We start from the raw sequence: 144,179 nt of genomic DNA on the forward strand, positions 1-144,179 counted from the left end.
CTTCTGCAATTACCAGAGGGAAAGGTCAAAGTCCTTTGTAACACTAAAGACTTCTTACTGAAAAAAGAGATCAGTTGGTGCTTGAAAATGCAGTGATGCACGATGAGAATCAGCATGAAACAATTTCTGAGATTCCAGATATGGCCCTTTCCCTGGCTATCTCAAATCGCCATGACGGGTGTGTGGCTCCCAAGCCTGCACACAGCTAGAGCATGGCCTCTGCAGGTAAAGCCAATTAGATTTTGGGGATCCCCTGGTACCTCTCCATTGCTTGCCACTGTTTTCTTTTCAGGAAAATTTAAGCAGGCTTTGGAATGGTCTGTAAAGTCTGATACTGACCAGACAATACAAAGGAAGAATTTGAACATCAGAACATTTTCCTTTTTCTTTTGTTCTTATGTGGTACTTTCACTCACAAAATGTTAAAACAGAGACAGTACTCTGTCTCTGGCTACTGAAATTCTTATTTAGACAAAGAATCATTTTAAAATGCTTCTCTCTTGCTGTCAAGACACTTAATGCACTAGTGATGCACTAGTGATGCCTACGAAGACGACAAGATGATATTCTTTTTCCTCCTGCTCTACAACATGCAAAGTATAAAATCAGCAGGTAAACTGACTGGATAACTTGTATCTACATTAAGAGTCACTGATTTCAATGTGTTTAGAAATGCTTCAAAAAGGTCAGAAGCACAAAGAAGGGAAGTTAGATAAACTTTCAAAACTCATTGTAAAAACAAAAAAAAAAAAAAAAAAAATCCCTGTTTAAAGATATAAAATAGATCAAACTTTCAGAGGCTCTATTCTTTAATTGAAATGTTTTCCTCTGTCTGAGTCCTTTGGAAGAATGGAAAGGAAAAGTCACTTATTCACCTGATTTGGTTCAGAATGGTCTGATAATCAGTGGAAGAATTTTTTAGTGCATCCATTGGAACCAGTGGAATGGGAATATTCTGTTCACACACCACCATTTCATACAGGGGAGCAGCCTCCAAAGTGAAAGATGACAGAGAGATGGATGAAATGGGCTGCTCCAAGTCCTGCAGTCTGACTGCATAATTTGCAGCTTGTTCTATAGTCCCAGATGCTGCCTCCTCGTCCAGGCTAATGTTTATAGATATTTCATTTCTTTGATAAGGGTCCATAAGAGAATATGGAGGGGGATCATCCGTAGGAATATATATTTGTGTTGCTCCTGGCCCAACGCACTCATCATAGCTGAAAGAAAAACAATTTTTTTCATTAAATTTGTGTGAAAAATACCACACTATATTTTCAGCGTGACAGGGGCAGGTAAAGTGAGAGGAAAAGGATCATTTAGTCTCTTGTTCCTCAGCCCTCATCCTCACCCCACCATGTGAGACACTCAATAATACTTGAATATGCATCTCTAAGTACCTCCATGTTAATTCCAGAAGACTCAGTGAAAGTTCAAACCATATTTTTCTGCAAGAGAGTAACAGCTGTGGTAGCAATGCTCAGCTGAGGTGCCTAGGGATTAGCCTTGCTCCTTGCTGCTGGTTACGTGGGAGCTGGAGGAAGGATATTGTCGCTGTCTGGAGGATGTGGCTGATGCACAGCTGTGCCCATTGCACCAGTCACTGTAGGTGTATGCAGTGGAAGGTGGTTCCTGCTTTTAACCATTTGTAGGTAGCTGAGATAGAAAGTGGATGGGGCAAAGGAAGTGATGTTGCCATTTTATAGTTTTGGAAATAAGGCATAGAGAGCTTTAAGTGAGTTTAAAGCTGAACATCATGTCAAATCCTGTCCTTGTGACTCTTAGGCCTCTAGGACATACTACCTCTCTGTGCTCAGCCAGCAGTTACATGCAGTGGATTGTCTAAGGTGTGGGTGATCTGTGCTTGCAGGGGTGGCAGGATTTCTGGCTGAGGTGCAGAGCTGGGATGAATAGTCCTGATGGACTCAGGCGGCCAGTAGATTCCCCATCATGTTGCCCCAAAAGAGGAGGAATGTGAGAGACTGATCTCTGGGATTTCCACATGGTGCCAGCACAGGTCTACCTGTGCTTAATAGTTCTGTCTGTGCCACCAGGCTAGAGCTGGGAGGTTACCACCTCCTCAAGTCTGTGAGGGTCTTGGGCACTTGCTGCCCTAGTGCAAATGCAAATAGGCAATTTAGGATTTCAGCTGAGACTACACAGTCTAGGAAGGCTCAAGAAGGATAATGAATGAACTCAGTCCAGCGTGTCTCACAATACTAATATTGTCCAGGGTAGTCCAGTATCTGGCTATGCCACAGCTTCATCTGTTTGCTCAGAACGTTACAGCTGAATACGCTTCTGCTATCAAACCAGCTCAGGTCTAGTGGTCTGCAGGAAGGCTCTGTTTTCCTGGCTTACTGCCTGTACTGGGATGGGGAACAGGCATGATGTTGCGTTTAATTGTTGGATCTCCTTTGTTTGTGACTACTGTGCTTGACTGTTTCATGGTCACTTTTAATCTGATTTCTGAGGTGGCAGTATTTCCTGTAAAATCCTTATCTTATTCAGCTGAGCCGAAAAACAACTCTGGAGCCAGACAAATTAAGAACCCATTTCCTCAACCACACGAACTGCTGAGTGATTAAGATCTAAGATATTTCCTGAAACATAGCATATTTAGCATACATCTTCCCTGTAGACAGCAGGCAGTCATTCTGCCCCCAATAATTGCATTACTGCCATGCTAAGCTAATAAACCCTGCTTGTAGATTATAAGTGGCCTGTGGTGGGGCAGCTCACATCAATGGAGTGAGCTCTCATCTGCTGCAATCAACCACGGAGATGCTGCCTTAGAAGAATACTTGGTTCTGCTGCTCGTAGTCATACCTTCCCCTCAAAGTACTCCTGTTGATGTTAATGGGACTGATCAGGGCAGTCAACGTGGTGGAAGTGTTTTTTGGGGGAGGGGAGAGGCAGGAAAATGAAGTCTTATCACCAGGTTAATAAATAGCTCAAATATCCAGAGGTGTTTTTATTTTGACCCTTCTTTATCTTATTTTTATATTCATGAGGATAATGGTTTTAAATTTAGATTTGAAAATTCTGCTTTTCACATCAGGAAAAAATGATACCAAAAACCACAACTGTGTTCTTAAGCCCCTGAAAGAAGGCTGTTCAGTAGATACTTCAGAAACATATCCTGGCAAGTAGATGGTCAAATTGTTTTCATATAGCACGTGGAAAGGATCTCAGTCCAGGCACTGCTAAACCCAGTACAGCTTTCAAGTGTACCTGATATTCTGTTAAGTGATCCCAAACCTCAGTCAAAGACCAAGGATGTGATGCTGCAAGTTCAACTCTACATGAAGCCAGTGAGAGTAAAGAGAGCAGGGAACTTTGCAGGATTACTTACTCTGAACTGTATATCTCTGCTTAGTTCACATTTTAGGATAACTGCTGACCCAAAGCCCAGTGAATTTATTTGAAATATTTCCACTGATTTTTGGCAGACTTAATCAGGCTAACGAAGAGCTCCTACCAGATCCTGTTACCATAGCAAAAGAGTGAAAAGAATTTCAGTTTTGAAAAACCGACAGTAATACAAGTTCCAAGGTAGAAAATTTTGAATCCCTTTGAGACACAAAAGGGAAGAAGGTAGTCTAATTCCTGAGTTTTGTACCTAGGACCTGTGCAAGGAAAATCTGCCACTAACCTCAAGGAGAAATGGGCACAGTATGAACCTTCTACCTACTACTGTTATCTGATCATCTGCATTTCTTTCCTTTGGATTTCATTTAATATCTTTCATGCAGTGTAGCTCAGCTCTGTAAAACTAAAATGTTCAATGGGGTAAGCAGTGATTCTTTTTTTTTTTTTATCATCAAAACAGATCAGAAATGAATTATGGTATTCAAGGCATGGCATTCTAGCAGTTTGTTCTCCAAACCAATATATTAGTTTGAGGATACTCTTTCTTTGTATATATGTGATGGATAGGAATAAAATAAAATCCTCTCTTCCTCCAAACTCCAAGGCAAGTAATATCCATCCCTCCCCCTCATTTTTGGCGATTAGGATCACATTTAAACCCCCCCCTTCCCCCCCACACACACCCCACAACCTTGCACCTCATAAAGCAGTAAGGAACATGTGCCAGATTTTCAATTAATTAACTTCTTGGCACCTTCACAGCTGTGAAGATCATTATGTCCAAAGAAGCAACTATAAATCATTCAAGTAGTGTGTTTTTTAAATAAGTTACTGTATTCTGTTTGCAGTTTGTGATCTTGGTACTTGGTTTTCCATATTCTTGTCTAAGCATGGTATCTTTGCTTATAATGCTGACATAGCAAACAGCAATAGCAGTTTACAAAAGCTAATAGTGGAGACTACAGGTAAGGTTCTTAGCATTTTGTGTTGAGGATGGAATGGAGATGAATTAAGGCTGCATATTAACTTCGTGTTTTTCATTGTTTGTGGGGGCGGTTTCTCCCTTTCCTTCAGATAGCCTCAGTAATTTGGTTATGCTTTCAGTGGGCTGCTGGAGAAGTGTTCCTGTAATGTAATTAATGAGTTAACAATGCTACAAACATGACTTTTATTTTGCAAGGAGGAAAACAGTCTGTGCTTCAAAGAGCCCATAATATGGGGAACTTGTGCATCTAGTCTTTACCAGATCTTTTTTATTAGAGCATTTCTAGCAAGTATTAAAATAAGTAATATACAATTACACATGCACCCACTATCTATGTTAGGGGTTGGGAAAACATTCTTAAGTTTTAAAGGATTACTCGTTTGGGGAAAAAAAAAAAAGGAAAAAAGATCTCTCCTTGCAGCTAATCAACAGGTACTGATGTCAGTGATTCTGGACTAAGTCCTCACTGTGGTCTTTTAAAATAAAGTTTCATGTTTGAGGAGAAGAGGCATTTTTCTGCAGTAAGGTGTGTGGAGTGAACAGAGCAGCCTGGAACAGAATAAAGGAACTGCCTTTTCAACAGCTAGCAAGGGGACTTCAGTACTGGAGGAGCCAAGAGGACGGGAGCTCTTGTTTAACAGAGGGAAGAGCAAGGGGTAAGAAGAGTTATTTGGAGATGCTGAGCTCCTTCTATTTCTTTGCTGTTTTCCCCTTCTGTCGTGAAGAAGGTGTAGGCTCAGTTTCTCTTATATCCCTGAAAGCTGTAGCCCAGTTTGTTTTGCTTTAGCTCATCTTCTGCTTCCCTAGAACATGGCATAAAGTGGACAGGAGAACACCAGGGCTGTGGTCATTTCGGCATTAGCATGAAGGTAGAATAACCCCACACGGCACTGTGGAGGGTGGCATTAATTTTGAGTGATGGTCACTGGCATCCTGACGTCGGTAAGAACGCTTCCCTTTGTGTTGATTGTGGCGTGAAAGGTAATGTACCGTATGCAGGGAGCTGCAATGTGCTGAGTGGGTGGGAAATGTCACCTGAAGTTAGGTTAAGGTGATGCTATGTCACTTGTTTCATTGTGTGGAGAGCTATTGTCACTGAGTTTAGTACAGCCCTAGCACGGTGCTTTTCACCTGAGCCTCTAAAGAGTTATACCTGCGTGATGGCATGTGTTGTGCCATCACTGAGAGGTTGCGTGTTTTTTTTAACATGTAGCACCTTGTTCTCTCCTTCAAGAATCAAACGAGCTTTCTCATCTCTAGCAGGTTAATTTGGGGGAGGATAGCTGTTACAGTTGACAAATTTGGGTTTATTTGATGCCTCAGAGACAAAGACTTTAAAAATAAGCTTAATATCGCTTCCAAGTTTGTTATGTATTACCTAGGTCCTATATAAATGAGTGATTTGCTGTATGTATTCCTGGCTTATACATGCATTTGGAGATTTGGAGGGTAAATGGTATGAGATGCAGATCGTTTTGTGTCAGGCTAGTTGTGTTGGACAGAAGCTGTTAGTGGGAGGGATGAAAAATCCTTGGGGGATGGTTGAATGGAGAGTGAGGGAGGTGTAGGTGTCTGGTTGTACATGATAGATTCTGTATATGTGCTCTTTTAAATGCAGTGGATCAGTAAAGAGAAAACATTCTCATTTTTGGAATAGGAAAGATTTGTAAAGCACTTCAGGAGGAGTGATTGTCCTGGGTAAACTTTACAAACAGTGCTACTCTAGCTTCTGCTGTACGTAACAACGGCTACAGTTAAAAAGAACCAGCACGTCAGTAACAATCAGTAATGATGATTCTTAATAAAATTTTACTATTAAATGTGAGTCACTTAAGTAGGGTAACTGCTCATTTCAGTGGAGTAGCTGGCTCAGACATGTGTAAAGGTGTTGCTTTGGGGTGAGTCAGCCCTCCTGCCCTGTCACATACTCCCACTCTTCCCCTTGCACTCCCTCCTCACAACTGTGATCCTGTCTGGATCTAAACAAGTGCAAAGAAAGTTGGGTTTTTGCTGGGCTGAGTTACTACTGGAACTACTGAGTTTCTAAATTCACAGTGGTGAAGTATAAAAGATGGTGAAAGTAGAGTGAGACTCAGACCACAACTCACGGACAGAATTTCTCAGCCATATCATAAAAGTGAACCTTCAGTACAGCTAAAGTAATGGCATCTCTGTGTGTGTGTGTATATATATATATATATATGTTTTGCAACTGAAAATGCAAGAACATGGAGGTTGTATGACTTTACTTCAAAATACAAAAATTCCTGTTAATATCTTACAGAAGATTTGTATAATGATACTGTTATGCTTTATCTGAGATTCATAGAACTCTATGATGTTATTGTACATGTAAAAAGTAGATGGTGCTTGATGATCAGTACAGCAATTACGGGAAAAAGCCTTTTAGCCAAAAAATAAATGCTTTTGGAAAGTATTATGTTACCGCAACATAATACTGGACTACAGGAACTTGTTACATAGCATCTTGTGAATATCATATCTTTTCTTTTTCATCTCTGAAAAAAGAAAACTGTTTCTTTTATTTCCTGACTCCTTGATTACAGCACTTATGGTGAATTCACTTTAATTTATTTATTTTTCTTAATTATAATACCCTAGGTTTCAAGGTATTTCATAGGCATTCATGAGTGAGAAAGAATTACTGGCCTTGAGACGTATTGTTGCCCTCATTTCTTTGTCTTGTTTCTTGTCAGAATAACTTCATTGTTTTTGTAGACTGCTGCTCAGCTTTTAAGGGATAACTATGCTAGGAAAGGGGAGGAGGGCTGCTGTCTTGTAACACTATCTTAGCAAATGTAAATGTGATCCACACAGAGGATAGTAATACTTCAAGCAGATCTTCAGTCTGACCTGGTAGATTCAGAGTATTTGGGGGAGGGGAAGAATAATTTCCTGAATTTGTCAGGTCTCATTGCAGTGAGTATTAGGATCGGTTTGTTGCTAAGGAAACAAAAGAGCTTATTTAACTAGCTGTCATTTATAAATTATGACCCACTCTGGGGAGAGAAGAAGGTTCAATTTACAGGATTTTTAAAGAAGCAAACAATAGCTAGTGAAAAAAGACAAATCTGAGGGATGACAAATTCTTCTTTAGAAATAGATGTTTTTTTGTTTACTTTGTTCCTTTCTTACATATTGTGACATAACTGAAATTCTCTCTTCTTTTTATTTTGCTAACGACTTTTTTTTTTAATAAAAATGAACAGAATTGCTGATCTTTTGCTGGAAAATACATGTGTTGATAGGTTTAAACTACGGTAAAAACAACACAGCATGTTTAATGGTATTGTTGCCTAATAAAGCTGAAATTGGAACAAATATGCTGTAACTATCTAAAAGGAGAATCAAAGGAAAAACTAAACTGATGTGGTGGATGACAATGCAACTAGTTTGACTAATGATGCTATCTCTGATTGCGCGGTCTGTGGGATAGGATAATACTATGTGAGAATTGTTTACTATGACTGATCCCAAATTATGGTGGTTAGAGGTGAGTAATAAACATGCAGCACCCAGAGATGACAGCTCACAGTGTCAGCCAAGATGGGGCACTGGTAGAATGATGCAGTACTTTCTAAAATCATGGATTTCTTTTTTCTGGGGAGTCCCTAAATGCTTTTACATGTGTGTGAAACACAGCTATTTAAATAATGGGAAAACTCCAGTTAAAGGACTCTGGAGGAGCCTACATCTTTTCATACTGGCTGTGGTACAGCATAGAAAGTCTAGCTACTAGGAAACTAGAAAAATCTTCCTTTTTTTTTTTTTTGTCAGTACTGATACAGCTTTAAATATTGTGATTATTTTGCATAGTACAATGAGTTTCTGGTTGGAAATGCTTGGTGCCTCTCTTTCATCAGATGTCTTCAGTGCTGCAGGGTATTTTATGCAACAATATTTGCAATTCTAGCTTGAAACTGGAACAAGGTGCAGAACAGGCTGGTCAGATGATGCAGAAACACAAAGGATATGTTTGACAAAACTAAAAGAACTTTGTGGGTTAGCCTCACAACATGAAGGCTGAGATGTGAGATGATTTTTGACTACAGATGTCACAAACAAGTAAATGGAGAGGCTTGGGCATTTAAGAGGAAGGGAAATGGCACAAAAACACTCGGAAATTGGCTGTAAACACATTTAAATTTAAGCTGGAAATGAGAAGATGGCCATAGTAATTAGGAATTAATTCTGTCCTTAAGTATTCTGGAATGAGTGACAAAGGATCTTTGCAGATTTCATTATGGAATGAAATAACTTTGTTGTTAATTATAAGAAAGGGTCGCTTGGAGCAGTGGTGACAGGCCTGTGAGACTGCAGCAACCCTATGTAACTTTCAACTCTGTGTTCCTCTGGCCAAAGTGATCCTTCCTGGAGGATGATCTGTAAGTACAGAGGAGTGAGAGGAAGGCAGCTTGAGGGAAACCTGTCCATACCACAGAGGGGAACTGATGGAGCTGCTGCTGGTCTGATGGCATTCATGTCATCTGAGGATCTCGCTAGGGAAGGACTCTGTTTCCATGTACATCAAAGACATCTGGAGTGCTTGTCTAGACAGACTTGCTGGAATCTCACTTGCAGACTGACCTCTCAAGGGATGGCTTAATATTGGGCACTAAGGCAATTTCCCTATGCTCAGCAGATGGGCTGTTAAATGTGAGGGTCAAGAAAGAATCCCTTCAAAGCAAATAGCCACCAACTGATCAAAAAGCAATTAACCTGTTTCTTTATCTAATATAAATTAGGAATGCCATGAGGATGTGAAGGGAAGGGCTTTGAGGACTGACTGTATGCATGTGTTAATGGTACTGGATTTTATCAAGCCTGAGCAATACAATTCTCTCTAGAAATGATCTTACTTAGATTTGATAAGATGAACAGATGAGCTACAGTGAGCCCTAAAAAAAAAAAAAAAAAAAAAAATCCAAGTGCGAACACTAGGATAAGGGGTGACTAACAGATTTTCATCATAGTGAACCCTGCAGGACACATTTCAATGTGAAATATAAAGAGTACTTGTGTGGTTTCCATTAAAACCCTTCCTGAAGGTAAATCCCTTCATCTCTCTCTAGAGTCATTCCTCAGCGATGTTACTCTATTAGACAGTCATGAGTCACAGATGAAAAAAGGCGATAACTTTGGTTGCCTAAAGCTCTATACATATCATTAATACCCAGTCGCTAAGGAGTGAAAAAGCACTTAGTCAGGTAAGGTGAAATGGATTTCCTCTGGCCAAAAGGTGAAAAGTTGGTAAAATTCCTTTCATGTAAGGACCCTCAAAGTGCCTTATTAGGATTTTTAAAACTCTTCTCATCAAGAAAATTTAGTTATTCTTAATTAACTAGGTCCTTGATCAATACTGTACTTTCAGCCATTTAAAACATTGTTTTCCTTCAAAGTCATAATTACTATGATGATGGTTAAGCTGTGGCAGAGATGGCTGCTATGTTTTGTCCTGGTTGAATTTGGCCAAGTTTCTTAATCTTGGGGGAAAAAGAGCTCGGTGCTTTAGAATTGTAGCTAGATTGTCTCAGTTGTCTTTCTCAGTAAGATGATTGAAGTTTCTTGGAAATAAATACCTTACCATCTCTGGTGACAAAGACTGCGTAAGGTTAGCTTAACTTCCAGTTCGGCTAAATACATCAGTACATGACAGAAATAAGCTATAAAATATGACTAATATCTTGATCCTGCTTAGTTCATACCCGCTGTATTTTATTTTCATTTTTTCCCTCTTAACCTTATGTAAAAATTAATCTGATAGATGCTCACACAGATCTCTGATTCATTAGGAAGTCATTAATTATCCTAAAGAGATGTTTATGGAGAGGAACACCATGTATTTTGGGTTGTCAAGACAAATTGACCAAACTGCTTCTCTGTATCTGCCCTGAACTATAGCAGGGTGATGATAAAATTCAATGCATAGTATTCCTCTAAATCCTAATGTTTAAAAAAAAAAAAAAAAAAAAAAGTGAAAGCATCTATACTGATAGTCAAATTGAGTCTCAAATGAGATTTGTGGCTTAGGTATCAAAGCAATTAAGTTATTAACATCCCAAGGCATCTTTCATGAATTAATTTCCCAATTAGAGTTTTTATATAAATAGTATTTTGTACTGCAGCTTCTACAGAAAAGTGAAGATTGCGCAGTTGTACCTTGAATAACTATAGTCAAATGTAGATTACTTTTTTTACCGCCTGTTCTTGCTCCTACAGGAAATCTGCAATATTTTTATGTTCATATAGCTTGCTGTGAATTATGAGCTATGTTGAAAGTGTAATAATAGTTCCTTTGGAAGAATCAGTAAACTGTACATAGAGGCTGATTGTACAACATGAACTACAGAACAGAAACGAAAGTTCTGTATCTCATGCTCTGACCGCTGGCTTGCTTTTGAAGAGCTCTCATCAAGGCCTGTTTTCTCTGCTAGCCACCTAATGCCTGTATCCTCGCTACGTGCTTTTCTCCTTAGTCAGCCCAAAAGAAGGCCAGGAAGGTCTTCGTAGCTGCTTTTGGAGAACTTGTTAAAGCAAGAACATGAAAAAGTTGCTCCACCTGTCTCCATATTGTTTATGTACAACAGCAGCCAGAAAAGGGTTGGTCTTAGAAGCAGACTCTATTTTGAGTAAACCTGTAGTTAGAAAGAGGAAGGGGAAAAAAAAAAAAACGGGCTGTTCAACCACTATTTGGTCTTTGTAAGATGCAGCACTACCGAACGCCTGAAGTGATGTTCTATTTAAAACTATTTCTCTGGTTTCATTGGAGGGAGAAATTGAATTCCTCTGTGTGTTAACTCAGAGCGTGTGAGGTGTACAGAGGGGGTAGAGAGAGCCTGAGGTGAAGTCCTGTCATTCATTGTGGCCGTTCTTGTACCCTCGGAAGGCATGATTCTGGACACTCACAAATATGGAAGGAACTGCAATATAACTTTTGGAATGAGTCTCTTTGGAAAGACCTCTTCTGGCGATGTTACCGCACAAGGCAATTAAAACTGCCTAATATTTAAAGGACATTCCTTTAGAATGATGCTACAGTGTAGGCAACTGTGGCTGCACAGTGCAGGTTTTGGTTAAGCAACTAAAATGGTAACCTACTTCCCTCAAAGATTACCCATGTGAGACGAATAGTCCCAAACAATTCTATTCGCATCCCAAATTCGGAGGTGAAGTTCCTCCACTTATGCAATATGCCATAGGCAGGATGGGACCCTTTCCTTCTTAAGGAGTCTCATGCGCACAAGAAATTCGTAAGGAATTGGTTAAAAGCTGAAAGCTGCTTTGTGTTGTCACAGCAGCTGTGGAATCTTGCAAGAACTAGGCAAAGCTAATTTGGAATAATTTGGGGCAAATTTTGTAATGGAAATGTACAACTTTACATGCAAACAGTAATAGGATGTGAAGCTGCAGGCTGCTGGTCAACTGGAGGGAAAACATTCTTTTGGGTGACTTATGACATATACCAAAACCCAGGTATGCTGTTACAACTGATACACAAACCTAAGAGGGAAAGTCTGTTTCCATGGAGACCTCTCTGTGCTGTTGTTAAAGATAAAAGTTTAGTTGACAAGGTCCAGCCAAGAAAGGACAGATCAACAGTTTGGGCGGGGGGGGGGGGGAGGAAAAAAAGGAAAAAGAGCTGTTTGTAAGCAGTAGTATGGACAACATGGACTTGGTTGCTCAAACTAGATTGAATGTGGAAAGAGGAGGTTTTATTTAGGCAAAGTTTTGCAAATCTGCTTATGAAATCAGGAATCTTATTCCCATTAAATTCACCCGAGCGCACAAGGTTAGTTGCATCTAAATGGCCTCTAAACTTTGAAGTATACAGTTTATCTGTAAGTCATTTAATAGGTTATTCCTGCACAACTATGTAACAGAACTTCTGTTTCTTGGAGATGTCTGGAAATATCACCTTATAGTTCAACTTAAGTCAGACTTTGCGTATATTCGTGTGTTTGGTGAGGCAGTTCTACTGATTTGTGACTCTTCTAAGATACCTTGAAAGAGCAAGAATAAAGGAAAATGATTTGGCTGAAAATGCTATCTTATTGCTAATGTAGGACAAGTACAATTATTAGGTGTCTCAGAATAGTAAGTTTTCTTCAGTTCTACCTTCTGGCAGAACAGAGTTAAAGCTGAGAAGTGAGATTTACCGAAAAATATGGAAGAACAGAGTAATTGAGGGCAAAGTTTTCTCACACTTTTTTGATTGTTGTTTGTTTACTCTGATCTGAACAATCTCAAGGTCAAAAATAAATGTAACAGAGCTAAAATACTCTTTAAAGTGTATTTTACTATGAGCTATTTTTATTTACATATTGTATGTAAGACTAATTGTATTGTCAAATAATGACTGTTTGCTTTGCACTTGTAAATGAGAGGTAGAAGGAATTACGGAGATTGCATTTGCACAAATTTGTATATAAGGCTATCTGTGATGTTTCAGTATATGTGAGCACTGGCATTTAGATCACTTTTCTAAATCAGTGGAATATACAGAATCACAACAGTCTTTAACCAATAATCATAAGCAATTCCAGGACTCCTCTGGTGTGCATGCTGTTTGCACATCTACTGAGATTTTCTGAGACAAATAATTGCCAAACAGACAGAAACCTGAAGGCGGGGGATTTTGTATCACTGTCACTTAGCGGTTCAAGGGCTGAGAGCCAAGAGATTTGTCCAAGGTAGTACAATAAGCTGTTGAAGAACAAGGTCCTGTTCATATTAATCAAAGTTGTGATTCAGTTGCTTCGATCTGCGTTGTCAAGGTAGAGACCAGCTGTACAAACAGGATGCCTGTGTGCACGGCAGTTACAAGGGCAGTACCTTGAAGAGACCTTTCTTTGTGTCACAGAGGTTGTAGAAAACATGTATGCGTTCAAAACTGCAAAGTAACAAAACAGCAATTACATCATATCCTGCTAATAAGTGATATCTATCACTAGGAAAGATACTCTTGTCCTTTTTAATAAAGGCACCATATCTTACACTAATATGAATCTAGAATAACTACTGACAGTGGGAATGCTATGTGTAAATGACAGTAGAAATTGGTCCGTAGATCAACATATTTGCAACAAATTGACTTTGCAGGTGTGTAAATAAACATAGCATAAGTCTCTCTATTCGAAGTCTTTATTGGCTTGGAATTCAAAACTCCTCAAAATGTTATGAATCCTCTGTTATGAATCTAAGGAAGTAAAAATCTGAAGTTTGCCTTAATGTACTAATAGTAGAACACTGGTCAGGCAATATTTTGTTCATTCTTTGAGCCAATAACGGTATAGTAGAAAACTGAAAAATTGGAAATTGCAAAACTGGTAATTTATTCCTGATAAAATAATATTTTTTTTCCCTGAAAGTGAAACTTTGGTTTTCATAAGTTTCCTCCAATGAAAGATTTTCATAGGTAACTTGTGTATTTTAATTAATGTCATCCAAGAAATACTAACATTTGAACTACTTGAACTAAACAAAGTTCATTTTCACTTAGTTTGTATGACCTGCATTTTTGTAGTGGCTAGGTCTAGCAGTTTTACTTTCTTCTTCAACAGACTTTGCAAGTGTAGGGCTGTAACACTCAGAATCGTAGAACAGTGCTTACCAGGGAGGTGAATCAGGATACATGACGCTGACCTGGGACAGTGACTCCAGATAGGAACCAAAATCAAAAGCTGGGGGGAACTCCTCCATACAGGTGGATCTCAGCTCTCCAATTGAGCCACCATAGGAGAAGCCATCTGGAGCTGGAAAACAAGCAATTAATACTTACTCTTTTTTTTTTTTCCCTTCATGGTGGATTCTCTGAGGGAATGTTATTGTTTACAATGCTGCCATAGGTCAGAAAATAAAACCTATCTGCAGTAGAGTTACTGGTGTTCTGGAACATCAGGTCTTGCAAGACATCGTTTTACTAAGAGCGAGAGCCAGTTATAGCTGAGCTGTGGTGTTTCGGAGTGCGGCACAGGGACTGCGTATTTAGTGCTGCCCGCAAGATGCGAGTGTTTGAAGCTCTTCCTGTGCATTCAGGAATGAAACGGAAGTTTTTGCTTCCTTCAACTTCAGCTGTTAGCAGGATTGCTGAAGTTCTCGAACTACATACATTCAAACCTCAGCAGTTCTGCGCAGGTGCTTAAAAGTAGGCTTATACATTTGATTTTAAATATCAGTGTCTTGAGAGAGAAAATGGTAGTTTTAATCAAAATGCTGGCATAAAAGGGGAAAAACTGGAAAACAGGAGAGAATGATCCTGCTACCAGCTCTAGGGCTCTTTTAATGCTTTCAGACGAGAGCTCCAGAGCTACCAAGAAGTTGGTGCTATTTTGTATCTTTGAGGATAGTTAATACTCAAGATTTCAGTGTGAATTTCTTTAAGCAGGCCTGAACTGTGGGAATATAGCGCCCCCCCCCCCCCCCCAATCTGTCTTTCACATAAAGCAATTCCTCCTTTTCACTCAGTGCATTAAGACGGTACCTGGAGACAAGAGCCATCACCGAAGTGAAATCAAAGTGGTGTTTTCTTGTCAGAGGGTAAAGGGCAGGACTCACTTCAGTAAGTCTTGAACTGCCTGTTCCTCCTTCTGGCAATTTTCAGCTTTGCCAATTTTTTCCTGAAGAATTCTACCAGGACTAATCCATTCTGTTAAGCGCTGTGCTCTCCTTTTGCTTAATACGTGGAGAGAGCCAACTGCACCGGGACTCCCGCCGCTGCCGCTCCGGCCAGCGGAAGCACGCTGAGGTATTAGGGTGGCGTGCGCTAATACAACATTTTCTCTTAGGCAGATGGGCACAAGTTAACGTAAGATTATTCTCCTCAGTTTCTCTGAAAACATCGCCACACTTTGCCATTTCTAAGGCGTTGTTATTTCTAAGAAGCAATTTGAAAATTGTCCTTTATGTCTTAGGTTGCTTCAAGGTTTTTTAAGGAGCTGAAGTTGATGTAGCAGCAGATTTAAATGTAGTGATTGTAAATTAATGTTCAGTATTTTATCCTGCCAAAATATTGCTGTGTTTTTTTGTTCATGGATGGAACAATAACTGTACAGGTTTGGGTTAAAGTACTTAATCCCAAAAATTTAGCTGCTGAAAAGTGGGAAAAATGGATGTTACAAAAATACACTTTTTTTCCCCTTACCCTGTAAATTACAATGCCTGTTCTAATTTCATTTCTTTTGGAGTCTAAATCTAGTCCAAATCTAGTCCCAGAACAGACATTATTCACTTATCTGGATAAATGATTCTGGAAAAAAACATTAATAATTATTCCTGGTTTAATTTGGGTGAACCGATTCAGGGAAATAATGTATTTCTTTTCAACACAAAAATTACTGGTCCAGATGATTAAGTGAAGTCCCATTGTTGTCAGTGGATACTTCAGTTGCCTTGGTAAAATCAGAATTGATCCAATACATTTTTAAGTACTGCAGTATTATCTTCTATATACAAAAAGGAAAATGCAAAAATATGCAAGGAACTGTGCTCTTATGAAAAACTGCAGGTATAGGAGCAAAACCACAGAAATTGTTCAATGCTTCACTGAATTCATTACTCCATATTTCATTAGATTTTTACTAGCTGAAAGCCTGGCTTATGAAGTCACTTGTTGTAACCTATTTCTTGTTAAATACAGAAATAATCAGATCTTACCATTTCCTTGACCAAATGGCTTTTAACTTCTGGTCAGCAAACTAAAAATTGGCCCAAAATATAATTCTATTTCTCTTTTGTATTACCAATTTCTTTTAAATAACAGGATTTTTGGTCAGAAAGAAAAAACGGGCCTTTTTGGTAGTAAGCAAGTCGATCTAGTAATTATGGCAATTGTCTATGTAATGAGATTTTGATACCCTGTTCTGCTTGTATCCAGTTATTAGTTTGCGTGCTGAGAAAAGAGGCAATTGCCAAATCATTGTTGTAAGGTGGTGCAGACTGCAGAAGTAAAAAGCCTCCATGAATCCGCATTGAATAAATTGGTCACCACATTGTGGCTTTCCAGCAGATAGAAATTACATTATGCCCTATACCAAGCCTAGAATGGGATATGGAAACAAACTGTATCAAGAGAGGGAGAAATCATGTTTAGTATCAGAGAAAAATAAGCTGTTTAAGAAACACCGTTGGCATTTGTCTTGTTCATGTTAACAGTTAGCTATGGGGCTTGTACTATGTGAATTCAGTGCCCGCATAAAGGTGCCATTAAAGTACAAAGCTGGCTGCGACCTACTCCTTGCTATTTTTTACTCACTTCTTTTTAATCACTTGCCCAGTGACCAGATGCTTTTTGTTGCCCTTGGTACCAGATACTAACAGTACTAAACATTATCTTGCTAGTTAGCTCTCTTACCATAACTAGCATCTCTCCTCAGATGTGGGTGTCTTAACCGTCCATCCTTTCGCAGACTGCCGACAATGATTGTAACACAAGATAGAAATAGTACAAGTCCAATCACCACTCCAGCCACCAGAAGAGGTGACACAAGTAGACTGGGATCATTTCCGTTTTCACTGTAGCTGGGAAATTCACTGATTGGGTTGCTGTGGTTCAAGTGAACTTCTGTACAGTAGAGAGATTGGAGGGGAAAAAGTGTTATGGGAAAGAAATGTATTGTGTGGTTATACAAATGCTAAAACTAGACTCCAAAGCACTAAGACACACTGAGACAGGTGCACTGTACAAATTCATACTTCTTATGGACACCCTGTTTATTAGACCAATTTATAGAGCTGTTAATAACTGACTGAACGACTGTTCCCATGTTACCTGTGGAATATCCTGGAGTAGTCAAGCATGTGCGTTGCTTAATGCTCATTTTGGTTGCTTATTTCTGGAGCCGCTCCTTACACCATGATTGATGCTAAAAGAATTTCAATGCACAGAGAAGAATATGAAAAGCAAAAATTCCTCCTAGCAGAGCAAAAGAATCTAATGGTGTTACCAGATATGAAAAGACTCGAAGGACTTCCAGAGAACGTTTTGGGCAAAGGCAAAACAGAGGAGCATGCTTTTGGAGAACAGGGCATGTTTCAGTTTGTGGGGTGAGTCTGCATCCCAAGAAACTGATTTCAAGCAGACTTGAAGAAATTCATGATAAAGAGAAAAGCTTTAAGGAGGGGATCCTCTGTGATTTGCAGAACTCTCCTGTCAGCTGAAGGTTCTCTCTTTGGACTCTTCTGTGAACAAAAAAAGCTAGTAAAGAAACTGAGGTAGAGAGGGGGAACTATGTTGTTTAACTTGTCTGTATTACATATTTTTTTTAGAGTCTGAGTAAAGAGTAACTGTGTTTTGTCTATATATTTGGTAGCTTTATGCTGGTATGTGTTCTTCAGAGATATAAGTGTGCTCATGGAACTGGAATTGTGGGAAAGAATGTTTTTAAGTTACCACTAAACCTCTGAGATACCTTAGGCAGCAAAGCTTTGGGATAGCAATCAGTTAACCTGGGAAGAGAAGAACTTCCTTATGCAAAGAAACAGGTTAACAGAGGTTAGGGTTAATAGGGTAACAGCATGCTTCAGCCTAATGCTTCAGCATCCAGTGGAGCTATTCCACTAGGATAATGTATGTGATGACAATATTATTTGTTTGTACTTTAGAATTATTAAAAAAAAAAGACTATGAGAGCACTTCCTGGCTCCCCACCAGTACAATTCTTAGAACCCAGCAAGGCATGCTGTGCAAGGATGCAAGCGTTCAGTTCAAGTGCTGGAGACCATCTGTTTCTCTTCTCATTGATTGCTTCATTATCTTTACAAGACTGTATACTTCATTTCTATGTAACTTGTATCTATTAGAGTATGTTTTAGTGAGACTAAAGAATAAAGATTAAAAAAAGTGATCTTAATGAATCTGAACATAATTGTCCATCTGGAATGCCTAGAGAGGATGTTTTTTAGTTGTTTAAGTCGTGGGTTCTTTCTGACACTCCTAAAATTAGCAGGTAACTAATACTTGGAAATGACTATTCTTCTTGATGCAGTGTTAAAAGTGTCAGGTGATTAGCAAAAGCAATCTGGTATCTTTGTTCAATTAGTGATAGCTTACAGAATCAAGTAGCCTACAAAATGTGTATTGTAGCAAATAATGATGTGGGCAGGTGATGATTTAGTCACGTGACACATCAGTTTACACAGAAATATGTCTTTCCATGGCTGTCATTTTTATTTGTTCACTGTCAGGGCACACACGGAATGAAGACATGTATTATCTGGAATAGTCACCCAATTAACAGACAAAAGAAGCTTTAAAATTGATCATTAGTGGTATAGATAAAACAGACAAGCTTACTGTAGATTTTAAAATTTGATGCATTTGAGAGTGAAAGTCTGATTGATGTGGCCTTGCATTTAAGAAATTCCTTAAAATAAATGGTGTGGGATTCTTAGGCATTGAATTTTCATCTAAGGCCTGGCTTTTATTAGACAGAAGTGTGGGCATTATAATAGTACTTTTGGCCTTAACATCTTAAAAGTATTTGAAATAAAAGAACATCAAAATGAGCGCTGTAAAGTATACTTACCAGACCCTAGGGGTTTTCTTATTTACTTTTTAATTACCTATTTTTATTTCAACCTCAACTTTTCAGTACAGGCTTCTTATAAGACTCTGAGCCAACAACAGACTGTGAGGGTTTGGATATATGTTTAGTTATATGTCAGTTGAACAGATCAACAATTTTTGTTTCCTGCAGGCACTAACAATTTTTTATTCGGAATATTTCTGTAAAGTAAATACATGGGTTTGGAAGTGTGATAGTAGCAGACCTCTGCTTTTTATATGAATAGATGTTAGCAGATAGTTATCAGCAATGTTTTCTCAGTTCTTTTCCGTTGGGAAATGCTACTTACTGTCTTGCAGTCACAATAAGCTTGAAAAGAAGAGCAGTACATGATGGCTTTGTGTCAATATATAGTATCATTGGCTAACACTTGACATTGAGAGAACTGTCTAGAAATATAAAACAAACTGGGGATTTAGCATGTAGGTTTTTTTTGTTAATTTTTTAGAAGCACTTGACTGTTGGCTGAGAATCCTTGTGAGCAATTAAGACAGCCAAGAAATGTACTGAGTTTTAGCAAAGTATTGCGTGCCAAAACAGAAAACTGATTTTTCCGGAGAAAATTCTCTAGCATTAAATCAAAAGCATATGGAAAACTATCCTAATTAGTACTCTTCCCTCAAAATGTTTATGGGTGTGGAATATACACTGAGGCATAGATTCTGCTGATGTGGCTGTGGCAGTAGAACTCAGTTTAGAATGTTTCCTATTTGTTCAGTTTAATTCTCTGTATTGATAATTTCAGCAAGGTTGTACTTCTGCTGGCTTTCTGTAGCCTTGTTTATTCAGATTGTTGCAAATCCTGTCTTTGCAAGGTCCAAATATCTCTGCAGTACTAGTTAGTTTAAATCACAATTGCAGAAAATTGACATCTCTTTTTAGGAGGAAAAAAACTCTCAAAGTACAGACAGGTTTACTCATAATTTCAGCTGGCATGCAATGATGAAAGAGAAGAATCAAGTTGCCATTGTGCATAGAAAATGAGCCTGGGATTTGAGGTTGCTCCATACACTGGTGGACTTGTAGTCTTAGATGTAATGTCAAATAGTACTGAAGTCACCAAGATGCATTAACCTCCAGAGTTTTATTTTAGCCAACACAAAAAGAGCTTGCATTACATTATATTTAAATAACTGATGTAAATTACATTAAAACATTTGAGTTAGGCCTGTGTTGCCAGATTTAAGTCTATATTCTTAACAACTGCTGAAGTCCAACAGTACTGTCATTTATGTTGAAATCTGTACTGGAGTTGGCGAGAAACTTCACAGCAAGTTCAATGGGAATGGAGAGAAGCCAACGTTTCTAGATGTTTTGAAACTTGGATGACTTCTAAATAGTCCTATTAGGAAGAGACTTTCTAAAGAAAAGAAGGGAGTATAGTTTTTTGCTGCCATCAGGTGTAAGCACTAATATTTGATCCTGTTTCACATTATAGGAGTTAAACTTTGGTTAGTGGTGAGTTGAAATAGAAAGTACTCTCTCATGCTCTCCTCTTCTACTTGAGGAAATGTTTTTTATTACAAAATAGGCAATTCATCTAGCACTTTCTCAGGGCTTCCTTAGCCATTCTGCATCTTGTCTATTTTATCTCCTTTATCTCCTGTTTCTCACTATCATGAATCTTCCTCTTTTTATTTACTTAATCTAACCGAACCCAAACTCTGGCAGAGACAAGATATATTGCAGTATTGCTCTTATTAGAAGGAATGAATCACTCCCCTCAGCTCTGCTCCTAAAACAAAATGCAATGGATAATCTTCTGTAGTATTATTCTGAATTTGACATTGTGAATCTAGCCCTGCAGACTGCTATTGTGAGTATTTGCACTGACTGACTACTAGGGAAGTGCAAAAGCGACTATTGACTACAGAATGAGACTGTGTCGATATAAATTCTTTGTTTGGGAAACTTTTTGGAAGAAAGTTGTTTATATTACTTTGGGCAAAGGAATGTCATATAATTTTTTTCTCCTCTTATCCAAATACCTCTTCTATTGATAAACTGTACATTTCTGTGCATAAAAATGCTTTGTTTTTTTTTTTCATTCAGAATAGAAGTATCTGGAAATTTACGTTCAGTTCATAAATGTAACAACAATAGCAAAGTGTTAACCTTTCCTTTGAGATGAGTTGTTTACAACATGAAATTTCATTGGAAAAAAATATAATGCGTGAATATACATAAATAACCTATGTCTGGTCTTCTAAATATACATTATATCAGATGCACAGGACATTGCTTTTGTTCAGTGGTTAACCAAACATGGCACAACTGGAACATGCTGATAATTGCAGCCTTGAATACAATGCAAGGGGCACATATGGCTGAGCCAACACTTAATTTGGCAATTGGAAAATTGCCAAAACTGTTCATTCAGTGTTAGATAATATATTATCTATCTACAAAATCCCTTAAATATCACATTATGTTAGTGCTTTTGCCATCTCAGCAGACCAACTTCTGAAGTAACTTCATGTTATTGAGGGAGGTGTAGTACCACTGGACTTTCTTAGCATGTGTAGTGCTATTTCTCCTTCTCATTAATGTGTCTTTGACACTTTTCATTCTTTTCTAACTTGGTGGTAAGTTATGCTGAAGTCTGATCTGAGTCAGATGCTGTTGGAGTGAAATGTCTCGGTACCTAGATAAGGAGCTTGGGTCATCCAAGATAGATGCCCTGTACTGGGGAATGGCTTCTCTCTTCACTGGCTTATCTCCATGATGAGACGGAAGGGAAGTGCTGCACGTAAAGTACTTCTCCCCGTATTGAAATAATTTTTTTCTGAAGGCACACCAGCTTTGGTTATGCCATAACAGGCTCTGTAATTACGGACAAAGTTTTCTTCTCTTCCTGTGAAACTCGAGGATTTTAAGGCTGGATTTTACAAAGATAACCAAATCTCTTTCCAAGTTTACAATCTCCATTTCAGCGAGATAATTCATTTTATCACTGGGGAAGGAGGAGGGACATGGAGTGGCTTGTTTCTCATACTGAAATTTGCATGAACAGCTCATGAAGAAGTGCTGATGTGTTGGACAGGAAGAGTCATGCTTACGCAGCTGTACACCTCTGCATCCCTGCCAGCTTTAGTTAAGCATTGCTTGAGGATGGAATGGGCTTTGCAATTACTTGCTGAACTGCAGTTGAAACACATCGACAGAACAATGTTGATTACTTGTATGCCCTGGATAAGTACAAGTTGAGGTTTGTGATCCATCACTTCTTATTATCTTTAAATATGCTAAATTAACAAAACCATACAAAACTGGAAACATGACTAGGGGGAAGCTCAGTATAGGATAGTTATGTGCAGTATAGGATAGTTAGGCTTTGCTTTTAAATGATCACAAAAAGGTGCCTCACACACTCAAGCAATTTAAATCATGTTTCTGTTTTTGTTTGTTTGTTTTATTTTTAATGGCTGGGACTGTAATTGAATATGCAGCCTGTTAATGAAGGGGAGAAGATTGACAGATAGCAAGGAGCTGAGCAATCCCAATGAGGCCAATGATAGGCTAAATTAGTGGAATTGATGAAGATTTTGTTGATTCTGCCTTTATAAACAGTTTCTGTTCAAGGATGATTTAGTCTGGCCAACAGTGACCAATTGGATTCTCTGCTCTCTACTGTACTGTGAAATAAGCCTCTGGTTGCAGCTGCTTTCCAGCTGCTGTCACACTTATTTCTGCAATGCCCAGGCAGGAGTTCACAAAAGAAATAGAGTAGGTACATTACAAAAACAAGCTCAAGGTTTTGACCACAGATGCTAGCTTTGTACAGCATATATCTATGGTAAGGGGGAAAGGGATATGATTTAAGTTGATGAATGCAAAGGCCCAAGTGAGCCAATTTTTTTTTTTTTTTTTTTTTTTTTAAAAAAAAAAGAAGACATACCTGCCCACTCCTACCCCAATTCTATCTGGATTGTGAGGAAGGTTGGAACCTCTCACTTCTGCTAGGTAAATGCAAAGGTGTCATGTGTCTGAGCCAGGGACTTACCTTGGTTATTCCAAGTATAAATCATGAGCCACTCCAGGTCTGTCTTGTATTTGATTTACATTTATGCTTTATTCCACTCTTTTATTCTTGTGCAAGCAACCTGCCATTTTTAAAATGGAATGGCAATTTACCATGCTTTTCCCCCACCCTGCAAACCTTTCTAATCCCTAATTTTAGTAAAAGCATTTCAAATTTTAGTTGTTCCATGAAAGACTATAGGAGAACAGTTCAGCTCCATCAGAAATGATACAGAAATTGATGTGTTTTCTAAGAAAAACTTTTGATGGATTTATGCTTTCCGACTCCCTCTGGAAAGTTCTGCTCAATTCTGCTCATCAATAGCCTGATGTAACTTTGCTCCTTCATAGGAGAAATAGAAATGTCTCTATTATATATAAAAATATAAATTCTATATAAAAATTATATATAATTTATATACATACTTGCTATCTCTAAAGCAGCTATATGATAGTACAAACTTGTGCCACAATAAAACTTCACGTTTTTAACAGCAACAGAATAAAAATCTCTCAGCCTACCAGCTTCATACTAACTCAGTTAGGGGCACACTCTGTGTTAAAGTTTTCCTATGTTATACATAAATAGTAGGTACGCATAATGAGGTAGAATTTCTTATTGTTTAAATAATATTTAAAAGGAACTGATGATTATACTAAGATCAGGCAAGGCTGGTCCTTTTGTATTGATCTCATTGTCTTGTACAAAGTTGAGAAAATAAGTGAAAGACTAAAATACTCTGGAAACTGTCCTCTATAAATCAATTTTATAAGACATTTACAAGTAGTATAGGAAAAAATTTGCAGTTCAGGAGACTGAAGAGCATAGTTCATTTTGTCTTTCATACTGCTTGCCTCTACTACCTACAGGTCAGTCGTGTTGTATTCCTATTCTGTATGTTGTTCTGTTTTGCACACACACAATTAAACTGCCTCTTAAGCTACAATCAGTACTCAATAATTACTGTGTAGGGACTGCTTCAATCTTTATTCACCTTAATGTGGCTTGTAAATGACGTGGTGTGAACACTGGGTGTATATAGTCATAGATTAAAGAGGAGTTGATACCCTGTATGTTGTAGCTCACACTACTTCATCCACGTACTGCGTATGAGAACCTGCTGACTTGTGCTCGATGGAAGCTTGTCTGCTCGAATGGCATTTAATAGTTATCTGACAACATCAAAAAGTGGCTACATTTTTACTGTCAGCTACTGCAATTGTGACATTTAAACAGTTCCTAGAACCAGATGTACATTTTTAAATTTGAGGTAAAAATCTGTATACAAATGGCTAACTAGTCTTGCCTGATTACTACTATTGTGGGACATACTTCAGCACTGCATAATTCAAGCCCGTATCCACACCATTAACCAGACAGGACCCTTAAATTCAGCTTAAGCTTTTCTGCAAGCTAACATTGGCTCTTGATTTATCTCTACATATATGTGTTATAATCGTAATTAAAACTTTGCACTGAGTAGTAGTGAAAAATCAATACCTTTTTCAGAACATGAGACTATGTGGTAGGGACACTTCAGTTTTATCTGATACACTCAGCTTTAAGTGAAGTTGGAGCATGCTTACAGGTACAAAAGCTGCCTGTGACCTTGAGAAGCTCATGCAAGGCAGAAAGGGTGGCCTTTCCTCTGAGATATCTAGCTCTGCCTTTTTATCATGTCTGCTAGCTATCAGATAATGACTTTTTTCTTCTTACATTGACATCCTTATTATAGAGCTAGAATGAATAAGATTGGATCACCAGCATCCTGCAAATTGAGAATGTCAGAAGCAAAGAGAATGTGGCTGCATAAGGGCTCAGAAAATAAATCTTTTCAGATGCTATGGCTTTAGGGTATTATGTTGATGTCACAGCAGCATGTACAGGTGCTGTTTCAAATTAAGAGGAAAAATCTTCCAATTTTCAGATCCATGGTCTATTTTATCAACATGATAAATACCACTGCAGTGAAACAAATCACTCTGGTATAATGACCCACCTTGTGATGGAGAATATATTTCTTCATTCATTTTCTCACACACAAACACCTTTGAACAAATACAATCTTGTAAGTGGGACCTGAACCTATTACTTTTTTCAGTAACTCTCTGTTAGGGCTTGGAAATAAGTATGGTGAGAATCCTGTTTTACTATTAAAATAAAGTTAACTTCATAAGCTAAAATCCAACTTAGGTCAATAGTGGCTTGACCAGGGTAAAAGCAGTAATTTTTATATTGTGAGAAATTCTGATATTTTGGCACATGACCTTTTCATTCTGAAATTGAAGGGGGAATAGCAATATATATTTTTTGTTCTATTTTGAGAAGGAAAGTTTTTTAAAAAATTGTCACTGGAAAATAATTCTGTATTTTACTTCAAGATTGCATCACCTTGAACTGTAAGTGGGTGTCTTGCCTCATCTCTTTAGGAGGCTATCCTCTCATCTACACTATATCTAATGTCACCTAATGAGGTAGCTGTAGAGCAGACACCACATGGAAGATGCAGCCCAGACACGAAGCCAAATCTGTACAGAGAAGGGGAAAAAAATACCAAAAACAAAACGAGCAAACAAAACCACAAGCCAAAACTTTCACACAGATGAATTTATTTACAAACTTCCATGAACGCATAGAAAATGAAATGGCAGTGATGAAAATCTTGTTAGCTCTACCAGTGACAAATGGTGACCAATTGTTTACTGACTTGTGCTCTGTTACTAGTTTTATGAATTTATGAGTTTAAATCAGCCATCTCCTTTTGATTTTTATGAAATTTGCTCAAAATCATTAGACTTTTGAAAAATCTCAAGTTTTTTTTTATTTTCCCTTTGCTTTGAGATGTTATCATGGTTCTTTTAATCAGTGTCTTTCAGCAATCATTGACATGCTCACATGATTTTAATCTCTGGAAAATACCTAGTAAAGATGATATTTGCAACCAAGTTCTGAGATTAAACTATTAACTGGAATTGCAGGAATCATATACACATTATGCTTTGAACAGTCCTACAGTGCTTGTGTCTACTTCTTATGCAGGACATCTATAGAAATGATCCTATTTCTTATTCCACCCTCCCCATCAGTCTTGAATAACAGCAATCCACTGGGAAAAATGTAGAGAAATGACTGATGTTCACTAATTATAGAAAATAATGACAACAACAGAAATATTCAACTAGCTAGTTACTGAAGGAATTCAGGACTAAGATAGAAACTTGTTAAGAAATGCTGAAATCAAAAGATCTTACTTTAAGATTGTGATATGTCTCCCTATGCCTTTCTTTTAAGGGGACTTGAAATTTTTATAACTGTTAAAATGATTTTGCGGTGTTATGTAGTGCAATATGAATTACCATGTTGATGTCAAAGAGCATACAAAACCTATAATATGACTTAGATTATCTATTGTATCTGAAAGATACACCAGTATCCACCTGCGTAAATCAAGGACTTCTCATGTCATTAAGAAGCTTTTTCATTCACTCAGATTTGTCTGATTAGGACCAGGGTTTCTACATAGACAGCTGCAGGAATGTCAATAATAGCAAAACAGATATTGATTTGTGGAACATTTTCAATCAGGTAGTCTTTGTTGCTAAAGAAGCCACCAAAGTTCAAGGACACTGAAAGATCTATAGAAATTAAATTATTCACAGCCATTGCTATTATAAAAACTGGAGAAAGGTATCCTCAAAACCCTGTTACTTACCACGCTAGGCTCATTTAGCTGAGGGATTGGCAAACTGGAGTACGAGATGTGCCATGCAGCAAAACATCATTCCCTAGGTGCGCGGAGCAGTGTTCAGAGCTGAGTCAGGTTCAAAGGGAGCAGAAGATTACAGCCAGCAAAGGGCAGGAAGAAGAAACTTTCCCTCAACTGAAAAGCAACAGTATCTCTACCGGGGTAGCATAAAACTCTCCCACCTTGCACACAGAGCTCTTTTTTTATAGCCTCCACATGATTCTTCCTCATAAATAATATGATATTGGTTGCTCCTGCATTTGAGATGGTAGGGAAAGGACTTAAAACAATGTGGTGATTAGGAAATTTCAATTGCTTATTTACCTTTCTATATGAACTGCAGCAAGTATATCTTTTTTTTTTTTTTAATGTAAAATATAGTGTTAGCTTAAAGGCTAGTTCCAGCATAGGGTAAACGCTGATGTCTCTTAGAGAGAGGGGTAGCTGCACCATCCTACCTGCTGCAAAGCCAGAAGGGCTTCTGGGTTGTCCCCAGGATGGGAGATAGAGGCTAAGAAAGACCGATACTGATAAATGCCCTGAGAAACATTGGTCTCCATTTTGTTTCCAGGTGGTTGAAAGCTTAGGCTGTGGTTATTCCTCCTTGCCCTTGAAACTTGGACATCCATTTTTTTTTCAAAGAGGATTAAAAAATATTTTTATAAAGGAAGTAGAAATTGCAGTGTATAGTGTTGTGCATTGCTACCAAATAAGATGGAGTGAGAAGAATAACAGATGCAGAATAAGACTAGGAAGAAAACCTTGCCTTTTCTACAGGAGCACACTGATTCCTAGGTTAGACTCCATTTAAATTGTATGTTATGGGAAAGTTGATTAAATTTTGAAGTACAACAGTTTTATAAATCCCTTTGCAATGAATGGTGGTGTGTGTGTGTCAGAACCTCTGTTATGCCCAAATAGCACCCCTGACAACGCCTTAACTGGAGCACCGCTGTTTTTAAGCACAACTAGCTTTTGTGGCATTTTGAACAAAAGTAGCAATCGTTCTGTCCCAGAAAAGGTCTGTCTTGCCGGGATGACTCTAGTAAGACTACCTAAATAAAAGCTGCTTTCAGGATACTGCTTAGAACGAGGGAGAGAAGTACCATGCAAGTTCACCTTCCTGCAGTAGCGATGTTCACATCGCAGGCATGCTTTGTGTGTTTTGTCTAATGTTAAAGCTCAGCAACTGTTCTTGCTGCTTATGAAATAACTGATTTCATCTCTGTACATAATTTGTTACTTTGGATGAGGCTGAATGATTTTTTCCTTTGACTGTTATCCACCACTGCAGCATAAATTGACTCTGGATCGTTCCCTGAGCCCTGCTGTTAATGCTGAACATGCCTGTGTGCAAGCCATTTTCCCATTCTTTCATTAGTATTCATGGTGGAAGTGTCTCCATTAAATTGTTCCCATTTACATATGGAAAAAAAATAAATTTATGAAAAATACTTTGGGATTTTTGGTGGAGAAACTAGTATTTAGGCTGATGGAAGATCCTCTTCTACTTTCAAGTGTATGGGCTTTACAATTGTTGATTAACAAATTAAAAAAGAATCTGATTTAGAAAAGATCTTCCTCTTCTATTGCTTCTTATCTGCCTTAATGATTCATTTTATCTAAGTGGTGGCAGGTAGGGTATGCTGTTAGATTCATAATGAAACCAGGAGGATTCACATGGTGTGCACAGTAAGGTGCTTCTATTCAAATTAACTAAACACACCTTCTCTTGAACAAAAGTGTCTATTACATTTTAGTCCTGTAATATAGGAGAACTCATGATGTGCTTCAATGTGAGTGATGTAAAAAGTTCATATTAAAAGGAATTTATAACCATCTCAAAGTGAGCACTAAACTTGGGTATGCAACTTGTATGCCCCTGCTCTTATGTGGACTGATACTTGCTTGAGATAGCTGGATATACAACTACTTCAATTCAGGTTTAAATGTATGAACAAATTTAGTTTCTTATGCATGAACAATCTGATGTAAAAGACATTTAAAGATTAAAAGCAAGCTAAGAATTTATTTTCCTTGCATTAGTAATAATTTTTTTTTTTTTTTTTGTAAAGAAACTGACAGCAGGAAAATAGCTTCTGTTTTATATGACACTGTAGAAACGCAATGTAAGAGCTAAAGCTGAAAAAGTGAATGCTACTCTGAAAGAGTTTATTCATAAAAGTAATATAGCACTGAAAGGAATAAGAGAGGAAAAATAGAGTGCTCCAGGATATCACATCCAATCAAAATATGATGGGGTCTATCTCTGTGGTGCTGGAGAATATCTTCATAAAGACCTCACGGTTAAACACTTGGGGAAAATCCCTTCCAGCTGCATTACAGCCACAGAGCTAGAAAGGCAAATGACAGCAACCACGATCAAAACCCAGGCCCAAGAAAAGAATTCAAGGGCTATAATTGAGCCTTTTACCCCACTGATCTCACAGGTCACTTGTCTCAGATTCCAGCTGCACATCTGGTAACTAGACTGGACATCTGCCGAGGAGTACCAGTCTCTTTCAAAGTTTTAGCTAAATGAATTAGCTAAAGTGAACACCAAGACCAAGATACATGTATGGAAGCCTTTAACTTCAATTGCTTATAGCAAGAGCAATGCAATGACCAACTGGGTTGCTCAAATTGAACAAAAATAAGCTTAAAGTTTTTAAAAAAAACAGACTGATTTCTGATTTAAGAGCTCATGTGCTTTATTAGAAGTATGAACTCTTTGTTACTGTAAGTGGAAAATGAAATATAGTAAATGTAAAAGCCAAGGTAAGCATCTATTAATTATTAAAAAGCTAATTATTTTGGATCTACTTGAAAGGCATATGAAGAAGTAAACTCAGAATTACCCTACGGCCTCCAATTAAATTTGAAATATTACGTTACCTTGATATAAGAAACAAACAACTCTTTCTGTTTTGTAAAAATAGATTTCACAGTGTATCCTGAATACAACTTCACAGGCAAAATCCAATCAGAATGACAGAGGAAAGTGGATACACTCTTGATATTTTTATCAAAAGTGCCCACCATCCTTAAGCTTGAGGGAAAACATTAAATGGGAAAGATCTGAAATCTCTGCATATATCAAGTAATTTCTTAAACTCCTTATTCTTGTCTTATGCATCACAAGGTGTTTTGGGGGGTCATGAACATTTCCTCCCCTGTTACAACTAAATCAAGAGTGGTAGGAGTGTCTAGAAATTGTACTACACAGACCTGGTGTTTGTGACCTGCAGAAGGAGGGAGGCCCTGCCTTTCATCACAAATCACGAGGGGAATGTGGTTCTGAGGTTTGATTTGTAATTACTCAGGGCAGAGGGCCAGATAACTATTTTGCAAGGAAGCTATAAACAATATGCAAAAATAAAATGCTATTTGAACCCCTGCCTTAGATAGCTTCTGCATTGGTATTAGTTGGGGTAATGTGCTAAATGCTCACAGGGAGGACCACTGTGTTTCACAGAGCTACATCTACAGCTTTATCGTGCTCAGCCTGTGCATACTATAGCATTACAGTTGGATGTAGAGGTCTTAGCAAATATCATACAGTACAAGGACTTTCACTTTACATACTATCTCTGTTTGACCTCCTTTGTGCTGACAGCATGTGATGCAAAAAATTACCACACTGTTTGGATTACTAAAATAATTGAGGTATTTGTATTTACTGTCTCACTTGATAGTACTAGCCTGTCAAGTCCTTCTAGGGATGAGATCAGATTTTCTAACTAACAGCTGCTGCATAGCTTCCTAAAACATCAGATTTGAGCACAGGGCGAGGAAGACAGGGTTGATGACAAAAACAGATGGCCTCATTGCTAACAATATACCTGAACTTGTAAGGCACTGAATACTTGTGAAGGTGTGGGCACCGTTGTTGATTCAAGAAGCACTATAAAACTGTTTAGTGAGCTCTTTGATTCTGAAAGGAAAGTCACTGCTCCCGTTCATTTCTTGTTACTTGCAGATAAATGCTATCTGTTAAGAAAGATTAGAGACAGCCTGATAATATATGTGTCTATCCATTGTGTTCACCTTTTTTTCAATGCTTGATTACAGAAAACTCTGCAGAAAGAAATGTACATCAACCTTAGAAAGTTACTGTGATTACTGACTGTACGAATTATGGCTATATTCTGATGAATTTGGCAAGAGAAGTCTTTCTTACTATTTATCTGACTATAAAGTAGATATCACTGAAAGATGGGTACTCTAATTTCTTCGCACTGCTTCTACTCTATCTGAAGAAACCTTCAGTTCCTGAACCATTATAGTGAGGAGTCAATACGCATGTCCATCAAGTTGTATGCACTGCCTCAGTTATTTGCTCATCTTTTAATTATCTACAAACATGAAATATTTAGAAGCAGACACTTCGCTGAGGTAGGTCTCCAAATGAGCAGGATGTTAGTAAGATATGCTGATGGAACATTTTCCTCCAAACGCTGCACTCGCACCAGTTTTGCATGCACAATTGTATCTGCAGTTGTATGCTTAATACACATGCACAACAATCATGGCATAAAATTAGATCAATTATTTGTCCATGCAAGCATCTATCCGTAGGACCATAACTATAATCATTACTCGCAAGCTTGCTGAATTGGATTTGGAATGTTACTGTTCGTTTTGGTTGTTTCTACAAATTTACTATTGTTTCTTCAGCAGAATGCTGGAGTAAAGCTTTTGTCTTAATAAAAGACTAAAAGCAAACTTAAGCAAAGAACTTTCAGGCTTTTTCTTGTCTTGGATACATAAGTTTATTACTGTAATTAATATTTTTGAATAAAGACAGTATAATTAATCTTCATTATTGCATTGTGTTTACACAGTTACAAGTGTGGAGAGGAGTTCTTGAATCTTGGAATAACACATATTTGACTTCTGTCACATTTGCTTTAGATGAGGCTTCTTTTGGGTGGCAGTACGGGGAGGTGTGGAAAGAGGGAGGGTATCAGGGAGGACATGATAAGGAAACTCCAGTCTGCCAGAGTGAGATCTTTGCTTTCAAAGATCATTTGAACTGATTATTCCATTAAGCTTCACTTAAATAAAAATCCTTTAAAGTTATTTGTCCTAGTAGTTAACACTGAATAGTCACTAAAACCAGTAACACCCTTTTCTCCTGCATCTTCTCTCTGCTGCTTGCACAAAGCAGTTTGTTTTAGGGTAGCTAGGAAGAAGATGCATAAAATCTGACACTGCCCCATTCAATTATTCTCTGTCGCCCAGCAGCTACTGTACTGGAGTTGTCAGTGCTCAGCTGTATAACCACCAAGAAAAATAATAAGTTTAATAACTGTTCCCTCTTGTTCTTTTGTTGTGTTTGGCCAATAGTAGATTCAGAGAAACTAGAGATAGAGAGGCCTAAAGGCAAGACAACCTGTCTATCTGTTTAATAGTTCAAAGATTCCATGGCCACCTCGGATGATTTATGAGTGCTTAACTCTGTTTTTAAGGCTGTGGCTTCAGAGGCAACTGAGATGAATGAGCAAGTCTACAGATCAAAAAAGTGGGATGCTCAGAAATGGACATACCATTAAAGTAATAAGCTAGATGGAATTTCTAGAGCAGCTGATGTTAATATGAAGAATTAAATAAACTTGTACCTGCATACAAGAAGGCAGTGATGCTAGTTTTATACACAACATTAATTTTCAAGGGCAAAGGTATATGCTGCTTGGGCATAGGCTAGGGAATGATAAGTTAATGACTTAAAACATGCTATAGAGTATAGACATGAAAAATAAATGCTCAAGGATAAGGACTTCTGATCTTCTAATTTTATTCCTTTTATATTATTCATTTCTGCTGAAGACTAGAGAGAAAAAAAATTTAAGAAAAATTAAGACTGGGTCAAGTAGTGGAGATGATTAGTTTTTGCAGTTGCACAAATAAAACTATTTAGTTCTGAAATAAGATAGCAAAACAATTTGAGTAGGATTGCACATGATAAAAATAGTGCATTGTCTAATTGATTGTGTGGAATTTGGCAATGTTAGACTCTCAACGCTGTTTTTAGATGGTAAAGATCAGGGAAGAAAAAAGCAGGTTAAAGCAACACTCTCAGTCATTTATTGTATACTAATGAATTTAGAGAAATAGAAGTCCAAAGTTGTATTTCTGTTCTAAAAAAAGTGAAACATTCCATTGAATTATTTCAAAGATTGTATTTAGGAAAAGGTTAACTAAGCATCTCCTTTTGTAAGATGGCTAGGAAACCCTACTGTAGTTTACATAAGACGTGCTGTGAGGCAAAAAGCAGCAACAGCATCTAATGATTTCTCCCCTCCGCCAATATTTAAACACATCCACTTTCTGTTTAAGTATGTCTCTTTGCCTTTTGAAGTGGTATTTCATCTTTGGAGGCATAAATGTTTTCTACTTGCATTCTTTGTGCAGGTTAGGGTGAAAAAAGAGTAATCAAAGGGTGGTTGTCAGCTTACAGTTTTCAATGAAAAGACTGCATTTGGGTTAAACAGCAGAGAAATACTTCAGTTCTCTTTAATGTAAGCACTCTTCCCTATAGTATGCTTACTGAGTAGCAGGTTAAACTGAAGAGTGCAATAAAGAAATTTCAGATTCATGGGAAGTTACACTTAGAGTAAATATTTTGTATCTGTTTGACCCATCATAAATGCATAGTGTAGGCAAAAAGAAACTAAGTGGGATAAAAGCTTTGGAAAAATGTATTTGTCTTTTCTTCTCTTATTATTACTAGTGACCGCACTTTTATATCGTTAAGGTGAATGCTCTTTATTTTCTGGTGCCAGTCTCTTTGATATTCAATGTTTCTGCTAGAGGTTGGAAGTGGTGTGCTGAGGCGGCTTTTACTGACTCCACTGACCTACTTGATGGTTCATCAACCAAAGAGAACTTGTGCTGCATGACATGAGTATTACTTGACATGGGTCAGGTTTACCATAGTAATATTAATGTCGCATGGAAATGAGCAATGTCCACTGTCTGCAGAAAACACTGTTTCTTTTCATTCAATGATATAAATTCTTAAATAGTGTAGTTTGGGTTGGATGTTACTGGTCCCCAGGGCTGGAATCTAGTTCACACTTATTGGTGTCTCTATCAAGACATTCTCTTTCATCTTTATTCAATTTTTTCATTCTTTTCCGGTTGTTCATTATCATACTAATAAAAAAGTAGATGACTTGTTGCAAGACAACCATATAAATTGTCAGTGCAGAGGGACAGAGCTGGGAAGAAGTTCTAGACTCATATATGCAGTATTTCCAAAATCTAAGAAATACTTAGCTGAACTCCATTAAAAGTTGATTATTCTGGGCCAGATTTTACTTTATTCTGCCAATATGTGCTTATCCCTTTCCTCCCTCTTGCTTGGCTTGTGTGTCAGTCACAACAGCAGTCCCTGTACATTGGCAGTGCAATGGTATTTTTCTTTGCCCTGCTGTGGTTAGCATGTTGAAGGGGACAGGCAGAAAGTGAGTTTGTGGCTTTATCTGCTATGCGTGCCAGCCACAGATAGCACGTGCCAAGGGAGTAGTGGCAGATATGCTCCCTTGATGTGCCCAGCAATTCTGCCAGGCGTTCTGCTTCCTGGGGTGTTGTGGAGGATGTTGGCTCCAGCGGTGCTTTTCTGTGCGATCTGTATCGAGCTGTTGCAGCTGAGACCCTAATGATGGAAAGCAAATGTGGCAGTTCTCCCCTGTGCGATGACTGGTTCTGCTCCAAGCTCTGCTTCAGAAGTGACGTGGATGCAAGTATAGATGTGTATCTGTGTCCACCCAGAGGGCAGAAGAGAAGGGCTATAGCAATTAGCCTCAGAAGGAAGCATATGGGTCTATCCCTGGTTCTCAAGGCTTGTGATGACATCAGAATCTCAATTTTGCTTTAAAAATAAACAAAACAAAAACCTCTGACAATAATTCTAGCCATCATGTCTAAGAAAAAAACATGAGCTGACTGCAGTATTGCTTATCTGAATTGACTGACAGGCTGCAATAAAAACTCTAGGATCTGGGAGCTTGTGTCCGAATTGAGTTCTTGAGCTGGGCTGATAGGGTGAGCTGGGATGGAGATGAGAGGGGGGACAACGGCACTGTCACCACCTCAGCCAGATTAGCCCTCAGGCTTCTCCACTTTCTACTGGTTTCAGCCTGACCTCTCCTCCACCCCCCAAAAAAAAACAAAATGAAGAAAAAGAAAAGTATAGGTGTCTAAGGAGGGGAAGTTCTTTCTTGCCCAAACAAAAGAGTTTGTGTGCAGCATTTTAGAAACTGGTGGGATTAGCTTCAAAGACTGTGGGTTATCCCTGGCTTTGGAAAGCATGGCAGTAGCGTGGAGGGAATTTGACAGTCCAATGAATGCAAGACTCTGCCTGCTGCAGTGGCGAATACGGGTGTGCTGGTCGGTGTTAAAGATGAGCGTGCTAGAAGAGCAATAATATACCAAACCTATGGAACCTAACTGTAGCTTATGTTTCAGCACAAATATAAGAGGGCAGCTCTCCACTAACAACCACCCATGCCACTAATCCTGGATTAGCTTCTACCCTATGTCTATTCACTATATAAACATTTGTGTATATTCTGTGCTAAATTAATTACTGGTTTTCAGGAATACTCATGGACAGAGATGATTACTTAGGAGAACGTGAATTAATGAGCAAGGAATAAGAAATGACTGTTCACTGTCATTTTACACAGATCTGAAGGGATCAGGGACTTGAATCCTTTGCAGCTGTAGCCCTACTAGATTGTTCTAGATCTGGTTTGCTGTCTCAGAGCTGGAGTAGCAATGTTGTTGCTCAGGAAGAATGAACTTTTCTTCTCGTTGGAAGTCTGGATAAAAGCTAAGAATAATTATTTGTTGAACACTGGAGAACCCAAGAACTGTATTGCGCTTGGGTGTCACTATCAAACAGAAAGAGGCTTTTACCAGGGGAGAGAAACCTGCAAAAGAGAGCTATAACTGTGTTGCTGGGTATCGCACATAGATCGAAGCCTGAGTTAAAAGGCTTCTGTAAATAATACTTAGCAGGGGCTCTGTGACTCCCTATATAAAGGGGCATGTGGCTTATTGATGGGTTACAGAAGCAAACTCCGTAGACTTTGCATTGTGTCCGTTCCCACTTAGAATAAGAGAGAGTCCTACAGACTGGGAGGACGTAGTATTTCGCGGACTTTGCAGCGTAACGCACAGGTAGGTGACCGGAAGCATACCACTTGTACGTCAAACCTAGCTTTCCCTGTCCCAGTAGAAAAGATTATGTATCAGGAACTTGGAATCTAAATGCTTCCTCCTTTTGCTGTTTCAAAGGGAGGGCATGGTATGAGTACTAAAGGGATGTTACCAAAGATACCTAAGATCTTGATGATCTTAGTATCTGTCATGTGACAAAGAAGTCAGTTTCTCAAGCACCGAATGATAAAATAAACGCACACAATTTCAGCACATCTAGCCTGTGAGCTGTCTTTGGTTTGTTCAGACATGAAATCCCATACTGACATCTGTTAGCTACAAGTATGATAAAATTCTGTCAGAAGAACATTTTGTCACGTGCCTTGGTAAAGGCCAGTAACGTGCAAATTGCATTGCAGTTTCCTGAGGACAGTTGGTTGCCCTGACTTATGAACTAACAGACCAGTGGACCTGAGTAGACTGGATTTTTAACAGAATGTGTTTCTGAAGTCAGTAACATAAAGGGAAAACCTTAACTCTGCTGTTCCTTGACTTGAGTTGTGATTTTAAATTAAACCCAACTGACACTTCATAGAATCATAGAATTGTTAAGATTGGAAGGGACCTCTGGAGATCATCTAGTCCAACCTCCCTGCTTCCTAATGCACCCCAGGAGACCACTGGCTTTCTTGGCCACAAGGTCACATTGCTGGCTCATGGTCAACTTGTCACTCCCAGGTGAGCAGCACTCCCAGGTCCTTCTCTGCAGAGCTGCTCTCCAGCAGGTCAGCCCCCAGCTTGTACTGGAGCCTGGGGTTATTTTTCCCTAGGTGCAGGACTCTGCGCTTGCCCTGGTTGAACCTCAGGAGGTTCCTCTCTGCCCACCTCTCCAGCCTGTCCAGGTCTCTCTGAATGGCAGCAGAGCCCTCAGGTGTATCAGCCACTCCTCCCAGCTTGGTATCATCCGCAAACTTGCTGAGGAGGCACTCTGTCCCCTCATCCAGGTTAGTGTCCATGGCACAGCACTTGCTGTCCCACGTGATCTGTGGTCTGGGTTAGGGTCTGCGTTGCTGTGTTCTAATTCTGCAATTTTTCCTGCACTTACTGAGACCTTTGGAAGAGGCACGTATTATCAGCACACTGTTTCCTTAAGTTGAACAATTACTTTTGATGAACCATATTACATGGGTTTTATGAAGATGAAAACAGGAAAAAAACAAAAAAGAGAGACTTACACTAGAAAAATGTTTTTTCTCTTGATGCTTTCATTTTTTCTGCACTGCGGATTGCCGTGCTATTTTCTTTTTATAATGAAAGTATGGCACTCAATGCCTGTTAGAGTTTTCATATTTTGATTTATACTTCTTGAAAACCAAAACCCTAAATAATAATCCTCTGCAATTTTGTGTATTTTGTTTTTATTCTGATGGTGTTTCCTTTTCCCAGACAGCAAAAGTTAAGTGGTACAATACATTTGTCTTACTAATTTTTACCATTAGGCAAGATTTTCTGCCCGTCTCATTTTCTCACATTCCAATGAGTATTTCCAGAAGTGATTTTTCTAGTACTCTGCAAAGCTTAAGTGTTTGGAGTATTATCACCAACATAATATAACAGAATATTTGGGCCCAACTGAAGTTTGTGGACTGATCTCACTGTATCTTACTGGATGAATCAGTCTTGTATTTTCATTGACTAACCTCCTGGCTTCTGTACAAATTAGGTACACCTACATGTTCCTACCACAGTATATTATACACTAGATGCCTGGTGTTGAGAATCAGGATTCTCTGAAGCAAAATATGTGTAAAAAAGAGCTTGCTGACAGGTGCTAGGGCACAAATTTCATTCTCTTGATATTAAGCTTGTCTTAGGAAAGAGAAATGAATCTCAGCACTGCTGACACGGCGCCAACAGTTTCAGTCCAAGAGGACGAGAGAGAGAGAAGAATGATGTTTGTAATCTGCTGGTAAATGCAAATAAGAAGTTCTGTGTCTCTTTCTTCTGGGGATTGCTTCCCTGAGTCGGTGGGGTTCATTTACATTTCAGTTACATCTACAAGATTTTTGCCAATGCAGCTTATTGCTGCAAACAGTGTGTCAATTCTGACATTTTTCTTTCCTGAGAGAATTCCCAGAATCGCTGTTAATGTTCTTATTTAGTAACAAGTTTGTGACTTCTCTAGGAGAGGCACCTAGAGACAACACAGGCTAACTGTTCCTGCGCCCTGCCCGACAGAGCGCCTTTCCCTGTGTTAGGCCAACGCAGCTTTTTATGGCTGTGGCCTAAAGCCCACTGGAGAGCTGAGCTGTGTGAGTAAAAACCTTCCCCTGATAGCTTTGTTCTGGAAGCAGGATCAGCACGCTGATCCTGTTACTAGACCAGACACAGGGTCAGTCTCCAGAGCGAGCTTGCAGAGCAGATGCAGAAGGCCATGTAGCAGCACAGCTCGGGAAGAACCGCACTGCAGTCGTGGGGCACACTGGTGAGCACCGAGCGGGCAGGAGTGTCCTGCACTGCTCTCACAACCACAGCCCTCCTCTCAGACCACAGCCTCAGGCTGATTTTATTTATTTATTTTTACATGCACACACACACACACACACACATTTTATATATATATATACATATATATACACACACATATATAAATATGCAACTCTGAGGCACATAATTCAAGTTCAGCACTCTTGGGTCTAGACGTTTTGCAATTCTAGATCTTTTCTAATCGCCCTAAAGTGTGTTGTATAAGCATGCTCCATATCTGGCAAAAGAACCCTTTTCCCTGTGCAGCTTTCATGGCAGATGCAGTGTTAGGATGGTGAAGGACTTAGAAGCATGTTAGGTCAGAAGCATCGTCTAAATTAGACCCTGTAACTCTTCTCCAGTCTTCCTTCCACATATCAGCTGTATGTGCATATTCTGGCTCTCCTGTGCAGCAAGGACTGAAGGGATTACTTCTCCTCCTACCCTCAGAGAGGGATATCATCAGTATTTTGTTCATTTGTAAACAGCATTTAGTAGTTCTGTGAATTACTATTGTTTACGAGAGTTTTATGCACAGTAAGATAGATCAGGAAAATACATTGTTTTCTACCCTATGTCTTTTTTTCTGCCCTGCTTATATACTTATATATAATATGTATTTATTTGCCAGTGTTCTCTCTGGAATAAAGCCTGGCAGCTATAAATACTTCTCTTGCAATATAATGATACGAACAAGCCTCTTCTGTTAGGTGCTCTGATGAAACCAACTAAATCATTTCAGTCATGACCTTAAGGCATATTTGAATTCAGAATTTTAAGGAGGCTTTATGTGCCCTGGCCCTTCTGAGTGTTCTTCTGTTTGCTCGCTGATGTTTTTTATCTTATTTGCAATTCTACTGCATGTAGTGTTTCCCACCAACTCTTATTTCATAAAGCTAATGTGCCAAAAGCTTCATTCTACTGATTATATAGAAAGAGACTTTGGACAAAGTAGTTAGGTCTCAATTCAGGAAAGCACTCACATGCTTGCTTAATTTTATACACCTTCAAATGCATACTTGATTGCGTTCATACAAAATTTTCCAATTCATGGAGCAGAAACTCTGTCACTGTTTTACCTATTTACATTATGCAAACAATACTTGCCCAGCTGACGGGCTCTCTTTTTCTTGTTTTGTCTTTTTTGAAAATTTGTGTTACAGATGTACATCGCTTACATAATAACAACTACTGAAATATTTAACATTGCCTGAAATTCATACAGTTCTCATTACAGATGAAGGAGAAGGCTGAGGCAGGCAGGAATAGCTGAGACAACTCGTTAACAACTTCAACAAGATTAGTTCCATGTCTGTGTTTGGGCAGCAGCCTTTGCCATGCTACATTGATAAAAACTCATAAACCTCAGCTTCTTTTCCAGTAAAAATACAACTGGTCAAAGAAATGTTTAATATCTTTCAAAATATAATAGTTATACTGATCACTTCTCACTATGGAACTCATATGGTAATTCTTTATATCCTATCAAATATAGTATTATTATCTCTATCTTGAAAATAGCTGCATTTAGGCACAGTGGTGCATTTTGAGAGTTCATACGGCAGAGGGGTCATCATCAGAATACTTTATCAATTCAGGAAGACCTTGCACTGACTTCTCTGCTTGATACTACCTGACTATAGTTCTTAAGGTTATTGATTTATAGTAGCCCTGGTTTCTCCGGTTAGACGGAGGAAGCCAGGATAATGCAGGTTTATCTTTTATGTTTACTATATGTCAGACTTCTATGTCTAATCATAATTAAAACCTCTATTCTTTTCTGTTACATGCTTATGAAAAGGTAAGGGCTGTTAAACTAAAGATGCTTAATAGAGAACAAGGTTCTGCTCTAATTAACAGTTACTTGAGGGCTATTTCAATGATCTCCATTGTTTGGTTCTCCTTACAAGAGTTGGTAGTGTGTAATTAGAATTTTTATATGATTCAAGATTAACAAATAGTGATCCTTGGCAAGAAGTACTACATGCATAAAATAAAACTTTATTTGAGCAAGTAAAGGGCAAAATATACTGAGTAAGCACAGGAAGGCATTGCCTTTCAATTAGCTCCTTTAAAGGATAAATTTAATTTGCAAGAGAAGAGGATATTTTTGTCACTAGATTTGATAATCCAGACTAGAACAATGTAGTACATGAAATTTATAAATAAACCCAGCAGTAGCATTTCCATAGGCAACAAGCTGCATATTATTGTAACAGGGAAATAGTACAATGATTTCCACAGCAATCTAGATTCTTCTAATAAAAATGAAATAAATTTCACAAAATCTCCAAAGAACTCGAATTTAACTCCAGGCTAAAGCATCTTCTTGTGACAAGGCAAACAGAGGAAGTAAGAGTAAGAAGCAGCAGTGAATTCTGAACTTCATTGCGGGATGAAGATTGTTTGGGTTATCAGTACAATGAACAATTTGATGTCTTAAAAAGCCCAAATTAGTTAGCAATATCGTAACAAGTGATTTGCTAGGGTGCTCCCAAATTAGAAGCAAGAGTGTTTTCTTTCCTTTTTTTTTTTTTTTTTTGAGATGCCTTTGTCCTAATAGAGAAGCTTGTATTATAAAGTATTTCTGAACGTAAGAAATACCATTCTGTTCCTTCATAAGAATGCTGCTGTCCTATAATATAGCAATTTTCAAAGCAGACAAGTGTAGTTATGTGCATTTCATAGGTGAAGAAGCTAAGCTAAATGAAGATGAAATGATTTTGCAGGAAGAAATTGGCAGAATCAGACCAGACTGTTTCTCTCGAGTTCAGAGTTCTTTCCTTTAAGACTGTGCCCGCAGCATATGTTCCATTTTTGTTGCTTTAAAGGGTCACCAAACCCAAGTTTTATAATCTATTTCAACAGGTAAATAGTACATAATAGTATCACACAGGTGAACAGCAAGTATTCACCTACTTTGAGAACTTCACTTAGCAGCTTATTTTAGGAATCAAAGCTCTTTGTCTCCCGTGTAGGCAGTAAGGATAGACTGGATGCCTCCACAGGGCAAGCTGGGCCACTTGGATCAGGCAGTTTGGCTCCACCATGAAATCACCTCCCTGAGTCCCTGTCCCTCCACTGAGAGCGGAGTGTATAAACCCCTGCTCAAATGGGCTGAATACCCTCGCCTGAAACCCTCTGCAAGGACTAGAGGCCTGGACACAAAGTTGTAAAGAGATTCTGAAATGATGGATGCCTTTCCTTTATATGGAATGACTTTAAAAGGACATAGAAACAAAACAATGTATCCATTAGGTTAAAATTTAGTATTTTCAATGACTGTTTTCACCCCATTAATTCAAGACCTATTGTGTTCATTTAATTGTGGTTTAAAGAATGCAACTGTGCCTCTCTTGGAATCTGCTTTTCCCACAAGAACTGTAGTGTCCAAAGTCAGAGTCTGGATAGTATTCAAATAAACTTAATATCTATACTACTTTGATAGTATTCAAATAAACAGTATTTTTGAATACTGGATAGTAATCAAAATAATCTCTTGGAAAGAGAAGAGTAGGTAAAGGCAAGTACATTTTAAGTGTTAAAGGTCAGCTATCTTCTGCTGAGTATATTTTCAGATAAATTTATGATTAACCCTTGAGCACAGATTATATATTTAATTTCCTCTTATGACAAGGGAAATATTAGCTTATTTTTTTCAACTGGAACAAATCTGTGCATTGCTTTTCAGTGCAATTTCTCTTAAATACATGCAGTATAATGCTTTTGTTAAGACATAGTGGTGGCTCTACTTCTGATTCAAGAGGATTTAACAGCAAAACATCACTATCAAGTCAAGCTAAGAAACAGGCGCACAAGAGAGTGGGGCGGGCAAAGACAGTGAGGAAGAGAGATACAAGAACCCAATTTTTCATGTGGCGATTCTGGTTGACTGATACGGGAAGGATATAGAAATCTATTCGTACTGGAAATACACTTTAAATAGTTCATATCCTTTCCCATTAGGTTAAACTTCATGGTGGCTGCACACTAAATGAAATACTTCAGTGCTTTGCATTTTAAATGCTAAAATTAAACTCCTGGCCTGTCCTAAGGAAGTTATTATGTCTTTAAAAGCTGAGATAATAATTTACTATGGAGGGTAAAAATCTAATTGAATTGTGGGGATTTATAATCTCACCATATGAAATGAATCCTGTTTTATTTTTTAAGAAAGTCTTTTACAGGGGTAGATCTGTATGTGTTTATATGTATGTATACACACATCACCTATTGGTAAGCATGTTCTGTTGGGTTGTGTAAGAATCATCTGTATGGATGAATATGCATAGCTTGTCAAGCCATTGCTGATTTCTGTGATTCCATAAACAGCCTTTTAGGACTAAGGTTCAACACACAGGCTCGTACTGTTATTCTCTACTTATATTGCCATAATGTCCATAATGTCTAGAAGCCATATTTAGGAAGCTGGATATGTGACGTGCTACAAAAAGAACAAAGATCCCTTCTTTTCCGGAGAACTTATTCCATGTACTTGTAGATTGCTCCACCTATTATTAAGGCTTTTCTGCTGAAACTAGACTATGGTTTGCAACACCAATAGCATGAATGTCTCCTCCTTTATGTAGTAAGCTGTATATGATGGAAATCTCTCCTGGACTATAGCCCCACTGAAAGTCCACTCCTACTCAGTAAATACTGCTGTTGTTGATGTTGAGGATCCAATGTTTTCCTGATTCCCTTTCAACCTGGAAGTCTGCTTTACCATGGTTAGCTACAAACTTCTCCCATGCATGGCTAGCCCTGCAAGGATGTGTAAGATGCTACAGCCTGTCTTTTCACTTATAAAACCATTCTGTCTGTAAGCCCTCTGAAATCTTTCTTACTCTACCCCCAAAAGGATATGCTGAATGTCTCTGCCAGTTGCTTATGTTTATAGACGAAGTAAATGTTTAGAGTTTCTGTGTGACTTGATAGCAATAGCAGTGGACATCCTTGGAACACCATGGATTCATTCTTGTCTGTTTTACACCAGTGGACCACAACAGATTTCAGTGAGGTACATACTACTGTTAACTGGGGTAATACAGTCAAGAAAGAGCTGTCAGTTTTGTTTTTCCTATTTGCTGGGTATTTATTTCTGAACTCCTTTCTTAGGAGTCATTTTTCCTTTGCCCTTCCCATTTCTGAGGTCCTGGTTATACCTGTGGCTGATACAAAGCTATCCCTTATTTTAAGTTAGTTCTGAGACCACGTGGTGGTGGTGGTGGTTACTGGTACAGGAAGCCCCCATTACAGACACTACAGTATCTGGTTTTATAAATGCTAGAACAAAAGGTTCTCATTTTATTCCCTTTCAACCAGTAAGTGAATCCAGAACATAAGGTTAGGCATTAACGACACAGTGGGCAGGAGGTGACTTGAAAGTCATTTCCCCTTCACTCTGCCATCAGTCCCCTTCAGTGGATGATGTGCTGCCAAAGTTTCAGGAAGCAGCTCTCACGCTTTCCCCTTAGCTTGCGGCAAAGCCGAGATTCCCTGGGGATAATGTACGTGCATAGGGAGCAAGTAGGATAGACTGAGGAATGTGGTCATTTGTATCTCCATTTGAAGAAAAAAAAATGCTTTCTTAAGCCAACAAAGAAAACTGTTGGTCAAACTTCTAACAGGTGTACTGTGGAAAATCTTTTTGTTCCTAAAAGCAGTACAGAGCACAACCTGTTGTGGTTTTGGATTCTTTAATCTGAAGTTGTATGTGTGTTTAAAGGCCTGAACACTCACGCCAGAGTCCCTAGTTTAAAGTTAAGTGCCATTAGAATGGATTTAGTCCATTTTAAACCAAAAATGCCGTGTTTCTCTTACGTATTTTTAAGAACAAGTGATTGATAGGAATAATTTGCCAGTTTCCAGATTGATGGGACAATTTCCTCAGGGGAACAAGAAAGCCAACTCTTCCTTTCACTTTGGCAGCTATATTTTATCCACTTCTGTGGGTGACTGGTCTGTAATATTACTTGATAGCTGAGACTGAATTGCTGTTTTTCTCCAGCTTTGCCAAATGTGGAGCACATGAAGTTGTATGTGATCAGATTCTCTGGGAACCCCTACACAGCTGTAGTCCTCAGCCACCCAGTAATCTCCAAAGCCAGTCAGTGACTAGAAATGATTAAATGCAACTGTTCCTGGTCCTGGCGGTAGGGTTTTACTGGGGAGTAAACTTCACTGCTTTTCAGAAGTGCCTGAAAAGGTTCTCAGTTCTCATGCCTCAGTTTGGTGCATGTTGACATATGTTTGGAGGTGAAATTATTGGATAGACTTTTCAGAATGGTTCCAAAAGCTGTATATGCTCTTTATGGTATATGTGTTGCATAACTACTACTTATCTGTAGTATCAGCTCCACTAATAGGTATCTAAAGTTATTAGAAAGCCAGAAGTTGGGAGAAGGACATGGAACAAAAATAAAATGCAGAGAGTGAAACAAAATAACACAGTAAAGTGTGTTACCAGCATTGCAAATGTTCTTGTATTTTGATAAAACTTCCATAGTATGATTAAAAAACAAAACAAAACAAAACAGACATCTGCACACTAAGTGACAGTATCGCCAGCTGCTTGGTATTGTAATTAATTGATCCTATCTCAAAAGCGCCTTGCTAATTACATGGAAGACAGTTTTCTCCTGAGTAGGATTTAGACACTTGCTATCCTGTTGCAGTCCTGTGCTTATATTTTTAATTCTTCCATTAGAAGTAGGGATTGCAATACAAACAACACTTACGGATATTTCCTTCTATATATAGTGCAACCTTTGGGCCTTCGATACACAGGAATTCTTAGGCTTAGGATGTAAGCTTGAGCCTACTTCTATAGGGTCAAACTGTAACCAAGCTGTGCTTCGACCAGAACAGGGGCTTGAAAATATTACCCTCTTCTGTATGATGGCTTTCCTCCTTTTGCTAGAGGTTACTCTCCCCATAATTCTTCTATTTAATATAAGCTGTAGGCAAAATCCGACCAAATAATTCAGCTCTTCTGTTTAAATATAAAGCTATCATAGCTGATGTTGTCTTTAGCCCAGATTAGGGAGCACTCTGGCTGTATTATGAAGATGATTCCTTTTAGTTGTGGATAGTGGTGAGCAACTGTGGTGGTACCATCATCAATTGACAGAGCTTGATTTGGAGAAAAACATCTGTTACATCTGCTGGATATAAAAGCTAGATGAAGAACTGTGCACCACTTAAGTTCCTCTTAGATCTTAGTAAAATTTAATGCTAAGTGCTGCATAAGCTTTTCAATGCCCTTGGCATTCTTTCAGGTTAAAAGCACAAAATAATTTATGATGAAAAAACACTAATCCAAAAATGACTTACTATAACCAACAGAAAGGGTTTTAAATTCCAGCATATCTTTTCTTTCTATAACTGAGGATGATTTTGAGGAGGGCTGTTTTGATAGGCACTTATAAAGGTGGCATATCACTTTATTCCATTATATTTATGCTGAAACTATTTGTTTGTGACATGATAAAAGTGAAAATTTAACTTGTCTATACACTCATTTTACATTATAGTTTCTGATGAGAATTATAAACCTGCATCCCAGTGGAAACTCATTTCAAAACTGTTTCCTTAGCATCCATTGAGACTTTTTTAGTCAACGAATATCATATTGCATGGCAGAAATTTGGACTATAGCCTTCTTTTTTGGGGGGGCGAGGGGGGGGCTTAAAAAAATCCCCAGAAAACAGCTGTCTCTTTCCTCCTTTTCAGTTAATTTACCTTAACTACAGGTAGTAATGGGCTCTTAGGCACACTAGTAATGTGCATTCTTAAATACGGACTAGTGAAGACACTGCTGACTACTAGCATTTTAACACTGTGGTCTGAAAGGCTAGCTAGAGGCCGAAAGACTTTATCCTCTTTAGGATTCTGTTTTTTCTATATTTCAACTCTTTCCCTAGAATGATTTCTCTTCAATGATTCTGCCTAGATTTCTGTTTAATGGTTCGGTCTCTGCTCTAAATTCTTTCTTTCTTGAGCAGTTCCAACTCAGAAAATACTAGGTCAACCTTCGTTCTTGAAGAAACAGAAACTTAGCAGAAGGTCAAAATTCTCACTGCGAATTTGGGGGTAGAGGGCTGGAACGCAGGTGTAGCCTCTAAACGTTATCTAAACAGGGAGGTGATGGCCATACAATTTTTGCTAGTGATAATTCAGTAGCTATAACTGTATAGTACTGTACACTTCACTGTCTATAGTATGTGTTACAAAACATGTTTAAGTGACTTATTGCAAGGTATTAAAAGGTTTTTAGGCTTTTGCAATAAATTTCGACTGTTTTTATATATAGCATAATAGTGTGTATATATATATATATACACACACTGTTAAGTATATATACATTTATATTCTCTTGTGCCCCTTTAAAAACACTAAAATTGTGACAATCTCCTAATCTTCGAAAACATCAAAATAAGCAACAGCAGTCTTGTGTAACAGATCTGTTCTCATTCTTAATCAGTGTCCTTAAGCAGCATGACAAACTGTCATTCCAAGGACACAGAAAATACGTAAGAGAGATGATTGAGATCAGCTTTAAAGATAGCTGTTACAAGTGCTTAAACAGAGAAATATGTAATGAGGGACCTACACTTTCTTCTTGTTACCTCCTTATTGATTATGTAAGAGCTTCCTAAGAACTAGATGAAGGCTTTTTTTTTCCCCAAAATAAAAAGAATTAAATTCCTGACTAAGGATACCATCAACTGTGCAAAGAAAACATAACAGATTTGAGATGAGAAAGAATAATGGTACCTAATATATAAAAGCCCGATATCTTTATGCTCAAGGGCATAATGCTTTCAGTGATTACTGCCTTCAGTGGTCCTGCCGGGAAATTCTGAAACATATTAGTATGAATGTGTGAATTCATCTGAATGAAAAAAGATTTTTTATAACCTATAGTCCAACTATTTAAGTGGCTGCTAACCTTGATGAGTAGAATGATACATTTATGTGTGGGTTTTTAATTTCTTCTACCACATACCTGCAAATGAGAGTTTTGCATTAATGCTGTGACTGAAAAGGCACTAAATTATAGATTAATAAAAAGTGAAATGTAACACCTGAGGCTGAACCAGTGTAAGCTTCCTTAAGCCCCTAATCCAGTTTTCTTGCCCCCTTTTGAGTGTGTTTACACAGAATTGCTGTTTACCTTTGTAGATGACATGACTTCACAACTTTGCAGGATCTCATTAGACTTTTTTCCTCCACAAGTGATTTGTTATATTGTGTTTGGGAAGCTGTATGAAAATTTATTTCCCATTTTAGCATTCTGAATTAGAAAGAAAAGAATGCACCACTGGAATGGAAAATGCTGCAAATACTGGTTTAGTTACTCTTACTTACATCCAAGGAAGTTACTCTCACATGGGGAAAAAATACAGGGCAAATACAGGAATGACCAACAGTCTAGATATGGAGAGTTGTGTATCGCGGCTTTTACGCCCCGACAGACAGCAGACGTGTTCCACAGATGCTGTGCTGAACGGCCGCTCCAGAAGCGATGCCAAGGCAGAGGAGGACAAGGTACGCCAGGGACCGTTTCTGCTCCCTCGGTTCCCTCTGCCAGCCCTGCCACAACGCAGGGCCTGTGCAAGCCGAGGGGGCTAGGACCAAGACGAAGGCCCTCTGCAACCCCTTGCTGCGTGCAGCTCAAACGCCACGGATGGCGCTTATGCGTGGGAGGGATGCTCTGTGTTTATGGGTGTGCACAGGTATACACATTTGTAGTTACAAGTAGACTATGTAAAAGTTTAGTCTTAATATTAACTTGGAAAGCCTTCTGAGAATAAACTTTCTACAATCCTACTCTTATCTTTACTTAAATTGCCAATTTTTGCACAACTACTTGGAATATCTCTCAGTAGCATAAGCACTGGAGGTATTAACAAAACAAGTTACCTGAAGAAAAAAATACTCCTTAAACTGCTGCAGGAAAGCTGGTGACAGAACTAGTAGGGTTTTTCAGAAGACTCATTCTCCCTATAAGCTAGTTTTGTCCCAGGTTCGAGATTGGGGTGGCTAATATTTGCAGATAGGATGCTGCAAGTAACTTGATAGGTAATAAATAGTTACATGTAAGTAGAAGGAAGGAAGAAGGAGCTTTGTACAATAAATGTCTCTAGGCCTAACTTCATCCTCAAAGAATGCTCGCTCTCTAAGTAAGTTACTTTGATTCTGCCATGTGTTCAGCTGTTAGCATTACAAAGCAGAAATAAGAGCAATAAGTAAATAAATAACAGTTCAAGTGGAGTGGCTCTATCTCACAGATATATAGAAGGAAATAGAATAAAGAAGATACATACATACATACATACATGTATGTATGTATGTATTTGTATAAATAACCATGCGCCCTTATATACCTATTATATAATGTTACCTACAGATTAATCACAAGTTTTTTTTATATATATAGAAGTCCTTTATATTTTCATGTCGTTTCATTTTCATAGCCACATCCTCAGACACGACTTTCCGATGTCTGAGAGCTAATATAAATCTGTCCGGTTTGAAGTCATTTTGCCTTGTTCTTTATTACTAGGTAGCAGTGCTATTTGGGATGGTATTAGACTGAAAGTCTAATAGTTCTAATTGCATGGTCTTTGTGTGGGTTTTCTCTTGGTGTTGATCTTCTAACAGTTCTTGCTGTTATTCAGCAAAGCCAACACATGATAAAAGTGCTTTGGCACCTGTCTTGTCTGAAACGTTTCTGTGTCTGTGAAGTATACGTGAAGTGACGGATGTTAGTGCCTCGCTGGATGACACACTGCTGTTAAGTTCAGCTGTGAAAAGCTAATCAGTCTTTCTATTGCAAAATAATGAATTCTTCCTGTAGGCGACTTTTGATTTGTGTGTGTTCTACAAGCATTGCAAGTGATCTGTTGGTTTTGTGGTGTTTTTGAGCTCTTAACTACCATAATGTGTTCAGAGCCAATCTGTGACTATTTGACTCTACTTTATCAACTGTCATGGTTGTTAGCATTTTCTTATTAGGGCTGAATTGACAGCTTTGCGTTTAGAAAAAAAATACATATTTACGTATATTAAAGAAATTTTTTTGTCACTCACTACTTTAAACACATATCTCTATAAAAGGGCTGAAAATAATGCATACTTCTGCAAGGTCCAAGTTACTGGAAAGCTTTTAGGTGACCTGAAAATCCTACTGCACAAATAAGGAATGAGTTATTTAGTCCTGTTTGTTTCATTTGCAGTGATTGCTCAGCCTAAAGGTTAAAAATCAACTAGGCAAACAACTTTTCCTGTATTATGGGGACATGGAGGTCTTATGAATGTCCTAGAGATAACATCTGGCAGGATCTTCTTTCCTCTGCCTTCTGCCCTCCCAGTGGAACACCAGATGCTCTAGGGCTTATTTGTGTGTGTAATACAGGCAAGATGCAAGACTGTCAAAACTGATGTGTTCCCATCAAATCTTCCACTCCCCCACAACACAGTTGCTCAGAAAAAATATGGCTAGCTCTAAATGCTAATTGATTAATCTAATTGCTGATTAGATTAGAAATTAAGAGCGTAAGAATCTGAGGTGTTGCCTAAATTCAGGTCTTCTGTGCTCTCCCACACATGTAAACAGTAGCCCTTCCGAATTCTCAGCTGTAAACCCATAATCTTTCCATGCTCTGTGGATTTGACCTGTGTCTTGCTCTATTTAATGGACTGTGATCAGTTCTGCAGAGTGCTTGTGTTGTACAGATGCTTTAACTCCACTGTAAAGCCAAGTACTGTGCTGCAGTAAGTGCAGATCTGCAGACTGAAACAGTTGGTGTTGACCTGTTGTTTACACTGTCTGTGTTTCTGAGGGTTGTACTTTGGATTAGTCCTACTTTGCTTTTCTGGCTCTGAGTGCCCGTTAGAGGATGGAGCATGGAACAGATGCACTCCTGAAATGCATTTTTGGTTTCCTTTCATCTGGAGTGTATTGCCAGTAGCTGTCAGTCTGCTCTCCCTACTGTAACTTCAAGCCTTCCTGCAAAATTGCAGCTGAGTTCTTCTGTGCACTATGTTGTGTCAACTCAAACAAAGTCAGCATTCGTGTCAGCAGTACGTGATCAGTTCTTCTTGTACTTTTTGGAATAGAGGTCTAACAATAATTTGCCTTTTCAGATATTGCTACTTGCAAATTGTATATGTTAAAAGGAAGGTTTCAGGGTTAAAACTGTAGCTTGAAATTAGTAAGTTAATGTAATGAGCAAAAATTAGGAACAGGAATGGTTCAGATGATTAAATCACCACGTTTACTAGCATGAAGCATGTCTTTTTAAGATTTTATCAGCTTTTAGATTATACTTTTTTCTTTTGAAACTGGCATTTTAGGGGAGCATTCCTCACAGCACAGTAGTGTAATGCATTTTGAGCAGTCCATTCTCACAGCTGCTGAAGTTTGACTACTAGACCACTTGAATCAGCATGCAACAAAAATGTTATAGACATATAAATAAATAAACTCCTAAATTTAGACATAAACTTCTAAATAGCCATGTCCTTGCAATAACAAAACCAGAACAGTAGAATAGTATACTGCTACAAACACAGATTCTGTAAGAGCAAGGTTTTACTTTCGTAGGACTATTTCTCATGATTTAGGAGGAAAGTGAAGGGCAACTCACTTGAACATGTTAGTTTGATGGACATGTAGTCCCTGCCACAGTCCTTCTTATAGTGACAGCGTAGCCAGTTTAAGAGGCAGAGTCCATCACCACACTGTAGTTCTTCTTTTTTACAAGGCAGAATGCTCTGTTCATCTGAAAGGGGGAGAAACAACGGGTGACTCCGTGCAACAGGCACCTGTTCCGAGCGTTCGAGTCCCTTAGGTGCTTTAATGAGCAAAGCAAAACAAAACAATCCCTCTTTGCCTCGGCTTAATACACAAAATAAATGAATGAAAAATATTTGCTGTCTTGCATAATCCTGAAGGACTGGATGAAGGGCTTTGAGCTGTAGGTACAAGTTTCTCGTGATTCCCTTCCAGTTTGATAATCAAGCACAGGGACTCGGTCTGGTAGAGTGGGAAGGGGTTTTTGAATAAACGCTTGGGCACTCTTGATGGAGATGGTTGCTCAGGTCTGGGTTGCAGAGACATTAAAGACTATATAGCAGGCTCTGCAGCTATGTGCGCTACGTCCCTTCGTTGACTGGTGGCTGAGTTGAAAGACTGAAGCCACTTCCCAGGACTAGTGCTGATTCTTGGGGGCTGAGCGAAAAACTGAATCACATGCCTCTGCCTGGAGAGGGGAAAGTGCAGTTTTGTCTTACCCCTGGTAGCGTGCTAACACTCTGTTACCTTTATACATCCACACATGCATGAACATTTATTTCCTACTAAAGGAGAAATGATACCAGCCTACTCCTGTAACTTAAGAGGAGCAGAATTTCAGGCCTTGCTTTCACCCTTGCAAAATATATTTGGACTTCAGCAGAAGAAATGGGGGGGGGGGGGGGGGGAGGGGGAAGGAGGGAGGGCTGTCAGCATTTATCTGGGATAAATCCAGGATCATACCAGGATCACCCTTTCGTAGTCCAAAAGCTTTGAGTGTATGTCAGAGGTGGGAGTGGGTGTTGCACTTGTGCAATTTGTGTTTAGCTCTGACTACTCAAAATAGTTGTTTTGTCTGATGATCATAAACATTCAAACAGCAGCTACCTTGTACAAAATTCAAAAGAGCAGGGATATCTGCATGCAAGGAAAGGTATATGTCTTTTTTTGGTGTATTAACTGTGCAATGCAAAATATTTGATGTTTTGTGTGGTATGGCCAGTCACTGGCATCACATGTTGAGCAAATCTTTCAGAAAAAAACTTATGTAAAATGTGTTCCAGTTTATTAAGTTGAAATCTATTCATATACTGTGAAGAGTAAATAAATTTGTGGATCAGGAAATCTGAAAATTATGCTGGAAAAGAGGAAAAAAGAAGCTAAATTTTTCAAAAAAAAAAAAAAAATCCAAACTTCACCAGTTTGGCTATTGAAAGTAGGCTTGTATTGATGGTAGATAAAGCAAAAACATATTTTCTGAGTGCTTAAGCAAATGTACTGTAATTGCACAGTTTTGTAGAGCCTTCAAACACTGAAATGTTTTGAAACATGGAATGAAAATAGGATAGAGGGGAAAAAGTCCTGTTCATTAGTGACAGAAAAAAAGTATTTGAAGGCTGGAAATGAAGATCTTTGTGCAGAAAAACTCCTCAGAAATCACCCTGAGGTGCTCCTCAATCATTTCCCCTAGGTACAAGAGCGGCATTCAGGTTACTTTATATGTCCAATCTGAAAATATTCCAAACACAAGCAAAAATGAAAAAGAAAAATTAAAGCCTAACTTGAAAAACTCTAGCTCTTGAAAGCCAAGGCACAGAGGACCATTGTCAGCACCCAACAAAACACAGGCATTCTGATTAAATCAGGTTTTTCTTTGCTCTCTATTTTAAATTCGGAGCCTTTGCGTCAGCCTTCATAGCTACAAAATCATGCAGTTGGGAGTAATTGTTCATGATTTTCAATTTTCTACATACATCTCTCATAGCTGCTCCGCTAGAAAAAATCAGTACCCCCAAGTCCTTTTATAAATATCAACAGCACTGACAACAAACTGTTACAGTAAATCTTAGATTGTATGCTTTTATATCTGTACTTGGCAACACTGCAATCTACAGGCCAATAATCAGATTATATTGTTTTGTACTTTTAGCACATCTTGGAGAATGTTTCCCAAGTAGTTACTGTATTGGTGGTAAGCATCTAAGACAATCTTTGGGTAAAATGGGATAGAACTCCCAGCAACTTAAGGCTGTGTGGATTCTTGTCTGTTTGGTTTTTCAAGTGTTAAAATATTACAGAAGAAGCTATGATATAACTAATATGTTGGACCAAATGTAGTCATTGTGGAAATGGGAACACCTTGGTTAATTTTAGACTGTTATTATAAATTTCAAAAAGGAATTCACTTGCAAAAAAAGATGCCAGTGGAAAAAATACTATAATTGGTAATTGGTCCAAGTGTGTCTCACATGCACATATCTATCTTCCATAAAGTCTGTTTAATTCATAATCTAATTTGAAGTTGCCGTAATTATTTTAGGCCTCTTTGAACTTGCTGCAATTTACACTGGTTCATATCTTCACATTCATTATTTCTGTTTCTTCTAGTTTAACACAGTTCTCCCCTATCACTGGCTACAGATTTACCATTTTTGGCTGTAGGAAACTTTTCTACAGTTCCTACATCATCAAAATCCTTTCTCCTCCCCGCTGTGGTGACTCTACTTTAAAGGCCACTTAAAGATAAATGTTGTCAGAGACAAATGTTTCATTCTATTCTGTTCTATTTGTTCTGTTCCTGGCAGCTGTTGTGGAACTGTGTAGGCCACTTTGGGATACAGTCTGTATGAAAATGCTAGCAAAACAGCGCAAAGTTGTATTATCTCAAGGGAAGAATCACTAAGACTGTAAGCTGTAAGAAACAGTAGAAACAGATGCAGTTCTTTGGACTGCAGAGTGGGGAGGGGGGAGAAGAAGAGGCAGGATAGTTTAAAAAGTGTGCAAATCTATCCCATAAAGCTACATTTCCCATATATAGCAAGAGCAAAAGATTTCTTTGGTTGATTCAGACAATGCAGATCTTCTATCTGTCCCAAGGGAAAGTGCAAACTATCTGATAAATATTTTTCAGTGTTCATGGTTTTAAGGAACCATGAGGAAGAAACTGAGGCACAGGCCTAAGGTTATCCTGCAGTCAAGGACAGAGATGGGCATAAAAGAGAATTAAATAAGTGTCAAAAACTACTGTGGCATTATAATACTAATGATTTGGTCTTGGTGCTGATGGAACAACTAACAAAGATATTGAAGTTCCGTGTAATCAGTTTGATGATCTTTTGAAGTCATTAGAATCTTTATGGCAAAAAAGCATGATGACATCTGCAAATCCAGTAAGGACTGGTGGACTGATCTGGTTTATATTTTATGTCATCTGAAACTGTAAATTTATGTCCCTTCCTAGATATTGTACTTCTCCCCTCTAGTATATAACCTTTTGCATGTCTATATTAACCTATTTTTCTTTTCTTCGGTTTGCAGTAGCTGGAAGCATCACTGGAAAAGAGCTTTCAGCCAGACACTGTCTTGTAGAACTTAATAGTTTATTAATCTTGTTTTAAAATCTAATTCAGCATCTGTATGTTGAGCTACAGGCAGGAATCCCACAGTCCTGTGGTCTGGCTTATGCAGCAGGTCAGACTTTACCTATGCTTTAACATTCAAGTTCATTTAAATATTCTTACCTTAATCAGGAAATCATTAAATGTTAGTGTAACATGGGATTGGTTACAATATAAAAAGCATATATATATTCACTTAGCACAAAGCTACCATACAGCAATATATCTTCCTGCTTATTTCACATTCAAACAATAGATCTTACTCTGTCCTTCTAGTGCTGTTGTCTCTAAAGAGGGATTTGCTCTGTGTGTGTGTGTGTGTGTGTGTGTGTGTTTGTGCGCGCGTGTGTTTATGTATTTATATGTATGTGTTGCTGGGTCTTACTAGCCAGTATTTGTGTGAATACAGAAGAATGACAATGAATATATAAACTTAAAACATTCTCAGCATAAAATACCGTATCTTAACATGCAGTGCAAATGAATTCATATTCTGAAGTGCATTTTATTTCTGAAACATAGGAATAAGAAGAGGTATAACGAAAAGTTCTCTGACAAGTGTGTTGTGCTCCAGAGAAGTGGATCGCTTCCTGACAGGGGCCTCACTCATTCACTTCTGAGTGAGGTGTCACTCAGAAAACATCCATATCAGATTCCTATTGATAGTTTTATTCTAGTAGTGGTAACATGTAAAAGGACTGTAAAATTCTGGAGTGCCTTAGCAGTTCTGACTGGATAAAAATGGTAGCATACTGTGAATTAGGATGCTCTCTCACCTCAGATAGGCTGCTCTGTTTCTTGCTGCTGTAATGCCATAAAGCTATAGTAGATATTCCAGTTTATGTCAACAGAGGATCTGGTCTCATATGATTTAAACATAATCATGAAGTGTGTAAAGAAAAACATACCAGTATTCATTCCAATACTCATTTTATTGCTTTAAATTTAGCAAGTGCTGTCTTTATTTCACAAAGGAGTGATGTCTGTCTATTAAGCAACTGAGGAATATGTAAGGATCCTTTTGAAAAATAATGATAGAGTGTAAGTCTTAGCTGGGTCCGCTAAGTACAGCTGGTACTGATAGTAATAATCATGTAATAACTGTGCAGCTAATTCAAAATAAAATTAGGATTAAGAAAAACTGTAAATATCAGATGCTTTCATTCAGAGCTGTTTCTCTTAAGCCATGAAACTAAAAAAGATTAATTGTAAACTGCAGAGATTCGAAAGCCAAAATGATAAGATGGCATGTATATCACTTTCTTTATATATTTTTAATGAAGACAGAAAATAATTGGGGAAACCAAACCCCACATTTTAATGACAGAAGTAAAGGGAATAGTGTGATTACAACCAAAACCAGCAATTAAAAGATGGACTTAAAATGAAAAAGGCCCAGGAAAGAAATTGTCACAGAAGCAAGATGTGTTAATACACAGTGTCGAAGCAGCTTTGGCTGGGATATTCTCAAGTAAATGCATCTCCACAGTGATCCTTTAAGACTGTAGGTGTCTCAATGTTATATTAAAAAAAAAAAAGTCATTATTTAAAAAAACAATCTGAGGGATTTCAGGAAGTTGTATCAAGATACCTATAAAGTCTTGGAGTCTTGGAATAAATTCACTATTTGCATAAATGCTATCAAAGCCAACTGAATTGCTTCCTTCTGCCAGCTTTGAATTTGAGGCCAAATTTTCAAAGCATCTGAAGACAGAGGCTCTAAGTAGGATTTACAATAGCTTATAATCAATTAGGTGTCTAAGATGCCTTCGTGTAAAGGCATCTGGACATCTATTGCATTTTTAGGTGCTTGGATACCTAGCTTGGCATCTAGTACAATCATTATACAATAATGAAATGACAGACTGCAAGAGTGAATAGTGCTCAGCACCCCTAAAACACATCTCCCTCTTTTCTCTGGTTCAGCCTTGCTTCTTGTTAAATCAGTCTGATCAGATCCCCTTCAAAACAAAAGCATCATTCTTTCTGATTTGATAGGGAACAGGATGGACTCTATTCTGTGTGTTTTTGTACAACAGTTGCACAGGAGTGAATTCTGATCTATTATTCTTTCCACTACTTAAAAAAAGAAGAAAAGAAAATCAGGATGGGAGGGAGGAGGGGAAGAAACTGGTGAAATTAAAGCATTAAGTCACTAGCTGCAGTAAAAATGAATGATTTGGAGTTATCAGCCTACATTGTCATAAATGAAGATGAAAAATTGTCAGGCTTGGTGAGAAACTGGTATCTTCCTAGTGCAGGTTCTAGTCTAATATAAACTAAAAGGTGAAAAAAATCATTCTTGATTTGAGTAACTGAGATGATCTGGAGATATAAAATAGATTGATGGCAGAAAGATACTGAGCAGGATACAACTTATTAGGGGAGAAGAACAAAGGACTGTGAAGTGTAGTTCTGGAGGCATTTGAACATCCTTTCTGCACATTTTGAGTTGTTAAAGCCTGAAGTGAAGTGTGGAAGGCCATAGGAAGGTATGGGATATCTTTAAGGAAAGAAAGATGGGAGACTCCACTTCTGTGCCTTCAGAAAACATTTTGAGGGAAAAAAAAAGATCCATGAAGGAAAATAAAGAGCAGATCACTCTGGGGATTAAACTTTGCTGTGCAGAGAAAAGGGAGTGATCAGCATGTCTGTGCCCCTGACGGCCTGGCATCACAGCTCTGCAGGGTTACTGGCTTTCTGCTGATAGCGAAAGGAAGGACTGGAAATGAGCGTCAGGTGCTGGTGTTTCCATTTCGAACACTTCTCAAGGCATCCCACAAGGGCAGGGAAATACAGTGCTGCAGTGTCCTGGAATGAAGAACTCTCTCTGCAGGTCAACAGCTTCTCAGCAAAGCTGTCACGTAGATGGGAAGCTCTTTCTATACGTCTCAAATCTGTTGGAGCCAGCAGAACTACCATAAGACATTTGTGCAGACCCATCATCGCCTGGTTACCTCACCTATTTGTGCTGAGGCGCTGGGCTCCTCCTGTGCGCACGACTATGAAGTTTTGCCCCTTGACCATTGGCCTCTAGATCACTGTATTAAACCAGCTGAGTTTTCCTGGGGAAAATGCAGGATTTGCCATCAAGAACAAAAGCTACAAGCTCCCTAGCCTGCAGCAGCAGAGAAAGCGATACATTTTCACCGTGGGTAGAAGGATCTCCTTGTTTACGAGCAGAAGCGTGCTACGCCTTCCGCTGTGCTCCCGAGGCCGTGGCGCTCGGCTGGCAGCGCCGTGGCCAGCGACAGCGCAGCTCGGACCGGCGGGCCGCCCCGGCCGGCGCGCGAGCTGGCTGCGCAGGGCAGCGTCCGGCCTGCCGAGGCAGGGGCCAGCGGGCCGCCGGGGCCGAGCCGCTGCACGGTGTCCTCAGCAGCGAGCAGGTCGCTGTGCCTGGCTAGGCCCGTTCTCATACGGGAAGGGGAGAGGGCCGTAGTATGAATGTTTTGTTCCATCTTTCATTTTGTGAGATAATTCTGTTTAGTAAGACCAAGTCTGTAAAATCGATAAAGGGTATAACACAGACGTCTTAACTCCGAATTTAAAACACTGTCTGCATCCTTTCCGTATTTAATTTTCCTGATTCATGCATCCAAATGAACATTTTACATACCTGGACATTCCTTGTGCTCTTAGACATAACTGAGACATACTATTGTTTAATACAGTTATTGTATACATTTGCTAATAATTATAGTTACATAAATAACTATAGAGCTGTGTAGTAGTTATAACTGTCTTCTTACAATAGCTGATACATATTGTCAAGGTGGAGAACTAATTAAAAAAAATCAGTTGATTTGTTTGCTTAAAATACTTTTCTTCTGAGACAAACCTCAGAATTCCTGAGGAAGCAGTGGCATGAAGGAGGAGAAGGCATTTGGGTAGATCCATTTGTCTACCTTTCTACGTCTCTGACAGTTTTGGCCACTATTTATTGAAGTATTACAAGCAGTGGCTGAGGTTCATGACTGTTGATGAAAGACTTACACATATCATCAACATTTTCTACAGATAATTTTGACTTTTCACTTATAAAAAATCATGTTCTAACCAATATCTAAAAGCACTCTGCAGCCAAAATCTGATGTTTCTCTTGGAAAGAAACTTCTAAAGAAATAAAATTAATCTTAATTTTATTTCCAATTAGACAATTCCATTAAACTCTGAAATTGTCAATCGTCTTGGGCATTGTGTAGTTGAAGTCACACAGCCCTTTTCCTGAATATTAGCTTTGCCTCGGCTTGGCCTGTGTCATTTTACCTCTTTCCCCTGAACTAGAGGCATAGCGGAGACGTACAAGAAGAGCTGTAATCGTGCTCCTGGACCTTTGCACTTGCTTAGGAAATTCAGTGCTGGGGAAGTGAACAGGTCTAAGAAGTGGTCTAATACATACTAACAGCCTGGGATAACACCAACCTCTGTCCATCTTCACAATAAAAGCGTAGCACAAGCCACAATTTTTTGGCTAATGTTCATCGGTAATTGTGTTAGTATTATCTATTATTATCAGTTTAATAATTTAACAATTCATAATCCAGTCATTACTGTAATTAAACATAATACCCTGTACGTAGGAGGCCAAAACATTGGTCCTGACTGCACTGCACTCAGTTAAGACCAAAGTAAAAGGAAAATACTGTCTTAAGAACACTTAATTCTGAAGACAAGTAGGCACCCATTTGGAAACAAGGGCCACACTCAGACGACTCTGAACGATTTTTGCTGCAACAGCTCCATAACAAAACTCTACTAATGTACATTAATGCAATACAAAGTTCTCTTGCCATGAAGAAACAGTCTCTCTCAGGGGAGCAAGGGAAGCGAAAAATCTTAGCTCAAGGGTCAAGGACCATGGAAGTGAAGGATGCATAGAAAACTCTGTTATTCTGACATGACTTCCCAAACTAAACAGATACTGACTGCACGTGAAACGAAGTGCTACAAAGCTGAAATGTGATTTCATGCGTAACGGAAAAGCAACAGTTCTGCTGAGAAATAATCTAAGCGGGTTTTTTACAATGTTGACCTCTAACAACATGAGCAAGCATAACCAGTATTTTTTGCCATGTTTACAGGCAATATGCTAATAAATGAATACTGTCACATGTAGCAACACTAATGTAATTTTCTATTATTTCATGTCTTTTTTAAGTTGTTGTCTTGTATTTTTTAGGACTTAGGTGATGGCAGTTGGTCATATATTAGGTAGCCAGAGGGTGAACAACTTTTGCTTAGCAGCTACTAGTTTTGCACTTGCTTTTGAGCCCAGCTTTAGCATGGTTTTGCTAGGAGCTTGAGGAATGACCAGACAATCTGAAAAACAATAATTTGCATTTACTTGGTTTTGTAATGTAACCAGCTTTATGGACCAAACTCTGCTCTAAGTTACTATCTGCAGCAGGTTTAGTTCCTACAGATGCTTAGGGTTGATAGAAATGGTCTTGGCACTATGAATGATTTCTCCCAGCCTGTAGATCATGGTGCCAAACATTAAGCTTGAAAATATTTCTAGTCTATGAATGACAGTAACTGCTTGACTTTGCAGTTTCTTTATGTAAGTTGCAATGTAAATGAGAGAACTTCCCATTTTAATCATAAGAATTCTTGTGTATGATTAGCTTGAAAAGTTTAGTTAAAGGCTAGCTTAGCTTAAAAGTTTTGTTAGAGAAGTAATCTAGTTACAGCATTTCAGCATGACTTTTCCTGAGATGCAGCACTTGCTCTGAGAGATAACCTGGTAGTTTAATTTTTATGTGTGTCTTTTTATCATTTCGCATTCTTTTATCTGAAAGGTGAGATGTGCCAATCCGGTTTCCTGCATACATGTAATTTTTCTCTGAAGTGAATAAGGCCAGTGACACAGGCAGGATTGGCTCCTATAATGTTACATTTCCTTTCTAAAATACTTTCATATAATAACTAAAATTAATAAAGAGGGAGTGGGAGGAAGTCAAATGTCATTGTTGTTTATTTCAATGATTGAAAGTAATTTTTAGCTCAATTTGTTTCACTAGTAAGTGCCAAAATAATTCAAATTCTGACTGATGCCAGTGTGCTCAATTTGCAAATCAGTTTTAGAGGCTATGAGCTAATTTGTGGTGGGAGACAATGTTGAAAAGGAGGAATATTTTTTTTTTTTTAAGAAATGTGGAAGTACTTGTACCTGCAACCAAATTTTATGATGCTCAGTTTCAAGCAATTCTCACTGATTGCAGTGAGTTTTGCCTATATAGATCACAAGGTTGAGTCCAGCTCAGTTAACTCAGTTGTTTTCTTTGTCAGGAAGCTATTTGCTTTTTAATGGATTGGTGTCCTTATCTGCTAGAGGACTTTAAATATAATATTCCTACAGCTGTACATGACTGCAAGGCATGCCATTAAAGCATTTTTTTAAAAAAGTAAAAAAAAAAAAAAAGAAAAAAGAGACTACTTACAGAGATTGGAATAATTGCTGCCTATTCCAATAGGGATGGAGCTTCCAGAGATGAGAGGAAGATGGAAGAAAAGAACTGAGGAGGGAAAATGAAAAGAAAAGGTCCTTAATAGCAGTTTGTTTTTGTTGTGGAGCCAGATGTCAGCTGAAGACGCACTGTGTTAGCGTGCACCCACTGTCTCTAGGGCAGGACTGCATGTGTCAGGCTGTGACTGCGCGCAGATGTAGCTCGAATGGGTGTAGATAAGATAAACAAGTCATTGCTGTGTGCTTCCAGGAATCACTGCAGTTTAGGAAATGATACTAGATATGACTTTAATGCCTCCTAGATGCAAAAAGCCATGTATAAACAGCAATGTGTTATATAAATACGCTAATTATTGTTGTTAAGTCATTCTTCGGGCTCTGAAATAGGCACCTGCCATTGTAAGGCAAAATACCTGGTTCCTAATAGCTTTAAGTGCATCCCGAATGCATTATGCGCGTGTGTGTCAAATTGGGTTGGAATAAATTTATTCTAAAATTTGACACACGACTCCCCCAGTGCATTTAAGCCTTAATATTTATAACTTGCACTTCAAAGACTTCTATTTACAGGCAACAAAAATCCACACAAGTAAAATGCGTCCTAAATAACAAAATGATTAGCTTTTTTTTTTTTTTAAGGCGTGTTTGCTCGTGCAGCCACCAGCGCTGCCCCCGGATGCCGAGCTGGGCGCGGCGGGGCGTTCGCTCACTGCCCCGGTTCGGTTCCGCTCCGCTCCGCTCCCGCTGCGGCCGCCGCCGCGAGGCTCCCGGCCGCTCCGCGGGGAGGCTCCGGGCGCCGCCCGCCGCCCTCGTCTCCCGGCGGGCGGGAGGGCCCCCGCCCGGGGCGGCGCGGCGCATTTCGCCCTTTGGGGCTCTTTTTCCTGTCCCCCCCCCCCCTCTTTTCAGGAGGGGGGCTGCCGCGTACCAAAGTTTCCACGGAAATCCGCCGCCGCGCGGCCGGGACCCGCCGCCCCCTCCCCGCCGCCGCCGCCGCCGCCTTACCCCAGCCCGCGCGGGCCCCCGTCGTCTCCATGCGCCTCGGCAGCGGGCGGCGAGTCGGGAGCAGCCGCCGCCTCCCGCTGCGCGCGGGGCCGGAGCGGCGGCGGGCTCCCCCCGCCCCGCGGGCCGGCGGCGCCCCGGCTCCCCCCGCGCCGCCCGCCCCGGCTCCCCCCGCCGCCCGCCCCGGCTCCCCCCGCCCTGGCGGCGCGGCGCGGCGGGGGGAGCGGGCCGCAGGGCCGCCCGCAGGGGCCCGGTGCGCCGCGCCGCGCCGCGGGGCTTTGCTGCCCGGCTGAGGAGCCGCCGATGGCTGCGGCGGAGGCGGGCGCGGCGCGGCCCTGGGGCGGGGGCGCGGCCCGGGAAGCGGCCGGCGGGTTATGGCTGGGGCGGCGGGAGGCACGTGGCGGGGCCGGACGGGGCCCGGAGGAAGAATTTGGTCCCGGTGGGAGCTGAAGCCCCAGATGGAGTAAGATCCCTTCCTGAGCAGGGGGCTTGGAAACGTTCCTCTGAAAAGGATGGCCCGCAGCTAGAGCTGGAGAAAATAGGGCTGCGGTGGGTACCAGAGCACGTGGGCTGCTGTAATTAAAGCACATCATTAGTGGCTTAGCAAGCGAGCGCAAGGAGCAGGGCCCTGTCGGCCGGTCCGTGCGGCAGTTTGGATGGCCGTAGGGCCGCTGCCGCCTCCGCTGCGCGCCGGAGCCGGCAGAGCAGCCCGGCGCGGCGCGGGGGTGCGGGCGGTGGAGCCCCTTGGCGGGTTCTCTCACACTGGAACAACTTCACTAGCAGTATTTGGCCGCTTAATTTCTCCTTGCTTCAGTGGCAATGGTTTCGGAGTTGTAATGGAGTCTGTGGCTGGAATTAAGCTTGGAAGTCTCTGGTCTTCCTTTCTGAAAAAATAGTTTACTGCTGTCATTAATTACTCCTCTCCCCCCCCCCCCCCCCCCGATGCAGGTAAGCATTAAGCATATCTAAAGCTGTTGAAAATAAGCTTTACTGGAGATTTACAAGTGTATTTCGTTATATCTCAGTGATGCTTGTACTTTTTGCCAAAATTATAGGAACATAGTTCTTCACACCTCTCTTCTTTAAAATCCACTCAAAGTGCTGCCCGTCAATAGATAAGAACCCATCAGAATATTTGCTCCTTCACAGACTCCTCCTCTACCACTTAATAAACAGAAACTGTATGGCTTCATTTTAAAGCCCTTCATTATTTAATTATGCATATGTAGATTTACACCTTCACAGCCCTGAAGATGCAACTGCTGATTCCCCAGGTGCTGTTTTGTGTGTGTTCTTCCTTGGCTGCATTCTGCATGTGAAGACTTGTGTATGTGCGTAAGAGTGTATTTACCAATAGTAAAATATTTTCTCCCATTTGAATTTCAAGAATTTGTAATATTTAGGGCTTATCCAAATTTTCATAATGATATCTTTCCCAAGTGGTGTGTCTCATATTTAGCTGTAATATCTGTATTTTAACGTTTTTCCTGACAGAGTAAGTCACGTGTGACTGCAGTGTCTACTTTTAGATGCTCAAGTAAGCTGACAAACTTAAAAATATAGAGGACTCAGTAACTGACTTTGAATTCAGGGGAAAAGCTTAGTGTTTGGCCCTTCTCAGCCTAGCTTTAAACTCATTCTTGTGACAACCTTGTCCTTTATGTATAGTAGGGATTGTGGCTACTTCTGAGACAGGGCGCACTTCTTTCTGGGTCAGACAACGCAGTGTGCAATGTGGTCTGTTCAAGCCTGCAGAAACATCTTCGTAGTTACCAACTTTCTTAGAGCTCATCAGTACTCAGCAAGCGCATTGTGAACCTAGAGCGGTGTAAGTTTTACTCACCCTGCTAATTTCCAAATCTACCTTTCTTTAATGAGCAGGAAGGTTGGACAGATTTTTTTTACTCTGTTATCCCATATGTTTTTTTTTTTTAAAGATTTTCTGGATTTCTATTTTTCTGAGTCAGTTGTACACCTGAATGAAACCTGCATATATTGCTGAATTCAGGTCAGAATGCATTCGCACACTAAGTGCAATATCTCAGGAGTACTGTGTTGTCCCAAGGTGATATTATGGGATAGTTTATGTTGCTACTTGCTCTCTTTTTTGTATTTGCTGTTTTGGTAAAAATAGATTTTATTAGATAAAATTTTCCCCAACCAAACAATTCATTCTGTAAGAGTTTGTTTATATGCTGTATTTTGTAGGGCTGGAGAAAAGACAATATTCAGAATTTCTGCTGTTCATGTCTGTTTCTATTTGTGTTCAACTGTCTTTTCGTAACATCACTAAGCATGGAGCGTCAAAACACTGTCTAACTGATGATTTACAGCTTGTAAATTCTGTATTCTGACAATTGTTCTGGAAATTTTTCCCTAACCTTTTGAATTAAGGACATTGACTGACTAGAACCTCAAATACGTTTATGTAAGATTCAGTTCTGCTTGTCCAGGTCTTATGACAGCTCAACACCAGCTCTCTTTCTGTACTAGCCCTGTACCTGCACTAGACCACAGTGCTGGTTAGAAGCACTGTGTATTCCTAGTAGTCTCAGTAGGTAAAAAGAATCTTGTGAAACAAAATTCTCCAAATTTTTCTGTTTTGTAAAAATCTAAATATTCACTTTGCTATTGGCTTTCTAAGGAACTTTTTTAAAATTTAAAAAATAAATCATTTCAAAATGGAAAATCTTAATACTTTTAGTTTCAACTATTTTTTTGTCAAAAACAACAGTTTGTTGAAGTTTTTTTCAAATTTTTTTAACAGATAATTTACCATTAAAAAATAGACTAGCAGTACGAATAGGATATTTGTAGACATCAGTTCATGCCCTAATTATATTTGCTATCTTGGCTCACATCATGCAATTGAAGACCTTTCCCATTGATTTCGTAGGACTGTAGAACAGCTTTGGTTGGAAGGGGCTTCGGGAGGTCGCCTCATTTGTTCCCCAGTTCAAAGCAGATCCAGCTAGAGCAGGTTGCTGGGGATCGTGTCCAGTTGAGTTTTGGATATCTCTAAGGATGGAGATTCTGTAACCTCTGGGCCCCTATTCCAGTGCTCAGCTACCCTCATGGTGAAAATACTTCCCGTAGATCTAACTGAAATGTTCTGTGTTGCTGCTTGAGTCCATTGACTCTTAACCACTGCGGAGCCCAAAAGTGGACATAGTGCTCCAGATGTTGTCTTTCAAGTATGACTAGAGGGGAATAACCACTTCAGTGGATGGAAGGCTGGACTCTAGAGCACTGCTTGCCAATGTAATTGTTTGCTTTTTTTGTATTTGCACGTTGTTTGTTTTTCCATACCATTTTTCTTAAGTGAAATTTTGATCCAAGTATAGTTCCTGATTCTCACAGGTAGCGTGTGTTGTCTGTGTGCTGGAAACCGCCTGAGGCACAGCTGAAGGGTGTTTTGGAAAGTCCTTTCTCTTCTAAATAACTGGTTTCATACTGAGCTCATTTCAGGACAGAAAGATTCTTTTAAACTTCAGTATAACAGATACAAGGAGTATGTATTGGTTGACACTGTTAATATCTATTTTATAAGCACTGTGCTTAGATGTGATGAGCTCGGAATAGGACACTTGCTGCTGGACTTTAAGGGAAGAGGAGCAGCTCCAAACCAGTTCCTATTTGCCTTATGCAAGAAACTGTTTTGCTGGTGCCTATGGATCTACTTGCATGAGTGTAGTGAGTAGGATTAGCCTCGTGTGGGCAAGGATTTTGTTCTGAAAGGGAGAGTCTGGGATTTAGCATGCATTTTGCAGCCTTGATTTTGGCATGACTGCACTGTACTTCCTTGCTTTCAGGCCAGTGAGCATGTGGTACGTTTGGATTTCTTGTACCAATGCCTTAATTTTATTTCTCTCCTTTTCATTGTTTTTATCCATTTTAATGCTATCTTTTAAGCAGAGGTAATGGGAAGCAGTGAAATGAGTTGTGTTTCTGAGATCTGTTGTAAAAGGAATTCTTGAAGGGTTAGGAGGAATGGTTCAGTTTTCAAACTCATTTCTGTATTTAATGTTCTCTAAATTGCATTTCTAAGAAATCTTAGGGTAAAAATAGTTTTTGGTTTTCAGGTTAGCAATTTTCAAACAGTGGATTTGAATATAATTGAAATGAAATGAATTCCCAGCAAGATAGCAAGGATTTGCTGAGTTTGAACATATATTTTAGAATTATTAACAGAAAGAATTTTTTCTGTGCAAAATGTTATTTTAATGAAAAGGATGGAATTTATGATATATAGTTAATGTATAACATTTTTCAGCGAGCATTTGTAGGACAGGTAAATTTATATTGAAAAATATTTTCTACAGGTTTTAATCAAGCGATTAGCTCTTCAGGCATAAAATTTGTCAAGAGGAAAAATCATATTGAATTATCAATACAGATGAAACATATCAGTCAAAATTATTTTATACTAGCACCACAGCCCAAAGGCAGAAGTCTTCTCTTATATTTATGTAAAGAAATGAAATCTAGAATGAAGAGGCTTTTCATTCGGTTTCTGTAGTTGCTTTGTCAAGAAAGTATTCTATAGGAATTTTATGTCATTCCCAAATTCTCAGAGGCTATTCTTCTGAATTTTTAAAGCTACCAAATGTCTTTTGCTGTGGAACAAAAGATGCTTGTAGGTTTTGTATGGGACAAGATTCAGCTTCCTGTTCAGTTACTTGCAGACTTTTGAGGAGGATGGTCAATTATGCTGGCATTGCCTTTTATACATACATATTTAAGTATGTGTTTACACAGCAGGAAATAACTGGGTATAATATTGTTATTTTAAAGCCTGTGACACTTTCTCTACCCATCTATCTGTGCTTTTAGTCTTCCTAATGGCAACTGATGTAATGTTTAAGGATGTAAAATGGAAAACGTGATCTCAGTGTACTTTTCCTCTCATTCTGTGACTCCTTAATTAAATTTACAGCTAATGATACGATATATTTTTTTATTGACCTTTCAAGGACCTTAAAGTATCTCATAGTTAATGCAAATTCTCAGTGTTAAATTCACACAAGGGCTAATGGAAATAATCATAAATTCCTTTGTAACTAAGGATGGCCAGTGGATTACTAGCAAATAACAGCATACATCTCCATCAAGAGATACATAAATATGTGTGTGTGTGTATATGTGTACATATATATGTATATACATTGTGTGTGTGTATATATATAGTGTGTATATATATATAGTATATATAGTGTATATATATACATGTACACACACACTATGTATATACATATGTATGTGTACATATACACACACAAATTTGTGTGTGTGTGTCTATATATATATATATATATGTGCATATATATAAGATATATACACACACATACACAGCATTTAAACTAAGATCGTACCACCAGTAGTGATAGTAATTATTCACGTAAAAGTATTACAAAACATTTTTTATATTTTAGGTCCACTCTTTAACGAAGATGACCTACTCTGTGCTAAAAATCCTGCACATCAATGATCAGATCCACTGATCAGTTCTAATTTAACAAAGCACTACCTGCTTCTCAGGTTGAGGTATCTGTGTTCTCTAAGGGTGACTGAATTAAAAGCTGGTTTCCCCAGTGCAGAGACCGTGTCCTGCACAAGTAGACTGCTGCTGAGGCACGAAGCCACGCTCGCGTACGTCAGACAGTGTAGGGAAGGAGAACAGAAGAGCAGGGAAGTGAAGGAGAGCTTAGTGCTATGAACTACTTTCTTAAACCACTTTAAAGACTGTTAGTGTAACCTTTTGGTTTATGTTTTATTTCTAATTTTCTGCAGATGGACACTAAAATAAAGCAGTTGTCATTTGTTACTAGTAATCTTTTTAAAAGAGGCTTTTGACAGAGAGCTTTTGGGAAGAAGGAATGCCCACAAGATTGTTTGTGTAGGTAAGCTTATGAATCTAGCAATACATCTGTTAATCTAAAACAAAACATGTACAAGTGAGAAAAAGCTGATATGAGAGGAAAAGAAAGTACGCATGTTGTCCAAAATTGATTTTATCTTTTTGAGATTATTGTGTGCTAGCAAGAAATACTTAGTGTAAACCCTGTAATTCATTGTCTTTTGTGTTTTACCAATGAATATGCAAAGCAGTATATCCCAGTTTACTGTTATTTATGAAGTCTGCATGAATGTGTAGGATCTCTGGAAGATGGTAAATATTTATAAATACGCAACAGCACTACGTTATGTTTCAGCACAGCGCTGAAACAGTGAACGTTCGCATAATTGTAAGGAAGAGATGGAGACTGGAGATCAAAATGCTTGAGGACATCACTCATGAAAGCCTTGTGCAACTTGATCTTGATTTCACTGAGACTGTACCGTGCAAAAACGAGGGTAAAACGAGGCCCTGGAAGTTCTGCTCAGTCTAATGTAGCTGTGAGGCCTCTCTGAGAGGAATTGCTGTAAGAAGCAGAAACTGGTGACCAAAACGAACTCTTTTGGATGATGATTCAAATGCAGACAGATTTTATATGAAACTAACTCAAAAAAATGGATCAGCAACCTGCAGGTGTTTTGCTCTGTACTCTGACAGATAGGCACCACTTTTGAAGAGAGATGTATTTTTTTACAAGCTATGGATGGTTGAAATAACGCTGTAATGTTTTCTTATTTAATAGAACTGACCTGTAGAAAGAAACATGCAGTAGGATAAACAAACTGGAAATTAATATTAAACCTCAACAGCAGAGAGGTTCGCTTGCTACAAGAGAAGCACAGTGATAAATGATATGGAGAAATGGGAAACCAGGGCTTAAGCAATTCATTTGTAGAGAAATATAAAGCAAGCTCAGGGACAAAAGGAACAGAGCAAAACAAAGACAAGGAAGTAGACCCAGAGCATTTTACAATACAAAATGATTTTGCTGGGATTTAAGAGCAGATAAAACTTTGACAGCTTTGGCATGGTGCTTAATGCAGTGAAAAGAGCAAACAGCAATCTGGCATGAGCAAGTAGGAAGATGTCCAGAAAAGCCAGAGCAACGAGGTTGCTACAGCACTTGAAAGGTCGGCAATTCAAGAAAGAAGCTGCGAAGCTGCTTCAGTTTCTAATCAGCCTGTGTGTGTGTCCTTTTGACAGAACAAGATATTCTCAAAGTTGAGGATAAAATTGTAAGGAAACAGTTGTGAATGACCACTCCAGGGTGTAGGTGAGCACAAGCCAGTGTAACCGGCCTTCTGCGTGGGGAGGGAAATTCTGATTAGGCTTCAGAGGAATGAACAGAAAGGAGCTGAAGGGGAGGGGAGCCCCAGGCTGAGTTAGTGACTCGTAATTACAAAGGAAAGGACAGTTGTGTGTTCTTATCACTTAAAAGGAAAATTGACTTTTATCAAGAGCCTAGTAGAAGAAATGAAATAGTACAAACATGCACCTGAGTTGTGTCTCTACCACTCCTGCTCTCATTGCTTTCAGTACAAGTTAGAGAGATGAGCATGGCTTTGTTATTAATCTGGGTTTGCTCCAAGCTAACTTAAAAATTGACTCTCAAACAGAGGCCAAAGAAAGCAAAAGACAAGTAAGTTTTATTGATTCTTTTTTATTATTATTTTTTGGGTATTAACTTCAAAAGTAGCTTTTCTGCAACAGTATATGCATTATTTGAAATGGGTCAGCATTGTAGAGTCTGCTTTGCTCAGATTGTTAAAAGTTCTTTTCAGTAACTGGCTATTATTAAAGATTAAAATAATACAAAAGAAGATAGCGTGCTGGTTCTGACACCTGGCTGTCAATTAGATCCAACCTTACTTTGGAAAGCAAAGAGGAGTAGTCCTACCTCTTCTATTTACTTCTAAATAAAGTATTCTCTACCACTAGTAGTATTTTAGTTATTGTATATCTAGAAGGCCTCTAGTCTTGGGAGTACAGGGGTAGGCCACATGATGGTTATCTTGGTGGAGCAGAAGCATGTTCTAACGAAGAAGGCGAGAGGGGCCTGGGCAGAAATCCTGGCCCGTTCGCTTTCTTTCTGCACAGCCCTCCCTGGCACGGTGCTAGTCCGTGCGTTCTGGCAGTAGCTGCTGAGCGCTGGTTTGTGCGTGGCTCTTTCACGGCATCGTGCGCTGGGCTGTGGTAAATTCGTACCTACGCCGGTCCCGCGGAGCGCTTGGGCAGTGCCAGGCTCGTGATGCTGATCGCTGCCCACGCTGCTCCGTAGGGGAACGTTAGAGCTATTCACAGTCGTGGCATCGTCTTTGCTGCTGCTGATTATCCATGTTTGAGAATATGAACGTACGGAGGGAACAAAACCAAACAAAATGATAGTACGAAATGCTAATTTACAAGCTAGTCTGAATCTACCGTGTGATGTCCCCTGCCTCTGCAGAAACCCACTCAAGATCATTTTATTATTTCTGAGAATAAATCTCTTTCTCACAACTCAGAATTGCACAGAGAAAGGACTCAACCTGTTCTGCCTTCTCCTGCTGGGTACTGCTCAATACTCTGTAAATGAGATCTGAGAACCGGCTTAAAAAACCCCGTTGGCCAAGTTTTCGAAGATGTAGAGAGTGTCGGGTCTTGCTCGTGCTGAGGAAGTTGCCGACGCCACCCAAGCTCTTGTTCTTCCAGCGGAGCACCCAGAACCACCGCGTTTTTCAAAGTCGGGTTCCACTAGTTAAGCTGCTGTTTATGCCTGCGTATCTTCTGTTGGACATTTCTCTGTCTTCGTGCTCACTATGGATAGTGCAAAACTCTGCATTAAACTCCTATTTGAAGCTTGGCTTGTAATGTATTGTGGCAGTATTTCAGGGAAATCTACAGCAGCCATCTATCTGTAAATTGATTTCTGTGGCTGTGCCATCTGCTGTATTTTAGCTGCAACTGCATGGTGCTTCCCTAGAAGGTCTTGTAATCTGCATGGAGAAGATGAGGATGAGAAATATGGTAACCCAGGGGAACTGAGCAGTTGGTGCTGTTATTTATATGAGCTTGCATGCAAAATTGGAAGCTTACATGAGTTACAATAAAAGTATACTTGTACTTTTGATGTGTAATATTTCAAGATTTATCAAGTGAAGACAGCATAGTGATGCTAATTCAGTCACAAATTCTTATCAGAGTGGTAAGTTTATCAAAATTGTCTTCCTGACACTGAGTGGAATTAACAACCAATACAAAAAAAAAAAAAAAAAAAAAAAAAAAAATTTAACCCAAGAGACATGTCATCACCAAACTGTTAGGTGTATACTGTATTTTTGCTATATTTTTCCAGGTTACATGAGATTTAAGGGATCAGAACTCGTGTATTCCTTTGAGAAATATAGGCCAACAGTCAGTACTCATATTTTAGAACTTCTTATTCAGAAACAAGCACTTAGGTGAGCAAATAATCTGCCATTATATGACAGCTCATTAGGCTGTTACTTGAAAAGCAGAATTACTAATAAGAAAAAGCAGAAGTTTAGGGAAGCTGTAACTGGAGATGGAATTAAGCAAAATGTCTTAATATTTAAACATGGTATTAGAGGATTGAAAGCAAAGATCTGAGCCTGCCTGATATGTCTAGATGAAAACAGGAATCTGTGTCACAGGCAGGATATACACCCAGGGTCCTGCTCTTGCAAACTGGCTCTGTTACTCCATGCTGTTTGTAAGTCGCAGACGTTGCCTCCTGCTGTGAGGCCACATCAAATGCAGTCAGCTTTGTACAGGTGTTTTTGGGGACTGTTTGGTGTCCTGGCAGGTATCGTTCGCTTTGAGAGAGTAAGTTAGAAGTCAAGGTGGTGAACTGTTGCAGCAGCAATAGCATATGGAAGGAGGAACAAATACAAAAAATATTCCTATATAGTATTTGAGGTGGATTTTCTTCTTTTTGTTCCCTCTGGATCTACAAAAAGCAGTAAGAAATTGGCTGTGTGGTACTGTCATTCAGTTGGAAGTGGTGTATGTGACAACAGAGAAATTACACAGTTATGCTCATGGCTTGCCTGTGGCTGCTTGCCAAATACTTGCATCAACATTAAAAAAAAGTCCTAATGCTGCATCAAAATCCAAGAAGTCCGGTTCTGGCTGGGATGGTGCTTAATTGTCTATTTATAGGAAGGAATTCACTGGAGATTGTTTTACTGGGATTTACTGGGACCACTTAAGTTTTTTGGATAAGAACTGAAAGTTCGTCTAGTAAAGGCAGCAGAAGCGGGTGGCTGTGTTGTGGCGTGCTTTCGTGGCTGTTCGATACGGTGTGATCTTTTTCACATATTCAAAGCAGTCGCTCTGTACTTGGCTTGGTGGGCAGTTTAGCCAGCTCTTCGCAGGACTGAGAGACAGACCTGAGTCGGCACAGGGTGCGATTACTCAGTGAGGTGGCGAGCGGTCGCTGCCAAAGAGGCAGGAGGAGGTAACGGTTTTGTGTCAGCATGCGCTGTGTCTAGCCCTCTGCTTGCTTTCTAGGTGTGTTCCTGGGTGGGAGCTCTTTCGCATCGCTGGCTTTCTCGGCGGATCCCTGCCAGCCTTGCCGTCTGCTTCTGATGTCTGTTGCTGCCCAGTGCTAGAAGGCAGCACCCCAGGCACGGTCATCACGCGTTACCGACTGCTGTCGGGCAGCAGCAGTCACCAAGGCTGTAGTCTGTGCTGCTCTGGTCCTTACCTGGCTGGGATTGCAGCGCTTGTCATTCTCCAACACAGCACTGCTGGGAGGGAAGTGTGCTGCTTGGGTCTGTTGCCCAGGATGTTTGCAATGGAAAAATACTCCCAATTTGGGAAGCTAGCAGCCACCCAAAGCTGAACTAGTTAGCAGTGACACTCAGGAAGTTTCAGTATCCGTGTGGGTTACTCTCACCCAATGTTATCTCTGAGTGATAGCTATGGAGAAGAGGTCCACAGGCTTCCCAGCTGCGTTGCATACTCATTTATTCTCTATCCCTCCTCCCACCTCTTCAGACAATTTTTGCTCATCCAAGAGGCCACCTCTTCTGGTTTGCGCCAAGGAACAGTAAATCCCAGTAGCAACTCTGCTGATGTTCATGCCAGTCAGCCTGGAAAGTTGCACAAAACTTCCCCAACGCGCCCCTGCAGCCTGGCCGAGGCTGCGCAAGCCGATCCGCTTGCAAGTGGTGCGGGGTGTGCTGACATCAGTGGCATTTTTGTGTTGTGACTTCTGCTTGGTGATCGGCCAGGAATGTAAAGTTTTCAGTTTGTGTCTGTGTACGTATTTGTGAAGTGTGCTCTGGTCCTCCGAAGGAGGAGCGGGCCTGTCGGGAGGACCTGAGGCCAGTCTGCGGTGCCCTGACTGCCGGGCGTTTTCTTCGTGGCATCTGTGAGAGCAAAGAGGAACAGATGGGATCTGTGTGCTTGCGGGGAGCAGATGTATGAACCGAGTCAGCTGGGGGGATTCAGCTGCTGCTGAAGGAATGAGGAAGCCTTGTCTATGGGGGAGGCTCAGGATACTCTCTACTTACAGAGAATTTGCTACAGTATGTTACTTGTATATAACGTATTTTTTTGTGAATGAAGAGAGGAGAAACAATTTTTTTTTTCCCTCTCTCTCTCTCTTTCTCTCTTGTTTTTGGCCTACACTTTCACTTGCTGCTGACTTTCTCTTTGCTTCTCTCTCCCTATCCTGGCAAACTTTGCTTGCTTCCAAGGAGCTATTTTGGGGCACATTCTTTGTGCACATGCATGCAGTGCATAAGAACATCCCTCTCTCTTTTATTTGTATTCTTATATTCTCTTATATTCTCTGAAGCACAGACTGTATGAACTATTAAAAATTTTATGCAAGTTGTGCAAATTGTTATATTATCACCAGGCATCCAAGGGGAATGATGCTAGTGAGCGAGGAGGTACGTGAGTGTGGTATCTCTGCTGCAGTGTGCACAGTCTCTTAAGCTGCCACAAGCCTTTGTTACAAGCTTAGCCTAGTAAAATATTTTGAGCAAATTTTAACTGGTGTAGGGATTTGCTCCTGTTGCTTTGTGACTAGCTTTCATCCTGCTGTTCTGCAGACAGCACTGCTTTGGGCCACTGGGGCAGAGCTGGCACGTCCTGCCTTCCCCCACACTGAGTTTTGCAGAGCTGGTGTATCTGCAAAGTTACAGTGATGTGTCTGGAGGAGTAGCGGTAGGAGAAAGGATGAAGGCTGATTAAATTACTGTTTACAAAAGGTGAGTTTAATCCACTTGGAAGGAGTCTTTGACTTTTATTAAGCAATTTATCTGTAACTGTGTGACAAGTGGTTTCTGTAAATACTCTCAATTTTTAGCTTGTCACGGAAAGGTTCTGGGTAATTCTTTTTCCCATTTTGTTTGTGTGGCTTGGGAGGGTTTGCTACATGGTTCCCCCATGGATACCATAAAAATAAAGAACAGATAATGACTGGGGTAATGCATGTACCTGTTCATCTACAGATACACTTATTCAAGGTAAAACCAACTGTTTTATACAATTTACTGATAATCAAAATGATTTGGGAGTGCTTGATAAAATTCTGTTTAGTAGTTACAGTTTGATTTGGTTTGGATAGTTACTCTAAAGAAGCAGGTTTGGACAACGCCCTTATCATCATCAGAAGAGGACGGATTTCAGTGCCAGGTGACAAACGGGCGGGATTTAGTATCGCCCCTTCTTGGGAGCAGGCAGACATGCCCATGTGGACTGGCAGGGAAAGATGACATTTGAATAAAGCAGACACCTGGAGCTCATATCCTTTCCCCAAAGCTATTTCCTTGCCCTTTATGCCCTTTGAAACTCCTGCTTGAATGGGATCACTCCTTTTTTAAAAAAAATTTGCAGAATGTAACAATGCATTTTGTTCCCTCAGTAGATACTGAAGTCCAAAAGAATAAAAATGTCCCATAAAATCCAAACTTATTAGCCTTTCCAACTTGAACAGATCTAAATATTTTTTGAAGTCAGTATTAAGACATGAAACTGGTTAAATTAACTTTCTGGAATGGTTAATTCTGTTGAGCGTGAATAAGATGTTCGTGTGATCTGCCAGGACAGAGCTGAGAAATCACTAGGAAAAGCAGATCTGTGAGTGTGAGACGGGGCTGGAGGGGCGGCGGGCAGAGCTGCCTGTCGCCGGTCGTGCTGGCATCGAGTGCCACCCCGTGTTCGCGTGCGGGCACGGCAGAGAGCGCTGCCTGCGCCGGAGCCCGCGTTTTGCCTAATTTCAGTTCATTAAATGACACGGGAGTGACAGCGTTAACTGATTCCAAATTCGTGTGTGCTGTTCTGCTAGGGTGCATGTTAAATGGGTCAGGTGGAGCACATGCAGTAACTGTGGCTGTGTCTGATCTGACTTTTCAGGCTTTTTTGGGTTTTTTAGGTTCTTCAGCTTAACTTTTTGAATGGGATGAAGGGAGCATAGAAAGTTGTTCAGAAAGAGCATTTTGAAATGTTGGGGCTTGGACGCAGAGTCCAGCTGTGTTCTGGGTTCTCTGTGCTGCCCCAGTTGCGTAGAAGTACTTTGAAATGGCCAGGTCTTGTCCCAGGGAACATCTGCAGCAGAGGTTTTCTGCAGGTCTGAGTAGCAGACGGCTGCATGACGCTTCTGTGATTGATGTCCGGTCTGAGAACGTCCTGGTTTGTGGCGGGCGCAGGAGGTCCGGCCCTGAGCGTTAGTGAGACTCCCCAAAGGCTCTTTGGACCATTTGCAGCCCAACTGTCAAGGACTTCCTAAAAAAACTTGTGGTGCTTAACTGGCATACTTTTCAGGTGTGTTTCTCCGTGAACTCTGCCTTGCTTTGGTCTGCTAGTTTTGCTAACTGCATTTGGAGTAGTGGCTTTCAGTAAAGGTTTGTTTTTAATGGGAATGAAAGAATTGCAGAGGTTTATGATTGATTGTGGCAATGACAAAAGGGTTAACTGGAGTGAGCTAAGAGCCTGGTGAGAAAGCAGGTGGGCAGCCCTTGGCTGCGGATAAGTGGAAGGAAATGCAATTTCTCCCTTGTCTGTCAGGTCACAGGGGAACAAAATCAGGAAGCTAAGAGAGGTCGGGAAAAATCCATGCTTCTTTATTGCTCACAAAAGAGTTTTGCTGTTGTTTTCTTTTCCTGCTTCTAATGCAGACTAAAAGGGCATCTTTGCTTGCAATTTTGTTTTCTGTATTGCTTTTTCTACAGACCAGACTTAGGCCAAATCACACACTTCGATCTTTGTAATGCTTGTTCAGCTCTTGGTGAGATCTGATGACTCGTGCTACAGTAAAATTGTGGTAACTCCTTTACATGGGAAAGATGCGACTTTGGTGATTTTTTTTCATTCCAGGAAGCATGATTCCACAATAGGTTTATTTTGCACTCCCTAAGTTTTGAAATAGTTATAAAAAATTATGAAAGGGAAATAGGTCAGGAAAGATGACAATTTTTCTTTTTTTCTGTACTAGTCCCACCTGAAATGTAATGGAACTACGTAAAACTGTTATTTTTAGCCAAATAACGTATCTGCGTGTGTACTACTACCCTGAACGCTTCCTCTCCAAGTGACATAGCTGTAGGAGCATCGAGAGTGACAAAATTTTAATAGTTATAGGTGGATCTGTACTCCAAGCTCTACGCTCCAAAAAGCAAGTGCTGCTTTCCATCACTTGCTCCCTGCGGTTCGGCCTGGCTGGAAGGTGGTACCTGTGTCCGGGCAGGTCTGAGAGCTCCCCCGAGCTCCTCTTGTTACTGAAGGGAAGAAAGGGAAGAATCCACTAATTGAAGAAAGAAAACAAGAACTGAACAAGAGCAGTTCATTTTTTCCCTTTTATAATGAGTCTTTCTATTTTTGCGGTTTTTGCTGTTAATTCTTCCTAACGGTTTATCAGTGGTGCCGCATTTTAATAGCTGGTGTAACTTCTTCTCTCTGAACAGTGGAAATTCATTTTGATAAAGGGAACTTAGCTCACCTGACTTATTTGGGAAGTATGGCAGGGTGCCAGGTGTTAGTGTGCAAACAACTTTTCCTTGCTACTGTGATACTTATCAAGGATTCCAATCACAAGTCATTATTTCAGAAAAAACTCTAATGAGATGGGAGTAAGAAACCTTTATTAAATGGCATGGACTTCTCTGTCTGAAAGTAGTAAAATAATTTATGGTATACTTTTAGGGATAAGAGATTGAAATGCATATTAATTAAATGAATAATGAAAACCTTTATGAAAATCTGTGGTACAAGTTACAAACAACAACTGTTTAATCAAATTCTTTCTTTGGAAAAATGCATTTCATTATAACATAATTAGCACATCTATTGTGTTTTTCATACAACTTGTGCTAATGTGTGTTTAATTCTGAGTTTTCTTATGGAAATTAGAACTTAAAGAATTGAATTACTTTGCATTATTCCAATCTTTGTAAACTGTAAGTGCTGTATCTGGGATAAACTGATGGGATTGTTTTAAAGCACTAGAATATGTTGGGGTATCTTGGAATATATTGGGGTAGTAATTATTGGTAGAGAGGGGAGCTATTAAAGAACTGTGCTATCTAAAACTGCAAATTTAGGGATCATTTTTTATTCCCCTGTCACAAGAATCTACTGTTTTTTTGTCTGATCTAATTCCTGCGTTGCGAGAAAGTTGGAGCTCTTTGTGTAACACAGTTTAATCCTGCTTGCTTATATCTGTAGCAGCAAGTGGGAGAATAAGATGAAGGTAGCAGGCTGGTCTGCTGGGGCTTGGTGTTTCCCCCGCCGTAACACGGGAGCTGACCTCGGCGCCGGTGGCATCGGTGCAGCCGCCCCACCTGGGGTGGATGCTGACGCCAGGCTCTGGGGCTTTGGCTCCTGCCTAGGTCCCTTTCCATCTGAGCGGGGTGCACGTCCGGTGACGGCAAAGGGCGAGACAGCAGCAAAAATGGTGCTGCCGAGTCCCTGTGGAGCCTGGCGGCGAACACGCGGGAAGGGAAGGCAAGCGCTCGGCCTCCGGAGGCGAAGGGTTCAGCCTCTGCCGCTGCTCGGGCCAGACTGCGCTCTCCTCTGGGCTTTCCTCCTCCCTGCCTCGCGAGCCTTCCTGGCAACTTTCCAAGGAGCAGGACAAAATGTCTTTTGCAGAAAGTCCGTTTGTGAATTTGTGTCTAATTTCAGTTTGATTTGAGTGTAAATTCTAGTGTTTTTGTGGTTGAATTCACTCTAGCACAAAGCCTTGTAGTGGCTTCGTGGAACTCAGTAATACACAGGACACAAACTTGAAATTCACTTTTATGAAGTTATAAAAATACAGTACAGCAATATAAAAAGAAAATACCCAGTGCAAACTCTTTATACAGTGGAAATCAATACAGTGTTCCTTAAAATAGCTTTACAAAACAGATTTAAAAGTAGCGATTACAGGTAATGTAATTGAGATGGTGCTTACTGAAGTACTTTATTCACTGCACTAAATAATTTCATAACTAACTACCTGTTGATTGTCAATATCTTAATTACTGATGAAAACCTTAAATTGTAAGTATTATTAGTTAGAATTCTTTATAACATACTAACATGGAACCTCAATAGCATACGCTGTTGACTGGATTAAGCAAAATAAAAGTGAATGAACACAATAAAAATAAACCAAGACTGTTTTCCCAACATGTGCTTCTATTATAAAGGGTCTGATCCAAAGCTGATTTGATTGATGGACAGTATTCTACTTATTTTTCCTTTAGTTTATATTTGAAAATGTGAGTGATTTCAATTATTTATGATAGTATGCATTAGTGTCCTGCTAAATGTTGTGTTAGACAATTTTTTATAGTAATGGAGAGTATGAGACCATATTATAGTGCTTTGCTGTTTCCTGCTGAGGAAGCCTTTGCTGGGAAGGGAGTGTGAATTAGAGATGTCATGGGTAACTGAAAAGCACATTTGTGAGGTTCCACTACTCTGGTTTAGAAAAAAAAAATAGAAGATATAGTGTTATCTGGTTAGCTACCAAATTTAAATAATGAAACCAACTAGACTAATACATACAGCTCCAGCACAGATTCTGCAAAACTGGGTATCCACGTGGTAGGGTTCTGCTGCTGCTGAAGGCAATAGGAGGCTGCATTGCCAGGAGCCAGAGTCAGGCCGTTGTCCTAAGACACCTGCTTTTTTACAAAATGCGTACGGCTGGGTAACTTCACGCACGGGAAGTTTTCTTCTTTTCATTGTGTGACTCTTCATCAGGTGAGAACCTAAGCACATGCTTGCTAGGGGCATAGTGATTGCAGCTCCAAAACCTTACTTACGTTTGTGGTTCTTTCATGCATGCAAATGCATAGGTGTATAGCATTCCAGTTTGGAAGTCTACAATATTTTCCTAGAGGGAAAATACCCATTTTACAGTACCTGCTTAGAAAAAATCAAAACAGTTTCACAGTAATGATGCCCTTCGTTTGTTTGTCCCTGAAATAATAAAATTCCTTTAATAATGTTGAATAGAAAACTTACTCAACCTTTTTAGAGATCTAGAAAGACCTGTGTTGCAATCTGGAGAAATCTACAGTATTAGATCTTAACATTCCCCTGATCTTCAGGTTTCCTGCCCTGCAGGACATGTGCCAGTGAATAACACTGACATCCTATTTACTGAAAGCAAAAATAATTTTGCTGATAGCTAGAGGAATTCTAGCACTCCAGAAAGGTGCCTGAAATCATCATCAGGCTGTTAAAAATGACAGATGAAGCCAGATTGTGCATCTAAAAATCCTCCCTAATTTTATCTTTGGTAATTCGAATTTGTAGTAGAAGACTATAAAACAAGAATTAATTAATAGATTGGAAAGAAGAAAAAAAACATGCCTCTTTTTTGAATGTGATGGAATATTTTCTAATATTAAGTGATAGACCATATGTTCCTCCTTGCCTTTGCTGGGTAAATGTAAGCATGGAATGTGAATGTAAGATGAGGACCAGGCAAACCAGTGGGCCCAGGATACAGGAGGTTATACAAAATATGCCTTCCCAGTGCCCCTGAGCCTTTCCATTTCAACAGATGCTGATCCTGAATGCAGGTTGATTAAAAGAATACAGGAGGAGGAATGAAGGAGAAACTGGAGACAGAGCAACTTTTTAAGGAGAAGTGTTTGTCACGATGGGGCGAAAAGTCATGTCCTAGAAGACTCAGGCAGGTCCCTGAGCAGTAATTTTGTGAAAGAACAGAATGCTAGGAAGGATAGCAATGCTCGGGAAAGTTGATGTATTTAGCTTGTGTGTTTCTCTTTATCCCTGCTGCTGTCATGATTTTTTCTCGTCTGTCTGTCTGAAATCTTAGTACTGCTTGCGTAAAAAGCTGTGAATCCTTCTTTGGCCGTTGGAAAGCCCTTGATGCCTATATGTGGCAGGAGGGAGAAAACTGGCTAATTAGGAAATGGCTAATTTGAACTCAGTACACAAAATCTTCATTTGGTTCTGACCCATAAAGCTCAGCTAACATTTTAAACCTTGGTCCCCAGTCATTTAGAAAGTCATAATCAATATCTGAGTCTGAGGAGCCTGATTCCAAAGAACTGAGAGACTCGGCAATGGACTCAGCACCTTCGTAGCCATATATGTGAAGTGTGTCATACGGCAGCAAATCCCTGTCATTGTCAGCTTCATCTTTCTTAACTTCAATCATAATTTCCATTTCTCCAGCACCAGAAGTTATATTTCCAGAAGATTTTTGTATTTGTGCATATGGAGAGGGTACTGCTTCTAGCTTTACACCATTCTTGCGGACAGAGTTGAGGACAGACACATCGTAGCTTGTGGTGTCCATTTCACCACCACCTTCTTCGTCGTAAGTGACAAGCTGCTCGTGAATCTCTGCCACGTTCCTCCCAAGACCGCTCAAATCCTTCTTGTGTCTCTTTCTTAGCAGAATTAGCAATACAATTACTGCGAAGAAAACATCCATCGGCAAGTGTAAATAGAGATGCAAGGAAGCAGAGTAAAGCTGCATTTCAGACACACAAAGTCTGAAGATTTGTTTTTTTTTTCTTGAGGAAAAAAATTATTAGACATTGTAGGTTTTGTATATTTTCCGAGCAGTTTGATCTGTACAGGAATTGTGACTCTTGCATTAGAGTCACAAGTTCAAATGAATAGTGTGACAAGTTTATTGAGTAATTGTCAACTATTGCCTTGAATCAGTAAATCTTTTCCTGGCAGACATTAAATGATAGTTACATTGCGATATTTGCGATGGGGTCTCTTCTCAAGCAACAAAAACCTCAAAAGTTGCCCATGCCCTGGTAGATTCCAAATAGAGCAAACAGATGATCTACTAATGTGTTACAGATGTATTTATATAAATACGTTCAGCGGACCATTTAAAGGGTGTCTCGACTAGTTTAGCCTTTGGAAGCTGGAATCCTGTTGTTTCTGTGCTGGCACACATTTCCGGTTTTATAGCTCCCTTTGAGCCTAGTAACAATGAATCAAGTATATTATGTATACCTGCAATAACCTTTCCAATGCCTCAACCTTTCCAATAGAACAAACACATTTTATTAGCTGAAAATACACTAGCGGGCCAGGTAAAAAGAGCAAATTAAATAGAGTATTTCTGCGTTCAAGACTTTTGTGCACTTAGTTAAAAAAAAAAAAAAATCCCCACATTTTAAGTCAGAGAACATTACACAAGTCAAATACTTACCAATGATTGTGAGGATGCAGATGAAAATTGCCACCAGTGCTTGAATACTAACTCCAACTTGTTTAGCTCTTTCCTCACAAAAAGTGAAGTTGCCTTTTTCATTACACTTGCAGACACTGATGACAAGTGTATTTGTGCTGCTGAGGTCAGGATCGCCGTTGTCTGAGATGATGACAGGCAGGTAGTGGATTTTTGCAAGTTCACGATTAAACTGTCCATATTTGACAGTGATATTAGCTGTGTTATCTAGAAGAAGTAACAACATATGATTAAGTGATAATCTCTACTTGATTTTCCTTATAAATTTTTGGTTAGTTGATGCATCTTCTGCTGACACAGAGCAAGCCTTTAACAGACAGAGCAGTCAAACCTGGGTGGTGACAAACAACATTTTTGTAGTAGATTAAGAATTTATAAATAAGACAAGCCTAACTGGACCAAACTTTGGTTATTGCTACAGCTTTTCTCCCCTGTGTCCTAAGTGTCTCACTTCAGGTATCTGAGAAAATCCACTGCAGGGATAGATACACTACCGTAGTTCTCAATCAAAGAGAAGTTGCTATCTTCTGTGGCCAGGGAGTATTTGAAGAAACCTCTAGGTGATACTTCATCCTTGTCAGTAGCTGAAATCCTGACGACTACCTATAAAGATGGAAGAGATCATAATTTTCGGTATGCATTGCCTCGAACGATAAAAAGGCTTACAGTATCTTAGTTATAGCTCGGCTGTGTATCCTGTGTAACATTTTCAGTAAAGGGCAGGACAAAGATGTTTCATGATGCTCCTCTTCTAGTTCTTCCAAAGGAAATAATTTCCTTATAACTCTTCAAAAAGAGCACTGTCTTTCTGCTAAAACAGTGATTTAACTTCACTGACAGATGGGAGACAAAAGACAAAGTCTTGGGTAATTAAAGCATAAAAAATGTCTTATGCTAAAAGACATACATAATAAATGTTCATTGAAATACATAAGATGGATGGATATCTTCTGAAGTATTTAACTTATTTAGAGAGATGAGTCTCAGTCATTGAATGTCACTGAGACTTCCACTCCTGAATGACCTGCTGGCTTTTGAAAACCTCAACCTGCAATACCATAGATGCATAATGCATACAAGATGTGTATGATTATGTCCCAAAGGTAGTTTAAACATTAAGTTAAAGATGAGATAATACCTTGTGTGTTCTAGCAGGTTCCTTCAAAGAGTCCAATCTGTTTCAAAGGTTGTAAGTTAATCGAACAGTATATATATATATAGGCTAAGGATGTGTATCTGAGGCCAAACATCTAAAACCACGAATGCGAATACTACTTGTGTATGCGGATAGTTGCCTCCTGATAATTCTACCGCAATGTTACACGTGGCAGTTTGGCCCTGAATTGTTAATTTTTGCTTTGTAAGTGTTGCCTTTGCTTCACAGTTCAGTTGCTAATGCATGTACGTACTTACAAGCCTGGAGGGGAGGAACTGTGCAGTCCATGTGTATAAGCAGATAAATGTCTATAGCCTATTAGTATAAAGTCCTAAAGAAAGATTTCTGACCTCTGACAGTTTGGAAATTGCTGAAAATAATTTCAGATCAGGTATTTGGCTGTGAAAACTGAGACTTTTTTTTTAATAAAAGATAGGTTTTGCTTAGACTTGCAAGTAGGTAATTCAGGATTAAGAAAAAAAAACCCCTGTCTCACCTTTCCTGGTGCAGCATTTTCACACACTCTGGGCTCCTCGAGATAAACAAGTTCTGGAGCATTATCATTTACATCAGTAACTATGACATGAACTTGGGCATGTGATTCTCTGTCAGAAAGATGGCCTGGAAAAAAATAGCAGCAATGCACGTCACTTAGATGTTGGGTATATCGCTGCCTTTTTCCCTTGCTTGTGTCCATCTGTACATCTCCTACATGATGGATAAAGAGTTCCTAGCTCCATCATTCATTTTGACTTTTCCTTTGATAGATCCATTTTTTTCTAACAGCTCTCATATTGGACTAAATTATCCAGACTCCGTGAGGAAGAAGAGAGGAAAATGGTAATTGCTTGTGGCTCTTTGATTCTTCAGACTCTGTGCCTGTGGTGTCCAAGATTATTCTCTGGCACTAAGGCTGCTGGCCCAGAGGCAGAGCTGTGATGGTGAGACCAGTGCGGGCCTGGCCCTGGTGTAGACATTGTCACTCAGCAGCTGGAAACCCCAGGACAGTGTCGGAAGATTTTTGCTATGGGAGTCAGACTTGAGTTTTACTGCTGTGTTGGAGTAAGAGAAAGTGCTGAAGGTGACGGCAGCCGTGCCTGGCTGGCTGCAGCTGCCCCACGCTCCCGCTGCCATCGCTCGGCAGGGATTTTGTAACTGGGTGAGAGCGGGCGGCTGGTGGGATGTCTCTGCTCTCACCACAAGGTTTCTCCACTCATCCCAAGCATCTTCCTCTCCCCGTGCCCTTTTTATTCCTTTAACACATTAAATGCATTTTCCTAACAGCCAAAGGCCAAATATGAAAACTATATTTGGATCTTTTTTAGGTATTTATATGATTTGGAAGATTACTATGCAAAGCTTGTGAGCAGCTGCTTCATTTGTAACTTTGTGTGAAGCAGCTGTCAGGTTGGGGCTTTCCTTTTTGGTAAGCTATAGTCTTGCTTTAAAGTCATATTCTGATTTCTTTCAAAAAAAGAAAATGGATAGGGCTTACCATCTTCAAGGACTTCCTGGGCTGCTACTGTTATGTTGTATGAGGCACTGAATTCTCTGTCCAGAGGTCTAGGAATTTGAATAATTCCAGTATCGGATATCCTAATGTAGTCTCCATTAGGACTGGCTCTTCGGCGGCTGAATCTGTTTTTTGTTTAAAAAGAGGTATGTTAATACAAGGGTGATAATACTGTGTTTCACTTCTGTTCTTCATAGCAGAAGGCTAGAGAGGAGTTGCATGACAAATTGCATTAATATGATGAGCAGACTCTCCCAGAATATTCCCCTAAAACTATGTAAGCTGTGAGTATATAAGCTGTGAGAGTGTAATATATCATCAGAAAAGGTCCCAAATTATTGTCCTTTGCTGGTTAAGAAGTCTGTTTTCTTTTCCTTTCAAAGCACATGCTCAAGAAAGTTATTACAATAAAAATAGCAACAATAAATTATAGCCACATAAAAGTATCCAGAATTATACATTTTCCCATAAATGCACAAATGTTTTATAAGTGAGTCTGTGTGGTAATTACATGCGTAAATGTAACTTATGTTCATATTTGTTGGTTCCAGTATACGCCCATGGTTGAAGTGACTGAAAAACCAAATTGGATTTTTTTTCAGCTTGTCGATTTCTGAAAAATTGGGCAAAAGTCTCTTAGTTACTTATCAAATTCTTGGGATCGTTAACAAATTCTCAATTCTCAGATAAAATTACTAAAGCTGACGTTGTGTTACCTGATTTTCCGTTTAGCTGCGTCAGGGTCATGTGCCCAAACTGAGCCAAGTGTTCGTTTTTCTGGATCATTTTCCCTTACTTTAAAATCATATGGCAGTTTAGTGAAGACAGGAGGCTCATCAACATCGATAACTTCAATGGTAACGGTGGAGATGCTCCTAGAACCACCAGATTTAAAATAGCGAAGATCAACTGTGGGATCTGTTGCTTCGATGTCAAACCTGTATTCTGCTACTTTTTCGAAGTCCAGGGGCTAGAAAAAAGATAAACAGATATTCTTCTTTTGTTGATGTCTAAGTAAACTTTGCACTGGCTATCTATACAAACTAAAGCTCTGTGTTGGCATTTTTGTTTGGAAATTCTAGCAAATTTCAAATTAACTACATTCTTGGGAAAGTGCTTACTGAACTTCTCTCTTTCATAACTAGGGTAGCTTGAGCAATTTCTGGTTTTAAATACATTTATTCAATATTCAATGTTCAGCAAAACTTCTCGGTTTAAATAATTTTATTTTTACAATTCTGTAGCTACAGGCTTCTGTCAGAAGCTGAGTTCTCTCCCCCTAAGCTGCATCAGCACTCATCCAAACTTGTTTAGCTCCTTTTTCTCGAAGGTGAGGGCCAGATTCTCCTCCTCCTGGCTGAGCTTTCTGTTCTGCAGTCATTCAAGGCAGATTTCCTAGCTGCACTGACTGACTGCTGGGACAGGTAGTGATGAACTGCATCCACTTGCTTATTTTTCTCATTGACTGATTGTAAAAGGCATCCCGTCATGGAAGGAAGGCCAGGAACGAGGGCAGGGAGAACAAGCCGAGCTCTCTGGTGTTTGAACGTTTGTATCCGTGTGCACTCTTGGCTGAGATTGTACGTGTGCTGTGAAATATGCAGTAGCTAATAGCAGCGGCTGTTTTTTTCATTTGAGTGGACACAGTAAATGGAAGTGATGGTGCTTATTTAGCAGTTGAAATTTTATCTCAAATGGTTGTATATTTATAATTTTGGTGTATGTGTGCGGCCCCTTGCATGGCACCGGGGTGAACTTTGCCCACTGTGTATTAAAAGATGAGCTGGTTCTTAGCAGCACAAACTCCAAAGGATCCTGCTACGCCTGGGGATCTCGTAGCGCTCGTCCTCACGGCGCCCGCTGCAGGCAATGTGATCTGCAAAGAACTGGCACTTCCCTGAAAGGATTGAGGGAAGAGCCACGTTTGGTGCGGGAAGCCTGCTCACACCTACTGTTACCACATCTCCACGCTTCACTGGAAGTATTGTAATATTTGGTGCTTTTTTTTCCATAAAGTTTTCTCCTCTTCTTGACAACTTTGCTAGTCTTAATAGTTAGAGGGAGCTTGGAAGTGAAAAGCACGTTCATGTCAATCAGAGTATTCCAGGAGATAATTTAGAGCTGATCCCCCACCCCTCCTTTTTTTTTTGGGGGGGCGGGAGGGGCTACTGTAAATCAGTGAAATCGATGCATGCTATGCAACACTCCGTGTAGTGCAGGAATGTCCCTTGGTACAAGTTAAGTTGGTCTGGGAATTAAAAAACAATGATAAAATGAAACAATGAAAAAAACGTGATAAAAGCTTTGGGGGAATCCAGGTCCTCTTATAGAGCTACCAGGAGGTAATTGGGAAGCTCTGAAATGCATTGAAGAAGGTAAGGAGACTGTAGCTAAGACTGGACCAAGTGCCTAGTTCTAAAGAACACTTTTAGAAGAGCGATCGGTTGGACTTATCATGTTTTCTGCTTTGTTTTCCCTTTGACTACAGAAGAGAAAGGTTCTTTGACTTGGTTGGAAGGTTAAACTGCTAAATTACTGACTTTTTAAAGCATGTGAATATCTGAAGCTTGAGAGGAGCCTGGTGTGCATAACCTGAACATCTGACTTAGTCTCCAGTGCCATTTTTGCAATAATTCAAGGTTTTCCCAGTACTGGTGGTTGAAGTGGGCTAGTACATCGCCAGCTGTTCTCATCATAGAGCTTACAGTTCAGGTTTTTCTGGAGAAGCGCATCTCATGTTGCGACTTCCATGCATTTCCATTTTTTCTATTCCTCATCCTAAGTGGAATCACTCTTGCTACAAATGGAAAAATAGTATAGTGATCTTTCTGTTCCTAGGGAGAGTACCTTCTTTGGCCTAATGATTCCTTCGTTTGTGAATGGATTTGCTACAATTTCAAAGGTGTCCCTGTAATCTCCTTTGACAAAGCTGTATTTCGTATTTCTATGTTGTGGTTCATCAACATCTTCCACTTTGACTCTGCCAACTTCTCCTTCTACTGAAACGTTTTCAGGAACTTTAAAGTGAAATGACGCTGTTTAAAAACAAACAAACAAACAAAAAAAAAAAAGACATGAAAGTGTTGAACTTAGTTAAAAATTGTTCTTGGTTTTCAGGTGTACAAAACAATATTTCCTTGAGAATTCAGTTATCTGTCTTTACAGACTGTACTTTTGATGTATTTTTTATAAATGTCTAATTCTCAACATTGTCAAGATTTTGTACAAAGTGATGAAGTCAGTATCAATCTTTTTCTGATCTAGGAGTGCATCAGCTGGGTAATGTAGGGAGGGCCGAAATACAGAAGACCCTCTGAATATGTGAGATTCTTTTGTCCATTTTAAAGAAATGTAAAATTGTCATGAGTTCTGATAAAAATTTGTTTTAATTGTGTCAACACTTGCTTTCCAACTGATACACCACTTGCATTATACTTACGGTGTTTAAATACTGGGAAGTTGTCATTGATGTCAGTTAAAGTGATAATGACTGTAGCAGTGCTTGACTCCCCAGAAGACCCAGGAGCATCTTTTGCTTTAACAATAATTTCATATGTTGATTGATTCTCTCTGTCTAAATCAGCCCTGGTTGTAAAAATCACACCTTTAAAAAAATAACATTGCATATGATTAGATTTTGTAGGATGTCTGACATCTCTTAATTTTGATACCTAATTTTTGCTTTACGCCACACATTTGGCTTTAAGTAGCATTTTAACAATGATGTTTTTCTAATGCCAGAAATACTAGAAATATTTCTATATGATGGTATATTTGAGAGCTTTTGTACAATACATTCCTTTAAATTGATCTAAGCATAGTTAATTCTAACAATACCTAAACTTGGTCCCTCTAGCACTTAGAAAGTTTGTCTGACCACTGCTTTACCTGAGCTAGTTGCTTCAGAGAACCAGTATGCTTTCTGCTTACAGGAGACGTTGACATTATTTTTAAGCTTAAAGAAGACAGGCTTAAAGAAGAAAGTTTAGGGACAAGAAGTGTTAAATTATTTATTATAAAACAGAAAACCACATTTCATAATCAAACCAATAAAATGCACTTCAGTTTGTATGTAATGACCTGCTCCAGGTCTCAACTAATTTAGGAAGCTGGTAACTCTGCCCTCCTAAGTCCAGGGCTGCAAAGCTGTAGTCACAGGAGTGATATCCATGCCAAACTGAAAATGTAAACATAAATTAGCTCCTAATCTGTCTCTTCCTCAGTGGGGAAAAAACGACTTTTTATCTTCTCATTTAGTTCATGGCACCCAATATCCTGACTTTATTAGTTCATTTCCAGATGCAGACAGTGGCAGTATGAGGGAAGAATCTTTCTAAATTACAATCAATAACTGATTTTGTAACTTATTCTCCATCTTGTCCAGAAAGAAAAAAGCTTAAAACTGTGTTTCCTTAAAAGCATAAGATAGAAGTTTGACATTTGCATATTTGACCTACCGTTATCATCAACTGAGAAATATTCCTCTCCTTTAATGACTTGGTAGGTAACCGTGGCATGACCTGTAACTGTTGGGTCATCAGCATCTACAGCTGTCACTTTGGTGACCGAGGTTCCTAGAAAAGGTTTACCCAACAGTATGTTTAGCGCAAATTCTGCTCTTCAATCAGGGTCATGAAGGGAAATGAGTGAATGAAGAACGTACCTACTGGTGACATTTCTGGGACAGATCCATTGAATACCTTTTGTACAAACACAGGGACGTTGTCATTAATGTCATAAACCTTGATAATAAATTTAGATGGTGGTTCCAGTGATTGATTGTTTCTTCTGTCAATAATGAGAGCTGTCAGCTCATACTCTGCTTTTTTTTCTCTGTCTAGCCTCTCAAATGCGTATACATCACCACTGTCTTCTTCCACTTTGAAGATGATGTTGGCATATTCACCCTCAAGAATATACTTAGCATTGTTGTTCCTTACACTTGACATGATCTGGAAGGCATAATTCAAAGAGATGAAAGTGAGCTTTGGCATCTGGATGAAAAACAGTTTTTACTAGATGGTGCACATAGTCATGACCTCTGGCAGATTCAGTTTGAGACCAGAGTAGTCACCAAGAATTCTGGGGGCTGCTGGAGTATTCCTGAGCAAACAGCTACTTCACTGCATCCTCTATCTAGGTCTGTAGGATGAAGCTTGGATCTAAACTGAAACTTGCGTGCTTATATACCAAGAATTTTTCTTTTTTGATTATATCTCACAGTTCCTTAAAGATATAAATTGTTCATGCGGTTAAAGATACAAATTGTTAACCTCATTGTGATATTCAAGTGCTGCCCTGTTCCGTTTGAGCCATTTTTGCTTGCAAGTAACCCTCAAAACACAGCAGAGAGTCTGCCTAGGTTTCACTGAATTACGGTATCATATGCATATTCCCAGCTGTTGCCATTATTCAGCATTACTGTGCATTACTTAGCATTTAGCAGAACTCCTACAGCTTTCTTGCAAGTAGTCACATGTAGTTCCGTTATGATCAGTCTCTTAGGATTATGCTTATGACAACAAGATTAAATTTCCACCTCCTGGAGTTTAAATTTTAAGATTTTATGCAATGAAAAAAGCTATGGAGTAAAAAGAATAGACATTAATCAGATTTAAATGTAATCTAATCCAATTCCAAATGATCTTGCACATTATTTTATTTGATCTGGAGGTAATCTGATGATTCTTCCATTTCTGTGCTTTGACCCATCTCAGTACACTGATAGCAGGTCTAAACCACATTTTTCTCTGCACTATATTAACATTCTTATTTCTAGTCTTCTGTTACTGATGTTATCATAAATTGCAGCTGTTTGTTATTCAGGATTTGATTTATCCTGTAGTTGTCATTTACTGTTGAATATCCTTTCATTTGGGCTTTCTATTTTGAAATACATCTTTGAGATTTTCTTCCCTCATTCTGCATACGTAATCATGCTTTTGGCTGCTGGGGCTGCTGAAGAAGAGCTTACACTCTGGAGAGGTAACATGAGAAATAACCCTGCCTTTGTCTCAAAGATGGGAGTGTAGTCTTTGCCTTCTTTCTCAGTTTTTATTTACTTATTCAGTGTAAAAGAGGCAGACTTTGAAGACTGCCATTGCTAAAGCTGAGGATGAACCTACAAAGGAAAGCATCCGGGGTCACGAAAGATAAAAGCAAAACGTATCAGCGTATTCCTGCAGCTCTCGCTCAGGTCTGCCATGCTGCTGTGGCCTTCCTAAAGGGTTTAGCGCGTGCACGGTCCTGCAAGTGCAGCGCGCTGAACGCAGACGTTGCAGAAGTAACCAGAAGCGTTCCTCTGCCGAAAGACCACAGAGCACAGCGCAGAGCAAACTACTCTTATTTAGGGCAGCTCCAGGAATAGAAGCGTTCTCCTCGATCTCCTACTGAACTGGTCTGAGCAGGAACAGCGATACCCTGTGTTAGCGGAGGGTGCCCTGCGGCCTCTTTCCTCTCTCGTGCTTTCTGCCAGTGAACAGCACTGATCCGGAAAGGCCTGTTTCACTTTACCGAGACAGCCTTGACAGATGCTGCTTGTTGTACACGGGAGGAAAAAGTACAACTGCATTTATCTGAGAACTGTCAGACTAGTTCAATTTGAAAGACTAGATTGGAGGAACTTTGTCTGGTGGTGTGCAGTTAATCATAGGATTTTATGAGTGCTGCCCTGGAGAAAATGAGTTTGCAAGCAGGTCAATGCTCATTACTTTTTTTTTTTTTTTTTTTTTTTAACAATTAATTGCTTTTGCTTTGTGAAACAAAGCTATTCAGTTGTGTAAGATATCTCCTAAACATAGCAGTTTTGGTTTGTATCCAAACTGAGAGATATAAACTATGTTTTTTAAAGCAGGTGAACCAGCAAATAAACAAATACTCCATGTATTGAATTTTCAGAACCAGAGAATGCTTCATTCCTTGAAAACTGTGGGAAAAGTGACAGTAATTCCAGTAGGAATAAAGATAGACCAATTCTAGTTTTTTATTTACCCGCTACTTATTTCTGCATATATAAAGTTCACTGCACTTCTGTTATGTTTTATTTAACGTCTCTATTTTCATCATTACAGTTTGACACCTTGATGAGTAAAGGGACAAAAGAAACTGAAAACCTTTTGGTAGATACAGATAGCCAACAGACAGTCTCGAGAGGCTGTAACATTAGAACCGTCTCTCTTAATTTCATGTAATACTCTTAGTGCTCTTAAAACACGAAGGAATGTGCATGAAAGGTCATGATGAATGGTACTTTCTATTAGACTTGCAGTGAGGACAGGTGTGTAGTTAGAGGATGCAGATTCAGTGCACAATAAAATAGCTAATTGAATACTGATAATGAAAGTATAATCCTTAAATATATTCTGAATTGAGTAATATGCAGACAGTTGTAATTCCCCTCCCTTCTCTTTTAGGCAGCAGCCTGTGGATACGTAGGACAGCTGTTTATCACGACGGTCCCGGGGGGGGGGGGGGTAACTGCCCCTGAGCTCGGTCAGACAGCCTGCCTGCGGGGTCATTGCTGAATCGCAGCCAGCAACACTGAGTCAGGTTAAGTTAAAATACTAAATACTGTGTTTTTCCTAGTGAGACTCTTGATAAGGATTGGGAAATTTTCCCTGGTGGAACTTCAGGGGATGGCCATTTCCAGCATGTGGTGATATGAGAAGCTAGGAGTTCAATGATTTCTCCAAGTGGAATAGGATACGCCTTTGCGACCTTTTACTACTTACAGTATCTGTGTGTTCTTTAGGTGATGCATATGATATGCACAGATTAGAAAATAAAATAAATAATGACAGTCAAATAAATAAGTCAAATAAAAGCTGTACTTTTATATCCCCTCTCATTTGAGTGTCTTGAATTTCAACATATACAAAAAAGTCCACAAATAAAGCATCTCTTATTCAGATTACTCCTCATTTTTTCAATCTACAGAGATTTATATCTGCTATTTCAAATGAAATGCAGAAGCATGAAACTGCAATTATACATGAAGCATTTCAGAGCTTTATTGTTGTTAAAAATGAGGTACAAGTTCAGTAACTGTATATGTCATTTTAAGGGGCAACTGTGGCACTGAAGCACGATGGACAGATTTTGGGAGGAAGACGATGTTTTCAGGAAATATACAATAGTGCTTCTTGGTGGAGTAAAAAGTGCCTTGAATATTGTGTGGGAGAAATTTTGTTGTAATTATTGTGTCAGTCTACTCAGGTTACAGATTTTAAATGTTTTAAACAGAGCTGCTTTTGATTTTGAGTAAAATATAAACTATATTATCTATTAATTGAGGAACTACTTCCTGGTGTTAACTTTTCCAGTAAAAGGAAGCATTAAATCAAAATTTATGAACATAATGCTGACACGAGGTCATATCTGAAAAATATATTTTTTTTAACTAAAAGGCTTTAGCCAAATCCACAGGCAATGTAAAATGCAGAGGTGATATCTATTAGCTGATCTCCCAAATGTTTGAAAGACAGAATCTTGAGCTGCCTGAAAAGTATTGCCGTACATCAGCTTCCAGATTTCCTCCTGGCTTTACACCGGCATGCAGTGCAACTGTCCTTCACTTTGGATGCTCCATACTTGCCATTCTCCTAAATTCATTTGTATTCTTCCAAAGAGTTCTAATCCCCTTGACATCACTCTTGATTTATTCTGTCTCTGTATTCTTAACACTGTAACATGTTATTAAGTCCCATTTCTATTTCCTTGTTTTCCTTCTGTTCTGCCTAAAATGCCTACAAGGGGCACTGTTCAAGACACTCATTTGCTGTCTGCATTTCTAACTATTCATTGCCAAAAGACTGTTATTTACCTTTCCAACATGGTGTGGTAATGGTGTATCAATCTCTTCTTTGATATGCATTTGGTTCCATATCCAGGCTCTTTTAAGTCGTTTATGACTGGTATTGTTTGAAGAAGAAAAGTTTTGTTTTGTTTTCTGACCTTCTTTATAGGCAAATGCTGGAGCCAAGAACAATGAGAAAAGTAGAATAAGACTCTTCATCTTCTTCTGTAACCTAGAAAGTATGATAAAATATGAAAACTACGTAAATAACAACAGAATCGCATTAATCAGAGAGAGCACACATTGAGCAAATAGACTTTCCTTCTAGAGGAAATTTGATTACTTTTTATACTTTTTCTTCTGATCAGATTGGAAATATCAAGCTTCTTCCTTGCACAGAACCATTTTAACCAGATGATATGACAACTGTAAAAAAGAAAAAAAAAGACCTAAGAAACTTTGAATTAGGCAAAAAAAGCAAGTTCTTAAAACTGTCATTAAACCCCTGCATCTCCATGAACTACCATAATTAATCAGAAGTGAAGATCCAGTAGCAAAGATGACCATTGTGCATCATGGAAAACCCTACAGAGAGCAGCCATGAGAAGCAACTCTGTGGCTGAGCCAGATCAAAGTTTATGTTAACTCAACTTGAAATCGTATGTTCCAGCCTGACAGAACAAAATGCAATGTTTTGACTTTCCCTGACACAAAATATACTTTAATCAATATCTTCATATGGAAAGTATTGATTTAGAATAAACCCTGTTTTTGATGGGAAAAAATGATTCATGTGAAATTTTCAATCAATTCCAAGTACAGTGTAGAAAATTATCTTGCTCAGAGAGCTCGTTTATTGATTTAATTATTTCTCTTTTGAAAAGTGTGAAGACACATATAAAGTTCCTTTATCCCTTATTCTCAGGTTCTACCATATATAAAATGATCATTCCTGAAATTATTCTCAGCGAAACCATTTTTTAAATCATATGTTAATATTAGCAAACTTTAGATCTAGCTCCTATATCAGATTGGGAAGTTCATTTAATGTAGCAAAGCTGATTAATTTTCTTTCTAAATTTTCCTTTTGGAATATAAAGCACTGTGAAGGAACTTTAACATTCAAATAATCAGACTTTAAATTACACATAAATTACTTTCCATTAGCTTTTAGGAGCTGTCAGCATGTACATCAAAGATGAAACAGTTCATTGCTATAGAGCTAAGTTGACATCACACAATTTGCTAGATGTAAGATTAAATTAATATTTTGGGCAGGAAGGTGGTGAGATATTTCCAAAATTGCTCTTTGGTAACGAGGCAATCAGTGTTATCCTATGGTGCAGCATCATTATCAGTAAAAAAGATCGTATTACAACATACATGAAATGTTGTTTTCCTTTCCATTTCTCCTGTGTACATTTCCTGTTTGTGAATGTGCAGGAAATAGCTAAGTAAAATAGTTTTGAAGCTGCTTTATAGTAGCTAAGCTGTGTTTTATGCAGTTTTTTGGATTTATGTAAATCTTTTGACTCATATCGGGGTTTTTTTTTGGTATTCCGTGTAGTTACTTGGACTTTGAATTTTTTGCAGGAAAATGAGTGCGCTTTAGTTGTTGTGCGTTGTTTCGTTGGGGTATGTGAGCCTTTTACACCTGGAAAGCGTAAGACATGGAGCATGAGTCTGTTGTTGTGATCACTTCAGTTTGTCTTTTATCCATAAAATTACGAAGCAGGGTAACCAAAGAAAAAGACAGTTGGTTAATGTCAGCTAGTAAGGTTTTGAAAATATGTTCAAAAGTAATTTCTTTTTGTTGCAGTGGTACAATGGGGATCTCAGGTATTGCTGTGGTGAAGTGATTAGCTGGGAAAACTGAAGGCAGTATTGCACACTTAAATTGCAATTCACTTCTCTGTAACTGATACATTTAAGAACACGTTTGCAGAAAGCGTTATTAATTTAAAAAGTCAAATCTCCATTAAAGCATGCTGGTGTCAATATAGATTAGAGAGGATGTAAGGAGAAGCTTTATGTCTTCCAGATCATCTGTTTGCAGAAATGACTCTCTTGTCCTTAACGCTCAGTTCCGGGCCTGTCCCAGCTGCTGTCCGCCTCCCTGGGGTTCTTCTGCCGCTGGTGCTGAGAATGAGAGACAGAAACTCCAGGGCCTCTGGTATCCTGATGTAGAGGAACTACTTATTAGAAATGCAAGGCTCAGATTCATAAGGAGCGTACGATTATCTGTCTAGGAGCTCTGGGACTGAGGAAATACCCTGATTACTCCAAAGGATCCGCTGAGCAAACGCAAGCTCTCCTTCGAGGAGGTGGCCTGTGTGTGTTTCACAGTTCAGGCCTTGTTTGAAAGGCCGGCTGTTAATACAGAAGGCATTTGTGAGAAGACTAAGATGTCTCTTGGTCATATCGGTGATAACCGCTGGGTATTATGGTAATATCCCCAGCCCCTCTTGGGGATATGCCCTCTGCATTAGTCTGAATCTTCTTAAATAGATGTACGTTCCAGCTGAAACTTAAGCTATCTCTTTCAGTCGCAGATCCATCGTCGTAGTCTCAGATTTTAAGGTGGTTTCACTTCCTTCAAGAGCTCGTTAATGGAGTCTCTGTTGGTGCTTTCCAGTTTCTTTGGGAAGTTAGAAGTTCCTTTATGAGCAATTTGGTGGAGTTGAGGTCTGCCCCTTGGTGTGCAATGTAGGTCAAACATAGACTGAGACAGAAGAGCCTCTTGCGAAAAATGCTGTCTGCTTAATCTTTGGCATTTTTCTGAATTTTTCATTTGGATGCACACTAGAGGGCTTTGCATGCCAGCCTTTTCGGGAATATTTGGTTAGAGTGGCTCCATAGGACAGTCTGACTCTGAGAAGAGTTACCGCATTATACTGTGAGTTTTCCATTCTGCAGTGGGAAGTCTCCCTAACTGCTGAGTCAGTAGTTGAATTTGTCACGGTATTTAAGAATATCCTTCTCTGGCAGCACGCACAAACACTTCAGAAGCAGGATCCTGCAGAACAGTAGCTGGATAAGGGCACTGCCTCGGTTTGAAGGCCACGTTCTGTGGATGTTGCCTCCTGACAGGCTGTACTAATGTCTGTCTTTTTCTGGCCATGACAGTTTTCTCTTCCAGCAGATCTCATTTGAAATGCCAGAGGTAGTAGCAGAAGGGAGAGATCCCTGTGCCTGAGCAGGGGAACGAATTCCTGCAGAGTCGGAAGTGACAAAGTTTATGATGGGTGACAGGTGAACGACATGCAGGGCTTTTCAGTTCGTTTCGTGCCCACCGTGGGCAGCCAGGACTGAGAAGAGGAAATCAGATGCACCTTTTCAAGCAATGCCTCCCGTGGCCAAATGCAGCAGAGACGCGTGCCGTGGCTGCCGCGCGGTTCCTTCCCACGCGTGGCTGTTCCCGGTATGCCCCCGTGACGTCCCGTCACTGGTCTGCCTTGACGTACGTGCGCTGGCTGCCTGGCTGGCTCTAACTGATTAGACCAATAGCTCAAACCTCTTTTTTTCAATTCAAGTAGGGATCACGATGTTCCTTAAAGATAGCAGGGGAATGGTTTATTCAAATAGCTAAGTTTCTTGCTATGCTCTTAAATTTTCTTTCAGCAGGTGATGATTTTTCCACCAACATATTATTCATTTTAAGTGTTGAGTTATTTTAGCAAATAACTCTTGGTCTTCAGGGTGCCACAGACAGTTAACTGAGAGATTTTGTTATTCAAACTGATTTATGAGGCACATAACTCATATCATGTAGTTTCTTCTTGCAGATAGGGAATAATTATTAGAATTGTTTCAGAGAGAAGTACAGACAATGCTGTATGAATTAAAAGTTTGTATTTCACAAGTTCTTTTGGTAACTGTAAAATTGATAAGCAGCAAATACACGAGGAGTCCGTTTGGTGAAAAGTATTTGATGAAAAATTCAAATGAACTTTTGCTAACTTTTTTGTGGTGTTTGCCTCATACCTGGTGGACTTCTCACTTCAAAAATATATATTAATGCTTATATGAGATTAATTTAGTTAGTAATGACACTTTTTCTATGCTTGCGTGTTAAATAAAAGTGTAAACCAGGTTTCTGTATGGAGGCTTTGGAAAATGAGTAGATAATTGTGGTTGAAATGGGGTATTTTTCTGGTTGATCAGACTAAAATCTTACTTCTAAGTAGATTTCTGTCTTAAGATCTTCCTTACCACTATTTCTAGCTTGCCTGGACTCAGTTGCAGATATTGGGAAAAAAAATCTCTAAGATTAATATAATATTTTAGTCTTATATATCAGATCGTATGTATCAGAAAAGCAGTAGGTATTTCCTGATACATTTTAAAAGATTTTTGCCAGTATTTTTCAGGTAATTTGCATGCCTGATTGTGAGAAAAGCTGGAAATTAAACTGATTATTTTTGCTTATGGTTTCGCGGTTGGAATCTGAACGAATGTGAATGAAAATTAAAAGCTCCATGCAAAAACGTCTGGGCCGAGGCCGGGGCGTTTCTGCACGCGGCCTGCCGCCCCCGCCGGGCTCTGCGCCCTCCCCGCCTGCCGAGCGCAGGCGCCAGGGCTGCCTTGCAGAGCTGCTAAGAGGTTAGTTGTAGCGCCTGTCAGGGTAAATGCAATAGAGCACGCGTACACGTGTGTTGCTGCTTTGATGCTCTCCTGAGAGAGCAGAGTCTCGCAGGAAAAATGATGATTTATTGGACCTGAAATATTGCACCTTTTTTCACTGACCTGAAGGCAGATGTCCAAGGGATCTGCACTGAGTATCTTCTGCGGACTTGCTACTTTCAAGCCTAAGAAAACCTTCTTGTCAAAATCTTTGTCGGGAAAGTGGAATTTGTAGGTGTTTAGTTTAGATTAATACCTGAACTTACTTACTAAGCTTACTTACTGCTAGTCTGAACTTACTATCTCAACTATTTTCTTACTGTCTTCCCCCCTCCTCTCTGCTGCTCCCACCCCAATATTCCTGAGTAGCTCCAAGCAGAGAATCCCGTTGAGGTTGCACTGGATTAAACCTTATGACACAGAGTAGCCAACACTTCTGAATTGGATATTTTTCCAGAAACAGATACATTTTACTTTGATACACAATCCAAACTCCTCCAAAATTGCTATGCCTGATGAAGCCATGCTGGATTTAATCTGAGAGCAGAATCTGACCCAGTGTCAACTAACCAAACAACACTGCCTTATAGAACCCTCAGTTTTCTAATTCTATAATCTATATCGTCTATATATCATATTTTCTATCATCTATATCATATATAAGACCAAGGGTAAATATGTGAATGCAATAAGCAGTGAGAAATAGAAAGGTAGGCTACCAAGCACATGAGATGGATACATTTTTTTCTTTGCAGTGCGTGTAGCTTAATGCACATTTAGCTTGCTTTGCAGCGGGAGCATGTTAGCACAGCCCTTTGGTTAGCAGGCAAAAAAGGTCATTAGAAGAAGATACTCATAGCAATACTTTATGCTGTTACTCCTTTTTTTCAGGGTAGCTGAATGGCTGTACAAATTGTTAATAGTGAATTGATGAAGCCTCTTCAGTTCTCTGTGAAAAGTCCTGCAGGCAGATAAAAAGCTATATTCCCTTCAAACAGGACATTTGAAACACGGAGGACTGAAATGTCTTTGCCGTCTCCTAACAGCGGAGCAGGGTCAGATGTCACAACAGAATCTCAGATTTTGTTCTCCCAGTTTCTTCATCTGGCAATTAGACAACATTGCTTGAACCAGCTTCTAACAAACCCTGAGGAAAAAGGCAGCAAAGTACTAGAGTAGGTATAGTTGTTACCTGCACAGCTGTTCTGGTTGGCATCTGAGTTGCAAAAACGTGATCCTCCTTTGCTCCCTTGAGCTCACATAGGTCAGAATAGTTGAGGGCGTACAGTGAGTTCAGTGAGAAATGGGACCTAGGGTAGATCTTCAAACTCTAGTAACTTCACTTTAAAAAAGGTTGTCCGAGTAAATTGTGCAACATTTGATTTGAAGCAATGTGGGGTTTTTTTGCATTCTCAGATATAATATTTTTTCAGATGGGTACTCAGTGTTTCTCTCGTTTTTTATTAAAGCTCTCCTGTCATAGGTTCTCAACAATGTCCAACAATTCATTTTAAAATAGATCTTTCCTAAGAACAATGTGCTGCTTTGAGTTTTCCAGATTATTGAATTAAACGTGCATTGTGCATGGCTATCTGGCATTATATTTTTGATTGTTCTTATGTCAACTTTTTGCATTTGAGAAGTAGTTTCTACTGGTAACTAAACCATCTGGAGTGCAAATGCCTACCTGAAAATTGATTATAAAATTACATTTATATGCATGATAGTATTTTTGAGTAAATAGCCACTTTGATTAAACAGTCTGGAGTGCAAATGCCTACCTGAGAACTGATTATAAAATGACTTTCTGTATTCATGATAGTAGCTTAGAATAAACAGTCACTTCAATAGTATCTTAACTATATTTGTTACTCAAAAAAAAAGTCACTCGTGATTGTGGGAGCACTGCTGTGTGCATTTGGCGCTGATCAGATGTTAATGCAGCACTGTGTATCAGTATACATCTTTTGGCTCCTTATATTTTTCTGTTGTCTAAAATACAGAACTGGTTAAAAATTGAGGGGAAGCCAGCGTGATTTTTTTTTTAAAAAAAGAAACAAAACCACCCTCCAATCTACTAAGTGAAAATGCTAAAGGCAGGTGAGAAGCAGTAGTAAAAACTACGCAAATGACCTCCTACAGCTTCCAGACTTCCCTGCTTGCATTTTAGCAACTGTCTTGCCAAACCCAGGATTAAAGGACTGCAGTAAATAGTAAGAGAAGAATATAAGAAAAGACTGAGTGAGTCACACAGGCAAATGTGAACTGAAAGTAACAACTGTATGGTTGAAGAGGACATTATCTGTAAACAGAACGATCTTAGAGAAATGAGTGAGGAAAAAAGTTATAAGAGGTCATGAAGATCTCTCTTGTTCCTTGCTGAGAGGCTTTTATGGGAAAGGAAAGTACAGATTTGCAAACACACTGTTTATTAGAAGATGCTTCATCATATATCTGAAGGAAAAACAAGACAAGGGCAAAGTCAGGTGTAGGATCTGATCTTATGTCGATACGTTCTCCTGACATCACTGTATTTTTTATTTGCATCAGTAGTGCGATGCATTAACACTGATAGATTAACAAAAATAAAAATGTTAGTGTGTGTGCGAAGGGAATAGCCTACAGCAGGCTTTGCTTATTTTGATTTATGAACAGTGCAGTACTACTGAGGCAGTCAGCTGTCACGGTAAGCCAGAAAGATTGTGTTTCATGTTCTTGTCCGCCTTGGCTGGACTTTCTCCTTAGGCGTATGCGAGTCTGTTCAGACAGTTGCGTCTGTCTCTCGGCCAGCCCGTCGCTGTAGAGCTGCTGCCGTGGAGGAGGAGCGAGGTGCTCCGGGCTGGGACAGGACCTCATTGCGTTTTGCCTATAGCTCTTTGCTGTGAGGAGGTGAGGAATATGCTGCTGTGGACAAACAGCTGGTAGCAGGTAGAGCAAACCACAAGGGAATTTTTACCATAAGCTATCTCTTACTGATACTTGGACCATAATCCCTAATATGTCTAAAATCCAGATAAGTCTTTTCCTTTTCTTTCTTTTTTTTTTTTTTTTTTTTTTTTAATTGAATAGGAGCTTGAAAATTCCTTGCGCAGCTCTGGGTCTGACCCGTTATTTAGAGGTATGACCTTCAGGACAAACAGGAAAATGATTTTGGTGTTGGTGCTACTTCAACTCAAACACTGATTCTTACAGAACTGACATTTGAGAGGAGGCTGATAACCGTATCAACAGGATTATAACATTTACTGTTACATACTGCAGTATGCGAGACTTAATCACACTGGTCTCTGTCTCACTCAGGCTCACAAAAATCCTTCACTGACAAAGGCAGGTTCTGCTGAGCGAGTTCAGAGCCAGGTCTGCTGGACAATCAGGCACCAGGGCCCAGGATCTCAAAGGCAGGAGGACATTTAACTTCTATTGATTTCTCTTTGTTTCTGGTTAATGTTGTCTTAATGTGTATTTTCAAAAAACACACAAAAACATGTTCAGCTTATCTATCTACATAACACACATACCAGCTGGGAAGCTGATCTGAAGCTGTTTTGCTCCAAGGGGCCTAGCAGCAGAGGTCTAGCATAGGTGGGGTGTTCCTTGTAGAAGTAAGAATAAGGCATTGGTGCTCCCTTTACACTAGCAGACTGCATGATTTCTCTCTCGGTATAGTCAGTCAAATTTACTTTTGCCTAACTCCATCAATTTATTTGTTTCAGTTATTTCTGATTTTGATATCTATTAAAATTCAGCAAAACTTTCTCCAACAATACTTTTTTTCTGGGAAAATGTGGACAAAACGAGCTGATAGATGGTGTGTTGCCTTGCATGCTTTAGGGAATGCCAGTGCCACTGCTGGGGCGAGCGTACACCTCCTGCAACTCCAGCGACACATCTGCCAGCCTCGCATGGATGTCTGGTGTCACTTTAGATACCTCAGGGGTCTGAAACACTTCTGTTTGTGGAAATGAACCCCATACATGATCTCAACAAATGTGAGCATATTTCTATGTACTTGTATGCATGTACATATGTATGAAAATACACAATGTCCATGTAGATCAGAGGGAGCCGAGAGTTTTTTTTTATGGAGCACACAAAAAATCTTACATGGGAAAGTTAGTAAACCAAAAGCTGAATACTATTTCTGAGACTCGTATATACAAACTTATGCCTATTCAATCTTTAATGAAATCATTTTTCTATCCATCTATGGTAGCCTGTTTTTTTCCTAAGTTTATTGCTTGAAAATCTGATAACTGAGAAGCAAATTCAATACATGTTTTAGCTACTAAGCTGATCTCTTTGTGGACGTAGAGGAAGCCTCATATTTGGACAAGATAAACTGATATTTCTTGAATCACTTCTGCTGTTGAAATGACAGTACAGATTAATTGCACTAGTGTTGTTTCCTGTGGTGAGGATGACATATATGTGATGCAGGCAGAACAATACTTCAAAATCATGTAAATAAGCAGTGAGAGCACTGACTAGTTTTTCCTTTTCTCACGAGATCAGTTAGGTACTGTAACTGTGGCTTTAATGGGTTACTAGTTTCCCTTTATGAGCGCCCTGGTACATCTAGCAAGTAATCCACCAGTCTTGGTGAAACTGTCGGCCTTCTGCCTCTCCCAGGAGGCAAATACTCATGAAGGTCTGTTAGAGCCACGCTGCATCGTTAGGTGAGTTTAAAGAGTCTTCCTCATTTCATGCTCTCAGCATGCAGATCATGTATCATGCCAGGTGCAGAGTCAGTGTCTTTACTCAGTTTTCATGATAATATTTGTCATTGCAGAGGCTGAAGAGATACTCAAGAGCTGATGATAACCAATTTGAAACTGAGCAGATACAGAACGTGAAGCAATCAAATACTTCTGTTCTGGTTCTGATGAAGCGTTCCCACTCTGCACGTGCTACCGCAGTGATACAGTGCCTTAGTACAGACGCCTTCCCTGAAGTGACCCCACGTTGGGTTAGAGTGCTCTAAAGAAGGAGCAAGTGTTATTATCCAGTCTTTCCATGCATAAAGTCTTTAACTTCAGATACAAACATGTCAGTGTGAAATATAAGAAGGGATAAATGGACGTAAGCACAGGGCCTAGTTTAAGTGTTCAAAATAAGTCCAGCTGCTGAAAACTTTTGAAGCTTGTTTGTGATTAAACAGAAAATTATTAATTCAATTTGTGACACTTTTTCATAGCAAACAAATATATTATCATAAACAGAAGATTTTGGCTTTCTCTTAGGAGCTGATTGCATGGCCAGTGTTGAGTTTAAGGTCACATGCTACTCCTGTATCTCCACACAGCTTCTGTGACTTGGTTGCACATATGTGAGGGTTGAAAACCAAGGAGCAGAACTGTTCTAGTACTTAATGAGTATGCTCAGCCACACAAGTGGAGTTTGGGTTTTGATACAGAATATACCCAAACATCATCATGTCATGTAGATCTCTGCTTTGTTGATTTAGAGGATTCATTTTCTTTTTTCTTTTTTCTTTTTTTAATCAGCCAGCTCGTAGGACCTATGACTGATAAAATCTTTTTGCTCTCTAGGTGTTCAGGTGTTTTAGGAGTGAAACTAACAACCATAGAAAATTTGCTCTTGGCCACAAGTGTTTTGATGGCAGTTGCCAGATGCTGTTGAAATGTGAGCTATGTTTTTAGATTTACTTTGTATTAAACACAGTCCTTCTGTTCTGAAGTGATCTAATAAGGTAAGTGGAATAAAGCCAGAAAGTACAGTTTGGAACAGCAGACATTCATTTCAGTGATGATCTTGCACTTAGGTGCACTCTTTCCTAAGAACAGTCTAACCGATGTCAGCAAGTTTCTGATGATCTCCATAATGCTCAAAAGATTTTGTGTCTTCCACTCACACCCTGAGTGCTGGCATTAGACTGCTAGACAAATTCCCAAGCCTGGAAACAGCTTGAAGATCTCTTATTCCTTTCAATGACTTTTGTGTTAAAACCCAGCAATTTTGTGGATTCTTTTAAAATCTCTTTCTTTTGGTGATAGTGAGAGAAAAAGCCCAGATATTGCCATCATTTGATAGGAGAAGGTTTTCATCTGGCAATCTCACCTTATCTAGTATTCCCTATGCAATGCGTATTAGTTGACAGTAGAATTATTGTAAATATTACATAGATGGACGTAGTTTTTAACTTGCACCTCTACATCTAGCTAAGCGTGTAATGACAAGGACCCTAGCCAAAATATTGCGGGAATCTCTTCCCTTGGAAAGGTATGTGTTATTATTATGCACACAGTGTGCTTTTTGTGTTTTTTTTTTATGTGACTTTTTTCTTTTGTTTTTATATTAATGCCTTTTAACCATAATTTAGTCTGCCACCCTGCGGGAGCATACTGGGTGGTCTTCATCACCCTTTTCCTCGGGGAAGGCTTCTCAGCTGGAGGATGGCATTTCTAGGCAGAATCAAAGAGACAGAACGCTCCTTCAGAAAGAGCAGTAGCTTAATGCTCTGAGAACTTGGTGCTGTCTGTCCGGGTGATAAATATTTGGGCTTTGGTCTCTTTCAGTTGTTTCTGTTGGAGCTGTCTTGCTTTACAAAGATAACTAAATATTCATTTTGTACAGTGGATCTTGAGTCTTTGGTGCTGCCTGAAGTGGATGTACATACAGCCTCTTTCTTTCTTTTTTCTTAGCCATGTAACATTTGTTTAGCCCCAAGTGTGATAGCTGCAGCAGGAGAGACTGGGCAGAGATGCCAGTGTCTCAGCGTTGAGTTTTCCCCATCCTCAGCAAGGGGCTGGGCACTCAGACATGTTGTCTGATTTTTGGGTGGAGGTTAGATGGAGAAGGGCACAATGGAATCCTCAAAACGTTATCTGGCTCACCCCAGTGCCGAAGTGGGACACTTCTGGTGTATTGGAGGTGTTATCTACAAGATTTCTCAAGCATCTCTGATCAGAAACTTTGTTTCCTACAAAATATTTTGTGTACATTTCAGACTTGGTCTGTTCTGATACTGTCCCCTGGTTTGCTGTGCTGTGCATAGAGAGATTAGCTAAGGCTACCACTGAATGTTTAAGAGATTGTCCAAGCTGAAGCAAAATAAGGTGCACTGTGAGAATAATGTATTATAGAGCCTTTTCCACTCCTCCTTCATTTCCAGATAAAGCCTTAGTATCAGAGAGGCTTCCTAGCACAGAGCTCTGACTGACTAGCTTTGATTAAGGGAAAGTCCCCATTCTTTGAGGAACTGCGTGCAATAAATATATATATATTAAAAAAAACCACAATGAAGCTGTGTTTACAGCAGATAAGATTTTTTTTTTGACATTTTCCTTCAACAAAAGCTCATGGAAAAAAAAGGACAATCTGACTAACACAAGCATCGTGCATAGGTCACAGTAATTGATATTTATTGCACTAATGGTTATCTGAGTCAGAGAAAACATGTTTAACTGTATGTGTGTTCTAATTCCTTCGTCCGAATTATTCTAGTGGGTAGCTAAATGCTTTAGTGTTTCTCCAAAATTAATTTTATGGTAGATAAAGAAAACATGCAAGCATACATAAATCTCTTGCTTTCTGGCTGGCCAAGAGGTTAAAAAGCAGGGTGTGTCTGGATATACTTTGCTACATATTTAGTATCAGTATTTTTCTCCCCTTTTAAATGTCCAATTCAAATGTCAGTTCATTCTTCTCTATTTCCTGCCCTTATTCAGCTAGACTTCCAGACCAGGCTTAATTAACTTTAAGCCCTTTTTTGCCCACCCCTATAGTTAGAGTCTTTTCCTGGAACATTTCCATTGTTATAATGTCCATGTGTTTGAGATGATACAAATGATATTATTATTACTACTCTTACGAATTTACCATGAGCCTTTCAGTATTTTTACTTAGAGCTTAGCTCTTGCAGTTGGAAAAATCTCAATTTCAAACCAAAATAAAACTAGAGAAGCAAATTTCCAGCTTACAGCGCTGATAAAGAGAAGCTGAAAAGCCTGAAAATTCAAATTTCAAAAAGGGGAGGCCTAAAAAGAGGGGGAAAGGTGTTTTCAGAGCTAGACTTTTTTCCTGTATGCCCTTGTTTCCATGTTGGAATGACCATAATTTAACATGGTCTTGTGTTTTGCTGCATGGCTGTGCATTGGCTTAAGCTGGTCCTTAATCTGATGAATTTTACAACCCCCATCCCAATGCAATGGGGGGAAAAATATAGGGAGAGCTTGGTTCTTGGAACAGATTACAACCACAGCAGGTGCTAGTGCAAAATAAAGAAATCACTGTGGGAGCGACCTTGTCTCAGGCCGGGCTGCGCTGTTGCACCCGGGAGGTAAGGAGCCTTTCCCGGTGAGGGACGTGAGTGCTGGGCTCTCTCTGGGCTGCCCGACCCGGGAGGAACCCTGCTCGTGGTCTGGCTTCTCCGGCAGGCGCCCGGGAGGAGGCGGCAGCAGCCCGGCGCGCCGGGCGCTCCGCGCCGTCTCGCTGCCGCCGGCGGCCCCCAACGCCGCTCTGCTGCGCCGCCTCAGAAGGCCATGGCTTTAACCTGACGGTCTGGGAAGCTGTTATCTGCAGCAGGTCTGCACTTCGCGGGTTTGCTACCTGTATCTGAAACACAGCTGGAGGTATTTGTTAAGCTGAGATGGAAAGTTTTATTCTCCTTAGCGAGTGGCTGCATGAATGGAACATGCATTTGTCCCGCAGCTCGTATTTTCATTTCAACCACTGAAAACCCGTTTCTTGTACAAATGAAGTCTTTCTCTTCATTTAAGGAAGCCCCAAATCAATCCGTTTAAGGTGAGTAATGTAGTTCACCATTTCCTAGCAGGAAAATAATGAAATATATTCTAAGGAGAAACGTGCCCCTTTCTTTCTGTTAGAAACTAAAGTCTCTTCAGGTGCTGTTACTTGAGGATGCAACCATACTAACCATAAATGTTTACCAAGACCTCTGCTGGCAAATCTAGTATAGAAAGTGAGTGTGTTAAATGGTGTTACAGATAGTAGACCTGTGTAGTAGCTTTGTCACTGTCTAGCTCCCATGTTGCCTTTGTAAAATGAACCCATCCCTGCTTGTTGTGTTCTCTCCTTTCTGCCCTTGCTTCTCAGTTTCCATAGTGGATATGTATTTTGGCTGTGATACATTAGTGACCTGGATGACCCTAAAATACACATATTTGTTTATTCCTTGATGATAGCATAAAACCCTCTAACTTCAAAAGAGCTGAACAAGTAGACAATATATACTATTTCATTCTAGGCTTTGATTCATAGATTCTGTGGTGAAAAACAGTCTGGCACCTTATTAGGAGTATTAATTAGTTAGTGAGTTAGCAGTTAAGTAAGTATTAAGATTAGTTAGTTGATCAGTAGTATTGATTATTTGCCCTAACATGAGTAAACTGACTCTACTGTAGACAAATCTTGTGTATCTGAAAGATAATGACAATAAAAGCCAATAAGATACTGCGAATCTCCTCTGAATCCAGGTCTTGACTAGAGCAGGGTGGGGGGGAAGGAAATAGTCCACAAAAAGATTAGAGCAGCTAATCTAAAACTGTGCCAGTGGAGAATCTGCCCGTGAAGCTGACCCTAACACCAAACAATTCCAGTCAATGGCAGGATTTCCTATCGTTTGCTTCAGAGCAGCATTCGGCCCTTAGTCACTTTAGGCGGTGTGTGTTAAGGTAAGCTTTGCACTACTAAAGGGTTTGCAGAGCACAAATTCGTAACAGATAGCGTCATGAAAGGAAATGAAAAGGCAGACAGATCCTAGCAAAGCATCTCCTTACTTGGAAACTCGGACAAAGGCAGCAGAAGTAGTTCAACTATATTCTCCAGACATACTGTGGAAGTCAAATTTCCCGTTATGCGTAATAAGGACTCGGGCCTGTGTGTGCTACGCAGATAACTCACCTCTGCACCCTGCAGTCTTCTCCAGGTGTGAGGGGGACCACTCTAGATGTTGCAGGTGGACTTGGGACGCAAGGAAGGTGCAGAGAGATGGTGGGGGATGAATGCAGCGAGGGCAAAGCCGGAAGGGCTAGTGTTCGCTTGTGTAGACTGAGGGTGGACTTTTTAAAAGAATGTGTAATAGAAGTAAAGGGCTCTTTCTCCTACAGTTTTGGCACAGAATAGTGGTGAAATCTCACCGGAACAGGAGGGTTTTGATGACAACTAGACTGGGATAAGAAAATTGACCTCTTTGGATTTTGGAACTTGAAGAAAAACCCTGCTGAATTTGAAAGGTTTCAGCTTCTGGACTACCTCTTAACTGATGCTGCTCTTTAACTCCTTGCACTTCAGATGATAATGTAGGAGCGCAAAAATATTCTCCATTGGGAAAGCTGCCCTTATGACTTCTGAAGCGTGTCTCAGGTGACCCCGCTTGTCTGTCCTCTGAAAGATCAGGCGTTTTTCACTATAGACTCTGGGTCCTTTCATGGACCCTGTGTTGGTAACACAGGCCCTAGATTTTTAAAGGAGTTTTACTATCTCTCTCATGCCAGAATATTTGTCTGGAGAAGAGTCTACTGAAGTGTCCATCTTCCTACTTGCCTCTTACCAGTTTGTTGATTATAAGTCTAGTTTTAGTTTATTGATTATACTTGGATATACTCAGAGGACCAAAACTGAAGTAGATAGCATGAACACCTAAAATAAATGGAGACCTTTCTCCTCTGCACTGTCCCCCTCTTTGTCCAGCCCTGAAATACACAGAGCATTTGAAAATTTCCAGTTCTTGTGAATGTCTGTGGGTTTTAACTGAACGCCTAAGAGCACTGGGCCCCAGATCATTGCTTTGCCAGCCTGACAGATATGTATGGCAGTGTACGTACAGAACAGACTCCAGGCAAAACCAGCATCTATCTCAGAAGTATATTACAGAGCGAGCTTACATAAAATATTCAGCAAAAGCCTACCTTCAGAATATAGGTAGTTTTATGTTTCTTGACAAATTTGAAATTCAGATCAAGATGAGTGAAGCTCATGTTCTTATTGAATGAAAGGGCTAATTTATATCCCTGTATTTAAGAACCTTAAATATGATCTTGACAAATTTTTATACAATTGCTTGTGTTTTGAAACCAGACTCTTGCAGAAGAGGAGAAAGGTGGAACGTGTACGGATCAGTAATGTGCATTAGTTTTGCACACCCTTACTGCCAGCGTTAGTGGTGTTAGCGGGGTTCGGGGATCACGGTGGTGCCCGCAGCGGATGCCGCGCGGCGCGGCTGGGAGCAGGCCCAGGAGCAGGATGCCTCGCGGTTCCCGGCTGTTGCAAAGGCGGCTCCTGATCCTGATCGGTCCGTGGCACCGTGGTGTCTGCCCGCTGCCCGTGTTTGCAGCGGGAAGGGACCAGGGCGGCCGCTCAGGCAGGGCAGGAGTATGAACTGAAGGCAGCAGCTGAACCAAGCAAACTCCTCCTCCTCATGGGCCAAACTAGCACCCGGCTCTGGATTTTGCTAAGGTCTGTTCTCCTAGTTCAAATCCTGCTGAGCTTTTCAGAGGCGTGCGTGGGGAATTGTGTGTACAGCTTCTCCTTAGTTCCTGGGAGCTGAGCATCTCTTTTTGTCCTAGCAAATCTCCATCTCCTGGGGGCTGGATATGTTTCCAGTTTACACAACTAATCACTGTCTGCTATAATCTAGGGTAGATGGGAAATAGCCTTACGAATTCTAAACCTGGAGGGATTTCTTTTTGATTTTTAAACCCCAAAGAATAACAAAAGGAAAGGCATTTATTTAAAAAGTGCACTGAAACATTTTCATATCCAACAAATTTCTCACAAAGAAAGAACATCTCTTTTTTTTCTTACTTTGTGCTAACATTTGAACCTCTGAGTTAAACTTCTAGAATTCAAGTTAAAATCAGAATTATGAGCACATGGCAAAAAAATCCATGAAGATACCTTAAAAAAGTTCGGCTGTTAGAAATAATCAATTATTTCTATCTGTGAACTTCTGATTTTTTAGAAAATATAGGGCCTTAGCTGGCCTGATTTAAACCTGTCAGTCTATAGACATGTAACCTGATGAGATAAAAGATTTTTTTTTTATTTTTGTTCGAAATATTAATTGAAATATGGATGTATGGATATGCAGTGCAGTCCTTTGTTCTGTAAGAGCTGTAAATCAGACAAGCTTCTAAACCGTAACCAGCAATTTCTACCTATATCCTGTTTTCGGTCCTGTTCCACTCAACAAAGGCAGGATGTGAAACAACCTGTTCTTTCTTTTGGCAGTAAAACTGTTAACTGTTTAAATGGAACTTTCTCTGCTTACGCGCTCTCTTCAGCATTGAACCCTGTATCTAGCCCTCTGCCAGCTACAGATCACTGAAAGACATGTAGCTAAATTATGGCATAATTTCAGTGTTAGCATGTGTTGTAAAATGTTTGGGAAACAGTTCTTGTAGTTTTTGTATTATCTTATCTTATAGAGCTGAGCACTGGGAAGTATTTCTTGTTACCATGCAGTAGCGCTCCCAAAAATAAACCCCAGCTTTGTGGACAGGGTGGGAACGATTTGTTGATTGAGTTTATCTGTTGCTTTCCAATTCATTTGCTTTATCGTTTCTAGCTTCGCATACTGAATTAATCTTCTCCTGCTGGTCACCTTTTATTTAAGGATAGAAGACAGCTTCTGGAGGTACCTCAGATAAATTGCAAATCAGCGTTTCTGGGATTTGTTTCTGGTATATTGGTTGTTGTGACAGGGCGCGAATTAACCTAAGATGAGAAGCTTTTTTAAATCACTGGAGTATCCTTGCTTTTGTCTCATATTTTTTCCTATCATGAACATCTATAATACCAAATGCTTTTACAAATGTGAATATAATGGTTTACAGTCAAAGGAGGCAGGAATACATTGATTAACTATACCTTTGTTAACTGCAGTAGCAACCAACTTTTAATGCTGATTTTCTCACAGAAATTCATCTTCTTCCATATCTTTTTTCCTTGCATTTCTTTCTTTCCTTTATCTTTATTATGGCCTGACAGCCAGCACAGTGAGGTACTGTGCATGCTGACAGTCCCACTGCTGGAGAATAGAGCTCTAACAGAAGTAGCAGCATCAGTTCATCTCTTATGCATAAATGCTTTGTCTCTGCAAGCTGTACAGCAAACTTGTTAGCTCAGGGACTTGCTATGCTATATTTAGAACAAGATAAAAGCCTTTTCAACCAACTTCTTGCATCAAGCCACTGCTTATAAACTACCTTGTCAGAAAAAATGGGGCTTTTTTTGGACCACTGAGAATGAGAAATTTCTAAAATAAATATTGCGAGTCTTCTACTGCAGGGGCTGTAAAACCTGGCTGTCGGGTTTAGACTCTGGGGCACCTGAGCCATTTTGAATATGAGACTTAGGAGACCAAGTCACTGAGGTGTTTTTGAAAGCTCTACATCCAAGACGTAAGCAATTCTCTTAGCAAGCGAGATATGCCAGAGGTGGCTAGTGCTTATGAGGGCTTCCACCTCTCCTGGCATTGGTCACAGTTAGGCCAAAGCACTTTTGAGAGGAATACCAATGACCTACGCAACCCTTCCTTTTCTAGAACGTGTGGCATCAAATCTTAGCACAGCATATACCTGCTCCCTGAAAATAGTACTAAGCCTGCTATGTCCACACTGCAAGTGAAATAGTTGTATAAGGGGTTTACAGGTGCAATTTGGAATATATTTGGAATATTGCAGGTGCAATTTGGAATATTTCTGCCCCTTTTCCGTTGTGAATGTACACTGGCAACATAATATGAGTATTACGAACTAGAACTGCAAAAAAGAATGATTATTAAAGCATAAAATGTCTCTTATTTTAAACAATCTGGGAGCATCATGGTATAGCCCAAGAGAGCCAGAGATTTCCACCTCCAGAGTAAATTGTGAGCAGTTCTGCTGTTGTCTGCACTTGATTTGGTTTATGTGCCAGCAGTACTGGGCCCAAAGGATGCTGTGGATTTATCTGAAATTCATAGCCTGTCCAGTGGTATTTCTGAAGTTAAGACATTAGAAGAGATTTTTGGTGGAGGTAAAAATCTTTGAAAATAACTTCACAGCTGAAGAACAGCAAATACTGTCTATCGCTTACCTGAGTCAGAGCTGGTGGAGCTTCAGCTTGTTCCAGATTTGGCAAACTAAAACCAACAGTATCCCGAAATGTTAAGCAGTACACAGAAAATGAAGAACAAATAGAAAAATCCACTTCTCTCTTCGTTAAGCAATACTGGGAGTGTTCGCCTCTCCAGTCTCCAAGGTTTTCCAGCTGGGAGTCAGCCTTTTCCCATCCTGCATCCCGGCATCCTGTTATTGTTCCAAGTTTCAGTAATACAGTGAGAAAAGGGAGTGGAGGAAGCAAGATAAACTTAGCCTTATTATTGCTATGCCTACTTATTTGTTGCTCACTCTAATGAGATAGCTGAATAAAAGGAAACTGACTCTACAAGAAACACAGAAGTTGGTATGTTACTTAGTTTCTTTTTTGTAAAGAGTCTAAGTTTTAGGAATTGTCAAAAATCTGAAGCTGGTTCTTTAAATAGTGTTTGATACTTGATCAGCGCAGACTTTGCCTGTTTCGCAAAAACAGGAATTTTTTAAAGTAGTTTGGAAATATCCTCTCTGTAAGAATTTTATACCAGTAAGCAAAAAAGCTAGAGCCCTCAGGTGGATGAGATTGGAGTTCCTGTACAGCTCCGTCAGTGCTGAATAAGAAAATGAAATTTATCTGTGTTTTTCACAGATAAAATTATGACCCCACAAACAAGACACTGGAGTTGGGCCTTCTAAAAGAAACCAGTGCTGGAAACATCTGGATTACGGTTCGTTTGAAGCCTCGAGACTGCTCAATGCTTGCCTAATGTCACTGAGGCTGAAGCTCACCAAAGTAGGCCTCGGTGACTCTAATATTGTCACTCTAATAATACCACTTTCATGACACTTAAGATCTTGCTCAGTGAGCCCACCCACTCCGATACGCAGAGCCTAGGCCGAATGGCCAAAACTCCGTGGGGCTGAGAGGTGTCCTTCAGTCCGACCACTGCTCCCTGGTCACTGTCTGCACCAAAAAACTGAACAGAGAGGTGTTCTGACATCTTCCAGTGTAACCCAAGGGGGAATTTCTTCACTAAATAATGCAGGAGAAAATCTGAGAAGTGGGGAACTTAACTCAAAACTCACTTTTTTTTTTCAAACAGTTATAATAAATGTAGGAAAATGTTCAACATATCTTAAGTAGGACTTTAAATAATAATGATCCACAGTTAAATATCCTCTTAAATATCCTCTTGCCCCTATTTGTCATCACAGTCTAGTACAGATGATGGGATTGATTTCCTAGCTTTCTAGAAGGCTGAGCTTGGTTAGATTATTTCATATTTTTATGATGTGCAGCAGCAAAGAGAAATGACTCTTTAAAAATTTTGATACATTAATTATTCAGGAAGGTTAAGCAACTAATGAGTGGACGTTTTTCAAAGTCTTATTTAAGCAGACCAACTAGAATTAAGTTTCCTTACAAGAAAGTAAGCAGTTCCTATCTCATTGCTGAGAGAAGAGCAGAGAGGATGTTGATAGGAGTTTTCCAGGGAACTGCAACTATCTGTTCAGGATATAGCTCAATGATAAACTGGTACCCACAGCAGACAACAGTTGCAGATATGATTTACTTTTGCAAATGACTTCAACTGTATTTACAACCATTGCATGGCCTTTGATGTTCATATCTGTGGGCTTGGGAGTAAGCACGCTACTTAGCTTATCTAAACAAAGGATGAGGATGAGAGCCCTTCATGTCCATTACTTAGAAAAAGAAAAGAAAAAAACTCTGTTTTCTGTGTATGTCCTGAGGCAACAGACCTAGATTATCAAGGTCTGTTCTGATGGCTGCTAAATAAGCTTTGTATTAGGTGACTTGTTTTATCTTTACTGAAAAGTTCAAGGAAAGAAATGAGAATGTTTCTAAAGGCATTTTCAACACACTGTGTTTTAGAGTCAATAGAATAGTTGAAAACCATTCATAGGCTTTGAGAAAGAGACTTTCATTTAAATTTTTTAAAGCTATTTAGTATCTCAAAACCTTTCACCTTCTGTATTATAGATTTCATCTCTATTGAAGAGATTCTTTAAGTCTTCTCTCTAAGTACTGGCTATGAGGAAATATGCACCAAGTTATTATCGGATAAACAGCTTATCTTTGCATACTTATCCAATAGGAGGCAAAGCTTCTAATCATTCATACTGTCTCACTCCCTCTGTTCAGTCCCAGACATTTTCCTTAGTATTCTTTCTAGGCAATGAATTTGGTCAGGTTTTCATAGCTGCCTACTCAAAATGCTAGCAAGCAGGTTTTCTGGTAGTCCTTAGACTTTCAAACTTCTTCCTCTTTATCATCAAGACAAAATTATAAGACTTTGGAAAAATCCCTTGCTGATTGGCTACTTTGGCAGGCAACGAAGTAATGTTTTCAACAGAAAATACAATAAATTTACATGAAGTTTTGCTAATGGAAAATGTCGTGTGCTTGATCAGACAATATTGGCAGATATACTTACCTTTTAGGGGCCTGATTTTATTAGTGAAATCTTACTTAAGTAGTAAAAATTTTGGAAGTAAAAAGAATAGCTAAAAAATTAGTAGATTCTTAGCACAAAACAAATTCCCGCTACTCTTTGTGATGCCTGTTACAGAGCAGAAGAGTGCTGATGGAGCTGGTGGCAAAAGCAACAGGAGCAATAGCTATTTAGTTGGCATTTCGTAGTGTTTGTCTGCTGTTGTTAAGTTCCTCATTCCAAGTGACCCTCTTCCATGGGTCTGTTCAGCACTGCTGTACACCGAGTTTTCTTCCTTGTTCTGTCCAGCTGTTCTGACCCCCTTGCTTGCTTTTCTCCCAGAGATCTTCCCACAGATGTTCATTATCTGCCATTTTTTTGAGCTTATGACACCTTGCTTACATGCATCTGATTTGAATCAGCCTCTCTTCCTAAGAAATTCCATAATTTTACCATTTGTTACTTAAATGCTCATGTCTGAGAAATCTTCCATATTGCTATTTATGCTAGCAAAGTTGAACATAGTCTTGAGTAACACTCAACTTTGCTTTGAAGATCCTTGTTGTATAGTTTGAATCTGTCATTTCTCTGAATCTATGCTATTAGCTGTCATCTTGCTGCTGCAAAAAGGAGCAATGTGATATAATGGGCAGAAACAGAGCCTTCATTTACTATGCTAAATCTGTTAAATTCATTTCTGTTCTCACTGTACACTGATACCTCTGGGTGGGTTAGTGTAAGTTAATGGCATTGATAACTGCATAGAACAAATGTGGGATTAAAGCTTGCATCAGAATTATATTTTATTTATTGCTGAGGAGATTGGTCAGGTGATTTGAAACTCAAACTTCATTACTTTCAGTGTAACCAGCAAACCAGGATGACACTTCTGATAATAGCTTTTTGTTACATCTTGTTTCAGTTTTTCACTGTAATGCTTGTTCACTGTCCCATCTGATTAGTGGTATATGATGTTCTCAAAAAAATCTGTAGTTTTAGGAACAAATTCAGAATGAGCAAGAATTCCAGCAAAGTTGCTGGACCAGCCCATGTCTTTCACTAAGTAAGCATGGATTTTTTTTTCTTTGCAAGTAATTCTAGTTCCAGTGAAATCACATATGATAAATAAGCCCTTCTTAATAAGCATAGTCATCAAAACCAAAGACAGCTATTGACACAGCTGCAACTAATGATATTTTAATTTCTCCTAAGCAATTGTTCTAATACTCGACTCTCCCTGGAGAAGGGCTTTACACTTGGCAATACAGCTGAAGAATGCTTTTGTAACATAATTTATAAAAGTTAGGCCTCATAGTCTGTCTTCCTAAAACCTGTGTGTTATAGGCACCGTGAAAGGGAAGCTCTGCCAAGATTTGAAATTTAATCACAGTATTAATACTTGTGTCAGTATTTTTATTACTAGCTAAGAATTATGGTCGAGGAGAGAGCGAGCTTTTCATCAGTTGTAAAAATAAACCTGAAATGCTAATTTTGAACAGCTTGGATAATCGTTGTAAAATCCCCTCCCATTTTAAATGTGCAAATGTATCTGACAGTTGGCTGAGTCCTCTCTGGAAATACTTAGAGTTTAAAAAATAACAATTACCACTCCGTGTGGAAGGCTTAATCTCTGCAGAAAGTTTTGCTGTTATTCTGGGACTTTTAATCAGGGCAGTGCAGTGCTCTTCGTCATTTCCATTTAGCAGCTGTTTTCCTTTTGGTCACAGGCTGAGGAGCATATCCTGGAGCGGTCTGACTCAGCTTCCTTTTGTCAGATTTTTAAACAAAAGAACGTAGCTCTGAGGATTTTTTGTAACGAAAGATGCGTGTAAAATACCTGCCGAGAAGTTGCAGGTCGGGCTGATGGAAGTGGGTGTTTGCCGGGACACGTGGCCGCGCTTCTCTGTGAGGTTTCCCGCAGTTCCAGAGCTGCGGCTGTGTCCCCTGCGTTTCATTAAGCTGCATCTCTCGCAGAAGGTCTGATCTGATGCTCCTTCATCAGGCAAATCTGTCATTATATGAGAGACCTGTGGCTACAAACTGCGGAATTTGAGTCTGAAGTGGTCAGCAGAACGGTCAGAGGATGATACCAAACAGTCTTCTTCCCTTGTTTGGAAATGACTCGAAAAAATAGCTGGTAGAAAATGGATCTATATTCTGCTAAAACTCTTTAGTAGCACTCGGGGCAGGAAAGCTGTAAAATGAAACTCTACCTCACCACTCAGCTGAGGGAAAGAAATGGTAAATCCCTTTGGTTTGCTCATTGAAAGCACAGTCCGGGGGCATTTGAACAAGCACCTGCGGGCTGGCTCGGGCCCTCAGACCTGGATACACGATTGCAGCCTGAAGAGCAGCTCCAATGCGGAGGTGCAAAGCTGATCAAAATTGTTTTAGAAATATTTTTGATAGACAATCTTCATTTCAGTAAAGTTTTAAATCCAGAAACATACCTGCTTCTGTTAGAAATTCCCCTGTTAAAAAAAAAAAAACAAAAAAACAAACCTTTTCTTTCCCAACTTTAAAAAATGATGAAAAATGTTACCTTTCGTTCGTTATCACGGCTAATCGTTTATAGAACCAGGCCAGCTTCCAGCTTGGACTGCTAACGTAAATGGGAAACTCATGATACCGTTTTGGTGAAGAAGAACTTTTCTCCCTCAGTCCTGCCAAGTCTGAAAGGAGGGTGCCAATATCCATCGTAGTTTTTTGTAAAGCTTGTGGTGCAGAGCGTCATTAGGCCCGCGGCATTCGTTAGAAATAAAGAACAAGCGGAGCTGGCCGGCGTCAGCGGGGCAGCGCCGTGGAGCCGCCGGGCAGGCGGCAGCGGCGCTCCCTCCCGTCGAGCCCTGCGCGGGTGTCCCGCCGCGTGCTGCGGCCCCTCTCGCCACCGCGCGTCTGGCGGAGGCAGCTGGAGAGAAACGTGGAGTGGCTCTCCCTTTCTTTTCTTCCCCCGCTATTACCTGGCTGATGTGTCCACCCCAGTACTGGCTTTAATATGACATAGTATCACACAGACCCCCGTAATGGTCAAATGTTGCCAGCTGAGAGGTTTAGCAGCAGGCGCCCGGCTTCAGCGGAAGAAGATTTTAGATAAACTTTTAAAAAGGTTGAAATAGTGTTGATTTTACTTTCAGAAAAGACTGAAATCTAACTTTTCTCTCTCTTTTTGCTCTATAAGAGCCTCCGAGGAGGTTAGAGTCGGATTACTGCTCGATTTGCAGCTGATACGCTGAATAAAAGACCACAAACATTGGAGAGATGCCATCGTAAAAGCAGCACCCTGCAAATAGCTCTGTGATTCTCAGTTTTAGTAAGGCTAATCAAGTGCAGAAGAACGTTTATCCTGAGAATAAGTTTTTACAGTATTAAGGGTGAAAACAGCAGGCTGCCAAGAAGAGTAGGTCCCGGACTTGGGTTTGCTTGCAGGGTGACCTTCGGGTGCTGTTCGCCCTGATCCACCTGAGCCGCTTGTGAGGTGTCCAGGGAAGGGATGTGTCTCACTCGGGCTTGGTTTGGCGCCACACGAGTCTTTGGGAGTAAGCAGTTCCTGGAAGGGAAGCTACGCTGTGTGTTTACAGGACATCAGATGACCCAGATAGTGAATGCTTTCCTCGATGCCCCTTGAAGTGTAGATTTTCCTTTCATCTCGTTAGACCGAACTTGTGGCGCTCCCGTAGGCGCCGTGTGTGAGGCCATGCAGCGGACGTCACGCTGCGGCCGGTCCCGGGCGACGCCGGCCTTGGTCCGGGCTGGCGGCCGCGGGGCTCGGCAGGAGCGCCCCGCCGCCGTGGGGCCGCGGGGCTCGGCCGGGCCCTGCACGGGGACGCGGCCCCGCTCCGAGCAGGGCGCGCCAGGCCCCGCCGGTGGCCCTCCGCGGTTCGGGCTGGCCGTGCGCCGCCGGCGCGGTGTTCTGCGGAGGGCAGCGCGGCCGTGGCGCCCTGCGCGCGGTGTTCTGCGGAGGGCAGCGCGGCCGTGGCGCCCTGCGCGCGGTGTTCTGCGGAGGGCAGCGCGGCCGTGGCGCCCTGCGCGCGGTGTTCTGCGGAGGGCAGCGCGGCCGTGGCGCCCTGCGCGCGGTGTTCTGCGGAGGGCAGCGCGGCCGTGGCGCCCTGCGCGCGGTGTTCTGCGGAGGGCAGCGCGGCCGTGGCGCCCTGCGCGCGGTGGTTTGCGGAGGGCAGCGCGGCCGTGGCGCCCTGCGCGCGGTGGTTTGCGGAGGGCAGCGCGGCCGTGGCGCCCTGCGCGCGGTGTTCTGCGGAGGGCAGCGCGGCCGTGGCGCCCTGCGCTCGGTAATTTGCGGAGGGCAGCGTGGCCGTGGCGCCCTGCGCGCGGTGTTCTGCGGAGGGCAGCGCGGCCGTGGCGCCCTGCGCGCGGTGTTCTGCGGAGGGCAGCGTGGCCGTGGCGCCCTGCGCGCGGTGTTCTGCGGAGGGCAGCGTGGCCGTGGCGCCCTGCGCGCGGTGTTCTGCGGAGGGCAGCGCGGCCGTGGCGCCCTGCGCGCGGTGTTCTGCGGAGGGCAGCGCGGCCGTGGCGCCCTGCGCGCGGTGTTCTGCGGAGGGCAGCGTGGCCGTGGCGCCCTGCGCGCGGTGTTCTGCGGAGGGCAGCGCGGCCGTGGCGCCCTGCGCGCGGTGTTCTGCGGAGGGCAGCGCGGCCGTGGCGCTCTGCGCGCGGTGTTCTGCGGAGGGCAGCGCGGCCGTGGCGCCCTGCGCGCGGTGTTCTGCGGAGGGCAGCGCGGCCGTGGCGCCCTGCGCGCGGTGTTCTGCGGAGGGCAGCGCGGCCGTGGCGCCCTGCGCGCGGTGTTCTGCGGAGGTCCGCGCGGCCGTGGCGCCCTGCGCGCGGTGGTTTGCGGAGGGCAGCGCGGCCGTGGCGCCCTGCGCGCGGTGTTCTGCGGAGGGCAGCGCGGCCGTGGCGCCCTGCGCGTGGTGTTCTGCGGAGGGCAGCGCGGCCGTGGCGCCCTGCGCGCGGTGGTTTGCGGAGGGCAGCGCGGCCGTGGCGCCCTGCGCGCGGTGGTTTGCGGAGGGCAGCGCGGCCGTGGCACCCTGCGCGCGGTGTTCTGCGGAGGGCAGCGCGGCCGTGGCGCCCTGCGCGCGGTGTTCTGCGGAGGGCAGCGTGGCCGTGGCGCCCTGCGCGCGGTGTTCTGCGGAGGGCAGCGCGGCCGTGGCGCTCTGCGCGCGGTGTTCTGCGGAGGGCAGCGCGGCCGTGGCGCCCTGCGCGCGGTGGTTTGCGGAGGGCAGCGCGGCCGTGGCGCTCTGCGCGCGGTGTTCTGCGGAGGGCAGCGCGGCCGTGGCGCCCTGCGCGTGGTAGTTTGCGGAGGGCAGCGCGGCCGTGACGCTCTGCGCGCGGTGGTTTGCGGAGGGCAGCGCGGCCGTGGCGCCCTGCGCGCGGTGGTTTGCGGAGGGCAGCGCGGCCGTGGCGCCCTGCGCGCGGTGTTCTGCGGAGGGCAGCGTGGCCGTGGCGCTCTGCGCGCGGTGGTTTGCGGAGGGCAGCGCGGCCGTGGCGCCCTGCGCGCGGTGTTCTGCGGAGGGCAGCGCGGCCGTGGCGCCCTGCGCGCGGTGGTTTGCGGAGGGCAGCGCGGCCGTGGCGCCCTGCGCGCGGTGTTCTGCGGAGGGCAGCGTGGCCGTGGCGCCCTGCGCGCGGTGGTTTGCGGAGGGCAGCGCGGCCGTGGCGCCCTGCGCGCGGTGGTTTGCGGAGGGCAGCGCGGCCGTGGCGCCCTGCGCGCGGTGTTCTGCGGAGGGCAGCGCGGCCGTGGCGCCCTGCGCGTGGTGTTCTGCGGAGGGCAGCGCGGCCGTGGCGCCCTGCGCGCGGTGGTTTGCGGAGGGCAGCGCGGCCGTGGCGCCCTGCGCGCGGTGTTCTGCGGAGGGCAGCGCGGCCGTGGCGCCCTGCGCGCGGTGGTTTGCGGAGGGCAGCGCGGCCGTGGCGCCCTGCGCGCGGTGTTCTGCGGAGGGCAGCGCGGCCGTGGCGCCCTGCGCGTGGTGTTCTGCGGAGGGCAGCGCGGCCGTGGCGCCCTGCGCGCGGTGGTTTGCGGAGGGCAGCGTGGCCGTGGCGCTCTGCGCGCGGTGGTTTGCGGAGGGCAGCGCGGCCGTGGCGCCCTGCGCGCGGTGTTCTGCGGAGGGCAGCGCGGCCGTGGCGCCCTGCGCGCGGTGGTTTGCGGAGGGCAGCGCGGCCGTGGCGCCCTGCGCGTGGTAGTTTGCGGAGGGCAGCGCGGCCGTGGCGCTCTGCGCGCGGTGGTTTGCGGAGGGCAGCGCGGCCGTGGCGCCCTGCGCGCGGTGTTCTGCGGAGGGCAGCGCGGCCGTGGCGCCCTGCGCGCGGTGGTTTGCGGAGGGCAGCGCGGCCGTGGCGCCCTGCGCGTGGTAGTTTGCGGAGGGCAGCGCGGCCGTGGCGCTCTGCGCGCGGTGGTTTGCGGAGGGCAGCGCGGCCGTGGCGCCCTGCGCGCGGTGTTCTGCGGAGGGCAGCGCGGCCGTGGCGCCCTGCGCGCGGTGGTTTGCGGAGGGCAGCGCGGCCGTGGCGCCCTGCGCGCGGTGTTCTGCGGAGGTCCGCGCGGCCGTGGCGCCCTGCGCGTGGTGTTCTGCGGAGGGCAGCGCGGCCGTGGCGCCCTGCGCGCGGTGGTTTGCGGAGGGCAGCGCGGCCGTGGCGCCCTGCGCGCGGTGTTCTGCGGAGGGCAGCGCGGCCGTGGCGCCCTGCGCGTGGTGTTCTGCGGAGGGCAGCGCGGCCGTGGCGCCCTGCGCGCGGTGGTTTGCGGAGGGCAGCGCGGCCGTGGCGCCCTGCGCGCGGTGTTCTGCGGAGGGCAGCGCGGCCGTGGCGCCCTGCGCGCGGTGTTCTGCGGAGGGCAGCGTGGCCGTGGCGCCCTGCGCGCGGTGTTCTGCGGAGGGCAGCGCGGCCGTGGCGCCCTGCGCGCGGTGGTTTGCGGAGGGCAGCGCGGCCGTGGCGCCCTGCGCGCGGTGTTCTGCGGAGGGCAGCGCGGCCGTGGCGCCCTGCGCGTGGTGTTCTGCGGAGGGCAGCGCGGCCGTGGCGCCCTGCGCGCGGTGGTTTGCGGAGGGCAGCGCGGCCGTGGCGCCCTGCGCGCGGTGTTCTGCGGAGGGCAGCGCGGCCGTGGCGCCCTGCGCGCGGTGTTCTGCGGAGGGCAGCGTGGCCGTGGCGCCCTGCGCGCGGTGTTCTGCGGAGGTCCGCGCGGCCGTGGCGCCCTGCGCGCGGTGTTCTGCGGAGGGCAGCGTGGCCGTGGCGCTCTGCGCGCGGTGGTTTGCGGAGGGCAGCGCGGCCGTGGCGCCCTGCGCGTGGTGGTTTGCGGAGGGCAGCGCGGCCGTGGCGCCCTGCGCGCGGTGGTTTGCGGAGGGCAGCGCGGCCGTGGCGCTCTGCGCGCGGTGGTTTGCGGAGGGCAGCGTGGCCGTGGCGCCCTGCGCGCGGTGTTCTGCGGAGGGCAGCGTGGCCGTGGCGCCCTGCGCGCGGTGTTCTGCGGAGGGCAGCGCGGCCGTGGCGCCCTGCGCGCGGTGGTTTGCGGAGGGCAGTGCGGCCGTGGCGCCCTGCGCGCGGTGTTCTGCGGAGGGCAGCGCGGCCATGGCGCCCTGTGCGCGGTGGTTTGCGGAGGGCAGCGCGGCCGTGGCGCCCTGCGCGCGGTGTTCTGCGGAGGGCAGCGCGGCCGTGGCGCCCTGCGCGCGGTGGTTTGCGGAGGGCAGCGCGGCCGTGGCGCCCTGTGCGCGGTGGTTTGCGGAGGGCAGCGCGGCCGTGGCGCTCTGCGCGCGGTGTTCTGCGGAGGGCAGCGCGGCCGTGGCGCCCTGCGCGCGGTGGTTTGCGGAGGGCAGCGCGGCCGTGGCGCCCTGCGCGCGGTGGTTTGCGGAGGGCAGCGCGGCCGTGGCGCCCTGCGCGCGGTGGTTTGCGGAGGGCAGCGCGGCCGTGGCGCCCTGCGCGCGGTGTTCTGCGGAGGGCAGCGCGGCCGTGGCGCCCTGCGCGCGGTGTTCTGCGGAGGGCAGCGCGGCCGTGGCGCCCTGCGCGCGGTGTTCTGCGGAGGGCAGCGCGGCCGTGGCGCCCTGCGCGCGGTGTTCTGCGGAGGGCAGCGCGGCCGTGGCGCCCTGCGCGCGGTGTTCTGCGGAGGGCAGCGCGGCCGTGGCGCTCTGCGCGCGGTGGTTTGCGGAGGGCAGCGCGGCCGTGGCGCCCTGCGCGCGGTGGTTTGCGGAGGGCAGCGCGGCCGTGGCGCCCTGCGCGCGGTGTTCTGCGGAGGGCAGCGCGGCCGTGGCGCCCTGCGCGCGGTGTTCTGCGGAGGGCAGCGTGGCCGTGGCGCCCTGCGCGCGGTGTTCTGCGGAGGGCAGCGCGGCCGTGGCGCCCTGCGCGCGGTGTTCTGCGGAGGGCAGCGCGGCCGTGGCGCCCTGCGCGCGGTGGTTTGCGGAGGGCAGCGCGGCCGTGGCGCCCTGCGCGCGGTGTTCTGCGGAGGGCAGCGCGGCCGTGGCGCTCTGCGCGCGGTGGTTTGCGGAGGGCAGCGTGGCCGTGGCGCCCTGCGCGCGGTGTTCTGCGGAGGGCAGCGTGGCCGTGGCGCCCTGCGCGCGGTGGTTTGCGGAGGGCAGTGCGGCCGTGGCGCCCTGCGCGCGGTGTTCTGCGGAGGGCAGCGCGGCCATGGCGCCCTGTGCGCGGTGGTTTGCGGAGGGCAGCGCGGCCGTGGCGCCCTGCGCGCGGTGGTTTGCGGAGGGCAGCGCGGCCGTGGCGCCCTGTGCGCGGTGGTTTGCGGAGGGCAGCGCGGCCGTGGCGCCCTGCGCGCGGTGTTCTGCGGAGGGCAGCGCGGCCGTGGCGCCCTGCGCGCGGTGGTTTGCGGAGGGCAGCGCGGCCGTGGCGCCCTGCGCGCGGTGGTTTGCGGAGGGCAGCGCGGCCGTGGCGCCCTGCGCGCGGTGGTTTGCGGAGGGCAGCGCGGCCGTGGCGCCCTGCGCGTGGTAGTTTGCGGAGGGCAGCGCGGCCGTGGCGCCCTGCGCGCGGTGGTTTGCGGAGGGCAGCGCGGCCGTGGCGCCCTGCGCGCGGTGTTCTGCGGAGGGCAGCGTGGCCGTGGCGCCCTGCGCGCGGTGGTTTGCGGAGGGCAGCGCGGCCGTGGCGCCCTGCGCGCGGTGTTCTGCGGAGGGCAGCGCGGCCGTGGCGCCCTGCGCGCGGTGTTCTGCGGAGGGCAGCGCGGCCGTGGCGCCCTGCGCGTGGTAGTTTGCGGAGGGCAGCGCGGCCGTGGCGCCCTGCGCGCGGTCCTGAGGCGCCGCCCGAGGGGCTGAGAGGCGAGAGGCGCGGGGCCGGACAGGACGTGCCCGAGACCTCCGTCACGGGCTTTTGCACAGATATCAGGCGGACCCAGACTGTGAATTTCTGCCGCGTTATTTCTGAGCGCACAGGATTTCGTATCCGGCGTTTTGTTCTGCTAAGATAGCACATGGGAGAAGGGGAGCAGATACATGTGCTCTATATAAAAGCTGTTGGTGAATCTGTCCACGGGGCTGAGCGTGTCTGAGCGTTTGCCAAAAGCGGGGTGGAGAGAGCTGCTCTGAAAGAATTCCTGCTAAGGGGTTTAAGTCTGGGAGCCAATGCACTAATGCCTTGTAAATTGGTTCAGTGACTTTTACTCATTTATATGCGTTCCCTTTACTATACCCCAGACTTAGGCTGCCTTTTTTTCCCTCCTTTTGCTGCCAAACCCTGTGCAAATGCAGATGGTTTAAGTGTATCGCTGACACTCCCCCACGTATTGTTCTGCTCTGCAGCCTGCACCGGGCCTCTGAGCCAGCCAGTGGATGTGTGAGAACTCCTAATGGCTTGGAAATCACTCAGTATAGATTTTTTCCCCTATCCTGTAGAAACTGATCCATCTGTGTGGTGCCATTAGCAGCTAGTACTTTCCTTTATTTGAACACCGGAGGCCGTTTTCAGCTGCGGTGTTAGTCTCCTCTGCAGTGAAGCTGCTCTGATTACACTGGTTTGAATGTAGCCCCTGGAAAGGAACGCGGAGTATCTGGAGGCTTTGCAGTAGCAAAAGTTTCAAGTCTTTCCCTAGAACTGATGCAAATGTTATTTAATGCTTAATAGAAGAAATATAACTACATAAATGATTTACCAGCTTCTGACAGCACAGGGGCAGCCCAAATCTGGTGGCAAGCCAGAGGTTTGGGTTCTCTTTTTTGTAATTTTAGCAGAATGATGTACCCTGCAAATAGTCAGTGAAACTATTCACAGAGAGAGTGAAGGGCCTGGTCTCTAAAATACCAGATTTCAGTGACTGTCATCTTTGCAATGCTGGGGAAACTTCATTTTAATCTTACAGTTTTCTGTGAATTGCTGAGTTTGATAGTGCTGGAGCTTGGGACTGGTCTCCCCGGTTGCATGATAAACACTTCTGATCTGAAAGTGTCTCATTGCAACTCTGCTAACTGAGGCAATAACACTGAAAAACATATATTAAATAATGAAAAGGCTCAGGCTTTAGGCATTAATGACTCAAGATATTTCTGCCCTGGACAATTCTCTTTTGCTGGTACTTAATCTCTAAGGAATAAATGGTTATGCTGTGCTCATCCCTGTGCACTTTAACAGAGATTTAAAAGGATAATAGTCAGCTAGTGACATCCAAACAGGATTTCCAAGCAAAAAGAAGTATATTTGAAAATACAATGGAGAATTTAAGACAGTTAAATCTATACTTGGACTTCTCACAGTTTACATAAATTTGGGAAATCCAGAGCAAGGGAAAATGAATGATTTTGCTGTTTCCAAAGTTTGTGCATGAACACTTGTACTAGGGTGCATCTTCCTGAGTGCAGTTCTGAAAAGCATGCCACTAAATTAACTTACTGTGTTAAGATATATTTACACTAGACAACAGAAAAGATAAAATATTCATAAATTATTACAGGTCGATTTGCAGCTATTGTGAGTTGTCACTGATATAATGCAGCAGAAAGCTATGCTGATTTATCTTTTAAAAATGTGTTTCAAAAAGAAAGCATAATTTTAAAACATTAAAAGAAAACCCTTTAGATATTATGCGTAGATTCAAAGCAATATTTGTGAGTATGCTCCAAGTATCTCTGAAATAAAATGCCTCGTAATTAATATTATTTTGCGTTACAGAAGTACAGAACTCCTAGCCGTCAGCTGGAGGCTGCCTGAGGTTAAATCCGCAAGTGGTAGCTCCCGACAGACCGCTTGGCAGCTGAGGGCAGGCGTCAGCGAGAGCGGTCTGCCGGGCCGTTCGCTGGCAGATGGGCGCTCTGACCCAGCGCCTGACCCGAAATTCTCCCCAGCGGCCGTATTGTAGCTGTTCTGTGCTCCTGTTCTGAAGCGCAGAAACCTCCGTGCAGGTCAGGATCTGGCCCATTAAAATATTTTGACTGAAATAGCCAGATGCTAGCACGTTTATTTCTTCAAAGCTTTGTTTGGCTTCTACAGGATTGGGCTAAGATGTCATTAGAAAAGCTTTCTTGCGGCACTTCCAGTTTTTCCTGCCCGGTTCAGATGACAAAGGACCTGGCTGCCTTGAGGAATTTGCTTTTTCCGCTCGTGACCTTGGCCGGAGCCTGCAGGTGTGGGACGGCCCAGCAGTGAGAAACGCCTTGCACGTGTCTCCGTTGGGTGTTGGGTCCTCAGACGGGCGGTTTGGTGGAGGCCTGGATGAAATACGAGCCGTTTGTAATCCTCCCCCAAGGATCCCTGAGCATCCCCTGAGCATCCCCGAGCATCCCGGTGCCGCCTTATCACAGCACGGGCTGCCACGAGCCCCTGAGCGTAGCAGCGTCCCCAAGCGTGAGCCTTACACGTGCTCTGGCCTCGAAAAATCCAGATCTTCAGAAACAGAACCGCAGCTACGCGAGGAGCAGTGACAGGCAGCCCCCGGCGCGGGCTGCTCCCCGGGGCCTCGGCTGCCGCGGGGGGCCGGGCCCCGGCGGCCCTCGAGCTCGGGGCGGCCCTCGAGCTCGGGGCGGCTTCGTGGCCGCGCGGCCCTGCGACGGCCGAAGTGGAGACGCGCGCTTGCAGGGGCGGAGTGTTCGCTGAAACCCCGACTGCCGCCGCAAAGGCTTTCTGTGCTGGTTTATTGGCGGGGGATATAAAGCGTTACAGCTATCGTTGCGTGAAGTAAATCTGTTTAAAGCTGCGGGTCAAATTAAGGCTGACGCGATGGGCATTTCAGAGGCATGACTTGACAGTGGTGCTGTGTCTGTGGGCAGGCTGAGGTATTTAATACACTGCCTGAGAGCCTATAGCAAAATATTTTTTCTGAAGAGTCAGTTTACTGAAGCAGACTCAGTCTCTGTTACACAGTTATAACAAGTGTAAATGCAAAGGGGTTCTACTGAGGTTGCAAACAGCAGCTTTTTAAAATCTTACTTTTTACAGTTGAAACTGGATTTGCTTCATTAGCTGTGATTGGCTAGATGGAGTGTCTCAGGATACATTTGAAAAAGAAAATTTCTTTATTTTAACTTGTCAGTATGGTGGTACAGAAGAAAATAAAGAACAACTCTAGTCATGGAATTTAACTATTCAGTAAGAGCTTAATGCATCACAAATCAAGAAGAGAAATCCATGCTTTGGTCTGGCTTTACAGAGCAAGATACAGCTAGCATATAAGAAACTGAGCGTGCCGTACTGCATGCCTATGTTAATAAATATGAACAAATGCAGTTTTCAGGGTAAAACTATAAAGTTTGTGAAACCAAAAGAGTTTAGTGATGGAACAGTCTTTGCTTCCTTCTGCTTATTGCTAGAGGGTCAGAGACTTTCTTGCTTCAGTAGAAAAAGTTGTGCAAATAAGAAAAAAAAGTTGTGCAGCTTACTAACACGCTGCCTTTCTTGAAAGGGTGCAGCGCAGAGCCTTCGGTGCTGGAGAGGGGCTTCAGCTCGTGGTGCTGCCCTATGCTGGTTTGCAGGGAACTGTTGGGACTGAACGGGTCTGGTGGTGGTTGGGTAGTTGCAGATATCTCTGTTACCAAGCTGAGAATTATTTTGCTGTTTGGACGATCCTTTCTCACTCCTCCTTCCGCCAGCACATTGCACGTCTTTTTTCCCTGCCGGTCCACATGTGCTCAACAGCCAGGTCCCTTGCCCTTGCCTGCTCGGGCGGGCTGAGGAGCCTGGCCCAGCCTTTGCTGCCTCCTCTAGCTTGGTTTTCCGCTTTAGGCCCGGCTTGCTTTAGAGACTCCAGATTGCTTTCCTGTACTGCAAATGAAACTGCCCCTTGAAATCTCTGAGGAGCAGAAGAAATTTTCCTGCCTATAATACTAGGGAATCTATTATTTCACTCTGTTTTTTTCTGTTTTTCTGATTTTTTTCCATCAGCAATAGATATGGCTTAGTCAATGTTCAAAGTATTTTCCAGGATGACTGGATATGTGTTGCGTATGCCACAGTATTAGAGCATAATGTGGGAGCTTACACTGGAGCTACATGTTTCAGTGGTGAAACACCTCTTTTTGCATACATTGATCCCTCACCTACCAAAGTGTTCCCCTGTCACAAAGCAAATGGTGGACCTGGGGCCTTTGGCTGATCATGTTTATTATGAAGTCTGGAATAAAATAGGGCCCTGTTGTGCTTGGCACTGTGCAAACGGTTTATTGGTTTGCAGTCTTCAGTTCAGACTTGTGCTCTTTTCTCCACTCCTGCAAGGAGCTGAGGGCGCTGGGGTAACACTTTTATTGACTTACCCAGCTGTAGCTTAACTAAGTTTTAAAAGGGGCATTGCTTTAAATTGTACGACTCAATATAGATTAAGCTTCTTGAAACAAATTTGTTTGTGAATTACTCAAATAGCTTACTGATTTCTTACAGTTTTTGCAGATCATATCTCTTTAAGGATAGCTTGGATTTTTCACTCTAGATTCTGATCTGTGAACATTTTTTTTATGATAATCTAACTGCAAACCCCATTTTAGGGAGAGTTGTCCCATTTCCCTTACTACTAGCACAAGTCAGGTGAACTGGATTTTGGGCTTTGTTGCTGCAGGCTGATAAAACTTTGAAATGTCTCTTTTTACAGTACTGAGAAATACAGTTGTATTTCTAAAGACTTTTATTACCCTGTAAAATCAAATACTGTGTTCATTTTCTTGAAAGCAGAAGTTGACTTCTGGTTTTAATTGGATTGGTAACATTTATCTGCATTTTGTTACATGCATAATATAACTCTGTAGTGCTAGCTACTCCCAATTATATAAATGATGCAAATGCTCACAAAGCATTTCATCAGCAATAAAAGCCTAAATTGATGATGCTGCAAAGATGTATACTAGGGAGAGGCACAGGCTGTACTCTCGCCACGTCTTCGAAGGAAGCCTCTTTGCTACCAAGGCTTTGTCTTTACTCTCTTGCTTAGGTAATATTCTGGCGTAATGATTGCTGTAGGGACATGTTGGGGATGATTTGGAGTTCCTTGCTAGAGCTGTGCTTGCTGTTGGAAGCAGAACTGCTAAGGTGATCTCTTTCCCTTCTGGAATTTGCTCTGTCTCTGTTGCCTTAATCCCCCTGCCAAAGGATCCCTATTTCTGTTTCTGGGAGCCAGGCGTGGATGTACCCGGGGGCTCTGTCTCTACCTCCTTCCATCCTCCCCGAGGGGAACTTGATACTGCCAGGATGTGCTGTGCAGTTGGAGTAGCCCAAGCTAATATTTCCCTTTACATTCAGTATGTGTGCTTACGGACCAAATGTCTCCCCTCCTTGGTCACAGGAGGTGATTTCTATTCAAGAGAAAAGAAGCAACCAATTCCTTGGCCTTTTGCAGGCATTCAGTTGAGATACTTATCATGGTGTAAGGGGAAGATGAAATTTGGATACCCAGTGTTTGAAAGAATGATGTTATACACACACACACACACGTTTGGAGAAGCGTTCCTTTCATATGTCCACATATCATGAAAAAAGAGGAAATCTCTTGTTTCTGGAAGGAGAGAAAGAAGGAGCAGGGCTATATTTATGGGAAGGGCATAATCAAACAAAATAATAAAAATTGGTTGATGTATGTATGATAGGATGAACAGAACTGCGGCGGTGAAGAGATTGTAACTGAAGCAACATACCACTATCCAGTGGTGAAGGATTCATCTGCAGCGGTAAAGATTTCTCTCCAGATGAGTCTGGGGCTCATGGCCTTCTCACCACGGTGAGATGGTGTAGCCTCAGTGGAGACTGGGCTTGCCTGGGGAGGTCATGCTGCTGCTGAGCTGGTTGTGAGGCCGGCGGTGATCTCCTACAGTTACCTGCTACATCTACTGCATCTACTCATATTTCCTATCAGGCAGATCTTTCAAGGTTCAGATTTTTCTTCCTCTTTTAAATTTGTTAGGGTTGTATGTCATCTAGGGACTACACCATTTCAATAGATGCTAACAAATACGCTTTGAATATGTGGGAATGGGAACTTTTTTTTTCACGCTGAACACAGTAACTCTAGCTTTAGTTTTCACCCATCTATGCTTCTATCTAAAGGATTTCCGTTGTATAACAAAGCTTGGGACAGGAAGCACATTGTATTTGGACTTTTGCTGAAACAGGCTATAGGCAATTGTAAAATGTTAATCCCTACCTTTAAAGTGTGCCTCTCTATTTGAATTGGTTTTTTTTAATACTTTAGTTATTAGGAAAACAAAGCAAAATGTAAGGCAAAGGAGCAAAACATTTTTCTCTGTTGAAATAATATTTTTATGCTAATAGATTTTAGAGATGAGAAATCTTGGGGGAAAGAAAAAGACGAGTCTCATTTTAAAAATTAAGCATGCTCCCTTTGCTGTGTGTATCAGCTTCCTGTACTAGATAAGGCTTGTATCTCACCTCGCCTGCATCTGAAATTCCCTCCTGAAGAGCTGTTGTGACCCAAGACATGGTAAAGATCTTGCATGCTAATACAAGTAGATGAGCATCGTCTGACCTGTCACTGTCTCTTCTGTGGCTGTAACATCTGTGTGTCCCTTTTCTCTATTTAAGGGAGGGGGGAAGACCTTAGCATTGCCCTATTACAATCAATGATAACATCAGTAGATTAAATGTCAGATCGTACAAATTAGTGATACATGTACAAATCTACAATCAAGCAGAGAGAGTTCACCTTTAGGTTTTTCTCTCTATACAAATCATGCAAGTGTTTTTAGCTCTAAATTCAAAATATATTTGCAACCTCTCTTCTGATATTTTGCATATACGAACAATGTGAGTATTAAAACAAATCAATTTGCTTACGTGTATGATGCTATAGTAACTACCACTATGTATGAAAACTACATTCCTTCCAAGTATTTTGTGACCTGTCCCAAACTTAGAGCTTATAACACTTCTTGTGACTCTTCCTCAGTACTGATCCAGGCCTGTTTTCACCACGGTTTTATCTTGCATTTGCGCTTGTCTTGTGCTGGCCAGCTCTCATTCCAATGTTTAAAAAATGTACCCCACCCCATGTTCACCCCATATTGTGAACAAATCAACTTTTAAAAACAAGAGGAAAAACACATTGAATCAATAAATGAGCTGAATCCCCTGGGAGACCCAAAGTTCAGGAAGGATGCAGGAATGTGAACTGAAAGCCAGAGTAACTTTAAACACTTTTTTTTTTTTTTTTTAAACCTTGAGAAGATAATGTTTAAGGTTGTTTAGTGAATGGTTTTCTGTGGTCAAAGGCTGCTGAATTTCTCACCGGACCACCATGAGTATACGACTTATTGTTGGTAGAGGTCAGTGCAGAAGATAAATATATGGGTTTCAGCTTCCCTTGCAAAAGCTTTCACAGAGCACACAAAGCACAAATTTGTACTACTTAAAGCAGGTAATTGTAAGCCAATTTGTTTTCATGTATAATCTTCAGGGGCTTCTAATCTGAAATGATCAAATAGCTCAGGATGTTTGTAATGGACTGTAGAGCTTTCTGCTTCTTCTAGCATGTGGCTGAAGAACATGTCCAGTGCCGGAGGGAGAAATTGTTTCCTGTGTAGCATCTGCTAAACCTGTATTGGCAGCTGTTTCAATGAATTGAGAGACTAATAGGACATAGTAGACCTCAACCTGTTGTCTTTTCTTAAAGAGGAAGATGCTTGGACAATTGCCATTTTCCTTGGTGAGTGAAGAGAGGTTGGGGCTGGTGTTCCTGAGACATGCAGAAGGTCAGTGAAGGTTCAAACACCATGCCCTAGCCTGGGAAAATCATTAGCTGTACTTGCAGCCAGCAGCTGATAGGGGCTGAAGGGGAACTTAAACTGATCCTCGGCAGTGCTTGCTCTGAGGATGCGGCTCCATGGCAGCCTAAACAGACCTAAGTCTGGGCTTTTCTGGTCCCTTGTCCTTCTGCCTCCTCTCGTCTCCGGCCCTTGTAGGACACTCAGCGAGCTGGTTCAGAAACTGCTGCAGCTGACTGCTCCATTTCTTCTGCTGAATGTGGGTCAGATAGGAAATCCTGTCTGATGATCAAGAAGAGGTTCTGTCTGTAGGCACTGTGAAAATAACATAGATCATTCAGGCATTGCATAAAAATCACATCATAGGTATCCCATTAATACTGCGCCTGTGATGTCCCTATAAAGGAGGATAATGTTTTGTACTTATTTAGATCCCCATTTTACTTGGTCCCATTTAGTGGAGAGTGCTCAGGAATTTCAAGGGACTAATTTTGCATATAAGCAAAGGTCCCATAATGCTGTCCATTTAAATTACTCATAAAGCTCAAGTGATCTGGATTGTCAACTGATAAATCAGTGTAACTCCATCAACTTTACTGATAGACTTACTCTTAATATGACAGTTAAATGGCACATCAAATATTATAGCCATTATTTCATCTTCTTTTTAAAATATAGCCTAGCTTATTAAGAGTAATTTGACTTCAGGTATACTGGTATAATGCATTAGGCCAATACAAATGGTTCTACTGCAGGTGAAACTGAACTCTTAGTGAGGTCAAGATATATAAGGTTTAGCTCGCTGTCAGTTTTATGAATCTTATTCCAAAATACTCACATCCACAGAAAGACAGCCCTTCAACAGAGAACAGAATTTACAGACTTAAAAAATCTGTGACCAGAATATGGTGATCATATCCTTAATACTGGAAACTTAATGAATCCAAAACTTAAAATGGGGTAGGTTTGCAAAGGTATGAACAAAATGGTGTTGCTGATAAGAAACCAAATGTAGTAGCGTTCTTATCCTTAGAAGTAATAATAATACCAAAGGAGCGTTCATGCACTGTCGCACGTTCTGAAATGGCATGACGTATCGAACGGGGTGGCACAACCATCCCGTGGCCTTTGCAGCTTCTGTGGGGCAGGCAGCACAGTTGCTATGGCAAACGCCACTTTCCAAGTAGAAGATAGCAAGTATATCTCCAGCCCTCGAGTCCTGTGTAGTTGTGCATTGCAACTACTTGAAATTAATTCTTGGCACCTTTTAACGATGGTCGTCACAGCAACTCAAAGCACATTTAAGTGCACCAACTGATTATGCCTCGTAGTGCACTAAGGAGATGGTTGAACAGTAGCAATCATGAAATATCCATTTGGTCTGGAGTATCAGCCACAGAATTGCTTGGGAATGACCAGACTGGAGATGATTAGAGAATGGGCTACTTTCAAGCTTCTGAAATAGGATGAATTTGTGTGTTTGTTTATGATTAAAAAGATCAAACAAATCCAAACCCCTTCTAGAAGGACAAAAGGAGAAATGAGCCAATAAAGAGATTATTTTGATGAAACTGTTTTTCCAAAATTAGTGTCAAAATGTAAAAAACATGTAGTACTTACTTCTCTAAGAAACCATGTATACTTTTTGTGAAATTGAATTTTGCATGAATCACTTACTCTGTTTTGAGGTCAAGCTTCTTTTATATTATCATCACCTCTAAAACATAATGTGATATACAAGACAGTCATAAATTGCTGCATGTAACAAGAGATAAAAATGTAATGGATTCCCAGTGGATTATAAATGGCAGTAGTAGGAAGACCTTCATAATTTTGTGACTTTGCCGCACATGAATTATAGGCATGATCTTTCAATAGCAGGATGCATATAAATATCTATAATCATTGTGCATTCATTTATGTATTCTCCATTAGGCTTGCTATGTGTCTAAAGGTAAAAAATATGGCAATGTAAATGCCAGCAGAGTTCAGCAAAAAAATGCTTTTGACATTTGTGCTGCAGTGATTTGTGCCAGAGGGAGAAGCCTTCCAGAAGCATCGTGCTTCGCTCTTGGAGGGTTCCCCTGACCGGAGAGGCGCTGCGGCACGGTCGGAAACGCTGCCTGCTCCTCACAGCTGGGACGGGGAGCAGGAAGATCAACGCAGCCGCTGAGTTAGTGGTCCTGCCGTTTCCACCTCTCAGCTTATGGTTGTTTATAGGATGTTGTGAAAGCCCTCCTTCCCTCTATATTTTTGTGTTTATATTTTAGCTCCTGCTGGTTAAAATACAAGACACTTCTCTTTTCCTTTGTTGCACGTATACCTCATTATCGTCGGCTTTGTATGTTTTAGTTATTTTACCTTGAGAGAAAAGCTGTTTTAAAAGCTAAAAAAGCCATCTCTGAGAAAGTACATCATCACAGCGCAGAATGAGGCGGGAAGTGGTGTTCTCTCATAGATTGTCCTTTTAGGTATTACGGGGTTTTCCTGGGGTTTCCTCGCCGTCCTGAGGCCCTGGTTTTCCCCAAGATGGTTGACAGGAATCAGATGATTCCTGCAGGCCCAGACCTGACATAACCTCTTCCACATGCAGAGAAAGTTGAGTTTCTGGGCCCAGTACAACAGTTGCCTTCAGAAACATGGTATTTTCAGTTTATTTCCTATTCTTGTTTAATGAGTTTCCCTTTATACTTTGCTGAGGGCTTCAACATTTTTGTTACCATTGAGAGATCTGGATGAAAAGATAGTGCAGACTGTATTGTATTTCCCGTCCATTAAAGGTTTGCTCCAATATGAAAATCTGGAATTAATCTAGTTATAAGTAGAAGAAAGTGATTTTTCTTTTTGTACTTACAAAAGCCGTAGAACAAAATATTGTGCAGTGAACACTGCTGCTCTGAAAACTTACAAAAGCTGGGACAAGAAAGTACCTGCCCTTTTTCAAAAAGGGGGCTGCTGTTTTTTTTCCAAGTTCTTTGTTAAGCCTCTGCTATCTGAGAATTTAGTTTAATGCAGTTACCTGTGGAGTTACTTAAAAGGACTTTCTCTTGCAAATCCCCTCAATAGGATTCTGTAATGCTATACTTAATTATTTTAAAGAATGAAAATGACCTTTAGTATGTTCTCCTGCATTGGCCTTCTTTCTAATAGTAAATAAGATGGTGCACAGTATAATTTTCATGTGCTAGCAGTTGCATTAGGTAAATAGGTAGATGAATATTTCCACAAGTTATACGATATAAGCATATTAGAGCAGGCTCCTACTTCAGTAATTTAGATAACGATATTCTCTTACTTTTGTGCATATTGCTGGCAATTGTTTGGATCATATAAGCTGTATGTCCTTTGCAGCTAACATAGGCAAATATTCATTGCTGCCATTTACAACTAGTTTATTGTCTGAATTTGATGGAAGGGATAACATGGTGCCATGATCCAGTCTTCACTTTGTAGATTTTTTTAAAAAGAAATGCATTGCTGCTATTTATACTTGCAAAATATATAGTATTTATCAAAGAAAATATGTTTTTATACACCAGAGATCAGAAAGTACAATCTAGTTTTAGAGGAAGACATGTAAAGGCTTATTTTTTAAAAAACTGAGCCTACAGGCTCCAAGACTTTCTCAGAACAGCTTCCTCCCTACAGCTTCTCCACTGGAGTTTTCAACTAATACAAATTCTGCTATTCAACTGAGTGCTGTTTCCACAGATTCTAGTATTCTACTACTTCACTACTGTCAAAGGTGGGATCTGAGTGCATGCTAACAAGACCAGGCTTTTGTTTCTTTATGATGGTGAGTATATGCTCATTAAGCAGCAAAGTTGCTTTTTGGCCCTGAGGCCAAATGTTCAGGAGCTGTAGGCCAGCGTGCTTCCTCGAAGTGACGAGCTTTACTGTAAGCCTCATCTCATTTAGCAAATTCAGTTCATTTCATTACTTAGACCTTCTTAAATAGCGTGGAAATGTTTTTACAATTCATCTTTTTTCCCAGAATGACTGTTTTTAAAATTACATCTAAGTCTGGAAGACAGGCTTTGGGGAGCTGTCCTCTGTGTCTGCAGCTGGGGATTTGTGGGCAGGACAGGCAAAGCGCGTAGCCAGCGTTTGCTCCCGCTGAGCGCAGGCCTGCGCGAGCGCTTGGCGTGAGACGCGCGCGGCCCTGTTCGCCGGAACTGCGCGGCCCGCGCGCCTGCAGCGAGCCGGGGCACGCGCGCCTGAGGCGTGAGCAGCCGAGCGCGGGGATTAAGCAATGTGCGGTGTTAAGCATATAAGTTAGAAGCTGTCTGCAAATACGATCATTGGTAACTCGTACAGTTAATAAAATCCACAGATATGCAGTCATTCAGCCGTTGGATTGACTGTCTGACTACTCGCACAAAGTCCTCCCCAAAGCACGCGATACAAATACTCTCTCAAACTCTGTATTTAGAGTTACAGATGTTGGGATGTTTGTAAAGCCATTCCAGTTTTTATTCAGTGCCTTCCCAAATAAGACCAATTAGCTCTGTAGCAAATGTAATGAGAAATCATTTTGTGATAGTGGAATTGATCCAAGCCCTTTGCTTTTTGGATTGCGTGGACTCTCCGGTGCAGGATCGTGTTCCCCGGGAGGCCGTTACCGGTGTGTAGCAGTGCAGCTGCTAGCGCTCAGAAACACTGCTCCCGAGATGAGGAACCAAATCCCCCAGAAGTTCACTCTCAGTGAGATTTTGAAGTAGGCTGAGGAAGGCAGAACTGGGAGCCCCAGTTCCCCCTCGTAGAAATCATTTATGTAAATCACTTCCTCAACCCCAGAAAACCCTGGTAGCTCTTACCGAGGGCCAGCTAAATCACAGTGAGTGACTGTAGGCAAGTGTGTGTGCCTGTTAATTTTGTATGAGCCCAGTTGCTGATATTTTATGAATTTAAATGTGTGCAAATCCATCCAATGCATTCAATTGATGGTTTTTAGCGTTTGAATTTCAGAAATAGCTTTGGGAGGGAATAAAAGGGAATTCAGAGACAGCTTTCCTCTACTGTAGCTATAACTCATGACCTTTTTTTTAGAACTATCATTAATGTCATTCTCCTATTAGCTAAAAAAGAGAAATTGGGTACCCAAAAAGTAAGTTTAAAATGCATATGAAATAATTACTTTCTGAAACATCTGTTAAAATGTTGTAAAGTTAAAAGTTGAGAAATACAGCTGACAAGTCAGCCAGCCCACTTGCATCAAGATATAGTCTTTTCTGATTTGAACACAGAGGTTTTACTGTCTGCTTTGCATTTTTTGATTTGAAAATTTGACTTCTCTCCTTTTCCCTTCAACTTCCTTGAAAGTTCATGTTTCCTACTTGAAAACTTCTAACTTGAAAACTTTCCTTCTTCCCTTTTCCCCCTCAAGGGATCTTAGCCTTCAGCTGATCAGAAGACTGAGAGAAAATTATACATAATTCTTATAAGAAATTGGATTTATGCTAGTAAGTGTATGTGTCTTGAAGAGGTTTTGGACAACTTCTCTGCCACAATTTCATAGCCACCTGCTAAAAATATCTGAAAAAGAAGGTAAAATTTCTCTTAACACTATTAGGTTGCTAATATGGACTACTATTTCAACATGTTTCATAGTAACCTTGCAATGTCTCAGGCTGCACATAATGCAAGAAAGTTACCAAAAATTGAGCAGAAATACTTTCTTGAAGAAACCCTCTCTTTCAACAAGGGGCATAGAGGCCTGTTGAACTTGAATGATTTGTAGTTTATGTCCTAAAAGAACTCATATGGCTTAACTGAACTTTTTTTTTTCTTTCTTAAATGAATGTTGGGACTTGAAAAATAAATTTCTGGGCTATATCCTAGAACGGACGGTGCTGTTTGGGCATGTCTAAAACATGTCAGTAGCGAACAGAATACACGGCTCCATTGCAATGCCCGTGTCAGGCTTAACAGGAGGTCTGCCTTGTTACTGCTTCTTGCTGGAGGATGGAGGTGCTGATGCTCAGATTTAAATGCAATTCTACATCTTCTTGTACCATTCCTGCTGTAGAGGATGATACAGAAGTGATGATTTGCAATCCAGTGGATTCTGTGAACAGTTCGTGCCATTATCAGAATAGCATGGATTCAAAAGCACTTACTGTTTGTTGAAATTTGTTTCAATTACATCATGGTTTCTATAATCACAATGTAAATATGAATATCTGGACTGAACAGTTTGCTGTGTCCTCTTTAAGCACTCTAAGACTATCAGGATGGTATTTTGACATTCTGTCTGCTAATAAAATACCAGGAATTGATCTAGTCTCTTCCCAGTGTAAGGCATATTTTCAGGTTGGTCTACATAATGACCTCGAAACAAAAATAGAGCGATCTAGTGTGATGCTAGTTCATATTGCTTTGTATGCTACATCTATTTTTCTTTCTTCTTTTTGTTTACCCCCAACATCTACTGTGTGCTTTTTAAAAATATCAACAGCTTTATTTTGAAAGAAGGAGGCCTGATTTTCCTCAGTATTGTCTCAAGCCTTTTTCCAATTAGAAAAGTGAGACAGGATAAGGACTTCATCTGTCTGCTTAATCAAAAGTAGTTTGCACCTAAAACTTGTGCATCAGGAGAAACAAAGCATCTGTCAGTAGCTCAGAATAATGGAACCACTGAAAATCATCAAAGCAGGATGAGCAGGAGGAATGGCCTTGTTTTCCTAACTTACTCACTGGCAAAGACTTAAGCTGTGATTGATGAGGTGTCTTAGAAATGCTAACAGTATCAGTCAACTGGCATTTTGTTCCTGCTGCAAGCAATTGCTAAGACAGCTCGCAACTATACCCCAAGGAGCTGAACACTTGGTGGAAGCATGCTTTCTTTCTGCATAATTCAGCCATGGTTTTGGAGGTTTCATTTTAACACCTTGAAAATGCACGCTTTGTGCTTCCCTCAGTCAGTACTCAGTTCAGTAAGAATGGCATAAGACAGCAGGAGTGAAAAGGGAGAACCAGACATATGGCACTTCTCGGGAAAAGAAAACATTAAGCTAGCCTCTTGGTTTCATTTAGCAGTAGGTTCCTTAAAGAACAGTCCAGAATGTGACAGAATGAAGTAAGGTAACAGCCTAGGCCTGATCTGCTCATCTGCACAGGGAATTTAATTATGCTTTTGTTTTGCTTATGTAATTTCCTTCTTCCTCCCCTCCTGTCAGGTTTTGTTCTCATCAAGGGATATCTGACAAGGAAAAGATGTGAATAGGATGCAGCTGAAAGCTTTTGAGCTCTTGGGATTTAGTCAGGGAGTGCAGAATCTGATCCAAAGCCTTATCATCTCCTTGCTGTCTGATCTCTCCCTGTCTCTTCTGGAAAAGAGATGGGAAGGAGCCAAGTAGGCAGCTCTGGGCACAGACCCAGGACTGAGGCAGCAGAGTGGGCCTGGCCCTGGCTTCGCTGGAGAGCAGGACTCAATCCCCTGCATGCCCAGAGGGAAAAGCAGGCAGCAAGGCGGGAGGCAGGTAAGCTTCACCTTTCTGTACCCGTTGTCCACGCAGGAAAAAAGAAATCCTGCTTCCTCAGCCGTTCCCCGCTAGAGCAGAAGGTGGCCACAGTTCGCTGCAACAGAAGCATTGTTCTGGCCTCAGCTGTCTAAAATCCAGCTCAAAGCATGAGGAAAAGGGGACCATCAAAAACTGTGCTCATCTTAGATTGCAGGGTTAGCAGAGGATTGCACAAGCTAAATTAACTGCATAATGTAATAACTGTTTTAATTAGCTTTCTAATTAGGCTTAAACTGTTCCCCCCCCATTCTTAAAATAATGAAGGTTTCTATACACCTACAATGCGATGCTGAAGGCTAGAGATAAGATGTGCTCTTTAGACACGCAGTCTACTACTCATTACCCAGAAACTCATTTGCTTGTTCTGTCCCTTTCAAACAAGCCTTGTCTCTAGGTAGTCTCTCTCCGAACATATCATTTGCTTCTCACCTGCCTAGACCCAAATCACATTCAGGTAGTCCTGGTTTCCCTACTGCAGGTACTCTGCTCACCTGCAAAGCCTGACACTGAGTCTGCAACTCTGTTAAAAACCCTCTTGGCTCTTCACGTCATTGACCCTATTTTCTAGGCTGTTCAAACAACTTGTCTTTATTTTGTCTCTTTCTGGCTTTCCAGTGACGCCACTCTTTGACAAGTGAGTGCTGTTGCCTCAGTGTGTTGCTTCCTCATCAGTTCTGTATTTCTTTTTGTATCACTTGTACCCCACACTTCTTGTTTGCCTTTTCATTCCTTTTGCTGCTTGTTTCTTATATCCCTAGCCTGTCCCAGCTGTCTCTACCTTTTGCTGTATCCTGTGCTCCCTGATTTTTTGGCACTTATCTTTTCTAATTTTAAGCTTTGTAGTTGTTATCCTTCATGCTCCTTAGAGCCAGCTAGAGGAAGGTGGCAAAGAAGAGCACAGAAGAGAAACTCTTTGAAAAGTATTGGCTTCACCATTCTCCAAGGAAACACTTAAAGACATTTCTGGAGGGGAACTTTACTTATGAAGTTTTGTCAGAGTCAGGCAAGGTGTCATGAAAACTAGAGCTGTTTATGTTTTGTTTCCTTGCTCCACAGCACTGACTTGTTGTCATAGATGTCATAGAATGGCAAGGTTGGAAGGGACCTCTGGAGATCATCCAGTCCAATCCTCAGCATAGCCCCATGTGGGGATTGAACCCATGACCTTGGCATTAGCAGCACCAAGCACTAACCAGCTGAGCTAAACCCCTTGTTCCTGCTCTTAAAGGGAAAAAATAAACTTGTAAGACTTTGTAGAGAACCTGGGCAAAACTTGTTTTTTCTCCTAGAGCCTCTTTCGGAAACAGCTTAAGTGTTGTGGCTGAGGTGCTCACAGAAAAGTCACCCATTGGCAAAACAGTTAAGATTTGCCCAAGTTATTAGCTGAAGATGGAGTTTTGCAGCTGCAAGTGTCAGACCACCTTAGCAAAAGCCTCTATTTCCAGCTTTGACTGAAGGACTTAGCACAGGGTTATGATTGCTTGTGCCTCCATCCTTTTTGCGGTTCAGCTGAGCTGTTTTGTTTTGTTCATGTTGCAGGTCTTCCAGCTCAGTATGTTTTTGTATACTGTTCATGCACTGCTATTCTTCTGTAGTGTATTTAAATTCAGTAGCACCAAGAATCATAAAGGAAATCTGTTGGTAGATTTGTTAATTGTACAAAACGGTATCTTTAGCAGAACAGCACCTGGCCTGACTGGTACATGTTGCCAGCTGGTGCTATGGAGATACCTTAAAGTCAGGACAAAAACTCTCCATGATGCTGTATCACCCGCACTTGCACAGTACAATGTACGTAACAACGCTATCCAGCAAGAAGAGGCTCTCTGCGGCATTTGAAGGGCAAACAAAGGGGAAGGAGCCTTGATTAGTGAGCCTTGTTTGTATTACACAGGGATCAACGGAGATAAAGCACAGTCTATTGCACTGTTTGTAAAGTAAGGATTCCAATTACGGAAGGTGGTGCTGCATCTGTGCCTCCCTGACAGCTGTGAGGAGAATGAAAACAGAAGCTCTCGTTGCATCAAGTTATTAATAATTAATCCTTCTGTAGAAACCAGCAAACTGGGGCATTGCGTATACTTGTACAGGAGACCAGTTTGAGATAAGACTGAAATTTTCAGCAGTAGCCCTTTCCCCTTCCTTTTACCCTTCAGAAGGACTTGGGAGCCCGAGGGGCTGTCTGCAATTATGGGTGCAGAGAGCTGTGCTTCTGCTCTTCCCATGCTGATTCTGTGGGCCCTACTCTACTCTGGAAACATTAAAAAATGCTGTTTGAGATAATATTTTTCTGCCTTCTGAGTAGCTCTTCCTGCTCCTTTCCTATTTGCAATATGCTTTCCGGTGCTAGGTCTTAATTCTCTCTGCCTCATTCAGAAGTGACATCCTTTTTGAAAGTTAGTGAAATTTAAGCTTAACTTCTGAGTTTCTAAATGTATTTAGGCTCCTCAGACTTAAGTGCTTATATCCTTGCCTACATGACTGCCTCATCACTCCCAAATGATACAAATTTCGTTTTTTCTAAAAAGAATTTTAGTTAGTTTACTAAAACTAAAATAATTAGTTTTTAACTTATAATTAATGGAAATGTTGAATTTGATGTTATTTGAAGTGACTCAAATACAAATCAACAATGAAGTTACTGTGCTTCTAGGCAGTTTTACACCAGACCCTCATCTTCACAAAGATAATGCATGGAAAAATAATTCAGTCTAGTAGTACAATCTTGAGAGCACATTGAAGTTGGGTGTATAGCATGGTAGGGTAAATGTAGCCTACCTTTGAACTTGTTTTAGGTTAATTTGTTCTAGGTTAGGTTAACTGGTTAACTATGGGTTTAACTTTAGGTAGAGCTGGGGAGTAGGAAAGGAGAGACGAAACCCTCCTTAACCAGTGTGGGCTCATTGGCACTTGCATTGGGATGAGTGTTGCAGCTAATGCTGCGTCTGTGCTATTGCACGATAGCAGGGGACTAATAATACGTGACTACGGGTTGCTCTCAGCTCCCAGGAACTCAGCAGCCCGCGGTGGTGTCTGCTGCCTTACCCAGCTCCCCTTTCCTGCATAAAAGAAAAGTAGGGGCAGAACTGTTGCTTCGACGAAGCACATTTGAGGCCCGGTGTTTCTTAGGGCTGATCTGGGACCAAGCTGCACCTGAAAGAAAAATACTTCTCGAGCTCAGAGGGTTGCTAGTTCAAGGCCTCTGAGAGCTGTCTGGTGGCGCTGGTGGGATGCAGGGCTCCATGGCTGGCCGCGCAGCCAGGCGCCTGCCCCCGAGGCGTGAGCCTGGCCCTCCTGGCAGCGCCCGAGGGGTGCGCGGGGACCGGCCCCCCGGCTGCTGCTGAGCTCTTGTCCTTGCTAATGTGCTGCTGCCTTCCGAATACCCTCACACTGTTAATTCCTGCGAAAGGCAGCAAGCCCGAGGTATTACATGCACTGTTGCTAGTGTAACAAAGATTTGGATGGATGCTGTGTGCTATATGGAGAACGGCTTTTTAATTTCACTACATGGTGCTAGGCCAGCCCAGCAGAACTTGCTTGTCTTTGAGAAATGCTTTTATTAGTTGGCTGTGATATTTTGGCAAATTAGGCCACGCCAAATGTGCTTTCAGCCTCCTGCTGTGAGGATGCTTCACAGATTCTTATGCATACCTTAGAGGTGTTAGCACATTATACAGTATTTGCGGTCTATTTGTCCTAGCTTTGATCATGTCCTTGCTGGCTGTATTCTAGTTGCAAGCCTTTCCCTCTATCAGCATCGATCCTTTTTATAGTATTTTATAACAACCTGGATATAAATTGTCTTGCAGCTCTCATTAGTATTCCATTCTTGTACTGCTAAGGCAAATCCTCGGTCTGCCATACCAAGCAATAGTGTGGCTCAACGTACAGTACTTAGTGCAAGTATATGAGCAATACGTAGTGTATAATATGTAGTGCTTGTTAAATTTGGCATTTTATAAACTGCTACAAGTAGTACAGTAAGATGATAAAAGTGGTAACTGGAAGATCTATTTTGATGCCTTAGATTTCAGTCATTCAAACTGAATTTGCTTATTCCTCATAGCAGGATGTAGAATTAAACTTGACAGTAAATTTGAAAAATAATATACGTGTATTTAGGAAGAAAAAAAAGCAAGTATTTTGCCTTTAGCATGAAATCATCCGTTAGCATTTGAGATATTTGTGTTTGTTTTTTCTGATGGCTGGTGCCACAGAGGCATAATGCTGGCATAATTCTCTACAGCTCCATGAGCTGCTCTGTGCTTTTTCAGCCATGTCTAGTGGCTAGCCTCACTGTACAGGAGTGCGATCGGCTCCTGTGCCTGCGAGGGGGAGCAGAAGAGCCGTATGGTATGATTGCCAGAGACTTGCAATGAATATACCAAATATCTTTCTGCAAGCTGTGCTAGGAGACTGTGTGTGTTTAGACACATGCTGGATAACAGCACACCATCCCATGTCTGCTTCCAAATTCTGTTAGAAAAAAAATCTCTTCAGCTTTCATTTCTTTTCCTGGAGAAGTTACCAGATGCTTCATTATTGTTTTGCAAAACAAGCTGCATATTACCCATATGTTTCTCCCTCCCTGCCTTGTTTTTCAGGAGGCAAACTAAACGTTGGTGCCCATTTCAGATATTCATTAAATATTTCAGATAGGTTGGAAATGAAGAGCAAGAGCTTTCCTGAGCAGAGAGCACTCTGCTCGCTGGGCTGCTGGGGCTGGAGTAGGCTCCCTGCTGCTGCAGGGGAGAGGAAAAGCTCCAGGGCTGCTGCAGACCAAAGTGACTTGATGGGAAGGAGTTAGTAATCTTCATACAGCTGCAAGAAAGAAATAATATTTCAGGCTGTTAGCCAGCCCCCCTGGTGAGAGGGGGTGAGAGGTTTTTTGATCCTTTAATCTCCTTTTTGAAGACAAGGAGATAGGTTTCTTCCTTGGAGTCCGAGAGGGGTTATCAGCGGATGCGGCAGTGATGCAGGAGTAAGAGGCAGATGGGGCAGGCTGGCTGCTGCAGTTAAGGCCTGGAAAAGGGGCTCACGGGAGGTGGGGGGACGCTGAGGGGAATGAACCTTATTTGCAGATCTTTGTTTTTTATTCTAGCACATGATGAAGTCTCCAGTAAGGGCATAAAACTGTAGCTTTATAAACATCCTCTGAAAATGTGATCCTTGGAACAAATGCTTCTTTGTCATCACTAATTATTTATGGTGTAGATTTTCAGGTGAGTTTAGGTCTTCACTGACAATGAAGACATGACTGAAAGTCAATTATTCAGAAATCAAGTACGTGTCCCAGAGTATATATTAGTCA

General features: G+C 41.6%; 2 protein-coding genes across 4 annotated transcripts; both read right to left on the reverse strand.

Annotated features, from left to right (window-relative positions):
• Positions 1-791: 791 nt before the first annotated feature.
• On the reverse strand, positions 792-62,172 carry BEAN1 (brain expressed associated with NEDD4 1). The gene is made up of 6 exons (XM_062586418.1): positions 62,068-62,172; positions 61,040-61,114; positions 51,056-51,190; positions 16,728-16,937; positions 13,989-14,130; positions 792-1,220 (listed from the first exon to the last, which is right to left on the reverse strand). Exons 1-6 carry the CDS (start codon positions 62,096-62,098, stop codon positions 872-874), a joined length of 942 nt encoding a protein of 313 aa, XP_062442402.1. The 5' UTR covers positions 62,099-62,172; the 3' UTR covers positions 792-871.
• A 16,018-nt stretch (positions 62,173-78,190) lies between these two features.
• CDH5 (cadherin 5) lies at positions 78,191-111,985 on the reverse strand. 3 transcript variants are annotated; one of them, XM_062586337.1, is made up of 13 exons: positions 111,798-111,985; positions 93,460-93,542; positions 93,144-93,348; positions 88,986-89,274; positions 88,780-88,896; positions 87,762-87,926; positions 87,170-87,357; positions 85,039-85,292; positions 84,305-84,447; positions 83,306-83,430; positions 82,148-82,256; positions 81,615-81,860; positions 78,191-80,854 (listed from the first exon to the last, which is right to left on the reverse strand). In XM_062586337.1, the coding sequence occupies exons 3-13, from the start codon at positions 93,333-93,335 to the stop codon at positions 80,361-80,363; spliced, it is 2,322 nt and encodes a 773-aa protein (XP_062442321.1). In that variant the 5' UTR covers positions 93,336-93,348; positions 93,460-93,542; positions 111,798-111,985; the 3' UTR covers positions 78,191-80,360. The 3 variants fall into 3 exon arrangements, with proteins under 3 accessions (XP_062442321.1, XP_062442324.1, XP_062442323.1); XM_062586340.1 differs by having other exon boundaries at positions 93,144-93,374; XM_062586339.1 differs by lacking the exon at positions 93,460-93,542.
• Positions 111,986-144,179: the final 32,194 nt, after the last annotated feature.

This window comes from Rhea pennata, chromosome 13 (assembly GCF_028389875.1).
Source record: "Rhea pennata isolate bPtePen1 chromosome 13, bPtePen1.pri, whole genome shotgun sequence".
NCBI classification, from domain to species: domain Eukaryota; kingdom Metazoa; phylum Chordata; class Aves; order Rheiformes; family Rheidae; genus Rhea; species Rhea pennata.

Coding starts and splice junctions, on each gene's coding strand:
- BEAN1 (XM_062586418.1), bottom strand. CDS start 62,098: ATGGAGACGACGGGGGCCCGCGCGGGCTGGG. Junction 61,115..62,067: donor GGGGGCCCGCGCGGGCTGGG/GTAAGGCGGCGG, acceptor TTCCCTCCTCAG/TTCTTTTCTTCCATCTTCCT. Junction 14,131..16,727: donor GAGGAGAGATGCTAGTTATG/GTAAGAGAGCTA, acceptor CTTGTTTTCCAG/CTCCAGATGGCTTCTCCTAT.
- CDH5 (XM_062586339.1), bottom strand. CDS start 93,335: ATGAAGAGTCTTATTCTACTTTTCTCATTGTTCTTGGCTCCAGCATTT. Junction 88,897..88,985: donor CCCAGAAATGTCACCAGTAG/GTACGTTCTTCA, acceptor AACCTTTTCTAG/GAACCTCGGTCACCAAAGTG. Junction 87,358..87,761: donor CTTCCCAGTATTTAAACACC/GTAAGTATAATG, acceptor GTTTTTAAACAG/CGTCATTTCACTTTAAAGTT.